This window comes from Corapipo altera, unplaced genomic scaffold (assembly GCF_003945725.1).
Source record: "Corapipo altera isolate COAL_440 unplaced genomic scaffold, ASM394572v1 180, whole genome shotgun sequence".
NCBI classification, from domain to species: domain Eukaryota; kingdom Metazoa; phylum Chordata; class Aves; order Passeriformes; family Pipridae; genus Corapipo; species Corapipo altera.
In genome coordinates, this window is record NW_020884915.1 from 4,925,414 (window position 1) to 5,069,592 (window position 144,179).

Below are 144,179 nucleotides of genomic sequence, written 5' to 3' on the forward strand. Positions count from 1 at the left end.
AAAAACCTGAAGACAGTGTGGAAACAGGTGAAGGAGGGAGTCAATGGGGAGATAATTCAGGGAAGTGAAGCTTTGCAATGTTATTGCGTTTTATAGTCTCCTGAGGTGGCTGAAAAGTGCTGTAATTATCTTCCACCCTTTGACAGGCAAGCAACAGTCTCATTTTGTAATGAGAAGGCCAAGAAGTACAACTTGTTATAATGTACTGGTCACAGAATCACAGAATGTTTTGGGTTGGAAGGGACCTTAAAGATCATCTTGTTCCACCCCCTGCCATGGGCAGGGACACCTTCCGCTAGCCCAGGTTGCTCCAAGCCCCACCCAATCTGGCCTTGGACACTTCCAGGGATGGGGCAGCCACAGTTTCTCTGGGCAACCTGTGCCAGGGCCTCACCACCCTCACAGTAAATAATTTCTAATATCTGATCTAACCCTGCTCTCTGTCAGTTTGAAGCCATTCTCCCTTGTCCTGTCAACACATGCCCTAGCAAAAAGCAAAAAAAAAGCAAAAAAAAAAAAGCAGAACTCTTGAAGCTGGAGCTGTCTTGGAGCCAAAACACATCTTAATAATAAGAGGCTGAGTGTGAAAATGTGTCGCCTCTTCTGCAAAATGGCTGGGTTTATAAGAATTACATATAATGGGATGTTTATCACCAGTACTTCATTGCTTTGATTAAACCTCAGCCTTGCTGTCCATGAAGGTATACATTTGGTATGTTGTCACACAGCTGCTGTTTACCAGTGTAGCTTATTTCCTTGTAAATGTGTCCTCTGCATGGAGAAGGCTCCCCTCCTCTGGAGCAGAGCTTCCTTCTGGGGATGCCAACTGTGCTGCCCCGGCAGCTGCCAGGCAACCACCACTGACCACAGCAGAAACCATCAGCTCCAAACTCCCTGCCTTTTCCCAGGCAGTGCTGTGGCCAGAGGATTTGCTCTTTCCCCTCTGTCCTCCTTCACCCAGCTGAGTGACCAGCTCTTGCACGCCCATGAACACCAGCCCACTGAGGGGTGTTTGAGCCTCACAGCCTGAACAAGGAGCGAGGGTGAAGCGAAGGGTTGGTCACTGTATTACTCTACACCCTGTTTCATGAGGCAGGCAGTGATTTAAATTTGTGCTCTGCTACAGCTTGGAGTTACAAGCCAGCCTCTGGGCACGAACACTGCCCACGCATCAGGGAGAGCTGTCAGGCTGCAACACGCCGGAGCCACCACACCACACCCATCGGAATGGTGCCTCTGCTCCCCCTCGCTGCTCCTCGCCTCAGCCTCCAGGTTCCAATGGAAAATAACAACCAGGTACTGCATTGTTTGTTTTCAATTCCTCCGTGCCAATGACAATAAGCATTCCCTGCTCTGTGAGGTGTAGGCAGGCACAGGAACAGCCCGCTCGCAGTGTCCTGCTGATCTGTGACTCTGCACGTCTAAAGCTTCTTGCATTTGGGGCTTGTGGTGACAACAGCAGCCACAGCCCCGCCTGTGCTTCAGTTTTGTGTTAGTATTCCAATTTCATAGAATCACAGAATGTGCTGAGGTCGGAAGGGACCCATCAGGCTCATCCCAACTCCTGGCCCTGCACAGGACACCCCAAGAGTCACACCCTGAGCCTGAGAGCGTTGTCCAAATGCTTCTTGAACTCAGACAGGCTTGGTGCTGTGACCACTGCCCTGGGGAGCCTGTTCCAGTGCCCAGCCACCCTCTGGGTGAAAAGTCTTTTCCTGATATCTAACTTAAACCTTTATAAAATATATATATATAAATTTAATGATGTTTGACAATAACAAAACATATGAGGATAAGCTCCAAGAACAAGGACAGCACAAGGAGCACTTGGTGGTGGGAATGAGCCCCCCATGAGCACGTCTCTGTGTGGTGGGTGTGCTCAGGGCTGTGTCTGCCCCTGGGACACTGCTCTTGGCTGAACTGGGGAGGATCAGGGAGGGAAATATGGGAGCAGAGGTGATGTGTGACAAAGGCACTTTCCTGCCTGGGGCCACCACCAAACCTGGGATGTGCTGTCCCTGCTGTCTGTCATACACTGCAGTTAGTTGTGCTGGAAGCACAACTGACCAGGCTTTATTTTCTTTCAAATGTTAAATTGTTCTAAACAAAAAAGATTGGGTAACCCAACTTAATTTAGGTTACTGAGGAAATTCCTGCAAAAATTTACACTGAGTTTACTGGCTATTCCATGCCAGGTCTATCTCTCCCAGCGTGTGCATCACCCCACCGTGCTCTGTGTGGACAAACTATTAGTGCAAAAGGGTACTGGTGTGGGGAAAGGGCTCCTTAATGAAGCAAAATTATAATGAGGTTTTGCGGCTGAAAGCTGAAGCTGAAGAATTCCGACCTGTAATAAGGTGTGCATTCTTGGCCACTGGAGAATTTAATATCTGAAACATTTTGCCTAGGGATATGATGAATTCTCTCTTTGAAAACTTAAATTAAGATGGGGTTATTTTTTTCTAAACCATCTGGTTCAACCAGAAGTTATGGTCTTGATGCTGGAGGTTCTGGGAGCAAGTATATGACCCAGGAGATGCAAGAGTTCAGACTAGAAGCTGCAAGTCTCCACTTGGGTGAAATAAAATGTTTAGAATGGTTTACTAAACCACTGCTTACCTTCATGCTTTAATCTTAACTCAATCTGGAGTTATGGGGAAAAAGTGAGAACAAATGACATTTTCTGAATTGTTTCTTCTGTGATGTATCTTTATTTCTTTAGCTATTCCTTCAATAATTTCTCACTGACATTAAATGTGCTTGACCTAAAGGGAATCAGCTCACCTTTATAGAGCCTCCTGATCCCTTTTCTTGTCCTTTGAAATGGGTTACTACTTGCCTGCTAGAATACCAGTGCTAAGGGATAATTCACCAGGAAATACCCCAGGCCAAGTAATGAACTGCACACTACAGCAGCCCTCTTTCTACTCATTTTCCTGCAAAAACAATCCTTGTGCTTAGATATTTAAGGAATGCAAAATAAAATGGTGGTAGTGACTTTGAGCTATTAAGCATATTTTCCTACTCTCCCCTTGGCATCGAGGGGAGTTTTACAAAAGCCCCTGTACTGGGCAGGGCACAGACCTCCCTGGCTGGAGTGGGACTGCTCCTTCTCCTCCTCCTCCTTTTAGAAGAGCTCTGGCTGCAGTGCAGTGACATCCAAACCACTGCTACCTGCCCAGACGGCTCCTGAGTCCATGATCTCCTGCAGATGAGCTGGGGAGAGTATGTGGGCATGGAAATGTTTGCTACATCCCTGGAGCCACCTGGGCTGGCAGGAGCTAACAGGGCTGCTACCACATCAGTGCTGACCAGTCAGTGACAGGGTTTTGATGAGAAGGAATTAAAAAGGCCAGTAAGAAGAGGACCTTTGTTTGATACAGTGCCATAGAAGCAACCCCCACAACCCAGGAGTACCCAACATACTCTTCCAGCATTGTGTAGATCTGCTAAATTAATCCAGTATTGATGACTTGGATGAACCCTTGTACTTATTTCAACTCTTTCTGTAGAAGGGTCTTGAAGGAAAATGAAGATAAAAGCCTATATATGAGGTCTACTTGACTTTTCTCTGTTGCTATGATAGTGGTGAATGAGTGTCTACAGGGAATGCCAAACTTAATTGTGTTGTCTGTGAATAATGAGTCTTCTCTTAATGCTCTGGAATTAGCAGGTAAACAAGAAAGTGCTTTTGGGGGAAATAGATGTAGTGTTTCCAGTATTTCCCATGATTTTACATTTAAATTTATTCAGTGAGCTGGTTTGATTAGTCCTCAGACCATGTCTCCCCAGTTACATCAGACTCCCTCTCTTATTCTTTAGGAGATCATTGTAATAAATGTTCTTAGTTTTTTTAACCTGTGAGTGGAACAGGGATAGAGGAGAACTGAAATACCAATTTACTACATGTGTAGGTCTTGGGAAAAGCAGATAATGTCCAAGGGATAAAATACTGGAAAATGAGTCTTTCATTTGTTATCATGCTAAAGCCAGGATTCATCCTTTTGCCAATGCTAAATTATTCTTTATTGTGTATAATGCAGCATCACAAATTTTTATTACTTTTTCAATCTTATTGCTCAGTAACTGTTGGAACGAACAGAAAAATTCATACTTTAATTTAAAAAGTGTCTCACTTCAGGGAAACATGTATTTACCTACAAGAACTTTAATTTCTGAAGCAAAAAAAAAACTTTATGGATTTGGGGAAAACTGCATGAGTTCATCTCCCTGTATTTATTGAAAATAGACAGAAAAATCTTTCTTACAGAGGTTCCCTTTACTGGCAATGAGGTACAGACCTGAAAAGCTCTGCTGGGTTGTGAGCTGGCAGCTGGGAAAGTTCTTATGTTCCTCTGCTTTCATCAGCAGAGATGTGCAGGGTGGCATTTTAAGATTGTAGCTCAGCAGGAGACTGTGTATTAATTCGGGAATCACACCCTCTGGACAAGCAAGGCAACGAGATTTATATGAGGAATTGCAGAGCTTGCAGTTCAGTACTACATGCAGGTAACTTTTGCTGGGTAGATGTTTCTTTATTGGCCTGAGACACACACTTTAAAATGCTTTGTGTTTGGCCAGTAAATTATTTAATGGAACAAACAATCTTCAGTGTCCTAGCCTTGACTCTGGCTCTGCTCTTCAAGCTCATACTTACTCCAGAGCAAATGTTTCTGCTGACAAATTCACAGTGATTTTTCATGTTGTTGGTGTGGTCTGGCACATTTCTGCAAGGAAAATAAGTCTTGGTATCAATTAGGGAATATTCACCTCAGGAGGAAAGAATAAAAGCTGCTTACCAGATATTTGGGTGTACCTTCCATCAGGAGAAGGAACTCATCCTTCAGTTTACCTCTTGGAAGGCTTTACTGACTTTAAACAGAAAGAAAAAATATGTTGTTAGCAGGAAAGAGAAAACACCATAATCTCCTGACAAATATGTAAAATTCTGTCCATTTGTATTCACAGAGCAGAGCTGGAACCAATCAATGAATAAAGAACATCAGTAAACTTCCAGTAGATGAGGCAGCCTGCAATGGTCAGAAAGTAGGTGGTACTGCCAACTAACTGTTTATAACTTTTTTTGGATGATATTATAAGATGTAAAGGGCCTGGCCTGGTGGAACACAGGGAAACACTGCGAGAGACTGCCCTATCTCAGAGGAGTGTCACCAGGACAGAATGCAACAGAACTGGCATGAGACTTCAAGCCATGTCCAGATATTTTTGCCTGCTTAGAAAAAGGGTTCCAGACTGTCTGAAGCATTTTTCCTGTATGCACTAACATTAACTGAAAGTGTCATTAGCATACAACCATCTCTTCCTTCAGTTAGTCTTCTGATTAAAGGATTCCTTGACATAAGGAAGAGGTTTTTTTACAGTGAGTGTGGTGAAACACTGGCGCAGGTTGCCCAGAGAAGCTGTGGCTGCCCCATCCCTGGCAGTGTCCAAGGCCAGGCTGGACAAGGCTTGGAGCAACCTGGGCTGGTGAAAGGTGTCCCTGCCCATGGCAGGGGATTGGAACTAAATGATCTTTAATGTCCCTTCCAACCCAAATTATTCTGTGAAGCATAAAGGGAGATGTGACCCTGAGGTGCTCTCTAGCAACATGGTCCACCCAATAAAGTGGACACAACCAAGTGTGTGTAAGCAAGCCTTAGCCCAGCACACTCTGGATGGAAAGCTGCTCTCAGGAAGATTAGCTGTATGGAAGTGGTACCCAGCCCTCACACAGAAATAATTTCCATGGCTTATCTCCAGGCCCCTCTGCAGCACTGGGTGACCTGAAGTCAAATATTACCCTTTAAAAGACAATTACGTGTCTTTCACTTCCTCGAGTCCCTCAAAAGCCAAATAGTGCTATCTAATCTAAACCACCCCAGCTCTCCTCCATCCCCTCAGACACATGCTGTGCATTACATTTCTGCAGAGATTCATTGCAGTCTGGTTCAGCAATCCCTTTGAAGTCCTTGGAAGCTTATCTGTATTTCAGCAAGCACGGGTGTGTCTCCCGGCCGGCTTGCAGGCGACCCTAAAGCAGAAATTTATCCCAGAGGCCACAGGTGCCTCTCTGGGCATTTCTTTCCCTGAGTATCAAGAAATCTCCAGAAGTCACCCCAGAATAAAGGGCTGCCTTCTGAGGCTGTTTCTTGGCTAAAGTGCTGCTGGGTGTGAGTGGGAATGTAGCGTGCCACACATCACAGTGTCTTTTGGGCGTGGTTCACCAGAGCTTAAAAAAAAAAACCCTTCAAGAAATCACTGAAAATGGTCACGGGGGCATTTTGGTACAACTGAGCAGGCAGAGAGAATGCAGGGCTGGCAAGAGATATCTCCCTGCCTCCCCTCCCATCTCAGGCAAATCCTGCTGTATCAGAGCACTGTAGCCATCCAAGGGCACCCACCAGCATCAACTTTTCCCTGCCCAGTTCCACTCTCATTCTCCAGAGGGCATCCAGACCCTGCTCCCCCGTCCCTACCCCAGGGTCCCACATCCATCACCATTCTCACCCCCTTTCTAGTAACCACAAATGCCTTCCCCAAAACAAGCTGGAAAATGGCTTTACTGCCCCAGGAGAAAAAAAAAAAACCACCAAAAACACAAGTCTGACATTAATCCTGAGATGAAAATGGCTGAGCAAGTATTTATGTTGATTTAAGGCTGTTCTTGTTACATTCTTGAAACTACTGAGGTTATCTTGTAATCCATCTGAATTGCAGCTTGTGGCATTTTGAGCTAATTTTCAATTGTGCTGCATTTAACTATTCTTTACCTCCTTCTGCCTCTCAGCATATGTGGAAAAACATACATAAGGCTAAGGAAACACAAACCTATACCCTGTGAGGTGTCTCTGCATAAGAAAATGGAAACAGAGCATTTATTAAAAAGAGAAATTTTGGGTTCTAATGAGACTGCTGAGAGGAGACACTTTCCCAGTGCTGGGCTTTGGCTAGAGGAGAGTTCACTGAGCAGCACTCTCTCTGTTTATTTTCTGAATGCTTTGAGAGAATGCACGTCTCTGTAGATGTTTAGAGAGCAACAGCACTGGAGATGAGGTTTATTTATTCACAAGATATGTATCATGCAAACAGCTGTGGGCTGCTTCTCCTCACTGCTCTGCTGATGGGAGGCAGCTCCCAGCCCAGCAGACCACCCGATCCGGCAGGGAGAGGCAGCACAGCCCCCTGGGACGTGGGGTCTGCAGGGCCTGGAGGCTGCTGCCTCTTCTCCAGCAACTCTCACACCCTTGGCCTTATCCCTTTCTGGAGCTGGAGCTCTGTGCAGCAGCCTGAGAAGTGGGTGAAAAATTGGGCATGACCTGGCAATAAGGCGCTCACAGCCCAACGAGCCAAGGGGATCCTGGGCTGCTCACTGTGAGAGGGGAGTAAAACACCCTCTGTGGATGCTCCATCCTTGGAAGTGTTCAAGGCCAGGTTGGATGGGGCCCTGACCAACCTGGTGTCCCTGCCCACAGCAGGGGGAGTTGGACTGGATGATTTTTAAAGGTCCCTTCCAACTCAAACCATGCTATGATTCTAACGTGGACACAAAGATTTTGGAAGATTTTTTTTCCCGCTGCTGAAGTTAATCCCCTTCTCCCACCATTCTCTCTGTTAAATGCCACCAGCTGGGTGGCACATTTGTCAGAATTTTGGATGAAAGGCATAAGGAGGAATTTTCTCCTGGGCCTGTTTGGTGATCTTCTCAGCATCCAAAAAAAGGAAGCCTCAGTACTAAATCTGGCATGTGACATATCCAATGATCAGACAGATTTCCCTGAAGTACAAAGCAACTGGATGTCTCTAAGCAGATGGAATCATAGTGTGATTTTCCTCTGGGATCTTTTGCAAGTCATTCCCTGATGAAGGTGGGGGTTAATCCCATTTTTCACATGCCTTTGGAAAATGCTCTTGGTCTACTCTTTACCCCTTAAACTATCAGAAACCTGGGTATTCGAGGCAGGGTATGTGCAGAGAAACCATGTATTTCCACATCATTTCTGGGCTTCACAACAGTTTTAGCAGAAGCACCCTATGAGCTCCTTACTTTACTCCTGCAGCTTCTTTTCTCTTTTGTCCCTGCTCCTGACCCCCAGGCATCCCATGGCATAGAAAGAGACCTATCACTTCTAGTTACTGCTGCCTGTTTGTTTGCAGAGACAGGGTTAAACCCTGTATTACGTTAAACTCTGTTTTATGTCTTATCTGTAAATGATGTTTTCCCGGTTGAGCACAATTACAAATGCAGCTCCTTTGCTTTTAGCTCAATTTTTCACCACTTGCTTTCCACCCCCCACCACCTCTTGGCTGCACTCTGGTAATCACAGTAGTTTCTGTCTAAAATGTTTCAGTTTCTCTGTTTTCCAGAATTAACTGGGAGCCTGTTGCTACACGCTGAGCAGGGTGGGACTGCTGATTCCTTCTTTTTTTTTTCCCCCCCCATCAGAAAGTATATTGCCGAATGTAAAGCTTCAGGGAATAAAATTTACAGGAGAGAAATTGCCTTGCATGTTTTTAACACAGAGCTACCTCGCTGGCCAACATAGAATTTTACCCTTTACATGCCATGAAAAACTGTTATTAGTGCTAAAACTTTCTGAAATCCAGGAATTGGCGTTTCTCCAGTTCCTGACTCCTTATTACTCTTTTCTTTCCTCTGTGGCAAAAATGAAGTTCACTGCTTTCTGATGCATCGCTGAGTTACTCTTATTTGCATGTCATGAGGCTGAACATACCAGTAAATATTTGGAGCCCCATTTAAAAAGCTGCTTTTTTGAGAGATTTTTGAGATTTATCATCTGTTGCTGATCCACGTTAGGGTCCTTTTCGAAGGATATGCAACATTTTGGGATCTGTCCAGCCTGGGAAGGTGGGGAGAGGCCATCTCTTGTGAGCCCCCTGTGGGGGACACATGTGGGAGAGGGTCCCCAGCCAGGAGCCAGGGCTGCCTGTCTGTGCCCAGGGCGAGGACCACTGGGGACAGCACGGCAGGTCACCCCTGCCCTCCCACACACACACTGCTTCCTCACAGGAAGCATCGTGGGGGATCTGCTGGGATGTTCTGGGATTTTTTTTTTCAGCCTGTGTTTATGCTCTTAGGACCTGATCTTCCCAAACAGCTGAGGGCTGGGGCCAAGAAGCACTGCAACAGCAAGTGAGGTCCCTGAGTGCCTGGTGCTCTTCCCAGCCAAGGGAACACATGCTGCAAGGTGGGACATCAGTGTGCTGGCCTCACCAGCATCTGCTCACATCCCTGCTGGCTGGGATGTGTGACCTGGGACCCAGCCATCCCCATCCATGGCAGGGCTCAGCTGGGAACACTGTGCAGCTTTCCCAGTCTCCGAGCTTTCCTGCAGCTTGTTCCCAGTCTTTGCACTCGGGATTATTTCAGCTGAATAAGCAACAGCTCTGAGATTTTACAAACCTTATTTACTACATGATTACCGTCCTCTTGCCTCAAACGGCCCCATTACCTGCTCATCAAATGCAAGGTGGTCAGATAACCAGGTCCTGCTGGCTCTAGGAGGCTCTCTTTGGCAAATTAAAGGAGCACTAACATTACCAACCAGTGAAAGCATTCCTGCCCATCAATGCAGACCTGCTGTATTCCTCCCACTAGAGGACGGTAGCTGGTGTGCACAACCACCAGTAGCGTTTTACAACAGAAGCAAGAATAAAACAGCCCTACCCTTCCTGTAGAAACATGTTCCTTTCTAGTGGTTTTCACATAATGAATCCCAGTGAATATTTAACTAAGTCTCCCCTGTAATCAACTTTCTGGCCTCCTTACTTGTCTCCACAGTGCAAAACACTTCCTGGCCCACTGAGTTCCCCAGCCCTGGGAGGCTCTGGCAGGATCTGTGTCTCTGCTCAGTTGGCAGAAGAGCAGCAAGATCATTGTTGGGTTTTTCTCAGCCAGCAATCACTGATACGACCTTTGCTATCCCTTCAGAGATGGAATGGATCCTTACAACCTCAACTTGGCTATCTAAATCAAAAGCAGGCCTGCTCTTCAAGCCCTGAAATATTGCTCTATGTTTCTACATATATGAATATTCATTGGTATGCAAATGAATATTCAGTAATGCAAGTCTAGATTTCATGCAAAGCAAGTTTCCCTGCAACCCTCCACTTAAAACAGGAAAGAATGAAGGAGGAAAGTGTGTTTCTGGGTCTGTGCAAGCAGGGAAGGACAGTTTGAGTCTGTGTGGTGACCTGGGAAACCTTTCTATGGTAAAACCCATGACTTTTCTTTAAGGAACATAAAATAGCAAATCCCTATTTGTCTTTGGGCTTTATCTGCCTGACTATTGCCTTTTCATCCCGTTTTTGGGACTGCAGCTTGTGAACGTGGTTACAGAGTGAAAAATGAGGGCTGTTAAACCCTGATGCATCTCTGTTTTTGTGGAGACTTTCTTGGACAGGTCACTGGTTTCTCATCCAGTTTCTCAAATGAAATTGTGGGTACCTTAATCACCTGGCAAAGTGGAGGAGGAGGTCATCTTATAGTGGGGACTGGAGATGATAAAAGACATGGCTTTCACAGAGAGAGAGACATAGAGGAAAAAGCAAATTCCTGTGAAAACTATGGTAGGATATAGGGAGGGGAAATTATGTGCAAAGGAAGGGGAGAGAAGAAAGAATATTAACTGACTTAAAAGATGTTTGAGGGTTGAGTAGAATGAGGCAGGGAAATAGTTGTAGGCATTTAGGGCTTTATTACCCAGGGTTGTGGAAAGTAGAAGAATTATTTTTACTTTATTTTTTCGAACTGCTACAGAGTGACTGTGCCTGCTTGTGTCTGCAGCTGGGCCTCTGAAAGGGTGAACTGGAAACACAGAGCTTGGCACTGCAGCGAAGGATGTGGGAAGCAGGAGGGATCTGTTGGGATTCAGTGGTGTGGGATGGCTGGGTCAAAGAACAGAGTGCCTACACTGGGGGTCCCTGCCGTTGAGTTTTCTGCTCCTTCCAGGATTTAAGCTGTAACATGAACCCTGCTGCGAGCCTGACTTCACACCTTCTGCTCCGAGGTTGTGCCTGAAAGTGAGAGCACCCTTGCTGAACCCTGTGGTGTCACCAGAGAAGAATCTGATCTGATGTAACTGTGGCGGGGGAAGCTGCCACAACCACCAGTTGGTCTCGTTAGACAGCAGAGCTCCAGTAAAACAAACCAGAGTGTATTGATCAACTGCAAACAGAAATAAGAGGTGCACGGGCCAACAAGCAAAATATATCCAAGATCTGTAACAGAAGGACAAATTGTCTTCACAGCCTTTGTCTCCTCAGTTTTATAAGTCTGGCTCTGTCTGTCTGTGCCCTGCTTGGCACTGAGAAGGAGTTTATTCATATGGTTTCTCTGAGGTTGCTGTTAAAAGATCTTCTCCAATGCATGCTGCTTTCCACTCTTTTAGAAAAGACACCATTCCCCAAGAGTCAGAGGTGCTCTACCAGGACAGCGTGTGACAAATTCTTTATGAGAGAACACATAATAAATTGAGGATTTTCTTTTATTTTGGTTATTTAGTATTCAATATTTGCATTATGGAAGTGCCTGGAGGTTCCAGCTGAGATCAGTGTCCTATTGTTCTAAGCCATGCATAAAAACATGGTCAGAGATGAGGAGCTTACCATCTAAATAGATGAACTGGATAAAGGCTGGGAGACAGGAAGCATCTATTATTCTCATTTCATAGCTGGAGAGCTTGGACACAGACAAATTAAGTGCCTTTCCCAGGACTGTGTAGGAAAGCCAGTGTAGAAGGGCAGAAAGCACTGAATGTCCAGGATCCCAGTGTAATACTCTGCTCATAACACACCACATTTCCTGTTTAGATATATCTTGTATCAGTATAATAAAAACAACAAATATTTTTTTGAATATTTTCCTTAATAATCAACAGTATTTTCCACCAAATATTTCCACAAAATGAGAGGAGCAGCAGAAAGGTTACATGGCTACAAGGCATAACAATCCAAAGGGAGTGCTGACACTCAAATGCCATTGCAAGACATTGACACAACAGCAGTGAAAATAACCTTTTTTTCCCAACTACTTGGCCTTACTGCCTGAAGAAGTATCTCTTAGAAGATTCTGCTGTGCATAATGCAGAGAAAAATAAAAAATTGATAGACAAAAGTAATTAATTTGCCACTTTCTCTAGCTTAACCAAAATGAGGGGGTTTTTTTGTTGATAAACACCCAGTAAAACCATCCCTTTACAGTCCAGGAACTGCAGACCCCCTTCCTGTATACATTTTGCTGTAAAATAACTTGATAGCCCATCTGCTTCACAGTTTGATGGATAATTATTGTTGGATCTCTTGGCATTAAAATAAATTAATTTTTATCTCAGTTTTTCAGTTTAGCAGCACCTTGAAGTAATGCCTGGTGACGACTAGTGATGGAAGTCTCTCAACAATAGTTTTTATGTTAGAAAGGTTTTGTGTTTATATGAAATGACTTTTCCCTAAGACACTGAGAAATATATCGAGCAACTTTGCCTATCTTTGAAAAGAAAATGATTTTCGGAAGTGGGTTCCTATGATTTGCTTCTTTGGTACCCTAAAAAAAAGTTCAAAGCTGCCAGGAAAGGGAGCCATAAACATTTTGGAAACCAGGTAAATATTTTAGCTGGCAGAGTTTGGGTTTAGGCATTTAGTTTTAGAAGAACTTTAAAAAAAAAAAAAAAATTTGGGACAAGCATTTAATTTATCCATCATCATGATGAGATACTTTTGGATGGTACAGTTTGAGTAACAGGGAGGAATTGTTGCTTCCCACTGTCTTCTAGGGAGAAGGTAAACCCTCAGTGATGTGTGTGGCTGAATTAGGGCCTAGAGAGTTTTTCCCCACAGATCTCTAAAACTTGAATGTGTGACTTTTCATTTTCTTTTTTTTTTTTTTTTTTGTAATTTAGCTTTCTGTATTATATTCCTATTGTCACCAGATAGAACTGTGACAGGTTAGCAGGTCCTGCACCTGGAGAATAGATCAGTACTGCAGAACTTGCTTCCCCGTGGTACCCGTGGCCTCCCTTGCCATCTGTCTGCAATGTGGCAGGAGCTGCAGCTTGTTCCTCACTGGGCTTCCATGGAGGAGCCAGTTCCTGTGGAGCCCTGGCTGCACTGATATCTCCTGCACTTAAAAGAAATGTCAGACACTCTGTAAGGATTAGAACTGAGGAGTGCTCAGAAGCTCTGTGTCGTGTTTTTTTCTGAGGTGACTTTTCCCACATTACTCGGAGGCATTTGTGGCCCATCTTACCTCATCTTCCCGCAGACACAAGTTCTTTGTCACCTGCTTAACCTTCTACCTTCATCCCTAAAAGTTGAGCTTCTTAGGGATGAGTTGGGCTCTTGTGGGTCCAGCCCAGGAACAAACAGCCTGAAGTCAGGCACATCTTCACCGCGCCCTGCCAGATGAAAGAGATGTCGGGGGGAAACTAATTCATCTCCTCACCTCTGCCTGCTCCTCGCCGGGGATTTGGCCGAGCCCAGCTGTGCCTTTCCCGCAGCTGGAGCCCCTGGCTTGTACCCTGCCCCTGTTGAACATTAACTGTATCCCTGCCTGCGTGCGGAGGGAGGACCAGGGTTCAGCTGACAGCGACGACAAAGAGCTGGCAGGGCTGAAAGATTCAATTTAACTTTCTTTCTCCTCCCCCGCTTCCATATGCGGGGGGACACAGCACTGTTCCTGCTTTTGAAACTTGCGGGGCAAAGGAGCATTGGTGTCCTCATTTTCCTTCCTCCCTATTGATGTATCATTGCCAGGATGAAAAAGGACGTCTCAAGAGCTTTTGAAAAAATGGGTGACTACTCAAGACATTTTATAAAGGAGGAAGAATGGGAAAGAAAATAGGACTCGGTAGGGGGTAGAAGGAGCCTGAATGTGTGCCTTGTCTGTCTATTCTTTCGCTTGAAACCTGGAGCTGTTGTTCCTATTTCAGTTCAAACTGTCACCTTTAGTTCATGATGGCTTTACTGCCCTTGCTCCTGAACCTCAACAGATTGGGGCTTATTTACCTATTCACACTCTGCTGTGGAACCTCATTAATAGGCTTATTAGCCACACCATTCACGTGCAGGAGGGCTCACAGAAAAGATCCCAGCCACTTTGAGAGGAGGAGGAAAAAACTGTAAAGAGATTATGCTCTCATTCAGTAGCCTAACTGCTATGAAAGGCTCCCTGGGCCCACTGAGATCTCTTGAAGCCTAAATATGATGACAGAATTGATCCCCCCCCCTCCCCTTTAATTCCAAACATGCTTCTGCTTTTCTCAGATTGAGGAGCTGGGCTGTCGTGGGCCACTTTAGGAGAATGTGGCTCATTTAAGAGAAAAGGCTGCTATTGATAGACTGCTATCTTTTCATCCCCAAAAAGAATAAATTCTGACAAGTGCTTCCAGACCTTGGAAATAGGTGTTCTGATTTTGTCATTTTTAGTGGAATGCTTCCTTTTCTTTCAGAGTATGCAAAGATATCGATGAATGGGGAAAGGTATTGCAGCTTCCTGTGCCGGACAATAATTTATGTGAGAATGTGTTAACAATGTTTTCAATGGGCGATGGACATGCCCAGAGCTGGGAAAATTGGATCTTGACTGTGACATCTCAGCTTCTCAATTAGAACATTCAGATGTCTGTCGCTTAAGGAACAAAAAAATATTAAACCTGCGTCTCTAATCAATTACAAATTTGTCTGCTGTCCCTCATAAAGCCTGAAGTACTGGTGGGAAAATACTTTCTAGGAGGTAAGTACGTATTCTACAGAAAACTTGTTTTCAAGTTTTTGGTGTCTGGGAGTGTGTAAATAGAGTTACATTATGCTGTGTGGCCACAGTCCTTGAAAATCCCCTTGATCAATATTGCACACAATTTATAAAATGTACAGTAGAGCTATGCTTAAAGAAAGTAACATCAAATTGATCAACACTGATTTAATTTGAGGCAACCACCACTTATTGATTTTGTTGTCAAGTTGATTCTACACAGCAAGCATTACGCAGACTCCATATTCAAAACCTTTTAGTTTATGGTATCTAAAGCAAATGTTTTATTAAGCAAAGATCAGGCTAAGCTATATTGAATTTTGAATACACGTATTATGCAGTTTTAAATCTGTGTGTCCAGGTAAATGATGTTTACCTAACTTTTCGACAACTTTTCCCGTTTGGGCACCACACAGACAGTTATTAAAGGTGCACTGTCAGATAAATTCACAGGGCAGTTGGAATCGGGTTTTGGACTGAGAGGCTCCTGAGGGTGATTTTCGGAGCGGACGTTATCCAGCCATCCTCTAGAGCTGGAATCGGCCACAGGCCAGCCAGAAACACTTCAGGAGAGGTTTCGGGGAAGGCTGTTGAGCTGGTACCATTTTAGTGTGAGGATGCAGACGCTGCCCAGTGCCGGACTGTCGGAGCCACAGCCCGGGCTCAACCACTCCGGCGGGACGTGCCGCGCTCCCCGTCTTTTCTTTCCAACCCACTGGAAAACTCTCGAGTGGAGCGACCGTGCGGGAGCCGCGCTCCCCTCCAGCCCTGCGGTCCCTGCGGGATGCGCTGCCCCGCTCCCCGGGGGAGCAGCGGCCGGAGCGGGGGGTTCCCTGCTCCCCTCCTGCCCCTCCTCGGTGCCGCTGAGCCCCCCGTGTCCCCGCCTGGGCGGCACCGGCGACCCCTGCGTGGGGTATCCGCGACCCCCGGGCGGGGTGCGGGCTTGGGAGAGGAGCCGAGCCCGCACCTCCCCGGGCCGGGCGGGCGAGTGCGGGGGAAGGGGCTCGGCGGCGATTGGCAGAGCCCGGCAGCGCCGTCCAGGAAACGGCTCGGGTTGCAGCGGGGGGAGTGACCGGGGGAGGAGGAAGGAGCCGGAGGAGTGCGCCGAGAGGGGGAAAGGGGGGGAGAGTGAGCCCACCTCCCACCCGAGGGAGCTGTCGGCGTGACAAAGCTGCGGCGGCTCGGGGCGGGCGGCTGGATGGAGCGGAGCGGGACCCGCGGCGCGGAGCTCGGCGATGCCCGCGCGGGGGAGGAGGCGGCTGCTGGCGCCGGGCACGGCGGGCTCGCCCCTCTGAGGCGGTAGCCGCTGCGGCCGAGTGAGGGGACGGGACGGGACGGGGCGCCGGGCCGGCTCCTGCCTCGCCTCGCCGCCCTCCTGCCTCCCTCATCCCGCGGGGGATGCGCCCCGCTGCGCCGCTGCGGGATCGCCAGCCGGGGCCGCCCGACGAGTGACCGCGGCCGCGAAGGAGTTTTCCCCCCCGTCCCGGGAGCCGCCGCTCGGCACCGAGCCCCAGCCCCGCGGAGCCGACCCTGCCCGCCCAGCGCTCCCGCCGCAGGTAAGGGCAGCGCCGCGCCGGGGGAAGGTGCAGCCCCGGCGAGGCAGAGGAGGAGGGCTGGGGGTCCCGCCGCTCTCTCGGCGCCCTGTGCCCGCAGCAGCGCTCGGACGGCTGGAGCGGGGCCTCGCTCCTGGTGCCCGCCGGCCTCGGGCAGGGATGTGCCCGTGCGGGGCTCGGGGGTCCCCGGGGCGGGATGTGCCCGTGCGGGGCTCGGGGCTCCCGGGGCGGGCGGTCCCGGGGCGGGACTCGGCTGTCCCCGGGGCTCGGGGGTCCCCGGGCGGGCTGTGCCGGTGCGGGGCTCCGTTCCCCCGGCGGGGCTGCGGGTGGGTTTGTCCGTCACTTGGTCGCCACTGCGGTGCGCGGGGAAGCCCGAGCAGCACCGCTGTTTCCCTGCCTTCCCTCTGCCCGTTCCCGCTGGGGGCACGGGTGTCTCTGGGGATGGTTCCAGCGGTGACAGCAGGACGGGCAGCAGGGGCTGAGAAAGAGGTACCACCCGGGGCAGCCCGTCCTCGTCCCCGGTGCTGCGGGGCCACGGGGCAGAACCGCCCCGCCTGAGAAAAGGGGGGAGAGAAACCTTCAATGAAATATATATTTAAATGCAAAACGGCCCCTTCAAACTGGGACTCATTATGCGTTTGGTGTGAAACGCTATCAACATTTAAAACTTCATTGTCTCCTTTGTACCAAATCCCTGTAAATCTTCCACTAGCCTTTTCTCATTTTCATCTGAAAAGCCTGTTTGGGCTGAATAGACAGCAATCAGCAGCCTCTGGACTTCTCTCTCTCTCTCTGGAATGTCAATTAAAATGCAGATTTCCACCCCCCCCATCTCTTGGTGGCAAAAGACTTGAGAAAAACAGGATAGTAGTCCTGGAAAGCAAATGAAAGAAGTTCAAACAATGAAAAAGTACTGAAGCTGCCAGCCGGTTCCCATTAGTCCTCCAGAATTAATGTTTAATAGCTGTGATGCGCAGATTTACTCGGAGACTGAACTATGATGAAGAGTCCTGTTAGATATATATGTGCGTGTATATATATATATATATTTATGGTCTTGTGTATTTCTATCAGTTTCTGTCTATACACGATTCCCGTGTCAGTAGTATTGTGTGTACGGTGTATGTGTGAAGCTTTAAAGTTTTGTCTACCTTGATTTTTTTGATGAAGCTGTTGGGCTTTACAGGGCACTTGAGGTTTCTTTGTGGAGGGAAGGTCCATATTTCATTCAGATTTTGCTATTCCCTGCCTAACAGGGAAAGATGCTGAGAAGTTATACGGAAAGCAATGTATTGATTTGGTTAACATACTCTACAAATTGTGCTCTCCCTGGGGAGTGATAAACATCTTACAAACAACAATGGAAGTAGATTAAAAAGAACACTGAGCATTGAATTTAATTAATGCCACTGCTGAACAAGTACTACTTGTTTGTGTGTGCGAGTGTGTTTAAGCTGAAGTACAGCTTGGAGGAATTTGGTTGGGCTCCCAAACCAGTCTGCTTTCCCATGCTTGTCAGTTTGGCAAAGAAAATTTGGGCAGGTATGTGACGAGGTGAAAATTGAGTTGATGAGCGAGTGGCAAGGAGAGCCATCAATCATTGGGGGCTGACAACTCCTCCCCAAAGTGTAGGCTGAGAAGAGAGACAGAGTTCCCTTTCAAGGGGAAAAATAAACACTACGTGTGGCTTTCACTGAGTCTGAGACTCCAGGAGGGATTATGGTATTGTAGTCAGGAAGCCAGAATTGTGGAGGCCAAAAAGCATGCTGGGGCTGTGTTCCAAACATTGAGATAGAGGTACATAATTATCCAGCACAGGAGGTCTTTCCAGAGACTCGTCCCCCAGCAACTGTGGCAATTAAACTATGAGAAGAATTTGGATTTTCATCTTCGTCGGACTTCATTCCTTTTGGGAAAGGGCAGTCCTCGAACCCTGGTCACTGCTGTGGTGGTAGAAAGTGGCTTGGCTCCATGGATGGGTCCAGAGCTCTGATTTTTGCTTTACTGCACCTTTGCAAGCTGCGATTTTGAGTGTTCTGCTGCCCTGTGGATGAAGAGTCCCCTCTTTCTGCTGGCAGATGTTCAGGTGCAGAAGCCAGCAAAAATCTTCAGGTGAGGAGACGCGTGGCCAAGTAGGCTTGTGCTGCACTTCAGGATTTAGGATGAGGGTAGGAACCATAAACATGCTTTCAGTGGCATTTTGTGTAGTCTGAAAATCTGAAACAGCAGAAATCTCGGTGGAACTAAAGCTATTGGAGTCTAGAATATATGCTTGCATTCTGGTACGTTTTCTTTTTGCAAAATTATGATTGAATTTTGCGTTTATAGGCATAGTCTTTTAAGCAGAGTTTACAGGATGATGTATGGAAATTAAATCAGCATTACATCCAGCCTGTTAATTAGGGGTTTCTACCCACTTTACAGCTGCGTAAACTGAGCTGCAGAGCCGTGGCTGCCAGACGGGTGGGGCGGGAGGTTGAGCTGGGTGGCAGCATCCAGTGGGGCTGCTCTGCTCCTTCCCCAGGCACAGACCCGTCCCAGAGACAGAGCTCCCTTCAGCTCTACACCTGCTCTGTGCTTATTTAGAGAAGGGCTCGGCAAGCTCTTTGCAAATGTTTATGCAGTGGTCTGGTGGTGTTTTCACTGGTGATTTAATAGTAGTTGCTAGCTTGTGGTCTGAGATGCTCGTTCTGTGCTAAAATCTCCCAAAGCAGGGAGGGAGCTTTGAGGTGATACCAGCTGAGGTGAAAAAAGCTTGCCCTGAAGTATCAGGGATTCACCTGGAATACCGTGTATTAATTATTTTCCCCAGGTGCCTTATTTTTGTCATCTAAAATCTGTTACTGCTGACTCCAGAAGTTACTTTATATAGTACCCAAGATAAAAGATGCCTCAACAGCACTCCTGTCCTTAGCACTGTGGGCTTCGTATGTAGCAGGTAGCAAAAGACTAATAAAATCTGAATCAACTATTTAATGGTTGGCTTTTTAAGGGGAGAATATTTGTCCCTGTTTCTATATGCTGAGATACCATACCATCCAAATGACAGGGAGTTTGGAGAAGTTTGACTTTATCTCTGCATTCCCTGCCTTTTTAAATCCTTAAGCGTGAGGTTGGGAGGGAAAAAGAGGTTTTCTGTTATTTTTCCTTTCAAGCCAAGTGCTCTCTAAGTTTCAGTTGGGTTTCATCACATCTAAGATGAATCATTGACCAGATGAGAGCAATTGCTGCAGTTACTTGTTTTATCCATCTACTGAGCTTTACCATCTTTTATTTTTGAAGCGGAAAATCGGGTCTAATTTTCTAGTTGAGCTGTTAAATCACCCTGTGAGGAGGATGCTCTTCTGACCCTCACCTGGCATCTGAGTCTGGTGGCAACAGGGTCCCCTGAAGGGAGTGCCAGATACTTTTCTGCCACTTCTCTCTCCCATCAGCCCATGCCTGGGTTACCAGTTGACTCCATTAATTGAAATTAGTTTTGCTGTGAATAAAACAGACTGTTGAAAAATATATATATCAATAAGCATCATTGAGAGAGGGAGAAAAGAAGTGTTTGTCCACACAGCTTGGCATGTGTGGATGGAAAATGATGCTGGGCAGGTCTCCCATGAAACTGCAATCTGTACCATACTTCATACAGATATTAATTGCCTGTAATGTGGTGCAGTGAACCAGTGTGACTGCAAAGATAAGAGCCTTTCACTTGTTTGGGACTCTCAAGCTTTAAAAGGACACTGAACGAAGTCAGGAGAAGGTACATCCATAGGGGAGCTGGAAGTCCTGTGGTGAAATAAAGTTTTACAGATTTTCCAGGTCTAAGGAGTATATTTTTCAACTGTTTTTCTTGTGGAAAATTACCGAATTCCTGTAAATTCAGCTGGCTGCAAAACTGCCTAGGTGAAGGAATGAAAAACAAGGCAAACTTACATAAACCTTCAAACAATAACAAGAACATAATTTGTATAATTGTGGTAATTTTGTAGCATTACAGGTTATGTGCCTGCACATGTGTGCGCCTCTCGTTTTTTTAAAACCTGTATGTTTTTCTGTCAGTAAAATAGCTCTCTAAATATGTGCTGAGAAGTGATTTTGTGAAAACAAGGAGGACTTGGTTACGCCTCAGGTGATGATGGAAACTGCTAACAGAAGATGAAAAGTCACTCACTTTTCACATATTCTTGAAGCTGGAAAACTATTTTTCCCGTCCTCCTCCTCCCCTCCCTCTCACCTCAGCTCTCTGTTCGAGGCTTTATGAAGTTTTTTGGTCTGTGTTGTGAGATGTTTCTGCTGACAGTGTGAAATGTCTCTCCTCCCCACAGCAGCCGCCGTTGTTCCAAGGGAGGAGGCACTACCCTGGCCGAAGGCACGGCTTTCTCTCCATGCTTCTCTAGAGGTGCTCAGATGGGATTAAAGTCCACATGGAGATATGGAAATGGACCAAGAATTTACTCTAAAAAGATGGTCAGCTGGGATTCAGGTTGCCTTATCTGCCTGGTGGTGGTCACCATGGTTGGACTTTGCTTGGCTCGACCTTCATTTAATTTAGTTGTTGAAGACACCACGGTGGAACCCGAAGGTAAATCACTCTAGAATCCTTAATTCTTTAAAAGGAGTTAATTTTAAATGCTTGAACATTGAAACAGAAGTCAACATCATCTGTGCTTGGGTAAATCCAAGGCAAGTAACAGATGAGCCCTCGAGAGTCGTGGTTTTTGACTCTCCCTTCTCTCACATGGGCTGTGTTTGTACAAGCACTCGTTTGTTTGTTCTTTTATGCAAGCAGGTGGTGTCAGTGATTTCACTTGGGACTGTCATCACGTTGTATAATCAAAGTGTATGGCTGGAGGTTTTCAGGAATGGGTCTTTAAGGAAACCAGCCTGTTGCACTTCCATACGTGTTCTGTGTTGCTGCCTCGAGGAACGAAGCGGATGAGTGGCTGCGTGTCTGTGTCATTGTCTTCACCTGAGAAGTCTAAAGAACTTAGTTTTTAATCGTGTGGCCTGAGTTTTGCCAGGCACTCTGCAGAAATGCAGCTTTGGTGGTGTCTGCCCTTAGAACAGATTTCTCTCTCGCTGTTCATATCCAAGCACTGTCGGTGCCATGTGTGGATTGCAAGTCCTGAAAGTGTAAATGCTGAGATCTGAATAGCAAGGGCTTGAGTTTGTTACTGTCAAAGGCTAATTGAGACCTTCACGTTGGAAGAGGTGTTTGGATAAAATCTCCTGTTTTGAGTCTGCACCTGTTGGTATGGTCTTCTAGGTTGATCTGTTCCTCAAGCTTTACAAAGTGGTTTTCTCTTCTGAAGGGCTAGGGAAGGGCTGCTTTTTTACTGTCGTGAGCTGATTGTGTCTAAGAATGTTTTTTCTGGTGTTGTGCTGCATCTTTGCTGCTCTCTGAGCACCTGGGGGGGAGCAAGTGAGGCTTCTTTCATAAGGTTATATCTATCTTTTGGGAAGTGATTACAGTTCTAATAACTCTCCAGCTGATATAGTGGTCTATAGAGCATTTCTGGTCTGACAAGCTTGCTGGAGAGAATTTGACCTTTACATGTTCTACTGCTCATGTCCACGAATACAGCTTTGTTTTAATTTAATATATTTTCACACAAAACTTACTTGTTTCTATCCACTGCCTCTAAAAATAGGCATCACCAGCTAACACATTTTTGGAGACCGTTCCAAGTACATTTTTATTGATGGCAGGGGATGAACTATTTAGAGATGATGAGCCCTCTTCCCTAGCAAGCATTCCTGAAAAAAACTCATAAAGTATAGCAATACTGTCATCTGTCAACCATGGAGATTGTTGATAGCAAAGATTTTTTTTTTTTTTTTCCTTTTGAAGGTAACTTGAGAATTAAAAAAAAAAAAAAGCCCAACTCTCACCACCACTTGCTGTATGATTTGCTAATTGAACATCTGGTGCCTTTTTGGCTTTTCAGGGGAATGACAAAATCATGAATAATTCTGGTTTCAGACTAGCTTTGTAGTGAGGTCCCCTAGTTTTAGGGTTAAGTTAGAAAGAATGTGATTGCAGAATTGGTGGAGTATTTTATGGCAAGAAGAGTAATATTTTTTGAATGATGCCTGATAATTTTTCAACTCTTCAGTGAAAGAATAGATTTTACTGTCTTAGCCCATTTTAAAAATATATGTTTCTTCCACAGTGAATATGGAGGGGGTGGACTCTGGGTTTTATCAAAGAGTAAATTGTTAAAAGGGATTTAAAGCTTCTTCCCTGGGCAGGAATGTTACTGACATGAAACAATTTTAGACGTGAGAACCCAAATCATTACCAGAAATAAGAAAAAAAAGTCAGAAAGCACTTCTAAGTTAATGGCATAATAAGAGCTTTTATGCTGCAGAATACAGGGAATTGTGTGGGATTTTATATCTGAGATTTGGGAAATAAAACCTCCTTTATGTGCTTTGTTAAACCCCTTTTAAAAAAATCAAAACAAAACCAAGTTTTTACACAATCACCTTCTCTAGGTTCTATCACTGCCACCCACAAGCTCTTCAAGCCAAAACTAAAAAAAAAACCCCTTCAAATAATCTCTTCAAAGACAAAGCAGACTTCTCTTTTAGTTTAGTAAATGCCAAAACATTTTGGCCACAGCTAATCTGGGGGGTCAGGTGCTCCAATAATGTAAATTTTCAGTGGGGCTGCTGACTATGCAGTCATTAGAGCTATGACATTTCATGCCAACTGAGAAGGTCAGCAGGGCCATGACCTTTGGTGACACATGTTGATCTGTTCCTGAGTCTTCCTTTTTTTTTTTTTCTTTTTTTAGTATGTTAGATGCTTTTATTGTTATTGTTTATTGTCTTAGGGACTCAGAATATTGGAAAGGCTGTTTGCAACGTTAACAAGAATTGTAATGGTGGCTTTTAGTTCCTTAGGTTGTAACAGAGAATATGCCTTTTCTCAGCTAAACATAAGTTTAGGGATATTTGCAATCATTTTCTTCAGAGTCTCTGGTTAAGTATGTGTTTTATTATAAGCAGTATTTATCTAATAGAGCAATCAGCTGCATGGATAAGTGCAGGACGTGTGCAAGATGTTGTCATGCATCAAGGTACTTTTGGTTATATTCATTCAATCTTGAATAGATAAATATCCATCTGTGACCACTGGATATCACTCTGGTCCATTTGAAGGCATTGACACTGAGAATGGCACACTGAGCCACTGTGACTGATAATGTTGGTGTTGGTATCCTGGGTGCTCACTGAGGGCTGGACCCTGGGTGTGGTGGGTCTCAGTGTGGTGCTTTTTTCCTTCAGCAGAGGTGGTAAAACCCTAGGCTGTTCCTCAGTGTGAGCAGAAGCAGGACCTGTAGGAGTTAGTGTGGGCACTGTCAGCCGTCAAACTGTGTCTTGCATCACCTGTTTACATATATGTTTTTTGTCCTGGGGAGCATAAAGACTTTCTGCTTTTAAAACTTAGACATAAATCCACCTCAGTGTGTACAAAGGAGCCATTCTGTGTGTCTCTGTGTGTGCCCAGGCTGTGGGGACCTTTGATGATAGCCAGCATTTCACAAGGGCTCTGACCGCACACATAGGCTGAAGGGTTACTTTGTGAACTGAATAATTAGTTTAGACATATATTTGATAAATAGCAAGCTCTCCCTTGACCTTCCCTTGCCCAGGCTGTGTGTTATCGTTCTGCTGGGGAGCTAATTTGGTCTCTTCCCCCCCCCCCCACGTGCAGTGCCTTGACACTGTCCTTGGAGCACCCACTTGGTGGAGTGACATTGTGTTTCGGTTCTTTTAATTTAGGTCATATTTCAGAAGATTAATTTAAGCTTTCCATAAGGCTATTTCCGTGTCCTGTGAAAAACACGATGGTTCAAAATGGCCTTAAATTTGTATTTTGGAGCAGTGGGGAAGGAGAGAGAGACCTCCTTTAGTGGGTGACAGAGTGTTTATGGTGGGGTCCAAAGCGAGTAACAACTTGTCATTTGGGTTTTGACTTGCTCACAGGCATTTTCTGGCTTTAAACAACATACAAATATAAGCACATTCAACGCAGTAGCTTCCTTTTTGTAAAAATGCTGGATAATGTGAGCAAAATACCTTAATTTTTGTAAAATGTTTGCAGTGCTTAAAGATGAACGTCACCTGTGGCCGCAGTGGTCAGCACAGTCCACTTGGAGATCCCTTTTAGCCACTGTGAGCTGCCTGGATGAGGGTGTGGGATTTTAGGAGTGGGCAGGGCTGCAGCATCTGGAGGAGGGATGTGGTGATGGGATGTCCCCTGTCCCATGAGCAGCAGGGTGCTCTCCATCCTGGGGTGCCCCTGTGGGTCCTCTCCAGCCAGTGCCACCCTGCTGACAGGTGGCCCTACACAGCCATCATCTTCCATGGACAGAGGCAGTGTAGAAGCACCAGGATGCTGCTTCCAATTTGGTAGGAAAAATAAAGCAAATAGTTCACTCAGGGTTTCCTTGTTACTGTTGTGTTTTGGCTTTTTTTTTTTTTTTTTTAACAAGAACAGCGGCTTTGATATCTGCAAGTCAAATTAACAATTAAAGCCAACTCTTGATTTAGCTAATCAGTTTTATCTTTTGACTTTATTTTACTTTTAATTTCATTTTAAGGAAGGGCAATTATCAAAGCCCATTAGGGAGGAATGTGACATCCCCACAGCTTCGGGTGAGGGCTGGATGCCCTTTCAGGGATCTGGTTCAGTAAGTTATTTGGCCCAGTACAGGATTTGCCAGCTGAGGTTCTGGGGAGTCGTACAAGCAACCGGATTAAATCAGTCTTAATGTGTCCATTCTGTGTTTAAAATATGCAGCGCTTTAGCAGGGCCATGGTCTTGAGCTGCAAACTAATTGGGCATGGGTAGGGTTGTTATTTACAGTCTGTGTTGATGAGACACTGGGAGCTGGTGTGTTGGTGTGGCTACTACTTCGCAGAGGAGCAGAAATAATTGCATGTTTTGTGTTTATCTGCCATACAGTCACAGCTTTTTGAAGGGGTGCAAAAATTATTAACTTTTAGCAATTTGATTCCTTTAGTGATTTTTTTTTTGATTTCTTTTTTTTGAGCCAGAAGATTTTCAAAGATGCTGAGTTGTGATGGGTTTTTTTTATCCTTTTTTTTGTTTTTTAAACCACTTTTATAGATAAAACCCCAAACCAACGGCTGACTCCAACCAGTGCATAGTTTCCTAATTTTAAAATAGTTCTTCCTTGGCAGAGAACTTGCCACAAGTTTCAGGCCATAGTAACTTTTTTTTTTTTATAGACAAGTTACAAACCTTTGAAAGCAGAATTTGCCATGAAAATGCTGACATTTCCACTTATGCAAGGTTGTGTGCTCATGAGATGATGGGCAATAGTCCATAGTGATGTTTTAATAACATAACACAGCTCTTAGTGAGTATATTTCTATATCCAACTCCCCAGCTTCAGTAGAAATGATCACTTGGCTTTAAACAAAAACATTCAAAGATCAGTATTTTCTTAGAATTAATATTTAGTTTAGGATCAGATGGGAATGCAGGAAAAATAGTTAACTATCCATTTTTCTGTTGGAAGCATCAGATTTTTAAGTGTTAAACATTTTGAGAGTCCTCAAGGTTGAAGCTTTACAGTGGAACAGAGACTTTGTTCAAAACAACGCTCCCGAGCAGTATAAATCCATGTTTTTAGAAGAACCATCACCCACTTAAGCAAGTTACATCTTGTCTACTTGTAATAGCACACCTGGTTTGACTAGAAGAGAAAATTTATTTCAGCGTAGTTAAAGAAGTGCAAAATTCAGGCTGAAAAGACTCCAAAACACGAAATGATGAGAGATGCAGAGTTTTGCACCAGTGTGACTGAGGGTTTGGTTCCCCAGTGGCAGTGGGACATGCTGTGCTCCTCCATCCCAGCTGGACAAGTGGGAGCATCCTCTGCAGAGTTGTCAGGACATGCTGCTTGTTTTACTGGTGGTGGTGGGAAACGGGCAATGCTTGGTTTGACATGGCGCCTGCCAGTGTAAAATCATCCTCACAGCAATTTGGGAACTGATTTGAAAGTCAGACCTTTGAGTTCTGGTTCAGCACATTGCAATGTGTGCCTGTAGTGGTTCCTGGGAGTTTTTGGCACAGCGTGCTGCCCGAATCAGAGATGCCGTCTTGTAGTACCGGGGACTAAACTGACTCCTGAGCTGATTGAAAGAGAAGTTGGAGCAACTTTGTAGGAGTCGAATCTTAAATAAAGACCAGATTTTCAAGAGAGCAGCAGCCAACAGCTCCTGTTGTAATTACGAAACGTGCGCTGGGAGTGCTGAGCTGTTCTGGAAGTTTGGCCCTTCGGGTTTCAATCGCAGTCGAGAGCGTCAGCAAATCTGCGTTGGCATTTGCTCCTTGGGGACTGTGCTTCCCAACAAGGGTAGTTGCAAAACAAGATGTTCAGTAAGAGGAGTGGATTTTTTTAATGTGGATTTTTTTTTTTTTTTACTTTTAAAACCAGCTTATAATTCATAAACCAATTAAATACGTCTCCAGGTTGTCCTTTTCTGTCTCTTAATTATCACTCCTGGTTTTCTTGTGCTGTTTTGCTTGGTTGGTTTGGTTGGTTTTGTTTCCAAAAAACCTTTTTTATTTTTTTATTTTTTTTTTTTTAGGAGTTTGTTTTTCCTGGACTTCTGAGTACTAGAGTAGTCAGCACCTGATATAGGGATGTGTCTTATGGGCTTCACTTTCTGCTGGTTCAGGTTTTTCTGCTGCTTGTCACCACACAAATGGCATTACCTGTATCGATGGAAGGGACAGAAAGCTGAATTCTATGGTGCCGCTTCATGTGCTTGCCATGCTGTTATTGTTTTAATTGTATTTTTGAAGTGACTGTAAGTGAAAGCATTTGGTGAACCTCAGCGAAGCTGAGGAGTTGAGGTCTGACCTACTTTCATTCCCCTCCTCACACGCAGTTGCAAGTTGAGTGTAATTATTGCTTTTCCTCCCCCGCCAAAGAACTGGCTCATCAGTTTGGGACATTACCCTGTGTCTAGCAAAGTGCCTTACAGTACCAAAGCCACAAGAACAGGGAAGGAGGGAAAATTCCTTTGTTCCGAGAGAACAACTTGTGTTCGTGAGGGTTTACTGGAAGGGGCAGTGTGCTGGAGGACTGGAGGGGAGAGAAATGAGGATGAGAAGCTGGCTAGGGAGGAGAAAAATCTATCTTTTCATGAGTTTCTATTTGGAAAGGAGTTTTGTGGCACAGTAGTTATTACCTCAGGCTTTCTCCCAGGGGGCTTGTGGCTGTTTCTGAGTGGGGTTGGGGTGGGATGCTGTGGCTGGGGGTGCCTTGGTGGGCTGCACCCACCAGGGCAAGTCTGCAGGTTAAATTAGGGTTGTATGGACGGAACTTGATCAGAGCACTGCGTGACAACTTGTTTTTCGAGCATAATAAAAAATTGTGGGGTAGAAAAACTCCTTAAGGTTCATGCTGTGCTTCCTTTAGGATGGGCTGTATGGATGGGTGAGCTGCTGGCAGGACCTGCTGCTGGGCAGCAAGGAGAGCCTGCCTTCGTGAGACTGGCTTTGCAAGTTTGTACAGTGCCCTACTCAGTGTCTCAGTGTTGCAATATTTAATTTGTTTCAAGGAAAGTAATATGACTTCTAATTCTGATTGCCACCCAGCAGTTCTTAAAAATAATTTTAAAACTCCAGTTCAGATTTTGAGTTGTGCTTGAGCTTGGTTCTGTTAGACATTGTTTGATCATGGAAAAATAATCCTGTTTAGATACTACAGTGGTGAAGTACCCAGATTTCTCTGATATTGTTTACTCAGCAGGGTAGCACAGGTATTTCAGACGTGCAGGATTAACGTGGAGACTCTCTAATAAATCTGCAGTGAAGCATTGCTTGGTAATAGCCCTTCTTCTAACAATTCAGAAGCGTTTGAACCATCTTCCATTAGTATGGCAAAGTGCCTAGGAGCCACTGCTACCGTCAGGAGTGACAGAGGTGTCTGCAAGTTAAAATTAAGCGTTGTGTAAATGGTTGTGTTCCACCTGGAAGGGCACAGAGCCAGCCTGGCTTTTCACTTTGGGGCTTGTTGTGCTGCTCTTTTTCCCCACTAGAGACTACCCTCCATGTGGAGCTGGACTTAAACAAGTTATGATGCCTTTTGCCTAAATATTGCTAAAAGGCAGCCTGGTATGCCTTGAAGCTTCAAAGTATTTGGAGAATATTCCATGGTTTATGTGTGCTGTGGATAAGACTTTCAAAAGTGCTAAGGGGATGTTTTGGGGATATTGTTTCCAGTGACTTTTTTTTTTCAAATCCTGCTTTAGGAAGTGGGGGAAGATGAATTTCAGGGGAACAGGCAAGATGAGACTTCCAGATGAGCTGCTAAAATTAAGGGGATTTGTATAGTCAAGTAAAAATGGGACTGTGTACAAAAGAAACAACTGCTGACTTGCTTGTAGGGAATCTGAAGAGAAGCTCTCTGCCTCCAGAACTAATACTGCAACATTGAATTGTGCAATTTTTAACCTCACGGTCGTAATTTATTTCTTTTACACGTTGAGCAGTAATAGTCTTGAGTGTGGCCTCTGGCAAACCTGGAAGAAAAAGGTTGTGTTTTTATGTTTGGATTTATGCTATGTTCTGTTATGGTTTTATGTTGCTCTTGAAATGCAAATAAAGAACCTCAAAAAAAGCTACAGATTGGAGTAGATGCAAGAAAATTATAACCCAAGAAAAACCCTTTGCGACCAAATATACGTGCTCATACATTTTCCCAAGGCTGTATATCTTATTATGGAGCCTTTCCTGAGCAGACTATAAGGCTGGGTTGAACAATGGGACTTGGTTAAATTACTCTGCTGGTTGGTTATGTGCAGAATATAGACAAGGAGATTTGAAGTTTTGCTGCTGCTGAAAGAAACAATGAGAAAGTGGTCCTGGTTTTGAATTCTGCTTTTTCGAGAGGGAAGATTAATTTATTTTTTTTTTTTCAGCTTTTCATTTGAGGTTCTGGCAAAAAGTGATACATTTCCCCTTTGTACTGTATAATAGATTACATGAGAACACTCTTCTCTAATGAGTTTGAGGAGTAGGTAATTATTTTTGAGATTGGGTTACATGTGTGTTAGGTTTTTATTGTACTCCCCAGTTCTCTTAATATAGAGACTCTATTACTTTAGGCAGATGGTGGAGTTTGACTTGAACAGAAATAGTCAAGGTTTGGTGCCTGGAACCAGAAGTTCAGATCCTGAAGATGACCTGTAGTTCCTCATCATCCTGATGAAATGATAAAAGGCAGCACAATAATGTCAGGGGGTTTGGTGTGGCCTCTCGGGGTTGGGGATGTTCTTTCCCTCCATGGTTACCCAGTCTCTGTGCAGAAGTCATCCTGGTGCTTTCCTGTTTCTTGCTCTGTCCCATATCTGGAGAGATAAATCCTGTGGTGGCTGCTGTGTAAAGAAGTCTTGGTCCTGTCAGGAGCAGACCATGAAGAACGGGGACAAAAAGGAAGAAATCGCGGGGCAGTTCCCAGCAGCAGGAGGTGGCCTCGCTGGTCTCTCTGCTGTTTACTTTGAACTTGGCATGCTCTGAGTCTTCCCTGGCTTGGCTTCCAGAAGCACAAAGCACACAGCCAAGCCCACGAGCATGTGATACTTGGCATTTTTGACGCGCGTTGCGCGGTTGTGCAGCCATAACTCAACGATCCCATCTGTAAAGGCAGGTAGGAGCAAGCAGGCTACAAGCTGGAGGAATTTTTAATCTCTGCACGAAGCCTTGACAAGTACAATTTCTTTCTCTGAGGAGTCCTCTTCCTTTAACCACAGGGGGGTGAGTGAGACACATCAACCCAACTGCTTGGCAGCCATCAAAGCCAGGCTGAAACAGTTCATGTACCTCACCCTATGTCAACCAACATAACAGGGTCATGAGGTTTGCTCCCACTTATGAGGTTTGCTCCCACTGCCCTCTTCTGCTGAGTGCAGTGGGGGCCATGTGGCTGTAGCCAGGGCTTGGGGGTAGCCACCTCAAGGAGTAGCATTTCTGTAGTTGCTCCTCTGCCAAGGAGCATGACACAAGGCAGATGGATGTAATCACGTGGGGATCATTTTTGGGTGCGTATGCAGAGGGGTTTTTTTTTCTTGGTCAGGGGATCCTGCAAGTGGCAAAATGCTTTGCTGCTCACCAGAACTTTTTATTTTTCTAAGTCTTCAAAGCTTAGGAAAACAAGTTATAGTGCAGTGTAATATTTTCCCTTACCCGTGATGACATTGGCAAGTTATTGCAATTGGAGGAGATTCACTTTTTTTTAATGAGCTTGTTATATGTAGCACTCAATAGGAGTTGACATGATGCTGGAGGTCCAAGCTCTAGCAGGTCAGTGTGGCTGGAAGCTCTACACTTGCTGGAGCACCAGGCATGTGTGATGTGGCAACTTTGTTTTGCAAATGTTCACTTCCAGGGCAAGAGGATTATTCCTGTTCATTAGTTTTTTCTTCTGTCTGGTTTCATCTCTTTGCCCATCACATGACTAGCTCCTTATTCTATAAGGATAACAAGATTAAAGACAATGCCAGGAAAAATTTATTTTGGAGAACCTGGCACTTTGTTTTGTGGAAGTGGCTGCTTTCACAAAGAGAAGCCCAGGAGCTTGTGTTAAAGGAACAGGTGAGGACTTAGAATCTGCCACATGTTGATGTTTGGAGCTATCATGGATAGCTCTTTGATGCTTTGTGTTTGAAGTTTTTCTGCAAAGCCTAAATGTTTTTGATCAGATTTGAACAATTAATGTTCCTATACATGGCAGGGGGGAAATGATTCCTGCTTTTCGTGGCCTTGTTCAGGGAAAAGGGATTTTTAAAAAAAAAAATAAAATCATTTAGTTGTTTAATGTTACAGGAGGAACTGTAGCAATTTGGAAAGTATTTTATCAGAACAGAGACTTCCTGACAGTGCCTGGCGGAGGCAGAGCTGGGCAGAGCTGGCAGCTAATGACGGAAACACAGCACAAATAGGACAGCAGGAATCCAGTGACTTTGGAGCAGCAGATGGAGGACTTGCAAACACTGCTTTGTCCCCCTTTGTGTGAGGAGACGCACTTAGCCTTTGTGGCTTTGGTTTGCTGTTGGCTAATGGAAGATAGTCACCATGGCCAGGAATGACTCTTTGCATTTTTAAACTACTCTTATTATTGGCCTGCCAACGTAAATGAAGGGAGAATCCCACCAGCTTTTACCTGGGAGGTGGGAGGGGAAGGTTGCAGACCTAGCTGGTGATACCTGGGCTGCCTCCTGGAGAGAGCATAAAGCCTTGGGTCTGACTTGGGACCCGCTTGAAATCCCCATTCCATGTTGTTCATCCAGTGTGGTCTTGCTGGACTTCTCCTCAGTGAGAGGAAAGCCGTGAGCAGGGGGTAGGAGCAGCAGGAGCAGTGGTGGTGGTTGGCAGCCTGGCGTTCCCTGTGGGGACATTCAGTTTTGCAAAGAACCTCTTGGATTCTTGACAGGTCAGGTCTGTTGATCCTTCTGGGCACACTGTGGTGAGTGTTTAGTTATTTACTAAAGCCTTTTGAAGCGAAAGTGGCTTGATGGGGTCTGAGGCTTTTGTGTTCTGCAGAGCTGTGTGAGAATCTTTGCTGGGGTTAGCTATTAGCTGATCGTTTAATTATTTGGCTCTGTAACTAAGTAACTAAATGACTTGAGACTTAAGATAAGCAGGTCTTTGTTAACATTTTTATTAAATGGAGAAAAATAATAATAATAATTTGAAACCTAAGGAAGTATAAATCTCTGAGTGACCGAGTCCTGAACAGAAACGTGATTTGGAATACAATCGTTTATCATCATAATCTGAGATAGAGCAGTCAGAGTGTCCCCAGTCCTCTGTTGTGGTCATGGCTTTTATACAAACAGTCTTTACTCCATTTGATGCCTGGATGGCATAAACCATGCTGTGAGACTGCATGAGCAGGCAGAGAAAAAGTTCACAGCTGTTTATTTAACAGCAGCCTGGTTTTCCGTGGCAGTATTGTTCAACAGCTCCACCTATAAAGTTTAAATACGTTGTGTGCACCACTATTACGAATAAGGATGTAGCTGAGAGCAGACAATGGCAGAAGCAACATGCCCTCCTGTGTCCCTCAGCCTTTCAGAATACCCCCAGAAATTTTGCACGTGCAGTTGTTGCTTTTTTTTGGTTTTTTTTAAGGGGTGATAGAAAGGTGTAATTCACATCAGGCAGTGCACCTTTGCAGTAGTAGCTAATGGCATTATTACAGGATTTGCAGGACAACTTGCTTAGAAAGGAATCCTGTACTGCCTTAGAATTGTGGAATGGTTTGGGTTGGAAGGGACCTTTAGAGGACATCTGATCCAACCTCTCTGCACTGAACGGGGACATCTTCAACTGGATGGGATTGCTCAGAGCCCTGTCCAGCCTGGTCTGGGATGTTTCCAGGGATGGGGCATTGTGGGCAACCTCTCTGGGCAACCCATGCCAGTGTTTTACCACCCTCATTGTAAAAAAACCCTTCTTCCTTATATCTAGTTTACAAAGCAAGCAAAGGGCTGGTTCACAGGCTTCTGGTGATGGCTGAGGATCCAGTTCCAAGAGAGAACTCCAAAGAGGGCTGGAGGGGCATGGATGTGATAGCAGATCATCAGGCCTTGCCTGGTGCTGCAGGCTCTGCAGGGCAATCTCTTCCTTTTCCCCACAAGCTATTTTCACTAAGGGAAAGTTCAGGATGCTGCTGAAAACACTGGAGGATGTGTGCAAGTGATGGCTGAGCAAACTCGCAGCCTTATGTCTCCAGGTGTGGAAAGAGGGAAAGAATCCTGTTGTCAGCCTCAGGGGAGCCATTGATTTGGTGGTACAACATGGACATGAGTTCAAAATCTGTCCCTAAATTTCAGAGCAGTGTAAAAATCCTTTTGCAGTCCTGGGGAGAGTTAACTTCGCAGAGCAGGTTGTTTGTGTGCTGCTGGGAATTTTTGAACAGTTTGAAGGGGTTGATTTTCTCTGTGAAGCTGTTGGGTGGACTCGTGCCTCAGAATCCCACCTGTTCTTTGTTTGCTTTTGGGCACCATTTCAAACCCACACTGGAAAAAGTTTATAGGCAAACATTATAAAAAGTGACAGTCTAAGCGCTGCTACATTCTAGTTTGGCAACACAAAGGCTTACCTGAAATAACTCACAATTTCCAAACATGACTTCATTATTTCATGACAACACTTTGCTGCATCTTCCCTGATACTCTAGAGGTAAAGAAATAGAGAAAGATAATATTTATCAAATGCTAATACCTATTTGAAACTTGATTTCTTTAGTATACTATTTTCTTTGCGAAAGGAATTTTTTTCCTTGTGATTTTGAAATAGATTACTGTTCTTGAGTTTGGATTTGGATTTATATTGAAAGACTCAGTGTAAACTTGGAGTTAATAGTTTAAAAAGAGTTGAAATCACGTATGTGAGGTTAGAAAATTGTTTTCCTTTTAATTGTGTGTAAACAACTGATCTGCAGCCTATGGGACCATCCTGTGAGTTTGCTGGCACTATTCAGCAAAAGCCTCTAATGCACTTAGAGGAGGGTTGAGTTATTGTCAGCCAAGGTGGCTTTTAAAAAGTTTAAACAAAGACAGTTTTAGGCTCCGGTGCACTGTTGGTACACTGTAAACTCTGTACAAGAAATTTTCTTTGCAGGTAGAGCATTACAAAGGAGTCTTATTAACTTCAAAGTAAATTAGGTAACTGTCTTCAGGTACCTTTTTTTTTATTTGACAGTGAAATCTAATTAAAAGAAATCTCAAGCAGACTCAAATATACTCATTACTGTTACAAAATATATGTAGAAAGGAGCTCATGCTCCTTCTGGAAATTAGATTTCTAACAGCATAATGTAGCAATCAGTGAAACACCTGCATTGCAGATCTGTGGATTCGTGACTGTATCAGCAAGACTGAATTAGTTTATAAGGGGTATAAATCTGTGTTGGAGCTCGTCCTAAACTTTGAGATGTAAGTCTGCACGCTAGAAAGTTTAGAGACCTTGTTATAAGCTCTAAATCCAAGAATCTTTACAGTCTACATAACTGTGGTTGAATGGTTTTATGTGCCATCTTTGTGTGATGCAGGTGTCCAGTCTTTTGTTTGAAAAAATGTGTTTGCCCTAAGAAAAAGGGCAGAATAAGCTCTGAGAGGGCATGTCCCTGAAATTACATGATTCCAGGATGAGTGGGGAAGAGAAATTGGGCATGCTGTTTTCAAGTCCATCAGTCTAATCCAATTATTTAAATGCAGGAGTGTCCCTTTGTGGTGGTCACTTCCGGCGCTCACAGAATCATAGAATATTTTGGGTTGGAAGGGACCCATGAGGATCAAAGAGTCCAACTTCCTACACAAAACTCAACTACTGACAGAACTTCAGCGTTTCCAGGCTCCCATCCACAGACTTGCTCAGATGTGGTGCTTGTTTCTGACTTCTCTGTTGGAGGCGTGACACAAGGAATGCCAACGCTGTGCCCCAAGGACAAGGAACACGGGTTTCAGGGTTTTGGTATCCTTAGAAGGAAGGGTGGACATCAAAGACTCACCTCTTTTAATACTCTCTCAGACTCCCAAGCAGACAGAGGTGTGTTTTATTGCTGTGTGCACACAGTGGTGCACAGCTGGTGGCTGTGCAGGGAGGGATGTGCGCGGGGAGCAGCTGTCTGTTCGGTGTGACCCTCCCCCTGAGCAAACAGAAGATGCCCCCGTGCTTCTTTCCTTTATTTACCATTCCTGCCACCCTTGGCGAGGCCAAGAGGCTGGTGGGAGAGGGACAGTGTGTCTGTAGGGAGAATCCAGTGGTAGGAGCAGTGCCTATATCTGGGACAGCCTGAGTTCATCCTAGGTGTGCCGAGCCTTCCCACTGCACTGTGGAGACTTTCTGGAGTGCCTGGGGCTGCAGTTCCTTTTCCCCATGCTGAGAGCCAGCCTTGGAAGGGGGGGGGGGATGATGAAGTTCTGGTAACTATAGGCAGATGTAGTTTTCCAAGGATGTTTTTTTGGAAAAAGGCTGTGGTTTGACATTCTTCTCGTTGTTTGGTTACAAAAGGGAGCTGATGGATAAGCGATTTCATTTTGAACTGCTGCGTATACTTTGACTTTGAAAGCTTCACTTGTGTTCCTGCTGTATTCCACTTGGGAGAGGTTGTGAAATAAGTAATGAAGCAAAAATAAAAAGATTAAAGGAAAAAGTTACTATGGTGGAGAAAAGAGTTTACAGTGTAGAAGGCTAACATAGAGACTTTGGGGGTGGGTGCAGTGAGAAAAATGGAAGACATCATATATTCTGCATATAGGAACTGATGTTTATTAGCTTAGTTAGTGAGGGGGTTTTTTGGCCATCCTTTTCTTTCAAAAGAGCACTTCTCAGGCTTAAAAATAAAAAAGCAACTTATAATAAAATCAGATTGGGGGGAGATAATTATTCATTTGAATTGTGGACCCAAAACGCTAAGATGTAAAACCGAATTTGATTTTTGAACTTCTCCTGCTCTTCAAAGTTCTCTGAAGCACCCCCCCTAATTCAGCAGTGCTCACCTTCCCAGGGTCAGTTTGCTGTGTCTGATGAGGAGGGTCATGCCTTCGTGTGGCACTGGGGACAAGGCACATGCAAGATACCAATCAAAACTGAATGAGCTTTGTTTGTGGTTAACTTCTTGAAAATAAAGCCTCTCCCACACCTGCACGTGGCTCAGTTTAACAAAACAGATTGCTGGGCTAATCTGGATGAAACTTTTTTTTTATTTAACATAACTTGATTTCTGTGGATGAGAAGGGCCTTCACTGACTTTTGTTGGAAATTCTCTCCTTTCCCTTCTCTTTTTCTTCTTTTTTCCTCCTTTCCTTCCACCTTCGCAGAGCCGCCAACCAAATACCAAATCTCTCAGCCAGATGTTTACTCAGCACTTCCAGGAGAACCGCTTGAGTTGCGCTGTCAATTGAGAGACGCCGTCATGATCAGTTGGACTAAGGATGGGGTCCCTTTGGGGCCCGACAATAGGACAGTGATTATTGGGGAGTACTTACAAATTAAGGATGCTACAGCCAGAGATTCGGGCCTCTATGCTTGCACTGCTGTTAGGACCCTAGACAGTGATACTCTGTACTTCATTGTAAATGTTACAGGTGAGTGAGTTAAACATAGGTGGGGTTTTTTGCATGTAGAAGCTGTAAAATGTGATATAAAAACACATTTTGATCTGACATGAAACAGTGCACTTGGGCACAGTGAGTTAAGCTGAGTTCTGTAGCTGTTACTGGGATTTTTCTCCTTGTCCTGACCCTGAAATGGACTCAGTTTGTATATACTCCTTTTGCTTTGTGGGCTCTATAGTGATTAACAGCTGCTGAAGAGCTCTCTGTTTTATGCCACTGTGACAGGATTCAATTAGACAGAGTCACTATGCTGATGATAAAGACAGTAGAATGAATATAAGCTTTTGCCCCCTGCATCAGAAGAGGAGAAGGGATGTCCTGCATCCTTTAAGTTCAGAGAGAAATTGTTCTGGAGATGCTCAGTTCTCTTCAACTGAATGTCTTTAAAAAAAGTTAAAGTTGCAAGTGGAAAGAAATTTTTTGGAGTTAGCAAACTCCCTTGGGAACCTTAGCAGCATTTCAGGATTATTAGCTAGTTTTGTTACAATTTTATACCAAATAGCACGTTTTGTGACTGGATTTTCTTTTTTCTCTCTGGCTTCTGCACAACTAACATGAGATCTGTTCTTGATATACAATCTAAGATGTAGCTTATTGGGGTTTTTTTGTCTGTAAAAAAAAAACTAGGCTGGTTTAAAGACTTGGTTATTTTTAATGTGCAGATGCTCTTTCCTCTGGGGATGATGAAGACGACAATGATGGGTCGGAGGACTTTGTGAATGACAGCAACCAGATGAGTAAGTAACAGTGAATTGCCAGAAGTGACTAGCAAGATCCACGTGGAAAATAACGTCCCATCTCTTGCACTCCTGTCTTCAGAGCTTCTTGATTGTTAACTGCATGTGCTGTCAAATAGTGGTATCTTTGTCCTTCTCTGTTTTCTGCTTCATGTAGTTCGTAACTTGAAACAAAAAAATAAACTAATATTCTTTTGAACGTGCTTTTCTGGTCTGTACTTTCTTTTCTCTTTCCTTCCTGGCAGTCCTGCAGTTTCCTTTCCTCCTGAATTGGAGATTGGTCTTTGTCTTGTTTAGACTCTCACAGATGAACTAACTTTCCCTGAACCTGAGCTGAAATTTGACAGGAGAAACAAAGATCCAGCTCATTTTGTTAAAAGGCGGTATGGAAACTTTGAAAAGAATAAGTTGTAATGAAGCAAATCCCTCAATCCTTAATCTTGGCCAGATCTCCCCGGGGAGAATGAATTTGGACAGTGAGGTTCTTTTGTCTGTGAAGGACCTCAAGGTTTGTTGCAAAGAAATCAATTCAGCACTAAACCCACATTTTATGTTACTTATGCATGATGAAAATGGGCTAAAAGAATCTTAAACCTATCTGAATGTTAAACGTCAACCCCTTTGGAGAATTCAGGAAGCTATTAATAGGCTCTAAATAGAGCAACCTCTAAGAAGAAAGAAAAGAGAATGTAAAATTCATATTGGTTCCTTGTGCCGCTCTGCGCTGTCGCAGAATCCCCTCGGTGACTGGCGGGTTGCTGTTGCTGGTGCTCTGTAAAGTCAGTAACACCCAAAACACAGAAATCCTTCACGGGAGATGTCAGCAAGTGCCTGCAGTAGCCAGGTCGTGTATTTGCTCCTCGGCCTGATCAGTAACTGGCAGCTGTGCTGTACCTTGGAATGCTCCTTCAGGTGATAAAGTAAGAGCCCGACTGCGGCTCCCCTGGTTAGTTCCTTTTGTGAACCACTGCCCCTGGTCTGAAGCTGTGAAACATTAGATGCTATTTAAAATGATATAAGTTCTTAGCTGCCTTTTTGGCCCCTGCCATCTGTTGGTGTGATTAACCCTGGGCTGATTCACAGGTGCTGCTGGAAGGGGCTGATATCGGGCAGCTGGAGGCTGCTCTGACAAAGGAAGGAGGTGGCAGAGATAATTGGAGAGTTTGGAAAAGGACACTGCTTTTAGAAGAAATTGTCTAGGTAAAACCTACCAATCCAGGCAATTCTAGCCCTCCCCTGAAATGGAATAATGGGTAGAAATTCCTTTTAGGAAACATTTCCAATGTCTGCTGTTTCTTAAAGCATTGTTGACGTAGGTCAGAAAGCGGCTTGCGTTATTTTCAGTGACAGTTGTGCTTCTGATCTGTATGAGGGCTTGGGTGATTCATTGTGAGCACAAACGGCTTCTGGAAGTAGGTATAACGAGGGGAAAGAAGTAAAGGATGTGATCTCAAGGCAACTGTGCTCTGTAATGGTGCCATAATGATTCCTGCCCCTCCACGTGCGAGGGAGAACTGGCGCTAGCGACGTTCCTGTAGCTGTCATTTTAAGATACTGTTAATCAATCTTGATTCAGGAGCTGGTGAAAGGCCAGTGACAGTCTCCGTCTGCCAGGGTGGGGGGGCTGTGCTGCAGCAGGGGTCAGTCACACTTTCCCTGCTCCAAGTGAAAGATGCCTCTCGAGCGTGAACGTTCAAACATCTCGGATGGCGGGGAAAGCGCAGACTTGCAGAGTGGAAGGGAGGGAGCTGCAACAAGATGGATTGCTCCTGAGCAGAGCGTTGCACAAACAAGTCCTCATTGGATTCCTCTTTACAAGGTGCCCGCAGTCTGCTGGGGCTTCTTGCAAGGATGCAGGGAGCAGCGCAGCCTTCCTGCCGGGCTCTGAGCTGGAACCGGGAGAACAATCGTGGCACTGCATCCCTCCAAGTCTGTTTTCAATGAAAAGTTGCATCATGGTAACTCTGGATTAATACAAGGTTGATGAAAGAGGGCTGTGATTTGGCAAGATTAGGGCTGTATGAAAGTGAGGGCTGGGACTTGGTGCGGTGCTTTTGTAAAGCACTGGAGCTTGCGTGTCTTCCAAGCCTTCTGTTCCTCTTACACATTTTATATTGTGTCCGAAATACCACATCTCATTTAAGATACTGTGCTACAAGGCAAGTTGAACAGTGAATGAGGAGCTGTGGGGTAGTCCCAAGTCTTCTCTGAGCCTTCTGTGGGGCAGGCAATGTATCCAATGGCCAAATGCCCCTTTACCTCCTTCTCCTGCCTATGAGAGGTAAAGCCTGGGGAAGTCCAGGACCTCACAAGGGTCCCTGGTTGCTGCTCTTTAAGAGAAGTCTTTAAGTGTTTCCTGAATCATGGTTTGAGCTTTGCAGATCTCAAACGATTTAACTGATAATTTACATACAAATTACAGCTGTGATCATTAAGGATAAGCAATGGAAATTGGCCTGGTTATGCCTTTACTGATGGAAACAAAAGACCATAGTCTTCAAAGGTTGTTGCTTTTTGATGAAACAGTTCTGATAAAGTCCAGCTGTCCTGGCACGTTAATTATGATGAGATGAAGCAGGAAATGGCTGTAGTGCCTTCCACAGGAAGCTGAACCTTGGCATTCTCATTCCTGCATATTTAAAACAAAGCTTTTAGAGCTGTTTTATTTATGCTGCTAAGTGTTCTTTTAAGCTTTTTCTTTGCCTCTGTTACAAATATAGATTCCAGAGGCCAAGGTTTTCAAATGCAGGCAGAGAGGCTGTTGAGGAAATCTAGAGTCAATTTTTCAAGGCTGCCCAGAAAATGCAACTGTTCCTGGAGTCAGTGGAGGCTGTGGTGACTTGGTGGCTGTGAGGAGCAACTCACCCTCTGGAGAGGAGGGCACTCGTGTGTACACATGTGCATTTGACCATTTGCCCTGTGTGTATTTTTAAGTAAAAGGCATGCACAGCAGATTTCACTGTGTTTGGTGTCCTTTTAGCTTGACAGATATTTTAACTGTCTGAAAAAAAACACTGTGGTAGATTTGTTCCAGACTGCATCCTGAATAGCTTTTTATTACTTCCAGCTTTTGTTGAAGGGATTAGTGCTGGTGGGGAAGGTGCAGGATTGGTTCCACTGCAAAAGAGTCCTCTCTTTCCACAAAATGCCTTTGTTGGCAACTCAAGTTTTCCCCTTTGTTACTACCCTAAAGAGGTGTCTTAGCTTGGTTCTAGAGGGTCATCTCCAAGGACAGTGACCTGGAACTGGCTTTTACAAAGCTGAGGGCTGATCACCATCAGTTCATTCTGGCAGCAGTGGAAGAGACATGGTTAGTGCTTGTTGCCTTGTCCTCATCATGATTTTAAGAGGTAGCCCTAACTTAAAGGATTTCTGTAATCCTGACTTGATGCTGGCAAAGCAGCAGCTGTTGTGATGGTTGCAATGAAATCCACCAGCTAATTTATTCTGTAGACCCCTGGGTAGCCCTGAAGATGTTGCTGTTCTGCCTTCAATTCTAGTGAGGCGACTGGAAGCTTTATGACATTTTTTTCTTATCGGTCTTTAAACAATTTCTTCTGGACCAAGCAATGGTAAATTGGCACCAAGAACAAAAAGTATCTAAATGTAATCCACATGCTGTTCCTTTCATGCCTTGAAGAGTTTCAGAAAGGATGAAACAAGGTTCAAATTCATCAAATCCTGTAGAGTGGAAATCCACTCAGGGGAGCAGCAAAAATTGGATGTTGCCTAGAAGTGTTTTTTAATTAAAGGTCAAATACAATAGTACTTAAAACCTTGGAGGGTTTGATGTGGTCACTTCAGGCACACTATCGCCTGCTTGAGGTGCTTGTCAGGCAGGCTTGGAGTTGACTACTTTTGTATTTCTTTGTGTTAGATAAGTCCAAATAAAAATTGAAGAGTCCTGAAGTGAAGTGGTCCCCTGGGCTTCCTAATTTCAATTTCACATGCAGGAGATTTGGCTGATTAGATGTAATGTCTTTGCAGTGGAGTGCAGTGTGGGTCAGCAGGATATTTTCTTCGCTAATGAGAAGTCTAAAAGCAATCAGCAATTCCCACCCGTTCCCCTGCTGCTCGTTACTTCTCCGTGCTGGAGTCTGCCCTGTTGTTACTGTGAACTTTTAGCAGGGGTGTTACCCTCCTTCCACCTGTCCTGGTAGCAAACATGGGATGTGATAGATGTGGTCTGTGAGAGGAGTCAGCACTTGGTGGTATCCACTCATTAACTATGTTCATTATTGGTTTAGTGAGTCTGGGTGGTTTTCCTCTCAAGGAAAAAGAGAAGCAATAAAAAGGTGCTTTTAGGTTGTGATGAGTTAATCTATAAAGAGAAATGTTGTGTGTTAATCAGATCAACTGCATGAAAGCACAAATTGAGGGTGATTGTGATGCTTTGTAGGTGTTACTGCCTTTTCTGCTTTTCCCTTAAACCTACTGAGGAGCTGCCCAGTCTGTGTTGCTGCTTCCTAGTGAAAAACCTAAGATGTTTTGAAGCATTTTCAGATGGCACTTTCCACATGTGATGTCTGCATGCTTTTCTCCAAGCTGACTTGTAATTCAGGAGCATTGCAGGTTATGCTGAGGATTGTGCAAGGGGAAACTTTCCAAGCAGAATCCTTTCTCCTAGTCTGCTCTATTTCCTTTCCCCCCTCTCTCTGTGGTACAAAACCGAGCTGCTTCTATTCATTCATGCCTGCATCTTCCTGGGTTCTTTTCTGCACCCACCTCTTCCATAGATTTTCCTCCCTGGGCATTCGTTGAGTGCCAGTCTTACTGGAGCTTTTCCAGGGGCAGATTTTTAAAGGGTGAGGGGTTGATGGAAAGGATAGTTATTTATAAGAAAAACAGAGGATGAGTTGCACTATAATGCAGTAGAAACCTGGCTGCATGGAGCAGCCTTGTTTGGGGGGCTGCAGGTGGCTCTATCCTGACCGACTCTGGTACTCTGGTCCCAGTCTGCACCCTGATGGGAGCTTCCCCAGAGCTTGGTCCATCCAGCCTGTGCACTGCCATGGGCCAGTTTTGGAGCCTGTGGCTCAGAGGCTGTGCTTGCCAGTAGCTGCATCCAAGCTCTTTATGCCCTGTCCCTGTGAGAAGGTGCATGTGACGGATGTGATGGGAGGTGACCGTGCTGACTGCGGAGTTGCTGGGTTGGCATCACCCATCTGGAGTCTGAAGTGAGCCCTCTGCTCTGTCTGAGATGCTGATATAACTTGTGTGGATGGTTGACTGTCTTGGACCTGCCCCAGTTTGCTTTGCCCTTGTGGGAGTTGTGGGAGCAAGTGGTTGCCTTGCATTGCCCAGTGGAAGATGTTTAGCAGTCCACAGAAAATGGCCTTTTAATCCATCAATACCAGCATGTAATTCTGCCTTTGCCTTTTCTAATGTAATTTGGGCTTTGCCTGTAGTAGTTAATTCCTCTGGTTGGCTTTGTTTAAAGTCTTCTGTTGTTTTAATGTGATCCTGCTTTTAGCAAATAACGTTAACAGTGATTTTCCTTGCATCCCTAATTCACTTTAGTCTGTGTAACAATTTCTTAGTGTTGCAGTTAAATTTTCAATAGTTACCTGATTTTCTATTTTGATTACATGCACAAATTTGCTTTGCTTTTCTACTTCATTAATTTTAACACTAATTGCCACTTCAGGCAAAAAAAAAACCCCAAACACTTATCGTTTCTAGCATCATTATAAGACTTGCTTTTAGAATGTTTTCTTTATGCTGAGAGAGATGTTGTTAAAGGATTTATTCCTGTATTTTCTGTCCAGCTGTATTTTTATTTAGAGAGGGGGGTAGCAGGATTTGTGAGTTTGCACTGATTGTAAGAACTGCTATAAATATTTGAGGAACGGAAGAGTTTATTTATAGTGGAGTGTTGGGCTGCTAATGAAGGAAATGAAACAAGGCTGAGAGAATTGGAGTTATTTTTCTGGACCCCTCTAGTCCTAAAAATTCCACGCTAATCTGATTTGCTTCAGGAAAACTCCATTGTAAAAGAAATTAATGTTTCCTACTATTAAACAGATCTTGAATATTTAACTTCTTAAACTGCTATGGTGAGATGACTGAAGCAGTGCCACGAAGACATTGTGAAATGTAGCTGAAGTGGTTCATGGATCCAGAGCATGGGATAACCTTTGTCTCGATCCAGATTTACTTCTTGGAGGGGTAAAAACAGGATGGGTAGTTGTATGTTCTGTTCTGCTGTGTTTCCTCTACTGCTACACAACAAACAGTTAAGAACCTGGATGAGGGAGGGGTTTTCCATGTGCTTCTCATGCTGTTCATGTGGGCACAGGCTGGGCCAGAGCATGGCAAGGAGGGAGTGAGAGCCAGGAGAGCCATGTCAGGGTTTGGGAAAAATGATCACTTCGCTGGGCTGAGAGAGACACTCTCATTTCATGCCATGTTTTTGGACGTCAGTGAGTGTTTGTACTTTGACAGGCTCATTAGAGCGGGAAATCCCTGCAAAATGATAAATGCTTTTTCTGAGTTTTGCTGATCCACATTTACTCATTTTTTCCTCCTCTTTGGTTAAGATTTCAGAAACATTTTCCAGTTGTAAATATATTTCACTGGTTTCTGTGACACTAACAGCACAGTTCACCTTGGCGTCACACACTGTAAGTTTTGATGTGCTGTCTAACAGGTAGGTATGCTTATCCCCCTTCTAAAAGAAGGGGAAAGATGAAGGATGATGCTTCCAACAGATCTTCTGTCCTGCTCTGTCCGGCTTCCCTTCTGATGTCCAAGAATTCAGAGTTTGCTGAGCACTCACAGTAACTCAACTTGAGGTCAGAAGTGTCCGATGAAAACTTGGTCCCTCTGTCTTAGTTGGCGTACACAAAACAAAGGTTATCTATGGCTAATTATTGGAATTTTGTCATGAATTAAATACTCATAGCAGCAGACTGAGCCCTTTACAAAACTCTGGTTGACACTTGCAACATGATTTCTTGTTGGCAACTCTTGCTAAATTGTACTTCAAATGAACGCGTGAAGCGCTTTGCCTGTGGAAGCGACTGGAGAGGGGGCTCGGTTTCCCAGTACTGATATTTCTGGATGTGTCTCTTTGAAACAGGGGCACCTTACTGGACACATACAGACAAAATGGAGAAGAGGCTACACGCTGTACCAGCAGCCAACACCGTCAAGTTTCGTTGTCCAGCGATGGGAAACCCAACACCGACCATGCGGTGGCTGAAAAACGGGAAAGAGTTTAAGCAAGAGCATCGTATTGGCGGGTATAAGGTAAGGTCTCATGGTGTGGTTTTGTAATTTTTGTTCTTTACCAAGGCTGTAAAAAAAAAAGAAAAACAAAACCAAACCAACTCAAACAAAACAACAAAAAAAATATCCAAACCTAAAAACTTGCTGAAGTCGACAGAAAATCTTTCAATGGCCTGGGATCAAACGTGGAAGCAAAAAACAGTAGTTGTTTTCTTCTGGGGAAGGGTGAGTGGTTTCTTTGGCGGTTACTGAGCACCAATTCTGTATTTTTTGTTTTTTTTTCTGAAATTCAAGCTTGTAGCATAGCAGTGCAGCTAAGGATTATTTATAGAGAGTTATTTGGAAAACTAAAGACTGACTTTACAGAGCAGGTTAAGACTCTTTTACTCTGTTCATTTTCGGCTGCATTGTTGGCCATCCACTCTGGTGAGTGTAGGCAGCTTAATAAAGGAAGGGTTGGAAGTCAAAAGTTATTATTTTCTATAGGGTTTATGGTCTGTGAAACTGAAATGGGAAGAAGAGTTTGAGGGAAAGTAGCAGCAATTACTTGGAAGGGTCTGTTTGAATTTTAAACAGCTTCAGATTAGATGTCTTATTCTAAATTGGTGGTTACTGATTAAGAGAGAGTTTTAGGGAGGCCAACTGTGTATTAGTGCACGGACCTTTAACCTCCTGGTATCTGCCTGGGTCAGGTCAGAAGTCAGGGTTGGGTCATCTTATCCCGCTCCTCACAAGGAATGGGAATGCGTGACTTTGATGGCAAATTGCTGTCCAAGCACTCACCACCCTGCCCTGCATTTCTGAGTTACTTGAACCTCTTCTGCAGATCTTCTGTCAGCGGCTTGCTCACGTCCCCGACACCTCAGCAACTTCTCTCCAAAGATGAGAAGTTTCCAAGGTAGTCACCTCGTGTCACGGTTGTAAGGCACAGCCTAGAACTCCTGCTGAGCTGCTCAGAGCAATTTGTAATGGTCATTAAGACAGGAGTTAACTTTTGTCGGGCAATGTGGTGAGCTCAAGACTGAATCCTGAGCTCCCCTGTCCCCTGCTGCCTTACCCCCACGATTGCAGTATTTTTGGGGTGCTGCTCGATTGAGCCAAGGGTTGTATTGCTTTGTGTGCTGTTGATTCAGATGCCACTTGGTGCAAAAAAAAATAAATCTGTTTTCCAGTGCAGAGGAGGACAAGCCTCAGTCTCCTTTCCTCTCTCGCTGGATTTACTGCAGAAAGTGTCAGTTTTTCCAACATTTGTGTTAGTGGAGAGCGGAGCCCAGAAAATCTCCCCACATGAACGCTAATTATCTAAGTAGACTTTTCCATCTATGTTTGCTTACACCATAAATTACTGTTGGTTAAGAGTGTACACCTGGCAACACCTTCTGCCTTTCATAACGCTGTGGAGTGTTAACGAATTGGCTCCAGTACAGTGATTTTTTTTTGCCTGTCTCGGTGCTTTTTTAAAAAACAAAACCAAAAAAAGCCAATTAAAGAAAAAAACAAACCCAACCAAACTAATCCCGTCTTGGAAAATAATAGTAACTGCTCTGGTACTAACTAGGACGTTATTAACACTTTGCATCTTATGAAGGGGAAATGCAGATATCACTCCTGAAAACCATGAAGGAAAATGTGTGTCTGGAGAGGCAGGATGGAGGTGCCTGGTCTCTGGGAGGGTGACCTTTGGCAGAGTAAATCAGCCCCTATGGGGCTCCATGCTGGCACTGCTGTCCTCTGTTAGGGAGAGATCATTTAGATTTGTGCCCATTAAGTGGCACAAATGAAATATTTGTTCGTATGTATTAAATGTATACAATTTCCTAGGTGTGTGTGTACTCTGGGGAAAAAAACACGGATGCCTGTGTCTAAAGCCAACTGGGTTAGTGAAGTCTATACCTTTAATTATATATTGTAACTTCTTACATCTCTTTAGTCTAAAGTCAAAAAAGAGGAGATACCACTGAGGGTTTTAGGCTTTCTTGTTGCTCAGAAATACATTAAATTATCTGGTAGGATTTGCTTATCATTGTCAACTCTACCAAATCTCTGTATATTCTATATTTTGTCATTTTGAATAGTCATGTTTTAAGATGAAAGCTTGTTTTCAGTGAATGGGTGTTGAAGAGTGAGGTCTCCAGAGCTTCTGGAACCTGCATCCTGAACCTTACTAGAGGGACAGGATGAAGTCACTGTGGGCTTATTCAAAATTATATCAGAATAAAGAGAGAATTGTGTTTTCTTGACACCACTATGCCAACAAACCTTTCAGGAAGGAATCCTCAGGAAGGACTGAGTCCATCTGTGTTGGTCTGTGTTCAGGGAGGTATCACAGCAACCCATGATAATTCCTGCACGCGAGTTTGTCTTGAGTCTGGGCGTTGCTCTCTGTAAAGCATTCCTGTGGAGATATAATACTTTTTGGGTGACTACAACAGCTGGAACCAAACTTGGCCATATCTGATGTCTCCTTTTGGAAGAGACAGTCATCCCCTTGAAGGCTGAAGGGACAAAGCAAAGGGAAAGAAAACATGAATCTTTCCACTAATCCTCCAGCCACCTCTTTCCTGCCGCCTTGAGCTGAGAAATCTCTTCTTGTATTGTCTTTATCGGAATCAGATAGTGGCCTGTAGCACTTTGTCCCTCTGACTAGGAATGTCTTGAGTCAATTTGCACTCAGGCAGGGTAGCAGGAGGGTGTATGTGCTGGCCAAGATAGCTTCCAGAGTGAAATTCCTCCACCGTGACTAATTCTAGGTGGTGAATTTCAAAATCGATCCTTTTACGATTTTTCAAGATAGGCCCAAATTTCTTACAGTGAGGAGAATATGATCAGTTTTTGAATGTCTAAATCCCTTTTAGCCTTTTTTTTTTATACCTACCTCTGAAGTGATGATGGCTCTTGCTTATGCCTTTAAAGGCATTTTATAGTTTCTTTGAGGTAATAATCTAAATCCTCTATGAGAGATCAGAGGAGCCTTTACTTTCCTGTACACCACCCAGAAAACAAATGTACTTCTATCAACTGTTACTGTTTAAGCTTTAACAGGTGTGTGTTTTCACCTATGCATTTTGATAACACTGCAGTCGTCTTATACACATTTAAATTCAACCAGGTAAATACAGAGTAAGGACAATTCTGACTACAGGAACAACTGCACAAGCCCATGGCTTTTGCAGGGATGTTCTGCAGTTGTTCTCTTTACCTGAGCAGTACCACTATATGTCTGAACTGTGCTGATTTTAGGGAGGGTTGTATTGTGGTTTCTAATCCTTTTCTTTTGAAATTAGTTAAAAATTAGTAAAAAGGAGACAATTTTCAATAAGTGGCAACTTTTCATGACATTATCTATTCAATGAAGACACATATTTTAAGACTAAACAGAGTTGTCCACTATTTTTTATGTGATACTCCAAAAGCAAAACGTTTCCTTGAAAAATTCCTTACCCCTTCTTAGGTTTCTGACCAATATTTCTTGGCATTTTATTTCCAGTTAAAGTTTCCAACCCCTAAGCTATGTCTTAAGGGTGCAGTAGTATGCATTTGGTATTGAAAACCTAGTTTAAATATTTAATCTTTTGGAGAGCTGTTTGGAAGAATTGGTTAAAAATTTGATGGAGAAAATTTGCCAAAAAAACATGTCAGTAATTTGCTGGAAGTGTCCATAACTGGTTAGGAAAAAAACACGTTGAGATTATATTTATTATCTCAGTCTTCTTGCAGATGAAGTACCATTTTTGGGTATGAAGCACAGATAAAACATGAAAATGGGTTTTGCAAAGCGATAGGGGAAAAAAAAGAGAGAGGGCAGAAGTCCCCAACAAAGGGGAGTTTGTGTGGGCTTTGCAATGCTGCACTTGTTTCTGGAAAGCACTAAACCAACAAGCTGAATCTAGTTGAATCCAGAGCCATGGCATAAATCCAGTTGTGTGACAATGTGTCACAACTGCTTTGGGCCTCTACAACAGTTGTTTAGCTTAAGCTGAAGTGGCTTAAGCTGTTGTTTCATTATAAAGATATTATCTCTGCTCATTGGAGTTACTGGAAGGGGAATTGCACAAATACTTTTTAATTTTGCAATCCGGTATATCCACTTGTGTCGGTAAGTTAGTTACATTTTCTTATTGAATGCTAAACAATTTCTTGTGTTTTCCTATCAGATTAACGACTTGCAGTTACTAATTTTTATTTTGTTTTAACTTTTGTGGAACCATGATCTGTTCTTCCTGTTTTGCAGTCAAATCGGTTAAAAACACTTGTTCTGATTCCAAGAAGTGTGTTTTAACTTGCAATGGCAAAAGTTCGGGTCACTTTGACCATGTCTCCTTCAAAATAACTCATAAAGAAGTAAAATATCAAAAACATGTAGCTGTTGTATTTGTTATTTACCAGTTGTTTATGACAGTGATTCTTCCCGACCCAAACTGTGACTTTCAAGGTTGCTTAGCAGAATGACGAGACATTAAAATAACACTGATAAACTCTTTTTGGCTTTATGAACTTGTTCCTTAGTTCTTCATAGTGGGAAGAAAAATCAATATGTAGTTTTCATGTGTGCCATCAAAAGGAGGGGCTGAGGAGGGAGGCCTTAAGTCAGGTCTGGCAGTTTTGAGGTTGTGTCACACAGTGCCCTGACATTAGGTTAACACCCGTGTTCTTCAACTGCTGCTGGAGTCTTGTCTGTACTTTCTTCACTCTTCAAAGCCCAAATGGTCAATCCTTAGCTAATATTATTAGCCCATGACTCAGCAATAATAGTAATATTGAGATATTGAGCTAATTACTAGTTGGGGGAACTAGGAAAGCCAGGAGCCTCTGACAGAAAGAACTTTTCTTCCAGGCTTTGAACTTAAGGCACTTCTGCCTCCAGCAAGCGTGAGGGCTAAGCTCTTGGCACTGGGATGCAACCCTTTGCAGCCTTTTCCTGCTGGATAAGGACCTACACAATAGTCAGGCACGAAGCAGGATTTCAGAGCTATGGTTGTAATGATGTTTTAAGAACGTATGGTTACTGGAAGTGTCACTGAATGGTCCATAAATTTTTCTGGTGTTCTACACTGAACTACTACTTTCCATTTGGCTGATTAAAATGACTGTACCAGATTGTACTTTATTCCATTTGCTGAAATATGTACTTTGCAATTGAAACGTTGTACCTTACAGCTACATGATGTTAAACTTTTTGAGTGCTCTGTCAGAAATGTAATGCTAAAACAAGGGATTAGTCGGTCGCCAGCAGAAGGTCATTTTGGGAGCCAACTTATGATGCAGGAAATATATGTGTTCCGGATGACTCTGTATCCTTCCAGTATTGGGGTGGATCCTATTTTCTGTGAGACCAGTGCCAGTGTTCCTTTTGAGTTCAAATGGGAACAGAATCAGCACTTTTAGTGCATTCTGTCTGAGGAGGATTGTGTGAGATAAATGTATATCCTTATGCTCCCTTTCCATGGGTGTTTTCTTCAGACGTTTCTCATGAGGCAGCGTCTTCATTTCTTTCTCAAGAAAGACCTCAGCAAGAGGTCTGTCTGCTCCATGTGTCTGGGGGAGGGATCCCAAACATCACTCCTCAGTACTCTGTATCTCCAAAACCCGAGGTGCATAATTGAGCTATTAGGGAAAGATGGAGACGTAGATGTTAAGGGATCATATCCATCCTATATTGCTGGTGGCCAGTTAGTATCAGATGATTGTTTGGAGACGGATGGGAAATATCCTGAGGGTGTGAATTCACTTTAGAGTGGATTGAAAGGTAAAGTCCAATACGACAAGTGCTGCTAATTGGTGCCATCCTCAGCAGGACTGAGAGTGCACCGATGTGTGCAGTGCTCAGAGCAGGGACCAGGGAAATTTATAGCAGAACATGTGGAAGCTTTCACTGCTGCAGCCGTGCTGTCCCAGCTCAGGCATAAATAATTTCAGTGTCCAGAATGGTTGAACGAGCACAGAAGAGGCTTTTAGATGTGGATTACACGGGGTTAACCATTCGGGGAACTGTGGAGGTGGGGAGGGTGAAGCTGTGCCTTAGTGAAGATCCCAGCATCTCTTGTTTCCACCCTCCAGGTCCGTAACCAGCACTGGAGTCTCATCATGGAGAGCGTGGTCCCATCAGACAAAGGGAACTACACATGCATCGTGGAAAACCAGTACGGCTCCATCAACCACACGTACCACCTCGACGTGGTGGGTGAGTACAGCTGGCACGTGGAACACTCATTGGTTCTCACTGATGAGTTCCTCTATTAAAACATTTAGAACTAAGCTGGTGCATTTTTCATTAATTTTGGAGGTGATTTCACATTATTCCTAAGATAAGATTTCACTACACGGCCAATTGCTACATAACTTTATATATTCACCCGTCTCACTCGTGTCTGTAGGACTAATCTGCCCATGCCTTGGCAGAGGTGTAATATCCATGTCTAATATCCACCTACAAGCTTACCATGACAACTAAATAAGAAATGCTGATGCAATTTTAATTGTCGGTATTACAATTTAATTATTACTTTCACAGTTGTACTAACACAAGTTTTAATAACTGCGGTTATGAAAACCATCGAGCAATCCTTTAGATTGCTGTTATTATAGCTGAAATGATTTTTCTTGGTTTTTTTTTAATGAAAAGCTAGATGTTGAATTTGGTGAAGCTAGAGCAGATCTGGAGCTTCAGGAAAGGTACTTTGAATTCACAGCAGTCCAAGAGAGATCTGACTGTAGCCTGTTGTGTGGGCTCTGAGCAGTCCCAGAAACACAGATGATAAAAATTGTGGAGAAGTGTTTTACCTGAGGACAAATTCTAAACAGCTGTGTGAAGTCTTATGTAGTAGCAAAGCTGTGATTCAGCAGGACTATTAAACACATGCTTAATAATGTTAACTTATTAATACCCAAATCCTGTTGACTTTAATAAGGCTTGCAGATATTTATTTAAGTGCTTAACTAAATTAGGGCTTGAAATCTCAGAAACCATTTCTGTTCACCTCTGCTCGTGTTGATTAGCCTGGATGGGTGTGAGCAATTTTATTGACTCTGAAGGCATTTCTGTCCACAAGTAATGGGTTCTAATAGGATCTGCTGGCAGGACCTTTGGGGATCTGAGCTACGGCTTCTGAAGCATGTCTTGAATGGGCTTTGCTCTCTCCAGCTTTGTGAGGTGATCTGAGCGTCACAAGCTCCGTGAATAGAACTTTTGATTAATCAGTATTGAAAGCAAAAATTAATTTGATTTCTGTAAGCTGGTTTTGGCTGGTGACTGACGGCGCAACTCCATACATTCCCTGTGGAGAATGTGAGTTTGGGTTTATATGACTAAAAGAATGACAAAATTTTCATTTCCCTAGTTCTTCATTGGTTTTACGTGAGTAAAAATGCATCCCTTGCATTGTTTTGGCTGGTCTTTAAAAGTAGCGTCTTATTTTGTCTGAGGCCACTTAAATCTGCGGAAACCCCCAAATCCAAAAGAAAACAAGTGCCAGCTTCTCAGGCAGCAAGAAAGGAAAAGGTTCCCTGTGAAAATGCTGAGGAGAGGCAACCTTTATGGAGCAGAGGAGGAAGAAGGATCATTTTGTGATGGGGTTACCATCAAACCTTACCACCAACCCTCATACATTTAAGCCTACGGAGAACCACCCAGCTCACCTCTACTTGGTTTTTAGGTAGTCAACACTGAAAGCAGTGAGGATTTTCATAGCCTTGGCGATATTTCTGTCGTCCTTGGTGTAGAGTGAGCTATGGGTATGGTTGAGGTGAACTGAGTGACTGGCAGAGCTATTTTCTGTTTGAACACTTGTTTAAACAAAGTGTATGGAGGGTGCAGCAGCAACGGCTGCTGGAGGAGGTGGGAAGTTGTGTTCTGCATGATGTGGTTCTCTGCTGACCACCTCACTGAGGGCACAGGCTGCTGCCGTGGGCTTGCCAGGGTCTAAGCTCCACTCAAAACCTGTCCTTTCTGAAATGAAACTGGTTAAAAATTCCCTTTCTCTGCCCCCCCGTCCTTTTTCCCGTCCCACTCTGGCGTGTTTCTTGTTGACCATAAATTTCTTCACCCAAGCAAATGTGTTCATGGGTGATGCGGTCACTTGAGCAAATATTTGTCAGGAGCCTTCTCACCTCCTCTCCCCCTTTGAGCCTTCTGAATGTCTTCCATTGAGGAACATTTTGCAGAAGTTTATTTTTTCTCGTGGTAAATTATAGCAACCTGCATGAATGAATGGAATGGTAGTAAGGATTATGTCATTTATTTAAATGTCTAGTCCTTTCCTATAGAGAGGCAGAAAAGTAAATAATGAGGCTTTTCAGAAGTGACTCGTGATTTGAGGTGCTGGGTACCCAGCTGATGGCACCCAGAGGACCTTGCTTGGGTCTTGTGGGACATGAAACCAGAAGTCCAGAAATTACTTTTGCAAGTCACCACCTGCATTTTGGAGTCCTGGATATTTAATAATTTTACTGCCTTTTTTTCATTTAATTTGGGGTGTAACTGATAGTTTACTTTGCAAACCCGTGTATGGGAAGGTGCACCCTAAGATACTTTGGTTGAGTTTAGTGTGAGTCTCTTGAGATACCACTTTTAAACTAAAGGGGATTGATGTTTGAGAGCTCAGCCATTTCTGTGTAGCTGAAAGCTTACAGTAATTGTGGAGCATAAAATTGCTGAAGCAGTAAATTAAAGCTGGCCAGAAGGGGAAACTCTGACGGTTTTTCTAGTTGAGACAGTTCTACAGAGTCAATTTTATGCCTTTTTTTTTTTTTCCTGTTTTCATATGAATTTTCAGTTCCCACAAGATCGTGGAGAGTTATGAATGTTTGTTTAGAGGCACTTGCGTATGCAGACCGCATCTTACAAACTTCAGGTCGTAATTTTAGGTCAAGTTCTGTGTAGAAAACTGTCAGTTGAAAGCCTCTGAAATTACTTTTCCTATATGGTTTAACTGGTTCCAGAGCTGATTAAGTGTAAGTAATAGCAAATGGTATTAAACATGGTAACATATTACTCTAACATGAGCATCTGACTATATGGTGTAATGTAGAGAACCCTCTGATTATGTCACAGAGTTGGGAGGTATCCCAGGAAAAATCGTGCCAAATAGTGACACAATGCTAGTTAGGAATATGCCAATAACTTTCCAAACCTTGAACTCTTTTGACAATTAAAAGCCTGGAGCCAGCAGGGCTGAGAAGTTTTCAGTCAGAAATGTAGGTGTGAAGTATTCTCGTTTTTACCTTGTAATTACTTGCAAGAACTCTTTAAAGAGTCAGCTCAGATGGTCTTGTTCAAACTTACAAACCTGGCAAAACCCTTGCACTGATTTTTTTTTTTTTTTTTTTACAATGGGAATAGAAAACACAGAAGAAAAAAGCAGCAAGTCATTGGCAGCCTCTCTATTGCACAGAATACTTGTGCACAGTGATTGTGTTAGCAGGGAATGGCCCATTCACGTTGGCCAGGATGTTCTAGGTTGGACAGAGTTATTCTTTAAATGTTTGGGATACCCCAATCAATGGCCTTTTTCTTCCTCCTGCTCCGTTTCCAAACAGGGATTTAAGGAGGCTGTTTGCTCGGGGGTTAAATGTGTTTGGTTGCAGTAGTAGCAAATGGTGGCCATACAAAACTCCTTGAGGACTCTGGGAAAGGGAGAGGAGTCGATTTTAGCTTTTCTATTGGAGAACTACCCAGAGGCTTCAATTAATATTGGATACTTACTGTCCAAGGCACTGTGCCAGGGCACAGTAATTGCTTACAACTGAAATGCGTCAAGGCAGGGAGAAGGAAATGTCACTGTCCATTTTAGAGATGAAAACCCGAGCTGGGGAGTGATGAAATTTCTTGCCCTGGGTCACACAGGAAGCTGGCGACAGAGCCAAAAAGTAAAGCTGGTCTTTGAATCCTAATCCAGTACCTTAATTAAAAGAATGTTCTTTCCCTTGTATGGTTTAGCCCATCAGCTGGTCTTTTACATGCAGCTGAAGTGCCTCTCTCTTCCCTTGTATTTAACAGTAGGTAGAAACTTGAATTTTTATAGTAAGCTTACTAATAGACTAACTCCATTCTCATTAAATGTATATAAAGTCGTGCAGTCTTAAGGGAGAGGGACCGAAAACGATGTGGTTTTCGCTTATGAGTTGCATTGTAGTGAATCCGGGTTGCAGGAAGCAACGTGGGAATGCAGCCACTGAGACTTGTGTATAATTAGATCACTCTTGGATTGCAATTATTGCTGGAGTACAATTTCAGCGGCGGCAGCTCTGTTTGAGCATGGAGGAACTAATTGAATTTGTATTTCAACGGCAAAGGAAGAAAGGTTGGGCTTTGAACAGTCCTAGTGCAGGTAGCCATTTCTGCCCTATTTAATGGCATCATCCAGGGAGACAAAAGATGGTTTGGGTTCAGATGAAGTTCCCTGTGTTACCTCATTTACTGAATTCTGTAAGCAGCTGCTATAGCACGACACATCTTCCAAAAATCTATAGGATGACCCTGCTGTTTACTATGAAAATGAATATACCACAAATACATTTTTTTTATCTAAAGAAGTCCTTTTGCAGCCAGTTTAACTGTGCTTTGACCAGTTTTTCGTTTGCCTAATAACCATGCCTTTGGCTCTTGTTACTGAGGAGTGAGCTCCAGGGGTGGCAGAGTACAACACAGTTGTCCCTTAGCAGTAACTCGTATTTTCATATAAAACCAGTGTGAGAGTAACTTGTCATCCAGAAAGCATTTTAAATGCCTCTCAGTTTAAAACTTGTGCCTCAGAAATCTCATGTATGAGTGATTTTACTGATGGGCTGTGCAGAAAAACACTTTTGTTCTGAACTCTTGGAGGTTTTAGAGCTCTAGGATGAATTTTATTCTTGTTTTTTATAGCACGTTGTTAAAAATCTGATTAAAGTGGAATCGACATTTTGCTATTGGTACTTCACTGTTTTTATTTCCCCTGGTCTAGGCAGAAGGGGAAACTTTTGCCTTTGTTTCTAGTCAAGTTTTATTTTTGGGTTTTCATGCGCTCTCACAGTCTCTAGCTGTGAACGTGGCATGAGCACATACTTTTTTTAAAAGACATGTTTCCATTTTGTCATTCCTTAATTCATAAAAACATATGTATTGTTGTTTGCCTTTAGCTGGGCCTTGTTTTGTCGAAATAAAGCTCGGAATTAATTCGACTTAACTACAGTTCGTTCCTTGATTTCCAAAGAGTTGCCTTTAGGATTCGGGTTACACGCGAAAAAGGAACTGACACCAACTAAATACATGCCTGGGACGTTGCATCACTGATGTCTGGCAGGAGTGAAGTGTAGGTATTACAACCAAGCCTAAACTTGCGTTTCTGGCAGATGTGTTTGTAGTTGTTGACTGGCTCCTTCACACTGACAAGCTTTGGCTTGATGTCTTCACCCCCGGCGCGGGACATGATGAGACAGGGACAGGAGGCACGAAGGAATCCAGCCCTGGTGCTTGCCCAGGGATTTGGTTAGGCCGAGAGAGGGAAGATGGTTTTATTGAGTGTACTGATAAGTGTGTGGACTTTACACCTGGCACCGGGCTTTTTGGCAAGGTGTGTGTGCATCTGAGAAGGAATTACGCAAATTGTTCGGCTCTGGGGGCTGCGGTGGTTTGCTCCTGGAAACAAAGCCCACAGTGTGATGGTTCACCTAAGGGAAAATAAAAGCTTATGGGTCCTCCCCCCCTGCTTTCTTAATAAGGTAAAAATATTCTAACCCCGTGGTTTTATAGCATTAAAGCTTCTGATTTCAGTGGAGTAGTCTGGCTAAATTACATTTTATGGACAAATACTAGTGTCATTACTTCATCTGCTGGGTGAACAGTGAATTTGTCATGTTTGGAATGCTTCCTGCAGAGTCTGCTGGGGAGGACTGGTCTCCCTGTCCCACTTTCTGTCTTATTACAGCCCCAAGGCAGGTATTTCTCTTTCTTTTGATGAGTGATGAGCAGGATATTGTTTCAGCTCTGTTATTATAATTTTTAATCATGCCTTCTAATTTGTGCAGTATCCTACTCGTGGAAATGCAAGTAGGAATTTGCAGGAGTTGTCTGAAGATGCAAACAAGACTGGTGCCTTGTTAAATCTGCAGTTGGCATGTGTCAAAAGCAATGTCTGTGCCTAATAAGAGGGGCTTTTTGACCTCATCCAGGCTTTTCTAACGATTTTATTAGTGAAAAAAAATGGCAGTGTAATTGGCGGTAAATTGGTAAAGCTATGTCCTCTTGAAAATAAAAAGGCATAAATCTTGTAAAAAATACAAAAAAGCTGCAAATGAACTGGTACAGATTAGATAAATGGACCATTTTAAAGGCAAACACAAAGTTATTAATCATATCTGTCTAATTAGTGAGGAGGTTTTGCCTATATTTCTTCTTATTGTCCCAAGCATGAGAGAAAAGGCATTGGGGAGACAACCCTTTGGCTGCAATGGTGGTGGCTGACATAAATCCTGAGACCACCACACTGGTGATTTTGGGGATAAAACTGGGACTAAAAGAGATGTAGCACAGAGGGATGTGGATTGTATTTACAATCCAGGAGAGGAAAAAATCATTAAGGGTTGGGGAGATCAGGTTGTCAGAGGGTTGTAGGTAAGAGGGTGAGAGATCTGACAGGACCAAAGCATGGAAAAATCAGTAAAATTCTGTGAAATTTCTGTGAAATTCATTTCACACAGTGAAATTCTGTGTCCAATAAAAACCCAACAGGTCACACTTAGAACCTTTTGTGTTGTATCCTCTCCTCTCACTGCTCTGCAAACCATTGTGTGACCTGAAATCCAGAGGTGGCTGTGATTTGCAGGGTTTTGAGCATTTTAAGCCATCAGGTGCTCTTTGGATTGCTACTGTTCTCATGGTGCAGCTTCAACAGCAGTTGTTCCACTTAAACATAAAAAAGGCACATTAAAAAATTGTAGTTTGTTAAACACTTTTGAATGTTGAACTGCTCTGTAAATATAAAATATTGAGTTTACTTTTTTCAGATTGCTCTTTTAAAGGTAACATGAATAAGTTGTAATTTTTAACTGTTCATGAAAGTAAAGCACTGATGCTGTCAGAACTTGAACTGAGGGAAGAACTCAACATGACCGTATTAGTTGGAATAAAGGCAGTCTACTATTTTTACAAGACGTTTGTGAAAGTCTAGAATTATATGTATACTTTTAGGGATTTTTAATCACCATCACAGGTTAGGTGATCAAAGCATCAGTTGTTCATGTATTCTGCATTTACAAGTGAATACCCATGCATTGGTTAATTGTTTATATCTGCAGCATCCTTCCTGCCATTGTTTAGATTATATGCATTACAGAGCAACAAAATTTCATTGCACCAGTTGGTTTCAAATGTGCATTTCCTTTGATACCTGTGCTAATGTACTACCTGTAGTGTTTGTGAACATACCTGTGCCTAAATTTGGATAAATATTCCAACAAATGACCACCTTCTTCCTCACCCCCACTCTTCAGTGACATTTTCTCAGAAAGCAGCTCTGGCACTGCTCAGCCGGAGGCTGGTGATGGTATTCCTGGCTCTCTGCTTTGTAGGAAGAAGTCCATTCAGAGTGTGTGCTGAAAGGCAGGAAAATGGGGGTGCAGAAGTGTTGTGGATTAACCTCAGCTGGCAACTAAGCCCCATGCAACTGCTTGCTTATTCCTGTCTGTGGGATGGGGGAGAGAATCAGGAGGGAAAAGTGAGATGACTCATGGGTTGAGATGAGAACAGTTCAATAATTTAAATATAATGATAATAACGAATAGGAAAATAATTAAAAGAGAGAGAGAAATAAACCCCAAGAAATACAAGTGATGCAAATGAAAAACAGTTTCTCACCCCCAGCTGACAGGTGCTCAGCCAGTTCCCGAGCAGCAGCTCCCGACCAGCTCTTCCCCCATTTATACCCTGACCATGACAACATATTGGCTGGAATATCTCTTTGATCAGTTGGGGGCAGCTGTCCTGGCTGTGTCCCCTCCCACCTCCTTGTGCCCCCAACCTCTTTGCTGGCAGGGCAGCATGAGAAGCTGACAAGTCCTTGACTTAGTGTCAGTCCTGCTCAGCAACTACTGAACCATCAGTGTCTTACCAACGTTATTCTCATCCTAAATCCCAGCACGGCACTATACCAGCTACTAGGAGGAAAATTAACTCTACCCTGGCCAGAAGTAGGACAAGAAGAGAGGTCAAGAACTGCAGAAAGTTAACAGATAAACTTCCTTGTTTTGGAGCATGAAGTTTGTGTCCAAGCATGGCCAGCCTAAGTGCTTTCTCTGAACGCTGTTGCATCTTGAGAACTTTACCTGGATTTATTGGAAATATAATGATGGATGTGTATAGTCAGGGTCTTCCCAAGAGTAGTCATCTTCAGCATCTGGTCCAATGTTTAGAAGAGGTTATGGACTGTGTGTTGTAGAAGTGAATGTGATGCTGAGGGAGGGTTGTCTCCCTTCCTGACGTGGGGCCACGTGATGACAAACTTCATCACCAGGGAAGACAAACCCAAAGCCTGAGTGAGATCTGACACCGACATATCTTGAAGCTGAGCCAGGATTACCCAGCACAGATCATTGAAATTCTGGGTGCTGGAGGTTCTCCTGCCCCAAGAGTTTGCACAGTGGTTATGGTCAGTCAGCCTGGCAGGGAGCTGGGAAACGGCGAATTCCGCAGTCCTTCCAATAATTTCACACCTGCATTGCTCAATAGAGCAAGTGTGCTGTGTAAGGGAAGGGGGGAGAAGCATAGAAATACAAGAGGGCTTTTAAAGCTTTACATAATCTTTTCCATTTTACTTTAAAGGCAGAGCTGTTTTCAGGAAAGGAAATTTGGAGGATGAAAAATGTGCAGTCAGGTCACAATAACAACAGAAATAATAACTCCCCCTGTGTGTTTTATGGCATCACTGGGTGCACTGGTGAGTTAAACCCACTGCAGCTGGAAGAGGGACATCATCCCTGTGGGAGAGATGCTGTTTGCCAGGCATACAGTAAACCTTTGGCAGAGCCTGTTGGAGGGCCCAGTCCAGTGATGCTGGACCCAGCATTGTCTCTGCTTATTATCCAGCAGCTGAGTGCTGGGAGCTGTGCACAGTACAAAGGATGATATCTCTGTGTGTAAAAATTAATGCATTCTCTGGAAACAGCCAGAACAATAAAATTTTACCACTTGTCTGTGAGAAGTCACAAGCTGTTTTTCATAGTCTCTCGTAGCCTTTTTCTTTTAGGGTACACTGAAAAGAATTTCAATGAAAATTTTAGCTCCTCATTGTTCTGTTTCCCATGGTTTTTCACACTAAAATAAGGCCTCTCTGCCCTTTGTTCAGACATGTATGAAGCTTTTGCTTATGTGCCTGCACTGTGTGAGGGATACTGCAAGGCAACTTCAAGATTACTGTTGTACAACTCTGGCTGCTACAACTTTTTCTGCTCCATGGGGCTGATGAAACCCATGCTGTGTCAGCCTGACAATAGGGCTTTGCTTTAAGGACAAACTGGTCTCAAAACCCTGTTGATAATTTCATGTTTTAAAACAAGAACATTCATGTTACCTGCCTTAGCCCCGGGCTTGCTGAATGTTCCTGTCTCTTTAACCCTCAGATATATGTGTGATTTGAAAGAACAGCTTCTAACTAGTTCTGATGGTGATTTTTTTTTTTTTCCCCCCACCCCTACTGTTTTCACTGACATCAGTGGGTTTTTTTACTTTCTTTTTCCTCGGCTTGCTGCCATATGGGAAAGAGGTGTGCAGATGCACTTCTGCTGTAAAGGTGTGCAAAGATGGATTTTTAGCTAAAATGCACGTAGGACAGTGAGCTGAAGCTATGCTGTAGAGCTATCCAAGGAGACAGATGGGATAACATCAGTGGGAGCTGTGCCTGCTTGAGAAAGTGCCATTACTTAAAATTGGAGGTGAAGGTGGTGAAGCCAAGGACAAAGAGTTTGAATACACCTGATTAATTTCTGTGAAGATTTTAAAAAGGCACTGCCTTTTACCTGACTGACCTTGGTGAGTAGGAGGGTTTGGGTATCACAAGGAGGTTGGATGGGGGAGCAGAGACTTTACTGTGGGGTAGCAAACGGGTCTGCTTCTGATGTATGGGACAAAATTTTAATCTTTAGCATTAAAATTCTTTAATAGTCAGTGCTGCAATGTTCTCAGTTTCTTGAGAAAGTATTCAGTGACATCAGGGAATATATGGAGTCTGGTTCCCTGCTGTCTGGGTACTGTCCACAGAGCAGAGCTGGATATTGGAGCCCAGTTGTTAGCAATGATGGAGTGTGTGACACAGCAGCAGAAAGAAATGCCTCAAGTTTATATGAGGCTTCTAAATTAGAGGACAAAGGGAGTTGAGAAAGTGGTTATGGATGTTGGCCCCTCACTCCCATCTGCAGGAGCAGATCCCTGTGCCAGGTTCACTTGAGAGGGCCAGGAGCTCCAGCTGCAGCGATACCCCTTTGAGATCTTGGCCACTGAGGTGGCTTCTTCAAGTAGTGTTGGGCCAATAGGAAATGCTATACATGGAGACTCCTGCTGTACTGGAACACTGAGCAGCATGGACATTTGTTGGCTAATGCCCACTGGTAAAAGATGCCAAAATTTGTAAGGTGTGATATCATCAGTACTGGTTATGCTGGTCTGATCCATAAGCTGTTCTGTTAGTCTGCCTGAGAGGCCCCTGTTCTTTATCAAGTGTTCTTACCAGGGATGGTCTTTATCTCTTAGTGTTTTATGACAGTGACACATTATTCCTTCTAACCTTACAGCATCTTCTGATTTTGCAGGGTTTAGGAAGAGAGCACTGTCCCTAACTTGCTGCAGGCGCTACCTCATCGTATATAAATTACCTAGGAAGCAATGATTTGAGGGGTGTGTATCTATGTACTTATAAATAGAACATGACAGTTCAGCAGCACTTCTGAATTGGCCATAAACAACATGCAGTGCTTCATGTTATGCAGAAAGAAACCCAAACTGACGTGCAGCTGGTAGAAGCTGCTCAGCTCCTGGCTCGGGTGTATCTAGCGTATGACATTAATTAGCAGAGGTGTTTTGCCTACACCTGCTTGGTTGTTTCTGATTTTTTGAAAGAGCAGCCAGCACTCAGCCTTACTCCTCCACACCATGGAGCAAAACAGTGGAATTAGGAGTGTTTTGCTTCCAGCATTTCGTAGAGCACAGGCCCCCATAAACAGTTGCTTTGTGCTGGGGAGAGGAAGCGAAGGTTTAGCTTGGCCCATGTGTACAGAGCTACCTTGAAGGAGGAAATTCCTGTGGGGACTGACATCTGTTTGGTTAGACCCCTCCTATGCCACTCCACCTAGGGGTATGGAGAGCAAGTTAGTTTCAAATTGGGTCCTTTGTGTGAACTTGGATAATGCTGGATTTATAGAGAAACCTGAGTTGCAGTTCCTCGTGCTGGAGTTGTTCCTGGGACTCACCTCAACAAGAGCAATAATTAATCCAGCCTCTGAGTGCTTGTGAACTGATTTGCAGCTTGTGTAGATGGGATCTTTCATGAAAGATGGTGGTACCTGTGTTTCTCCTTGCAAACTCTGGTTCCTTTGCCGTCAGCTAGCACAGGATAGAAACCTGGAGGTCTTTACTCACTGAACAGTGAGAGATTGATAACCTTACAATCTTTACTTTTAATGGTTGATATTTAGCCCAAATAGGTAGTGATCAGGGACTGATATCCTGTGGCTGGCCCTGTGGCTTTAGTAAGTGCTCTCATCCAGTAGTAGGTGTCCACACCACCAAAATCATCATCAGAGCCAGCAATAATAGTACATACATGTACAGTCTCATAGGGGATGCCAGAAAGGGAGCACAGAGACAGAGTGGCTTGCAGAGATAGAGAGAGCTGTTCCCCCAGACTATGACTGAAATAGTCATTAGTGCCACTTCTGATATTTCAGCTTTGAGGTGCACTGGTCCTGTGGGAAGCTGAGCTATACCTGAGAGAGGTTTCACCTTCCTGTCACCTCCAGGTTAAATCACCTGAAAAGTTACTGTAGAACTGCACTTTTTGTTGGAGCAGTTTTGGTAATCCCATTTTGGAAGAGGACATGGGCAGGGGACTCTGGGTGTCCCAGAGAGGGGTGACGACACTGACTTCCCACTCCATGAGGTCCATGGGTCAGTTGGGTGGCATGAGGTGTCAGGTGCTCACCATGTACATCCCTAAAATATCTCCCAAGGTAATTCCCAGATGTTGTGGGATAAAAGAGGATACTTGCAGTTAATCTGGGGACAGAGCCATGTACTGACATGTTCCTCTATCAACAGTGAAGATGGAGCACAGGAGAGGAATATTTCAGTCCAAGCATATGATGAAAAGGGCTGTGGTTATTTTTTTTTTTAAGGCTGAAGAGTCAATCTTACAAGTTCAGTCAAGCTTAGTTTTTTGGCTAAGCCAAAGCCAATACAAGAGGCTGTGATTACAGTTCTGGCCTAAAATGCTGTAGGATGCTTTTGAGACCCATAATTTACAGAATATTTAGCATCTTCCACAGCAACAGATGTTGCAGGATCCAGAGGAAGGTGGTTGGGAGTGGGCAGTGTTTTCACCAAATAGGGTCCAGGCTGCTGCTGAAAACTTCCTGCGTTTGGAATTGGACAGAATAAGCAACTAGAGCTGAAGGTGCTGTGCTGACCAGGGTAAGTGAAGAAGAGGGCATGGCAGGTCTGTGCTTTCATTTAATAGAGAAACAACTGGGACCACTGCATTTTTCATTCAGTGATGACTGAATACACAGAAACTCTGCCAGGGGCTATTGATTGTCATCGTTTGAGGGATCTCTGTGTAGCTTCTCAGTGGCAGCCATCAAGATGAGTCCTTAGAAGTCAGTAACATTTCAAAACTGGTATTAAAGACTCTGATAAATGTGTCTAGTTAAAAATTGTGGAAAAGAATTAGGTAACCTTTTTCTCCCTCTCTCCCCCTCCTTAGCTGAGGATGTCTCTGTTGTCCCCAGAACTCATGCTTGGTCTTGCATTTGCTATTCAGCTTTTATTTTCCTAGTCTGCACTTGAATCACACATTTGCAAGGAGAGGAAACAAGCACATTCAAAAGGAGAAAATAAGAGTAGTTTTCATTTTTTTTGAGATGAATCGGGTGCCTTATGCAAAGCCCATTGAATTCCATGTGAGTGTTCCCCCTGACTTCAATGGGCTTTGGTTCTGGCTTTTAGCTCCCGTGAAAGGTCCTGAACTGTCTGTGCTAGGGTGACAAGGAGGCTTGGATAGACAATTCCCGGAGCTCTTCTCAGCCCCCGGCACAGCCAGGTTGCTAAGGAGACTTGGCCTCGCGAGGGTCCCGGAGCTCACCCCTTCCGGGGTTATTGTCTCCTCTCCCTGCCAAGGCACTCCAGTCGCAGCAGAGCCACTCTTTCAGTCACAATACACTCCCCTTGGGCCTCTTGACAGCAGCAAACCCTGCCCTACATCTTCCCTCCGGGAGTGTGCTTGGCGAGCAGCCTCTCTTCCTGCAGTCGCTCCATCCCGCGCTAGGACCGGGGCGGTGGGATCGTGTCTTCTGGTCTCTCTTGGCTGTGAAACGTGGGGTTTGGGCCCTGTGACCCACCTCCATACCCCAGAGTCTTCACCCTCCATATGATTGCATCATGACTTTTTCCTGTTTCTCTCCTCTCAGGTTTCCCTTCCATGTTGGCTGCAGCTGGTCAGCAAAAAAACCTGGAGGAGATAAAGCCAAGGATGGGAGAGAGATGATACCCTTTTGTAGGAATCATCTGTTTGGGGGCTTCAATTTCTTCAACAGCCAGTTCTCAACACTCCTTGCTAAGTGTGTAGGCTACAGTACTCATTCTCAGTCACTTCTGCCTCCATCATCTGTGGCAGGACAGGCTCCCACCATCTCTGTGTGTCCTGCAGAGCTGGAAACTTCCCGGGCAGCTCCTTCTATTGTACCAGTTTCTTTGGAAACTTGGAGTTTTCCAGCTTTCCTGGATTCTCTGTAGTATTATCTCTTGGAGGAAAGTATTCTGAAGTTTTAACATTAACAGGCTAAATGATGGTTTCCTCTAAGCCTTTGGGCAGGGTCTCTTTGTCCGTTGCCTCTTCAGATAGCGAGTCTGTTTGTCTGTAGATAAGTGAGCAGAAATGCTCAAGCCCTGGGCACTTTTATGGTGGTGTAAAATTTAGGTGCTTGTAGCCTTGAATGTGATAGTCCTCACGTGAGCAGTCATTTCCATTCTGCCTTGTGTAAATAATTGATTCCTCAAATGGTGGTTATGTTGGTTTTGTATCTAAGCTGCAAGGGGGAGAAAGCAAGCTGGTGTTTGTCTCTTAAGGTGGGATCCAGCATTAAGCATGCTGGGGGGGATTTTCTGTTTTACAGCATATGCTCTTGTCTTGGTTTTGTAATATGAGACTAGAACACTGAAATTTCAGTGTTCAGGAAGCAAGGATTTATTTCTTGAAGTGGTTCTTCAATATTAATGAACAAGGGGAATATTGAAATCACTATGACGTTGTTTGCCAACTTGTTTTGTATAAAAATATTGTTTGAGTTAAATAACTAGAGGTGTATATGGTCATTATATTTTAGTGATGATCCTGGTTGTAATTATTAGGTAATGATAAAATTAGTTTCACCAACCTTTAAGATTTTTTTAAAGAGAACTTCAACTTCCTTTACTAGTCTTTAATAAAAAAGAACATGCTGTTTCCATCTAATATTAGTGTAACTAGCTGTTTGAGTGATGAGATCTGCTTACAAATGTACAGCTTGTATTTTAAATGCTAAATAGTGATGTGAGATTTATGAATATGGCTTTGACAGTACCTGTGCTTAGCAGAGTCCTTAGATTTGTGTGGGTTTGCAGAGAAGTAGGCAAGACAGAACAACATCCTGAAATTACTATTTCCAAGCTATGATACTGTACAGAATTAAACCTGGTCATTGGTAATTAGTGGAAGTTTCTTCATATTTAGTTATTTCCCCCAATACCAAGTTTATTTCCTGTGGTCCTTGGACTCCAGGTTTGTCCTGAAGCCCTGCTGTATTTACATGGTGATGATTATGTTCTCCTGTGTGGGCACAGGAATATTCCCCTTTGCTGAAGTGGGAGAGCTGATGAACATTAATCATTGCTCCACGTGTTGGAGGGCAACCAAAGTTTATTTTTAACACATTTACCCTTAGAGAAGAGATTTTACAAACGTCCATACATATACACCTATACATATGCACACACTTCAATTTTTTCAAAAGGAATTTGAGACTAAGAATGTAAGAACTCTGCTGTTACTTCTCGGCTTTGCCTCCTCTTTTTTGGTAGAGGAAATGTTTGACAGTCATCAATAAAGGATTAAATCATTGATGGCTATCAGGATAAACTAAACACATTTCGTGTGTTGATGCTGGCATAGTAGGAACTTTTCCAAGATGTTTCAGGCCTCATTCTCTGGTTTGTTTAAGGGCAGAGAATAAGGTCACAAAGGAAATCAAACCCTGATGTGGAGAAATGAAACATGAGGCCTACTGACTTCTAAAAAACATTTTAAATAACATTCTCTAAGGTTTCATTTTATACCGAAGGCAGCTGTAATAAGTTTTGGAAGATGGTGTAAGGTTTCTATTAAAGAGAGATTTTTGCTTGCTGTTTTTGTACCCAAATGAAGGAATGAGGGAGATGGAATTAGAGCTTATTTAGCATAAGGTGAGAAACTAAAAGTTCTCTCCAGAACTGTAAAATACTAATTTATATGTTCTACTGTAATTTACGAATTAAAAAATGTGAAACTGCTCCTAGATCTTTGAAAATGACACACATAGAGCCATGGAATAATTTAGTAACTGCAACACAAATGCACTTTTGCCACAAGTTAAGTAAGACTGCTGCTTTGTAGTGTGCTGCCAGCATAGCCTCGGTGAATAAATTCCCAGTAGATGTTTGCTGCATGCCAAATATATTGGACTGTATAAAAGATCCCATTGTTCAATGGGCATCATTATTTGCTATTATGCTCACAATGTTTGCTTGTGAAACAATTTATTGGAAACTAGTATGTTCAAGAAGGAACGCTTGATTTGAAATTCAGCTGATTTGGCTCGTAATGTCAAAGCTTTCACAGTGTATAGCCTCCAAAAATAAACATTTAGGTCTGCTATTTTTTACTTATCTGAAAGGATTCCTGGAGCAGGGGAGAATGGAGAGCTGAGGCTGGGCAGTGAGCATTTCACCTCTAATTCATAGAATCCTTTAGGTTTGGAAAAGCCCTCCGGGGTCATGGAGTACAGCCATTAACCCAGCACTGCCCAGTCTCCAGGTGTCACATCTACACGACTTCTGAATGCCCTCTCTGGGCAGCCTGTTGCAATGCTTGACAACCCTTTTGGTGAGGAAATCTTCCCTAATGTCCCATATAAACTTTCCCTGGCACAACCTGAGACCATATCTTTTTGTTCTGTCACTTGTTACCTGGGAGAAGAGACTGACCCCCACCTGGCTACACCCTCTTTTCAGGGAGTTGCAGAGAGTGAAAAGGCCCCCCTGAGCCTCTTTTTCCCCAGGCTAAACAACCCCAGCTCCCTCAGCTGCTCCTTGTAAGAGATTGAAAGTATGTGTAGGTCAGTATTAACTTTGCATTTTTATAAAAAGAAATGGACAGAATTAAGTTTGCCTGAAGAAGGTGGTGAGTTCCCAGAGAGGCTGATGGAACCCCACCTGTCTGAAGGCTTTCTGGGCAGGGTGGCATTGTCCCTCCTGCTTGCTGGATAACAGAGCAGTTTGCTTAAGCAGAGCTGTCACTTTGAGGACCTTTCTTTCAGGCATCACTTAAGAGAAAGTTTTTATGCTTTGCCCACTTGCCTTGTCCAGCAGAGAAAGGCTTTTGGTGGACCTGGAGGCTGGGGAGCTGGCTCATGTGCTACCCACCGCCCAGAAGATACAGGTGACTGTTAGATCAGGCTTGGTGAGGGTAATGGGAAGTTGCCTTCATGCCAGAGCTGAGGAGAAGGTCCCATCAGTGCTTTCCCCGAAGGCTGTGTATATCACATCCACAAAATTGGGCTGGGAATGCTGGTTGCAGTGGCCCTCTGGGCACCCAACTGGTCCAGGGTGCGCTCGGGATATCCAGTAATGTGAACTTGACTAAAAATATTTGATAAATGCTTCTACAAGTGCATAGATTAAAAGCTGCATTGGCTCACACTGCAGTTTTCTGGAGAGTTCTGTATTTCCCTGTGTCTTACTCAGAATAAGAACTAGTGTTTCTACTGCTGTGTCTGGGTAAAGCAGAGAGCAGTGATGGTGATGGAACTGGTCAGAGCATTTTAGAAGGTTGAGCTGCCTGGTAAGTGCATCCTGCACAAGGAGTTTCAGGCTTCTGCTGCTAGTTCTGGGAAATTCCCTTTGGTTTGTTTTAGCACAATAATCAGTTTCTAAAATTAATCTATAATATTTCTTCTTCATTTGCGAAGATTTAGTCGAATCAGAATGTTTTAGAACTCAGAAGTACTTACTACAACAGCATTTAAAAAAAAAAAGGAAATCTTTTACTTAATTATTGCTGAGTTGAAACTATGGAAAATGTGTAAAGTTTTTAAGCATGGGTTCTCCCATCCCCCCAGATGGCTGTTCTTTAAATTACAAGTGTAGTGCTCGAGTCATCATCTCCTTTGAACTGCAGTTCTTGTTATACGTTTTGGCTGCAGTGTTATTTCGGAGGAGTCAGCCAACAGGCTTACAGGGCTTTTTGGCTCGAGTTCAGTTACAGTTTTCTTGGCAGCTCCACTTATTTATGCATCTTTATTTCTCTCTCTCTGTCTCTCTGTTTCTTGCTCCCCCTCCCTGCCTGAGCAGAGCGTTCCCCACACCGGCCCATCCTCCAGGCCGGGCTCCCAGCAAACGCCTCCGCCGTCGTCGGAGGGGACGTGGAGTTTGTCTGCAAAGTCTACAGCGATGCTCAACCCCACATTCAGTGGATAAAACATGTGGAGAGGAATGGCAGTAAATACGGGCCAGATGGACTGCCCTACCTTCAGGTTTTAAAGGTGAGGCTTTGCAGGTGCTGGCGACGACGGTGCCCTTCTTTAAGGGAATTTTGAGTTCTGAACTTTTTTTGAAAATGGAAGTGTTTGTGTTACATATGAAACAATATCATTTGGTTGGCTGAATGCTAATCGTGCAGCTTATTTTGTTCTTTTTTACTTCCGTAAAAATTCCTTCGTCTCTGAATGTTTCAGGCATGAGTTATTCGGAAAAAAAAGTTAAAAACCCTCTTAAAGAACATCATTGACATTTCTGTATGGGTAGAAAGCATCCAAAACATACCTGGGACAATCTACTCCATTTTTTTTGTATTTCTTCAACCCCTTTATTTCAAAGTAACGTGGCACCTGCTGCCAAAAGCTTGTTGGCAGGGTTGGGTTGTCTGGATGCTGAGCCTGCAAGAGATATCTGTTTTTTTTACTGGTGTATCAGTAGTGTCATTCCTGCCAGCAGGCATTTTGAGCAAACCTGACCAAGGAAACCCCAAAGTTTTCCAAACTGGCATTGCCAAAGCTCAGTGTGCTGGCAGGTAGGACAGCCAGTTCTGCACCTTCTTGCTCCACACAGCCAGTGTACCTGCCCAGGTGCTTTTTTTCCTCCACACTGCTGTTTTCTAACTTTTCACGTGATGCTTTGGACATTAAAAGACTCAAACAAAAAAAACCCCTCGATAAACCCCAAACCTTCAATGTTTTGACGCTGATCCGTGTCTGAAGTGGAAGCCTTGTTCTTGTGACGTGTTGGTGGTGGGACCATAGACAGGTTGGTGTGGGTTTTGGGCAGCAGTGACGTTGTTCTCCTGTGTTATTGGTCTATTCTAGCACTCGGGGATAAATAGTTCCAATGCTGAAGTGCTGACACTGTACAATGTGACAGAGGCGGACGCTGGAGAATATATTTGTAAGGTCTCCAATTATATAGGGGAGGCCAACCAGTCTGCCTGGCTCTCTGTTCTGCCGAGTGTACAAGGTAACAATGTTTTTTAAAGCAAGCTGGATGTAGAAGCTGGAAAAAATGGTGCTTTGGGAGACTGCAGGCAGCTTGTAGGATACTCTCTGGCCTTGTGGTATATGTGTAATCCTTCTTCGGTGATGCAACTGGTGTTACACCAGCAGCCATGGAAAAATTCCCACAATATTCTGTGTGTACCATAAGCACTGGTTTCTGATGCTGATCTTTGTTCTCTCTTTGGTGTCTTTGTGTTTGTGTGTTTATGTCCAGTTTATTGTTAATTCTGCATACCTTGCAGTTCCTGTGTAGGGTTCACATTGAATAATGTAATTACAACCTAGTTAGTGTACATTTATTTATACATATACACACATAGGTGTATATTCATTCATTTATTTATTTAGTTAGTTATTATTTATTTATTTTAAATGTTCATGTAAGTACCCACTAAAGCACAAGTCAGGTCAGTTTGGTCACTTACAGTTTCCCACCTCACCTGTGACTCTGCAGGGTTGGGAGGAGTTTCCAGTTGTTACTCACCTCTTACTAACTGGTGGTTACTCAGCAGTAACAGTAAAGACTGGCAACCGTGTGACTACAACTCACAACTAAATTTACTTCAAAATGGTCTGGTAAAAGGGTATTTATTCCTTCATCATTTATTTCAAAGTAGCATTTTTGAATGGAACAAGAGAGAAAAAGCAGCAAAGATTAATTTCTCTGAATCTCCATCACAGAGGCCTTGATGCTGATGCCCTGGTGTGCCCATCTGGGACAGCTGGGAAGTTCCAGATCTAAGATTTACTCCACTTGTATGAGTTTGGATAATCACTGATCCTTGGTTTGCTGCACAGTGACTTGTCAAGACAGAGATTTAGCAAATTTGAAGATGACCAGAAAAAACCCAAAGACATGCATATTTTTTTTAAAATCTTTAGTACGTAGAAAAACATATTTTATTTCCATCTCATGGTTCTTGAGCCTTTGGAGTCTGTTTTTTCTCTCACTTGTGAGAGCCACAACTGATTGTTTTTGAACACGAGTTGAGATACCTTCCACTGTGCTTCTGAGCAAATATTACCAGACTTGAGATTAAAATGACATCTGGCAACACTGCACAGCGCACAGTAGTAGTTGCTACACAAAAGTGTAGAGCATTGGTTGATGCAAGGATCATACAGTGCTTAAAACAGACACTAAGTTGTGTCTTTTGGAGCAGAATTCACACCTTTTTTTTTTCTTTAGTCCTTTTAGAGTATGTTTTTATAGTAAATTCTTTCCTCTCCAGCAGGTATCTACATGTGAAGGATGCCACGTTCTGTCCTACTTTGTTTTCTCCTTGTTTTTCTTTCAACTTTCTTTTATTAAAAAAGAAGAAGGAAAAAAAGAAAAGCTTTGTGGGTTAATTTTTCCATGTCATTTGATTGCATGCATGTCTAGGTGGTGAGTTTAGGTCTGGTGAAGGGTGTTGATTACTTTCTGAGGTGAGCTGGGACCTGTTGGTAAATGCCTTTTGGATGAGGGATTGTGGATGGGGAAGGAGCTTTGCATCTCTCCACCTCTGCCTTTACAAAGTGCAAAGCCCCGTGGCTCCACATCTCCCTATCCACAACAATTCTCTCAGTGTCTAGCTTTTTTTTCTCTTGCTTCCCTCTTGTTTTTTTTTTAGGCTGCCGGTGTTAACACCACGGACAAAGAGATTGAGGTTCTCTATATACGGAATGTAACTTTTGAGGATGCTGGGGAGTATACATGCTTGGCGGGTAATTCTATTGGGATATCCTTTCACACTGCATGGTTGACAGTTCTGCCAGGTATACACTGCTCTCTTTCTGTGGTTTTTCCTCTTTTTTTTTTTTTTCCCCCCTTGTTGGTTGCTCCAGAATAAGCACAGCTTCTGTCTCAAAGAAAAAAAAAAAAAAGGCACTTTTACAATGATTTTGGTTTTTTAAACACGGTTGTCTCGAGCCAGTTAATTGTTTTGTCTCGTATTTGGAACTCCAGAAACCTAACAACAAAAACAGAGGAGGGGGGGGAGTGTGTGCTATTGCACTTATTGAAATATTTTTACTCTTAAAATCTATTAAATGTTCATCAGAAATGCTAAGGAACTGCATTTCCTTAGCACTTCAGTGAGACAACTGAAAATCAGCACGTAAATCATTGTAAACTTTTTCAAGAGGATGAAATTCAGTTTGTTACGAAGTTTGGAACAATTTGGCCACCGGTTCGTTAAAATACCCGAGCTAATCAGTGTACTTAAATTCACTTTTACCTGTCATGCAAATCTGGAAATTCTAATTTCAATCCCAACGGATCATGTGCAGAAGCAGTGCCTTCCATATCTTGGGAATCGGCTCCGTGCATCTTTAAACATTGCATGCTCTAAGAAAACAAGTAGTCATTTGCTTTTGCTGCAAAGCATGTCTTGCTGTTCTGGTGTTGATGATGTTTCTGTCCTTAAAAGAAACAAACATCAATGTGCTTTGTTGCCTGAAAATTGTTATCAGCTGTTAGAAGATGTAACTGTAGCTGGTTTTGACACTAGTCAGATTTTCTCGTTTATAACTGTTGGCAGCTGCCTCAGGAGTTCCTTTGAAAAAAACATGAACCACCTGAGGTTTGCTGGGTCATCTTGTGCTTAACATTTATTAATTGTTTATTAATTTATTAATTAATCCTAAGTAAGAGGTACGAAACCTGCATGTGCATATTGCTGAGGTTCATCGTATGGGAGTTAAACAGTCCCACTTTCTGCAGATAATTTCTTACCCTTTATTAAAATATATTCAACAATGCAGCTTGATTCCATCCCACTGTTAAGCGAACACCAAGCCTGTGTGGTCTGTTACCAAGCAGGCAGAGCAGTGTTTGTGTAGAGCTTGCTTCTGCTAGCAGCGTTTGCATTTTGCAAGTGCTTGAAAAGCATTTTTTTTTTAACCAATTTTCTTGACCAAAGTATTTTTATGAGCCTAGAAAGGCACAAGAAAATTTCAGCTTGAACGTGCATTGCTTGTGGAGTGACCACTGATTGCTGTGGAATGCTGTTTATCCAGGGGTTGAATCCCAGATAAGGGATTAGGGACAGTGTTTGCACATATAACTGTCTTGGAGATAATTTCAGAATGGTTTCAATCAGAGTAACAGCTATGGTAAAACCACTCCCACTACAATCTAATCTCATAGACCAGTAACCACTGATGAGATTACTTGAAATACATGGTCCTCACAAAAGAGGACTGATTAATTAACATATTGCTGTTCATTTTTCACTTGAATTATGATTCTTTTTAATCCAGCACTGGGCTCCTCAAAGGAGCTCAAGGAAGCTGGGCATCCAACATGAAGTGCAACAGGTTAAGCAGCTGGACAGCCAGGTCCTGAAACCCTTTTGAAACCCCTGAGTGTATAGACATGATGAGGGACTGAGTCATCCTCTCTTCCCTTTGTATTTTGAGATCCTGCTGAAGATTTTGGTTAAACAAGCAATGCAGACTCAAGCTGAAACGTCTATTCGCGAATTTAGACACTTTTCTTTTAGTCTAGCTAATTCAGTGTTTTAACTTTAGATATGTTTTTGTGTGGTTCAAAAGAATTATAGTGCTTTAGAAGTTTGACTCAAGTAACAAAATGAAGCTGAACCCAGTTTGAACAGTTTTTTTCCACCCCCTGAAATGATGCTTGATCGTGCAATATTTCAATGTATGTGTATCTACCTGTGTAGGCAGACACATGTATATGTCTGTATGTGTGTGCATAGACACACAGTCTCACACTCAGTGGCAAACTGAGAAGTCAAAGCAGTGATCTAGAAATAGGGATTACTCTCAGATTGCAAGATGGCCTAAACATTTAACAGTATCCTGAATGTCACACAGTCACTGCAGGAACTGATTTATGTCTCACCATTTCAACTCGTTCCACGTGCGACAATGCCTGTGCCGTGCGCTAACTCTGTGGCATGATTGTTCCCTCCTAAAAACTTCCAATGCAGCTCCTGAGAAGGAAAAGGAATACCCAACATCTCCAGACTACCTGGAAATAGCAATTTACTGCATAGGGGTCTTCTTAATTGCCTGCATGGTGCTGACAGTCGTCGTGTGCCGCATGAGGAACACCACCAAGAAGCCGGATTTCAGCAGCCAACCCGCTGTCCACAAGCTGACCAAGCGAATCCCTCTGCGCAGACAGGTAACAGAAAGTAGATAAAGAGTTTAAAAAACTTTTTACCAAACAACTCAGCCAGCACATCCTCCTCCTGAAAGCTTTGGGAAGGGGAATGCAGTGAGTGTTATTATTCCAAATTGCGGTAGGGGTGGGATTTAATCTGGCGTAGGAAGGAAGTGCACCCTCAACTCAGTGGTTGTCTTTCGAGGCGAGGAAATCAGGGCAGGGAGAAATGTGAAAAATGGAGTAGGTTCTGTATTAACAGTCTGTAGATGAAAAAAATATATTTAAAGTATTTTATGGCCCGATCCCACAGCTCGTTGAAGTCCATGGAAAAAATTTTGCTGACTTAATGGACTTTGGAACATAATCCTGTTTAATTGTGTATTTATAATGTTTCTAAGGTGATTATTATTGTGGTAACTAGGTACCAGACACAGAAGGTACTTTTCAGGAAGGATTTTGAAGACCGAGGGGAGGGAATTTCGTAGCTAAGCATCCAGAGAACACCCAAAATAGAAAAAAGACTGCAATAAAGTAAAAATAGGGGAGATACTATATCAGATCTTGGACAGTTTGATTAAGATGTTGATGCTTTTGAGCAAGGAACAAAAAGCAAATGTCAGATTTAAAAGGTGCACAACATCATTACATGAATTATGTTTTGTGATCGTTTGTGGCTGGCAACGAGCGTTTCTGGAGAGGGCAACACCACGGGCAACAAAACAGCTGAACGAGTAACAGGACTTTGGCTTTATCACAGGAAAAAACAGCCTCCATTCCCACATGCAATCCTCTCCTGAAAGACTTGGTTTTTTAGAAACTGGAGGTTAATAGGTTTTGATTTTCTTGCAGTAGATCTTCAAGAACAGACCTCTGCACCCAGTAAGTCCACCCTCAGGTTTCAGCCCTGCAAGATTGGGGGATGTTGGCATCTGAGGCTGCAGTTCACCTTTTAATCCAAAATAGGGACCATCTAGAGGGTTTGGGTCCAGGCTCTGGTCTTGGGGTTTGGAGATGAGGGCTCAGTTTGGGTCTGTCAGCACCATGAATAAGTGATGCAGAAATTCTGCAGATTGTTTTTACAGCCTGTCCAGACTATTGTTATTGTCATGTACCTTAAAAATCCTTCTTTGGTGTGGATAAGTGTTTGAAATTAGATGCACGGGCACACAGAGTGGGAGGTTTTGAACAGTGTTACTTTTTACTGAACCCATGTTTCATGGTTTCTGAATCTCCTTGGTTAAAAATACCAGGGAGTAGTAATGCTTTAGCCTTCTTCCTCTGAATGCAGTATTTTATGAAATCTTTAAGTGGAGGACATGAACTTTGTCCAATCTGAAAAATATTTGGTTTCTTTTATGAGCAAAAGTGTTAATTTGTATTTTTTTCTGGCTTTCTCAGCCACTTTGGGTGTTTTGGTTTGGGTTGTTTGTTTTTTGGGGGGTTTTTGGGGGGATTCATGATTTTACTCGTTTCTTGAATATCACTAGGGTGGAGAGGAACTTTTAACTCTGTATCAGAAGGAATGATGAGAAGCCCTCAGCTCAATTCACACATCTCTGACTAGAAATCTATGTATCTTTCTGGACAAAGGAGGCTTTTCAAATGTTGTGTATTTAGCCAGAGAGAGAGAGAGAGAGATTCATATCAGCTGCTCAGATAGAAGACATTTATTAGATTTCTGCCTGAATATAAAAGCATCATGATGACTCAGAGATAAGTTGAGGGCATAAAAAATACCTCAGTTTTGGTGTGAGCTCAGTTGTGTCAGTGGGAAATGGTTCCTCAGGGGGCAGTGTTATTTCACTGCATGTGACAACAGTGCCAACCACTGCCCTCAGTTTAGCTATTTATCATTAAATGATGCAATATGGACCTTCTCCAAAGCTATTGTTTTCAGAGAGGGGAAAAAAACCAAACTATCTTGCAACATGTTTGTCACGTTTGGTTTTATCTGTTTTGGTTTTCTATGTTTTCTTAGCTGAAAGGGCATTTTGCTTTCAGAACTGGGAACAATTATTTTTTTTTTAACAGAACATTTTGTATTTGAAAGTGCAAATGCTGTTTCAACCCCTGAGCAAAAATTCCACTACTCTCAATTGTTCCTAGTGCTGTTTTCTTAACAGGAGCTTCTCATTGAAGGGCTCTCTGCCTTTTTGTCTTCATGGAGGAAAATGTAACTACTGTGTTATGAGCAATCCGTGTTTCTGGTTTGATAATTTCACTGGTCAGGTTGCAGAGGCAGGATGGGACAAACATTCCCTGAAGATTTGCTTGTCAGAACTGAAGATTCCTAAAATTTTAGTTAGCATCTCCTTGGTCCTGAGGCTGCAGTAGTTGTTTAGTTTCTGCATCTTTTAAAGCTGGTTTTGGATTTCAGAATTGTTGCCACAAATGAGGAATTGAAAAAAGATCCCTGTTTTATTTGCTGGGGGTGTGTGTTTGTGGATTATTCAAGTCTGCTTTGTTGTACCACCAAGTTTACTTTGTTTCAGTTTATTTGTATTTCAGAGAGTTGTATTTAAAGCCTGGTGGGGTTTTGTCACTGAACCTTTATTTATCTGTTGATCCCAGAAGGTTCTCCCTTGCCTCTGTGCTGTGTGTGAGGGGAATAAAGAAAGTGGCTGAGTTGGGAGGATGGGTGAGAGTGAGCAGGGAAGATGCTCGTGGCAGGTAGGCTGTGAAAATGGGGCAGAGATCCAGGGTGATGGGATTTGTTGGAATTCCAGAGAAATGAGGCCATGGGTTGGGAAATTCTTGATACTGTTTTCAAAGGTCTCTGCTGCTGGGTCAGGCTCCCTAAGGATACGGGTATGAAAATAATCCTGGTTCACAAGGAGGCATTTGCACGGCTCTGATGCCATCCTGTCTGAGCACAAGAAGAGTCTTGCTGAGCTACATGTGGTTTGGTTTGCAGGCCTGGGTTCCCCTACACTCTTTAGTCTGAGCCACTACAGGATTTTATCATTCCTCACACGCAGGCGGGTTTTTCCCTTGCCAAAACGCGGCTCTTTTCGCCTTCACAGGAAGGGTTGTGATGAAGTCAGGAATTATCAGTTCCCTCCCCCTGCAATTCTCAGCCTCACCAGGGTCTGGTTTTCAGGTTTTTACAGGGAAATCCAGCAAGCAGCTCCTTTTCCTTCCATGCAGGCAGGGAGCTGCAGTGCCCTGTTGGTGTTGGCCATGGCCTGCAGGGAGGTACCAGCTTGTGAGGTGTTTGTAGGATTGAACCTCCTGGGCTGATTTGCAATACAACCTTTAAGTGACAGGTTCAGTGAACCAAAAGATAAATAGTAGCCTTCAATAGGATATACTTTTACTTTATAGAGCTTTCTTTTAACAAATAAATTATACTTGAAACAGGGAAAAAGACAGTCCCATCCCTTGTGACTTGCCCAGTCGAAGTCAAGTACAAGTGTTTGTCATCACTAGAGTGTTTTATTAGGGCTACCACAGTCAATCTGTCAAATTTAGACCCCCTCAACCATGTTTCTTAAATAGAGAGCAGTGATCTTTTTATGCTTAGTATTTAAAATACATTCCCATTAATTTATGTCTAAAGTCGTTGTTGAGTCTAATCCTTCATAAAGATACAGTGAGCATATTTGTGATGAACAAAGGCTGATTGGTTTAAAGTAAGACTTGAGCTCACCCAGCAAAATAGGTAATTCAAAATGATAATAGGTAATTCAAATTGATAATTTCCAGCTGGAATCTGGAAAGAAGAAAAGTAATCAGGGAAAAGGAGAGAGTCATGTAGCGTTTCTCCTGGTATTGAGCTGTGAAAATATCATTTATTTAAAGGAATAGACTGTGAAATAAAAAGATTAATACACAACTATCAGTAGGATAGTATTGAAAGGAATTTACCCTGATACCTATTTTATTTTTTCTTTATCTTTGGATTTCTCTATATGGAAACCATTGTCTTGCCTGGTAGTACTCATAGGACTTTATTTTGTGTGGAGGTGTTTCAAAAGGAGAGCTTTTCATGCAGGGGTGGTGCATGTGTTTTAAACATCAGTACTTAACATTAGGGTTACTCAGTTTTGTGTAGTGCATTTAACCTTATATTTTCCTAGATCTGGTCACTCAGGTGGACTGTTTGTATCAGCAGCTACCAGCATCACTTACTAATTATACATATACATATATGCATATGACTTCAGATTAGCTTTTATAGCAGAGCCTTCACAAAGACTGACAATTGTAGGAAATCACTGCATGGCTGCTAAAATCTCACAGCCCGAGTGCCAGAACTAGGCTTCAGGACATGGTATGAATTATCAGTGGAGGAAAACACCCTTCATAATCAATTACAGACAATTACACACTGCTCTGCAACTGATTTTGCCACATGGCATTTAAAGATTCTAGGAAAGATTTGTTTGTTTTAAATGCTCTGCTGCTTAGAAATGCTTGTAAAGCATTAACTGAGAGCTGATTAAACACAGCCAAAGGAAAAATGTGTTGTTAAAATGGGGATATAATCATGCATTGATGCGGGAGGTTTGGACACAGTGGGCTTTTCTCCATCCCAAGAGCAGATATGGAGCTAAAGATCTGTCTGAGGCTGGTACTGTTCTTAGTCCTGTCCTCCTAAAAGCAGAAAGGAAGCACACAAAGAATATTTTCTGGTGGAGGGCTGCCTTCCTGTTGAGGTTAACATATACCATAATAGGTCTTTCAGTACTCTGCTCCATTCAAGCTGACTTCTGCCTGCCTTGCTTTAATTAAGCACTCAAAATACCTCTTTAGTGTAATGTCATCACTTAAAACAGGTGTCACCAACATGCTGAGTGGACCTTGAAGGTGTCTAATTCACCTACATCAGGTTAACCTGCATGGTAAGGGGTTGGAGGGCAGTGTTGCAAGTGGCAAGCTGGAAAAAGGCTTTCTGTGTGCTGTTACTTAAATGTATAATGTAGATTAAAATTGACCGTGCCTACTGACCTTGGAATAGGTAGGATTTTCCTCCCTGTTTTATAGTGTACTCTAAGGCAGTGAAAAAAGATGCTTAAGGGATGGGATCAAAGGTTAATTCTTTATTATTGCAGGAAAGGTGAAAGGCCATTTTGAAATAGAAAATCTCCTCCAACCACAGGCCAGACTGTGTTGGCTTCATCCTTTTTGGAGCAGATTTTTATAGCCCTTGAGCTCCTGTAACTCCTTGTGCTGCTCCAGTTAATCAATCAGAAGAATATTCCCTGGGAGTACAGTCCATTTTTCTTCTCCCAGACACTGAGTAGTTCCTCTGGATTTCTCATCATTCCTATCCACGTTAATGCACTTTGGTTACCTACAGCATCTCTGGCCCATCATCCAGTTCTTCTGTGAAGTAAAAATGTGCAAAAATGTTAAAAGGGAAACTGTCTGAGTCTTTCATCTGTTTTTTTTTCTATACATTATTACTGTTTACCCTCTGTGTTTAAAACACATCACCAGAGTATTTTAGTTTATTGCAAGTTTACATTCATAGGCTTTAACCATGCTAAGACTACTGGATGGGGAGTGTAGAGCTAGTGAAAAGATGAAACTCTGGAAGAGATCCAAACAGTGTCTGATACAATTATTGTGTTTCATGAAAAAATAAAAAGACCCCAGAACATTTTGAACCATTTCTCATGCGTAAGGTATATAATCTAAATTTTTTAGCTTGATTTTGCATGCCTTCCTGATGTCCCTGAAAACAATGGCTATAATGGCAAAGACAGGTATAGAAGTAAAGGCAATGTTAATAAAGAAATAATAATCAAGACTTGAATAAAGATCTCAGTAGAATGGCTGAAGAATAGTCGGTAGATTTTGGAAATATGGAGGAAGTGGTCATAGAGTGTTAATAGGATTAGTGTGAGAGATGAAAAAATGGAGACCAGAAGTAATAGAAAAATGGAATTCAGGAAAGTCAGGGCGTTAAGGGCAGAGGAAGTGCCACATTGGTCATGGAGATTTGCACATTTCTTTGTGCTGAGCTGGTTCATTTCATGAAGCATCGTTTTTAAACTGTAATGAAATAATGAAAATGAGCAAAAAGAAAAAAAAAAAAGAGGTCTGATTCCAGCCCTGGTTCTCATGCTGGTGTGTCCAACAGGTGAGTTCCCCTCTGCAGACTGGCCATGGCAGCATCTCTCTGGAAGGACTGTTCAGTGTTCATTTATGATTTATTTAGAGCTCCATAGTCTACCTTAATAGTACTTTTCTGTTTGTATCCCAAGTGGTCACTGGATTTATTTTCCTAGAGGAATGTGCCAGGTGCTTATATTTACTGAAAGTCAATATTATCATTCATGCTGGTGGGATGAATGAGGGGGAAGCAGTCCACCTCTCTTTTTTGAATGGTGGCCTTGTTTGTGCAGTTAGACTCTCTCCTTCCGTAGACACCACATCTTGCCTGCAGGAGCTGCTTCTGATACCAGGAAAGGTCTGTCAGCTGCAAATCTGGTCACCAAGATTAGTTTTCTGATGGCTGTCCTTAACACTTTCTTCCCAATGAAACCTTTCCACTCTTAATCTCTGATCTTAGAAAGTTGTGTCAAGAAGACAAATGCATTTAATGAGATGGGTTTGAGGATGTCTACCTGCAAGAAGAGCTCACAAACAAAGCAGATGGTGAGAGTTGTGATGAGAAATTTGAGAACCTTAGTCTTGCCAAAATACATTCTGTAGCAACACGACTTACAAAAGCCTTTCAGTCCCATTCTGAGGAGCTCAAGTAACTCTGTGGGCTGAGACACTCTAATTCTTAATTAGACTTAAGGAACCACAAAGTTGGACTTACCATATGTCATAGAGACAAGTGGATTTTGTGTCCATGTCACCGTGTCTCCCTGATTTGCACTTTAATGCTGTTAGGATCTCTTTGCTTATAATTGCTTTTTTAATCTAGTTATAAGGCACATGTAACCAAACTGTAGCCTGGTGACATTTTACATGAGCAAATCTGGTGTCAAAGTTAAGTCCAGGTGATGAGGATGAAGGTGGAGGGTGGTAGTTACTCTGGTGTTCCAGGCTTCCAACTTGGGGAGGGTCCAAGAGAAGAACCTCCTGCTGCCTGGTGTGAGGATGGGTACCAGAGATGTCACTGTGAAACAACCTACAGCCCAGCTTGGCCACGGGATTTGGGCTTGGTCAAGGCTGTCGTGGCCTGAAGAGAGAAGGAGGATTCACACTTCAAAGAAAGGAAGACTGACAATACAAGCATTTTTTTTGGTGTTAGTATTCACTTGAAAGTCTGAGGTCAGCAGATGACAGGCTGCTGCTTGCAGGTTTGAGGAAAGAGCATTATAGAAGATTCACACCATTCACATCAAAATTACACAGGTGGAACAGCTGCCTCCTTTTTCAGTACATTTATCATTAAGTACCTTTGCTGCTCTAAGGAAAATGTTGAGACTGATGAGAAATCATGCTCCAAAGTTTCAAAACATTGGACATCAAATTATTTTTAGGAGCTCTTCTGCACGTTGCCTGCAGAATCTTTAATTAAGAATGTGATTAATTGAAAACTTAAGTATCCCCCAATTATTGTAATAGCTTCTTCATACTTTTAACATTGAAAACGTGAAAAATATAGAATAATAGAATCACGTAGGTTGGAAAAGACCTTTAAGATCATGAAGTCCAAATGTAAATTTTGCTAAGTCCACCACTAAACCATGACCTCAGGACTGGTGTCCCTCTAGGACTGGTGACTCCACCACTTTCCTGCACACCCTGTTTCAATGCTTGACCACCCTTCCATTGAAGAAGTTGTACCTGATACCCAATCAAAACCTCCCCTGGAGGCCATTTCCTCTTGTCCTGTCACTTGTTCACTGGGAGAAGACACCAGCCCCGACCTGGTTGTGTGGGAAAAGCCATGGTGACGTGGGCAACTAGAAGTGAGTGGAAGAAGAGAGTTTATTGGTCAATTCTGCTTATGGTATAAGCTACCCACTTAGATATCTGAGGGTGGTGATGTCAGTTGATTAAAAAAACCCCAACACTTAATTTGATGACCAAAAATATATTCTGAGTTAATTTATGTAAAACTTACATGGATTTTGGTGTATGGGGCAGACTTAGAGCTTTGGCAGCAATCACAGTTGATATTGTGCTTACAAGGGAGGGTAAGTGAGAGAGCAGTGCACTGGAAAAACAGCTGTAGATTCAACCCCTTCCTAATACCACGGTTCTGAGCTGGCTTGGTATCAGGTACTGGTGGTTTTCAGATTTTGGGTCGAGATTACATCTCTGCCTTCTTTTTTTTCCTTCCTGCATCTTGCATTGCAACACCAGGTGTCGGCGGACTCGAGCTCCTCCATGAATTCCAACACGCCCCTGGTGAGGATAACTACCCGCCTCTCCTCCACTGCTGATGCCCCCATGCTGGCAGGAGTCTCGGAATACGAGTTGCCAGAAGATCCAAAGTGGGAGTTTCCAAGAGATAAGTATGTAGCCCGTTTCCTCTGACACTACCTATACATGCCTGAAAAACCTGACCCATTATAGGAGGAGGCATCTTTCCTGATGTCTCCCAGGGTTTCTTTAGCTTAAAAGAAAAATCTCAATTACCTGAAGCCCCTCTGAACATCAAGATTCAATTCAATTACCTGGAATCAGTTTGGTTAAATAGTAACTAAATTTTCTCTGCCTGCCTTTCTGATTATATTTTCAGATTTCTTGTGGGTTTTCAGATACTCTGATGAAAGGTAACTCCTCTGTTAGGAAAAGAATGACTGTTTCAGATTAGGTATAATCTAGACTGGGAAAAATGTCCACATACAAGCATTGTTGAAGGGCAGTCAAGCTTTCCCTAAACAGTACCTCTGAACATGAAACCACGTTTCTTAGTCAACTACTTAATTGGTTAATATTTAAAAAACAGGTAATACAATATCATGTAGGAGATACAGAAAGTCTAGGTTTTGCTATTAGACAATCTTTTCTTTCTGTCAGGACTCTGGTTAGGGTTTGGTGTTGATTTTGCATTAACCTGTATTAGTGGAGATGATGATTTTTGATTTAGGGCAACATTTTGCATGTTGTGTGCATGTATGCACAACTTCTGTGGTTTAAAAGTATTAGGTTTCAAGCAGAACACACTGAATTCTGATATATTCAAATTCACGTGGCTACATAATATTTTCTTCAAAGTCTGTTGACTAACATGCAAAATGAGTTTTTGAATAATATAATTAAAACTGTAACCATATTTCTTAATATAAAAAAGACATACAAAAGAGAGATAGCACAGGTAGAACCGTGATTATTTATCAGAGTTAGTACTAACTTTAAGAAGTCTTTAGGTGTCTTTGAGTAAATAACACCTTTTATCTTGGACAGTTATATTCAAAAGTTCAGCATTGTAACTTCTGAATAGAAGAACTGCAATTTTGAACCTTTTGACAACTGTTCTGGAAATTATTTTATTGATGTAGCTGAAAACTAGTGTAAAATACTGTACTTGCCACCTGCAGCATTCTAGTCAACAGTGGGGGCCTGTCTGTGTGCTTCTGTCAGCCCATACCCTGGGGGGATACACTAAATGCGGAAAATTTTAGAGTTGCTAAACATTTAAACCCAGCGTTCAGCACAAATGGAGGTGGAGCAGATTTGCAATGAAAGGAGGCTATTTAGAGGCAGTTTATTAGGTTGGGGGGCAGGAGGCACACAATGAGGGGTTTGTTACTTTGGTCCTAGCAGGGCAATGGCACATAAATTAACCAGTTTCCAATGCAAATGTTTGTTCTCTGCCAAGATCCTAAATTCAGTTTTAGTTCTGGAGAAAACGCAGGGTGACCTCAGCATAGCATATGCTGCCCTTCAGTCTTTACACCTTTTGAAACTCGCATTTGCCTTAGAAACCAATCCAAAACAGCTCGAGGAATTCTCACCAAGTCAAAGCCCACATTTGACGGAGTATGCTGGCTGCCCTCGGGAGGAACCACCTCTGACTTCTGCCCTGTGCCTGAGCAGATAAGCGAGGATTTCAAATCACTTAGTCCTGGTCTAACACTCTTCTGCTGATGTCCTGACAGCCTTTCACGGTGGAGGACAGAAGTCCATGCTTTTAACAATGAGTCCATGTATCATATCTGTGAATCCTGCTTTTGGCCATGGAAAGCCAAGTCCTTGAGAACTTCTTTATGAAAATGTTTGCCTGAATCCGGCCCCTACACTGGGTAACATTAGCAGCATCACACTCGTTGAGCACCCTCTCTGATTCCTGCACAGCACTGCTGCTGGGTGTTATATGGTATTCACTGCAAGTAACAGAGACCAAATCTGGCCCTTAAGCACTCAGGTTGGAACAAAAAGATTTTGCCCAGAGGCTTCGAAGTTTGTTTTTTTATTCTATAGCTTTCTCCTCATGAAGTCGAGGTCGACATCTCTGTGTCTTGTCAGAGCTGAGCAGGTTTTGCTACTAGGTAAATGCTCCACAAAATGCTCTCAGCAGGGCCCACTTGGTGACTGCTCCTTTTAAAAGGGTTTTGTGTTGGTGCTGTGATTACAACCGAGTTTGTTTCCCCCACTCTCTGCCTCCCCTCTATGAGCTGAGCCCAGGAGCTGCAGGCAGGAGGCACCTCCTGGTGTCTTCTGTCTGGCCACCCCATCAGCCACTAGAAAGAGAAAAGGGTGCTGTAATTACCCACAGCTGGGTGTCAACTGACTTGCTATCTCTGTCTTTTGGCACAAGAGATCATTAGGCAAAGGATCCCCAAACAAAAAGCAAGAAATATGGATTTTGAGCTAAAATATAGCTGCCTGACAGTGTGTGTGATTTTCCTTTCTGCGTGCACTGTGCTGCTATGTCACAGGAGTTAATCATATTTAAAACATTCCCCTGCTCTTGACACCACCCAGCTCCATCAATAAAACAATTTCCAGAACAGTTGTCAGAAGGTTCAAAATTACAGTTCTTCAGTTACAACTCTGAACTTTCACAGAGAACTGTCCATGACAAAAGGTGTTATTTTCTCAAAGCCACCTAAAGACTTCTTGAAGTTAGTACAAACTGATAAATAATCATGGTTCTACCTGTGTTAATATTATCAGTCATCAGCTGCCTGAAAGCAACCACAGGGCAACACACACAAAGAAACTTTTCTTCCACGTCCCTGCAGTCCATGTGAAAATGAAGATGAGTGGCTGTGCTACAGTGACAGGACAAGCTGGCCCGTCGCTGGCTGCTCCTGAATTCCAGCCATGGTCTGATGCTCTTTGAAAGCTCTGCCCCTCCATGCTGTGTCTCCCTGCGAGCCATCAAGTACAGCCTCTTGTTACAAGGAGAGGGAGAGCTTGAAAGCTGGGTTTGGTGACCCATATGCCTTTCTAGGTGCTCTCCCATCCCTAAGGAAACACGCTCCGGTGTGCGCGAAAACCAACGCGCGCCTGGGGCCTTATTGGTTCCATGTGATAAACGCTTCGTGCTGCTGCAAGCTGTTGAAAGCTTTTTATATTTTAGCCCTGGAATTTCACTGGCTGCATCCCTCCCTTGCCCAGCTGCTGTGTGTTAATCTGCTGTTTACACCTCTAGGCTGACACTGGGCAAGCCCCTGGGAGAGGGCTGCTTCGGGCAGGTCGTCATGGCCGAAGCGGTGGGGATTGACAAAGACAGGCCTAAAGAAGCGGTGACCGTGGCAGTGAAGATGTTGAAAGGTAAGAAAATTGGGTGATTAGGGATCAGAATGGGCGATATGGCAGTTCTCATATCCACAGAAAGTTTCTTTTGTGGCATCTGAACTCTGTCATCGTTGTGGGGGGGGTCAAAGAGCACATAGCTGACCTCAGCCTTCAGCAGTTTGGGGTGTAAATCTGCGCCCTTGACAGCCTGTTTATCTTGAGCAGTGAGTATTTAGGAGCCAGGAGATGTATTAACATCGTGTGGGTCTCTCTGCTTTTAGTTTATTTCATGTCAGAGGCTATCCATGTGTAGATCCTACCCCATTCAGTCCAGGTGGTTGGTGCCTATTTATTTTGAATTTAATTGTGAGGGTAGTTTGCAGGAGAGGTGTAGTTATTGCAGGTTTGATAGCTAAAGACAGCTTTTTTATGTCTGATATTGCTTTGCTGCCTTTTAACATTAAACACTGAAGACTTGGTTAGTCCATCAAAGAGGTTGATACTATTTTATTTAAAACATAACATATGACTTTGTGTAACATACGGTGTGTTCTGCATTTTGAGTCACGTATTTTACACCAACTGCTGAGCCTTAGTGAAGTCCAGGCTGGCATGCTAGAAAATATGAACTGAACCTGTTTTCTTCTACAGATGATGCCACAGAAAAAGATCTGTCTGACCTGGTGTCAGAGATGGAGATGATGAAGATGATTGGGAAGCATAAAAATATCATCAATCTCCTTGGAGCCTGTACCCAGGATGGTAAGTAGAGAAAAGAAAGCAAACCAGGACTTTCCAACAGGTCTGCGAAAGTCTCATTAATCATAATTTTTCGAGGGGTTTTAAGGAAGCAGTCATGCAGTGATGGGATTTTTAGGTATTTCTCTAGCTTAACAGCAATATTTTAACTTCTGTGTCTCATTATAGCTGCAGCCTTAATATGAGAAGGGGTACTATATCATATGAAAACTCTCTAATCCTTTGCTGTAGGGAACAAATGACCTTTTGCAGGGGCTTTACCCATGCCTGTTGTTCTGAATAGTCAATCCTGCTTTAGGAGAACTTTTATCCCACGAATTTGAAACGAGCAGTTTTAGTCCAGGAAAGCTAATTATGCCACGTAAAGCCATGCAGAATGGCATAAGACTCTGGAAATTAAAAAAAAAAAATTAAGGAGCACTTTCCCCGTGTTTGAGATCTCACAATGTTTTTTGATTGAAAATGTTCATTTTTCAGTACATGGCTTGGTCTGAAAGGAACAGGCACGGGGTCAGGGTTTAGGTACTTTAAGCCACTAATTGTATTGTAATTTAGGTACTTTAAGCCACCATCCTGCTGTGGAGCTTTGGGCCAGCCACTTCACCAGGTCCAAACCTCCCCTTTTTTTTTCTTTTCCCTTCAAGTGGTGTTTACTGATTTCCCCGCGTGACATTTATTGATTCAGTTAATTTATTACATAAAAACCTTTTCCTCTTGGACCTGACTCCCGTTTTCCCCACGTTTCTGTTCCTCCCCAGGCCCGTTGTACGTGATAGTGGAATATGCTTCCAAAGGGAACCTGCGGGAGTACCTGCGAGCTCGCCGCCCCCCGGGCATGGAGTACTCCTTCGACATCAACAGGGTGCCAGAGGAGCAGATGACATTCAAGGACCTTGTGTCCTGCACGTACCAGCTGGCAAGAGGCATGGAGTACCTGGCTTCACAAAAAGTGGGTAGAGCTCAGCAAACACCTCACAAAGCACCTGATGTGTGTTTCCTCGGCGCTTTTTTTCCGGTTTAGTTTTGTTCTCGCCTCGCTTATGTTCAAGAATTTGCTGGGAGAGTGAACTTTCTCAAACAAGTTGCATAATCCATGCTCACGGAGATCAGTGGGAAAATTCGTGCACTTTAAGTTTTTCATCTTTTGTTTAACAGTATTGGTAAAATGAGGCCCGGAATGGATCATTTAAAGTAAATATTGCATGCATATCTGCAGTTTGAATTCATAAGCACAGGTGGTCACTTGATTACACAAGTCACATTACTCCACCCATGAGACAGCAGGCTCTGTTTGCCTTCTGTTTCCAGTCAAATCAACCAGATCCATTCACATAGTGATGTAAAACAAATGGATTCAGTTACTGAAAGGATTTACAGAATAATAATGGGCAGAGTTAAGAAGGCCCAAGACACCAGGGCAAAAATAGTGAACAGAAGAGGCAAAAATAAATGGAGTGTATTAGTCACTTAAATTATGCACTTTACTTAAAACTGGTGTTTGCCAGGAGAGCAAGCTTGTTGAAAGAATTTATTTATCCTGTCGTATCCCCAGACACTTATTTCTTAAACTTGGTCTTCAAACGTTATTTTTTTTAACCAGTAATTTGATTAAATTATAGTTATGAAACCTTAAATAGCCCTGTATAACTAACTCTGTAAACATACTGTGGCTTGGTGGACAAGCAATCATGAATACCCTGGGTGGTGTTTGGGACCCAATGGCTAAACCAGAGCAGCAGATATTGATGATAAGTGCTTCCTGCAGGGTGTGGAGTGGTTAGTGGGATTTATACTGATTTCCAGTCATGCCCACTCCCAAGCATGGAGCTATTTTTGACCAAAGACCAGGGCTGAGATTGACCCTCCATTCCTGTTATATGGAGTCATGATTTTGTTACTGTTTTTTTTCTGCACTTGTAGAGGTTGGGGGAGAGAGGGAATCTAGTTTTAATTTTGCTTTTTATTCTTTTGTTTTGAAGCAGTAAATCTTAGCATAGTAGGGTCAACAGGGTGATGTGCATGACACCAAAACTCTTCCAATGGAGTAAGCAGGAGTATTGATTAGGTGACACATCTCAGGATGTCTCTATCTAAGATTAATGAAACGCTTACCTGGCACTGAGCCACGTCTCAAGAAAATAGAGCTGATGTGAAATGCAAAAATAAATCTTTCGATTGGCAGATCCTGAGAACGGGCGTCCTGCTGAGAAGCTCAGAGGTGCTGTTGTAGGACACTGCCAAGAAGGTGTGTGCTCACACAGATGGACACACAGCATCCTTGGTGCAATTCCTTTGCAGAAACACTTGATTGGTGCTGTGCTGGACTAGGCAGAGTGTGAGGCAGAGGGAAAACAAAGGCAGCACGCAGCAGAACTGTGCATTCCGGTGCCTCAGATATCCCAGCATTTCTGTTTGTGTTTCACGAGTCCTTTTCCCCTTAGGGATCCATTTACTGAGCTGGAATAATAAGAGAGCTGGTCTTCTCACGGTATTTCCATCATGCAGGAGCTGTGAGAAGTCCAGTGTTCATGTTATTTAAACCAGTAAATGGCTCACTGAGACTTCCAAAAAAAAAAAAAAGATGGTGTTTGTGCACCTACTTTTTGCCTTAGAGAAAGTTTTACCTTGCAAGCAGTTGTACTTCGAAACGATATCCCATTTGCAAAGTTGGTTGGATGCTTTTGAAAGTAGAAAGGGTGGCCCATGTTGTTTCTGCTACCATAGCATTGCTGAGGCTGAATTAGAGGGCTGATGGGATGCTGAAATCATGTACTGTTATCTGGTCCTGGGCACATAAAGGCAGGTCCCCATGGCTTAACCCAGCGAGGATCAGAAATTTCACAGGCTCATTTGGCCCATGTGGGATAAGAGATCTCAGCAGATTCCTGGGGCAAATTATAATGCAAGAAAAAAGTGGACTGTTGTATTGTTTTTTGTAGTGGGGTTGGTCCAGCATGTCTGTGCACACCCTGAAATAAAGAGTACAACACAGAGTCACCCAAAATTGAGGAGGGGGGAAAAATATATATTTAACTGTAAAATAAGCAGAATATCCTGGTGGGATTCCAAATGCCACATTTCTTCCCATGCTCCACTGCCACATTCTATCAACCCTAATAATACTACTTAAAAGTAATATCCAGAGCAATCACAGAGTCCTTTCAGTGACAGGGTAGTGCTGACATAAGGAAGCATCTCTCAGGAGATAACACATTTAGTTTCAGTATCAAAGCTGTTTTAAAAGCAAACAACCAAGCCCCAGTTGTTTGGGTTTTTTTTTCATCATTAAATTGTTACAGTCTCATGGTTGAAGTAAATATACACACCCTAGACATCTAGTTCACAATTATATTAATATCTTTAATACTAAGAACCAGTTGCACTGATACAGATTGTCAAGTTTGAACTCTGGTGAGACAATATAATTTAAGAGAAGCAACACAATAAAATGTTCATTAACAGTATTTGTAGTGAAAGTGCTACAATACCTTTACCTGGGCACATGTAATGGAGAGTGAATCACAAAATGCTTGGCACAATTTGGGTCACCACCCAGCCTTAGCCAAAATGAAAGTCTTAAGTAGACCAGGATTTTCTAAGACACTCCTTAGGGCCTTTGTTCAGCTTGGAAACAGCAGCTGAGGGGATGGATTGCAATAATTAAGAAAATCATATTTCACGGGCTTGTTATAAATGTGTGGCTTTCCCACCTTGTTATTCAGGTTAAATCTGTAAAGGAGACTTAGTTATGGTGCTGGAAGCATTGGAAGTACTTTCACTTTTACAGCAGTTTATTTCAGTGGCCTGTTTTTTTCTTCTTTCTTTCCAGTGTATCCATCGAGACTTGGCTGCAAGAAATGTTTTGGTAACTGAAAACAATGTCATGAAAATAGCAGACTTTGGTTTAGCCAGAGACATCAACAATATAGATTATTATAAAAAGACTACTAATGTAAGTGGATGGTTTTCTAATCTCTGGAAACAAGTGTTTCTTTCAGTGATTCATTTCAAAAAACTGTGGTTGTAAACTTAATGGGCTTCTTGTACAGCAGCCTCACTTTTCATCGCTGACAGAAAACAGGGATCAAGGACATGAGCATTTCTGTCCCCTGTTACAGTGACAGCTAAAAAGATAAGCAAAGAGGCTGTATATTACAGGATTAGAAATGCTAAAATACAAGAACTTTTTTTTCCTGTGTCCCTGACTCCAGCCACTTGAAATAAGTGGAAATTAATAATAAAAATCCTGTTTATGTGTGGTTTACAGCTTTATGCCTTTGCCTGTACTTAGTTTGATATGTACAAACTGTGGTGGTGATATCAAAGTGGGGCTAGAGGTTGAGAAAATGGATTTGTCCTCCCCACACTGTCACTGGTTTGCTGTTTAACCTGTTCCAAATTGAGAAGATAAAACGTTTTGGATGTAGTATTGGTGCCTAGTTTGAATTTCTTGCACCCCCTCAGGGGATCTCTTAAGGTCCTGCTGAGCTGCATTTGGGTTTTGATGGGAACTCTGCAGAACTCATTGAGTTCTTCAGACTTTATTATGTATAAATATGACTTAATGTTAACAATCATGTTAAGTGGCTTATCTATGAAAATCACTAAGTGATTAGTGACATTTTACTAGTAATATTTGCCTGCTTCCAAAAGCCAGAAGAAGAACCAGTTACAGCAGTACTGGAGGGAATTGAATCTTCTTCGTGTCACACTTAGCACAGTTCCTGAGCTCCAGGCAGACTTTGTGTGCAAAGCAACAGGCAGCTCTGACTGTGAGCTCTGGATCACTGCAAAAGGAACAGAAAAACAAAATTCTTGGGTTTAGTAATCAACTTATTTTTGCAGGAAGGCCTGGTTTTCAGAGGTTTATTAATTGTGATGTTTTTGTCTTTAAGGAGCCCATAGTAAAATGATACTTTTTGTTTTGATCTGCTTATCCTATCGTTCTCCTAGCAAGCAGTCTGGGAATGTTTTGGGGAAGTCTCAATGCTTTTAATTTTATCTTCAGTGTTTATATCCATTTAACTTAAGTGTGCCTACTTTTGCACATTTTACTAATTTTTCTGAATATGTTAGGGGTAAATTATGTGCTGATTTGCATTAACAGACTTCTCTTTGAGAATTGATTAATCTTTAAATAAAAATTATGATGCTGGAATCATCCTGGAAATTGCTGCCATTGTAATTTTTTCTTCCTTTCCTCTCCAAACTCACAGGGACGGCTTCCAGTAAAGTGGATGGCTCCAGAAGCTCTGTTTGACAGAGTTTACACACATCAAAGTGATGTGTAAGTGGTCTGATTTGAATGGGGGTTTGGGAGGTGGGAAGGAAGGTTGGTTCGGTGTGTATCTGTAAAAGTTTGGGATATTTCAAATGTATTTTGCTGTTGTCCTTTACCTTTAAGAGTTTTCATTCTGCTTCACATATTAATAGATGGAACAGGACTGGCCCTTAGAAAGTGAGGATTTTATGGTAGACTGCTAACCAGTGCTCTGTTACTAATCTGCCCAGCTTCAAAGCACATGAAAGGTGGAAAATGCTAACCTCCTTCTGTCACTGCGGAAGTTTCCCCCCTTGAACTTATTTACGGATGTGCAGCTACAAAGAGTCTATCTAATTTGCTTGGCTTTTGGCATACTCTGGACTTCCTTCAGGTTTAAAAAAAGAGAGAGAGAAAAGAAAGTAAAAAAAAAAAAAAAAAAGGGAAAGTTCATGAAAACTTCTTATAAAAATCCGTGCTAAGATTAGGTATAATAAAACATAGGCTGGGCATACTGGAAAAGATTTTGCTGGTTTTTGGAAGTGGTGTTGCTTCCCAGCAGTAGTTCACATGTAGTAGGAAATCATTGGACTCTGACACTCCAAAATCTTTTAATGTGAGCACAGAGTTGCTGGCTGATGCAACTGCTCGGGGTTTATTCTGCTTGCTGTTACAGTTTGGTGTGCATTGTGCTTGAAGTAGATGTGTATTTCTTATGCAATACAGATGAAGATCTTAAGTTTTTTATTTCTCCAAGAGAAGCTGTTAACTGTAAAGGGCTGGATGCTTCCCAGCACAGGTGTAAAAGGTTATACATGTCAGTGCAGGGTTAAAAAGAGAAAAGGCAGGATGGAGAAAGTAAGAAGTATCTCCTCTGTCTTTAACCCGTGTGCACTTCCCGAGCTGCTCTCTCCTTATGAAAACCATTTACTGAGGCGTTTCCTGCAATCTTTACATCATTTACAAAGGAAACTATATACACAGGTTAAGGGTGGATCAAACTTGTGTTTTAAAATAACATCTTGGCAAAATATTTAGGTGAATGTGAAGCAAACCACTTCACTGGTTCGGGACTGAAAGTCAGTCTGAGCTCCTCAGCACGAGGATTTCAGTGCTGGGCCTTGGAGACTCTTGGCCCCATGGTGGCTTTGAAGATGGCTAAAGATAATATTATTCTAAGTTTGTGCAAACAGTTTACTAAAATGCCCTGCTGCAGAGCTGGGGGAGCTGCAGAGGAGCTCAGGAGCCAGTGCAAGCTGTGTGCTGTTGCTCACCTGGCAAAGCTGCCTGCCAAAGAGCCCCAGGTTGCCAGCAAGACGTGATGAGGCAGGCAAACAGGCAGGAAAACTGCCTTAAAATTATCCTCCTTCATTTCCTAGCAAAAGTTAACAACAAAAATAAAAAAAGAAAAAAGAAAAAAAAAAAGAACGGGGTGATGCAAAATATTTTTGTTTTGAACAGCCTGCTTTTTCCAAAATATCCTGCCACATAATTGCGATCCAGCTGAGCTGTGAGTGTTCTGTAAGTCATTAAACTGTGAAGATGCAGTTCTTTGCAGCAGCTCAGAGCACATCAGACAAAGGCAAAGGGTGTGTTTGGGAACATGCTGGGGTCAGTCCCCATTCTATATGCTGTCCATGCAGCTGATGTACTTCCCAGATCGCTGTCCTGCTCCGGGCAGTCAGAGCTGGACAGAGGCTCATTTAAGCATCTCCTAGGAGGGACTGGAATTCTCTGTTTCCAGCAGTCAGGCAGATTTACTAATGCAGTTTTCTCTTTGATTTGCAGCTGGTCATTTGGTGTGTTAATGTGGGAGATCTTCACGTTAGGAGGATCACCCTACCCAGGAATCCCCGTGGAGGAACTTTTTAAGCTGCTTAAAGAAGGGCACCGGATGGATAAACCTGCCAACTGCACCAATGAACTGTAAGGACCCTGATTTGCTGTGCCAGGGTTGAAGGGCACAGTTGCACTGAATTCACATGTTTGATGCTACCCCCAGCAGAATCAAACATTTTCAGAAGTGCTTGACTCTAAAATTGTGGATATATGTGTGGGTATAGATATGTAAAGAAAGAGTATGAAAGGGATTTCAAGGAATGTTTGGAAGAGGAGGCTTCTTTGCACACCCTGCTGTGATCCTATTGAAAAAAGAGAGATTATCTGCAAACCAGTCTCTGACAGTGTTTTTACACCCATATTTGTTTTAATATTGTTAACATGAAAATTCGTAAATGCTGCACATACCACTGGTCATATGTAAGGCACATCAGGCTGCTTTTGTACACCAAAAAACACATCTGGGAACTTCTGTGTTAACACAGCATTATCTCCTGGTGAGGAGGGGAGTGTGCTTTCCCTTTCTGGTATTCCAATACAGACCTTAACTGTTTTTAATTATTTTACCATTTTAATTTCTTCACAGAGACTGCAGTCCCTTAACATGCAAAAAATACTGATTCACGTGTAATTTAATACCTTTGAAATTGCTGGCACAGAAGGCTGCAGAACTGAGTCCACAACAAGGCAATTTAGGCACTGAGCTGGGGAGAGACAGAAGTAGAAAGCACCTTTGAGGGCAGGGAGCGTTGCAGGAGTTTGGGAATTCAGTGGTCCGTGTGTAGAGCTGCGTGTGCTCCCTGCTTTGCTGGTGAAGAACAACATGGGCTGTGTATGCAAAGGTTTGTGAGGAGGATGCGTGATTTTAATTAAGCCAGGCAAATGTGTATTTCTTGCAGCTATATGATGATGAGAGATTGCTGGCATGCTGTGCCTTCACAGAGACCGACTTTTAAACAGTTGGTAGAAGACTTGGATCGGATTCTCACCCTCACAACTAATGAGGTAGGTAAATTGTTTCCCTCCATAAGCCACTGATCAGGACAAATGGTTTAGGAGGCAGATGGAATTTATTTAATTATGAAATCTTGCTCAAACTCACTTCTCGTTCTGTTTGTCGTTGTGTCCTCCGAGGTTAACACACAGCTAAACTATGTATCCTGTGAAATCCTCAGCCTCTTGCCGTTATGCCTTGATTTATGTAACTAAAAAGAAACACACCACTGAACTGTTTTTGTTTATTGCATCTCTTGATGTTTTGAGGGACTGCACGTGACAGGTTGAGAGGCAATATTTGTGTTTCAACATGAATTTCACGTGAAGGAGAGACGGAGAGTCCGTGGTGTTTTCCATTTATCGACTCGGTTCGATCCCCACCCACAATATGTAGGTCAGAAGAGGAGAGATTGTCAATGGCAGATTTCAGATGATGTGTCTGAGAGTGAATTAGGTTCAGTGAAATAGCTCTCTGTGGAGGGAACGAGGACCCACGGGGGACGTGCAAACAGCCATCCAATTATCCAAAGGTCCTGCCTAACAGCTTCAGGTTGGGGTATGTGAATGCAAAAAGGTTTTATTTGAAGAGTGTTCTTTCAGAGGTCTGAGATATTATTAGTTTTAGCAAGGAACGCACTGATTAGGGTATTCACACAGGAATCAGTTCTCTTATCACTAAACCACATGCACCTTTGAGGAAAATCACAAGTGATGGAAACGTTGATTCTTTTGGTGGAAACTTCTTTTGAGAGAAAATACTTGGTGTCCCAGAAATATTCTACAAACTCCTATTACTTCTGAAGAATTATATGTATAATGGGAGGGAAAAAAAAGAACAAAGCACTCACACAGAAAAGTTGCAACAACTCCTTTTGACCATTTCGAAATGAGATTTTCAGATTTTTTTTTATTGCTTCCTCATAAGGGGAGAAGGATAGGAGAAAAATTTGAATCTCTTTATATGGCCTCTCAACATTACATTCTAATTTTTTAGAATTATCAGAGAAATAAAGAGTGGATTATGGATGAGCTTCAGGAAAGCCTGTATGCAATGGAGATGACCGGAGAACCCGAGTCAAGAGATGCCATTTTTTTGTAATCATCATTTGCCCAGTAGATCTGGTTGAAAAAGATTCTTTGGCTTCAGCAACAACTATGAATTTGTCTTGATTCTGGTTTTAAGGCTTACTCTAAAAAGTGGCATCTTCAGGAATGTCTCAGAGATGGGGCAGGAATATGTGCTCCCTACGGAGTCGGTGACGCAGCTCTGTGTCTTGGTACCATTTTCACCTCATCCAGTGCTGGCTGCCTCTTTTCCTGCCTGATTTATATATGATTTCACAAGACCAGTTGGATGGGCTGGCTGCCACTGCGGACTGCTGGGTGGCTTGGACTGGATACGTGTTTGCAAATTCAAGAGGGAGGTTCTGGGCTGCAATTCTAAGCCTGGGAAAGGATATTGCTTGCTTTCTTTCTTGTGTGTGTTTAACCGCCTCGCCTTCCCAGTTCTGTACTGCTCATAGGCCTGGAATGATCTCAAAGGTAACCTGAAAAGGCCTTTGAGGTTATGTAAATTACTTAAGAGTAGAATCATAGGAAAAACGGATGGAAAAAGCTTAGGAACACGTCCAGTCCATCTGACGGGCCTACAGCAGGATCCACTATACGTTTGTCATTCCCGACAGATGTTTGTGTAACTTGTCCTTAAAGATCTCCAGTGCTGTGTTTCGGCATCACCCCTTGACAGCCCCTTGCTTTGTTCCTCTAATCTTTCACCATCAGACATTGCTTTTGTCCTATTTACTCTGGACACAGAAAGTAAATTATTTTGCTTGTCTTTGTGGTGCGTTTCGTGTTCCTGAAAGCTTGTCGTCATCTCAGTGTCTCCTGAGAACTCCAACATTTTTCTCCATAGCTTTTGCGATCTCTGATTTTGTGTAATCTGCACAGTTTTCCAGAAGTGGAGGTCCTTCATGCTTCAGTGTGACAGCACTTCTGGTTATCCTCTCCACAGTGGCACTTTCCCTTCCCCCCAGAATCACACTTGACGTAGGGTCAACCTAGTCTACCCAACAACCTAAAGAATTCCTAGGGCAGCCAATAATTTCTTCTACATTTGTGCAAGTAATTATTTCTGCTTAAATAGTGAAGTCTTGCTCTTTTCCGTGTTGAATCGTCACCTGTTGTGTTTTTAATGGGTTTTCTTGTTAGGTTTTTTCCCCAAAAGCCCCTATTTCCCAAGTTTCTATGAACCACATGAGCAGAGGTCACCAAGAGTCAGTGTCCTGGCTGTGTTGTTATATCAACACCAGAAGCCAACTTGGGTGTTAGTTCTTATGCCCCTTGATGTGACTCTGGCCATTGACACTGGATAAGGATGTGGGAGAGGGGATATGGATCCTCCCTTCAATACTGAATTCATGACTGAATTACATCAGGTCTTTTGATATGACAAGCCACATCTTGATAGCCCTTGAGAAAGCCCTCTTGCTTCAAATACTGGGATACTTTCCCATTCTGTCTGTCTAAAAAGTGGCTGATTATTTCTGGTCATTTAGGACTGATTTTCTGATCCATAAATACGTGTCAGAATTGCCCTTGAGGATTTTTCAAAAACCTTGGCAACCAGATGGGCAGCAATCAATAGATCCAAACTCCCTTCTTTTGCTCCCTATTGTATTTCTCAGTATTTTAAAACTTGCATTCCACACCCTCCTTTCAAAATGGTGACCATTTTTTAACTATAATATGGTAATGATTGAATGTCTGACTTAAAAAAAAAGTATGTTGACCAAACAACTAAATTACCCCAAACCTAAGCACAGCAGCATAAAATACTGACTGAGGTGGAAGACTTGTCTCGTCAGTATGATCATAACTTGTGGTTTAGCAAATGAAGAGATTGCATTTAAATGAATGCAGCTGCCTTTAGAAGTTGAAAGAGAAGGAACATTTCAAGGGGAAAAATAACTTTATTCTCTTGCCAAAACTGTTGTTTCTAGCGAAAGAGCCTTAACCCAAAACTTGGATTCAGCAGATGATATTTCCTTTTTTAACGACTGCTTTGGTCATGGCTACCCTGGGACACACAATACACACACACACAAATATGCAGTGTAAAAAACCCAAATCTTGTGAGTTTAATTTTGTTTTTCTTTCTGTTATTTTTTTTTTTTGCACGTATGCCACTGCGTGTTTAAACACAAATTTAATATCACGAAATATAAAACAGAGATTCGAAGTGACCAAAGGAATATAAAGTTGGAAGTGTCTTTCCCTCTCCAAATCACTACCATGTGCTGAAGAAAAAGTGGTTCTATTTAGGATGAAATTTCATTTTTATCATTGCGAGTGAAAAGTCCTCTTTTGATGTGGTTGCCATGTTTATTCCCACTGACACAGCTAATGCTGGTGATGTTGGACTTCAGAAAATACCGTGTTATTGGTTTGGTTTTTCTTTCTCTGCTCGAGCTCCTTGTTTTATGAGATGTTTTGAGCAACAGGCAGCTTTGAATGCAGCTGATTTGCAGAAACCAGTGTAGTTTTTAAGCTACTTTCTTTTACCCACTGGGTGATCAACCCAAATCTGAACAGGGGTGATGTGTTACTGTCAGCTTTGCTCGCTGTCTAAAAAAAGCACTTTATTTGTTCTGTTACAGGAGTATCTGGACCTCAGTGGACCTCTGGAGCAGTATTCACCCAGCTACCCCGACACGAGGAGTTCATGTTCCTCGGGTGATGACTCCGTGTTCTCTCCGGATCCGATGCCTTATGAACCTTGCCTTCCCAAGTACCAGCACATGAATGGAAGCGTTAAAACATGAAAAGGAGTCGTGCAGAGGAACAAAGAAATGAGAATGTCAAGCTACCTACCACATACCACACCAAAGCTTTTCTCCAGGATCTTAAACGTTTCTGCTTGTACATATGAAATATGGGGGAAAAAAACCCCCAACTTGGAGGAAAGCAGTCAGAACCTGCATAAAGAATCTCATCGTTTGCAACTTTTAAACGTTCCCAACAAAGAACGTTTGTGGGCTGTGTCCAGATACCCATTCCCATGGATTTTCTGGCTTCCTGAAAAGCTGCAACAGACTTTTGTTTGTACAATGGACCCAGTTGGACTTGAGGCAAACTCGGGGGGGGTCTGCCTTTCTTGTTTATTTTGTAATATTTGGAGAAAATATATGTTGGCACACACTTACAGAGCACAAAATGCAGTATATAGGTGCTGGATGTATGTAAATATATTCAAAATATGTATAAATATATATTATATATATTTACAATGAATTATTTTTTGTATTGATTTAAAAAATGGATGTCCCAATCCACCTAGCAAATTAGTCTCTTTTTTTTAACAGCTATTTGCTAAATGCTGTTCTTACACAGAATTTCTTAATTTTCACCATCCAAGGGTGGAAAATACTTTGCTTTCAGGGAAAATGGTATATCATTAATTTATTAACTAATTGGTAATGTACAAAACAGTTAATCGTTTATAGGGTTGTTGTGTTTTTGTAATTTAAATGGCATTTCTATGCAGGCAGCACAGAGAACTAGTAGATATATTGCTCAGACTTTACTAGTTTTCAGATCTTAAAAAGAAGAAATATTTACAGTATATAACTAATTTGGGGGAATTAAACTTTTGATTTATTTGTGTTTAAATACTGCAGTGTCAGATGATTATTCTTATCAAAACCAAATCCTTTAACAAGAAAGTCTTTTATTCTCAGTACCTGTCACTTTAGCAATTTAACTCCTTAGCAAGGTTTCCCGTGGCCAAAAAGCAGAGTCATTCCACACCAAAAAAAAAAAAAAAAGAAAATTTTAAAAAGGGTTCTTAAAGAAAGGAAAGACATGAAGTTGTCTATAACCATAGCAGAACATGCTGCTCTAAAAGGGATTGAGCCTCTACCCTGAGTTGCACATGCATCAAATTAACTACAATTCTCTTCCCTGAGTTGGATAATAGGTTCCAGATCTTTTGGCCTGGATCTTTTGCCTTTTAGACTATCCCTCTATTGTAACTTAAGTTAAAAAGAGAGAGAAGTTGTTTATAATGACAATTTGCCATAGGAATATCAGCGTCTTTTTAAGGGATTAATTCATGCTGACTCCAGTATTTCCTTCTGATCCATTCCATAACAGTAGGTATAGCACTGGCCTCTGCTAAAATATCACTGTTGTTTGTATCTTTTTACGGAAGTCTCGTGTTTTTACTTTCAGAACACTCACACTGATGTGGCCATGGAATATGAATGCAAATTACACTGTTTTATGTGGTGGTGTGTTTGTTTTGTTTTATTTTTTTTTAATAATTTTTTTTTTTTTAAAATTGGGTAAAATAAGTATTAAAATCTGTTAACTTTTGTACTGACAATAAAATGTTTCTACAGATCTTAATGTTAAAATTACAAAATAAATGTCATGCAGCTTATTTTTCCTAATCCTTTGTGTCATCCAAAATGGTTTCCTGAACATCAAGTGATGGAACACGTCCAGAAATGCTTCCTTTTGACCTTATCATAGATCCTATATTACAAAGCAATCCTTTCAGGAATAGTGTTTTTGCCTCTGTCTTGTAAAATACCCACTTATGAATAGCATGGGTTCTTTGAGTAAACATATGTACAGTCTTTGGTGGAAAATGGTTTGAAGTGCTCCTAATGTAGACATAAAATGTGTTCTCTTTTTCTTTAGTCAGGCTATGTCCTTTAATTAGTGAGATTTCTGATTCATGCTGGAGAGGCTGAAGGACCATTTGTGTGGGAGAAGTAAAAAAAAATCGTAACAGATGGAAAGAGACAACATGGAAAGAGTATAAAAGTTTTTTTATTATTATTATTTGGTTTTTTACTTGAAAACAGAAGGAGGACACACCAAAATAGCTAGTGCTTGAGACAGAAATGGGGACTTTATGGCATATTGCTGCAGGTTAACCAGAAAAGAGGTTTTGGATGTGGTCTTCCACCATGTGCTGTAAAAGTTCTTCAGACTCTAAACTGTTCTTTCGGGGTTTTTTGTCTCTTTCTGCTTTGACTAAAAATCCCATACCAATCCCAAGAAACTTTCTCAAAAAGTTCGTGTTAAAAACTAGATTTTTCTACTAAGAATTATCTAATTGCAAAATTCCCGTTGACTTCACTAAAAAACATATTCCTTTTCCCAAAAACATCTATTAATTAGCATCAATGGTGGCTACTGTTGGGCAGAAAGCACAATATTCATAATTACACATGTCTGGTTTTATAGGGTTCTTTTAGAGGCTCTCAGAAGATCTTGAACCTTACTCTGCTTGTACTGAAATGGATTTAAATGCATCTTTCTTATTTTGATATCTTTTTAAAGTAACAGTATGTAACATGATGGAAGGTGCTGCTAAATAATTTTCATTTATTTGATTACCCTGATTTTGTTTTAAACAGTTTGTTTGCTTTTCCTTTGTTCGTTTTTTAGCTCTCAGAGAGTTAGATTTGCACCTTGGTGATAGCTCACATTTTCACAGATGTTGGCTGAGGTGTGTTACACCATTTCCCTGATTTTATAGTGTAATCCTTGGATTATTTTTATTCTTTTCTGCTATGTGGAGATTTTCTTGTCCATTGAGTGGTGACCAGTTTCCTTCTCTGAAAACCCTGGCAATGAAGAGTAGCATTTTTTCAGGAAATGGATTTATATTGATATGGATAATGAGGGTTATGTTCTGTGGATAATCAATTTCCTGCAGCACCTAATTCTTTTTTGTCCCCCTTAAAATATTGATTTGAATCAACTGTGCATAATATTTGAGAAAATATGACTGGAAATAATGTTTGTTTTTGCTCAAGTCCATAAACAAGTTCTTATTGCCTGTTTTGTTGGGGTTTTTCCACTGTTTTACTACAGTATAGCAAGTAGTATGGGCTCTATCCATCAGGTAAGAGTATAGCATCAGTTCTGTCTTTCTGATGATTTAATACCATTCAATATCTGCTTCATTATGCTTTTGCAAAAGTAAGAGTTGAACTGTATCTTGAGTTTCGAATCTGTTTAAAGACAAATAAGTTTACTGTTCTGTTTATGGGAGTAACATGAGCAAAGCTGTGTGCTCAATCCAGTAATTCTCATGTCTAGCCCTTGAGAAAAGAGCACCACAAAACCCTGAGGTTTAGAGACCATCATTTTAGTGAAAGGTTCAGTGATCTCTAAGTAATTAATTAAACCAAGAGAAAGTTAAGAGTTGTCTTGATCAAGGTGTTAGAGTAAAATGCTCTCTTTAATAATTCTTCCCTAAAAGCTCCAGTGCCAGTTGGAGCAAACGTCCTCTCCTGTAGCTCAGCACTGAGCAAAATCTATCAGGCAGCTGGTTTTCATGTTTCCTCTTGCCCTCCAAATCTGTGATGGGAAAGTTCACGTCCTGCAGATCCCCAATAATAAGTTTTGGAGATTTTCTCTAGTCCAGGAAGTGGCTGCTCAAATCAATGCCTGTTCAGGAAAGGTAAAGAACTACTAGAAGACAAATCCATTAGCAAACCTCCCAGAGACTTTAATGTGTTTTAATTTCATTTGCATTTTTTTTTTAAGCAGCCTAACATACTTGAGGGGGTAAAAAAAAGAGGTAAAAAAGTTGCTATTCATAGAAGAAAAAAAACCATAGAAGGGGGGGAAAAAGCCAACCAACCAGCACTTGTTTTTGAAAGGTCATCTGTTCATTCTGTAATCAGGAAGTTCTGTAGCTGCATAATTTGATCTAATAATTGGAAAAATTTCATTGATTTTTCCACAATAAATGCTATGAATTTGTTTTCATGAGGCATAAGTTACTTCCAATAATTTGTGCTTGGAAAGTCCTGTGTGTCTTTGTACTTCTGAGCTTTTGTCACTGGGAGTCCTGAATGTTCCAAGCAGCTTAAATGCACTAGACTTTGTGGAGCAAGTCTTCTTTTTTGTCCCCTTTTACCAGGTTTGCCTGTTAACTGGATTTCCTGTAAGACTCCTAAAGGAGAGAGAAGCTGGACATGGTCCATTCTCTTCACAGGAATGCACAGAGAAAACAAGGGAAGAGCCGCCAGTTGCTTCAGGGTATTTCTGTGTGAATTTTAGAAGCAATTTCTTCACTTTGGGACCACTCAGATGCTGGGATAAACTGCCTAGAGAAACCTGGATGAAAATATTCCAGACTTGGCTTGACAGGGCTGTGGATAACCTCGTCTGTGGCCCTGCTTTCAACACAAGGTTGGCCCAGACGGTCTCTGGGGTCCCTTCCAGTTGATTCTGTGATGGTTCCAGATTCTCTGTGGTTTTGCAAATCTGTGTTACTGGCCAAAGGTAACCCAGATCTGCAGCAGAGTTCTGGAAAGCTGCGCTGGCACGTGTTGGGGTTGTCAGTGGGATGTATTGTTCAGTAAATTCAATTTAGTGATGCACTTAACAAGGGAGATGTCCCCCTCTATTAAGGATGTTAAAAATCAGGTTCTGGCTTGCTTTGATTATCACAACTGGCCAAAAATTTTGTGATTGGATTCCTATGCAGTGGAAAACACTGTTTGGTCAAAAGCTTTCTAAAGCATGAGTGTCCTGCAGAAGATGAAGTGTTTTGACTTTATCAGAATGACATGACCCTGTCATAGTTGTCTTGTCAGAAGAAATGAAGTAATTTTTATGTTGCAGCTATTTAGTAGCAGACAATAGCATATAAAGTCAAAGTAAGAATGGAGTATTTCGATTTTATCAAAACAGAATGGTTAGAATAACTCAAAGTGACATCCAGGTACTGCAAATAACTGCACTTTTAAAATGTTTTTTTTTCCAGTTCAGGCTGAAGGTGAGGTTTCCTTGAAGAATACACTTTTAAGTATCAAAGGTGTTTATATTGCTCAGACTGCCTACCAATATTTTGACAGGCTTTTTCCTGATGTACCCGCTGTTGTCCCCTCCCACCAGAGGCTGTGAGTGAGGCCAGGGGCCAGGATATCTTGGGATGGTTTGTAAGGAGCCTGGTACCATTTCCACTGCCCAGCACTGTGTGCTAATGAATTGCTGGGAAAGCTTTTCCAAAGCCTCAAAGGATTTCCAGGGATGACTAGTATTTCTTTGTGGCAGAGGAGCAACTCATCTTTTCTGCTGTGGCGTTTGAATTGTCTGAGGCAATAAGGAGAAGGTAGAGACAGGACATCAGATGAGAGCCCTAGTGTCAGTTCTGTCTGGGGAAATCTATGGCCCATTACACTGGAACCTATGTGAAATACAATTTATGGAAAAAAAAATCAATACGACCAAGGACTGTTTTAAAGACATCTGAGAGAAGGTAGCCGAGGTACAACATTCTGTCTAGACATGTTTCCCTGGCTGTCATGGTTTGAGAGCCCCAAAATTCAGTTTCCTAGTCTAAGCCCCCTCCCACATCTCAACCTAATGTGAGATTTTTTTTTAGGGCTGTTCAGCAGCAGGCAGGGCTTTCTTTTCCAAAAGTTTGTTGGCACAGAGGTGCGCAAATTGCCAGCTGAACACTGCTGTATGGCTAAATTCAGTAAGTGGCAATGATGCTTTGGGTGTTCAGAGTAGCAGCCACACCCAGGGCTGGACAGAGTGACTGTGACAGCACTGGAGTAAATGGAGCTGCATCTTCTAGCAAGGTGCCTGAATTTCAAGTGTTATGTGCCAAATCCTAAGTGCCAAGAGCTCTTGAGAACAGTTTACCAGCACGAAAGCTCCTGAGGAAATGCCGGGCTGTGATGAGGTCTCATGAGGAGAGCAGTGAAGCACTGTGGCAGAAGGAGACCCTTGTTCTTTTGCTCAACCAGCTGGTTTTGGAGTGGACAGGACAGAGCCCTCAATGTGCAGTTTCTGCTGGTGCTAACTTAGTTTGAAGACGAGGAACCTTTTGGTGCGACCTTCCTGCTGATAGAAGATGCACACAGAGGCCTTCAGCCATGGTCTACAACCAGTAAGAAAGGAGGGGAGAGAAGAGAACTTGCACAGCTGGCACTGGATCTTAATTCAAGGTGTTTCCTTATGAGACTGTTCATTTTCTCCCCATCAGCCCCAAGACCTGCTGCCCCAAGTGCCTGTGTGCTTCTCTCCTGTGCAGCTGCTGATGGTTTTGAGCAGAACTGCTAGTGGGCAACTTGCCTGGCACTCCAAACCTCCCAAAGCATTTTATGTCATGAATACCCCCTCTCGCTAGTTTTCTTGAGTAGAGATTTCATTTACCTTTCGGTAAGATTTTTTTTTTTTTTAAACTGTTTGCATTTTTCATGTTACAGGTTTGAGAGAAAAACAGATCATTTTGCGTTTCTACTGGGAATTGTAAGTCATAAAAATTTGCCTATATAGTTTTTGAAGTTCATATTTTCCCTCTCCTTTAAAATTTCCAAGGCTTTTTTCCCTGACAGCTGCTGTAACAAATGGTGGACTTCTTCAGCTGATGTAATCCAAGTCTTTGTTCATGTCAGAGGAGATGTAATGCTTACTTATCAGCTGGTCAATGAAGAATCTGTTGATGTGTTCTTTAAAGGTAAGTAGCACTTGAATACTATTTTTCAGTCAGAATAGTATATTTATTTCTAATTATGTATGCAGACTAGATTTGTACAAGGTTTGTTGTAGGTCCAGCCTTACAGGTTGCTAAGTCATGAAGGTAATGCCATATAAATGTTCAGTAATCACATAATAGACATAATCATGACAAGGTTCTGGAAGAGTCACAAAAAATGTTACTAACCAGATAAAAATGGTGAAGGAAAAAATGTTTTCATTGTGAGTTAAAAGTAGTGTGGGGTTTTTTTCCTTTATTATTTGGCAGCATTTGCTTGCTCCTCATTTGACTTTTTGCTCCATTGTTCACAAATGCTCTGGATCCTCATCTGGCTTAATAGCTGGGAAACAACAGTTACATTCAGGATGCTTCCAACCAGCCTTAAAATCCCTCCAGAATTTCATACCTGGTGTCTCCTGTGATAGTGAGTGCCCTGAATATGAAGGATGTCACTTGGATCCAGACTCAGATCTTGTAATCTCTATTTTTCTGTGTATGTAACTGTTGAATTCACAGTTACACAGTACGTGTGCTGAGCTCCCTTTTTCCTCGGTGTTGCAATAAACAAGGGGGAAAAATCTGCTGTGGTTTTCCTCAGGCTTTTTTTTTCACTCATTGCAGGCAGATGAGGAGGGAAGAGGCAGCAGAGCCTTGCTTTTGTAGAGCCACATTCGTTGTCTGTCTTGCTGGAGTCTCCACCACCTCCTACCCTGATTTTGGTACACCCTAGATCAGTAGTTAAAAAACATACATCCTCAAAGACTCATATTTAGTGGAGATTCTTTGTAACTCGACTAGTCAGCCATTGCTCCATTAATCAACTCCCTCTGTTTGACAAGCAGTAGATTTATGGCTCTGCATTGATGAAACCAAAAGGCAATTAAACACAATCCATCAGTTCAGCTGAAATTTCCAGATCCTTTTCAAACGTCATTAGAGTCAGGGCTTCGAGAAGCCTGGAGTGAAAACAAAGAAAAGATGGCTGTTTTTCCAGGTTTTTCCAAGGTATTTTCAGTCTCTAAAATTACACCCAGAAGGTTTAAAGGGATTTTTTTTTTTTAAGAAATAAAGAACCAAGGGAAAGACAAGCATCTAGGGATTTACTTTAGGTCCTGGGGTAGAAGTGGGGGTAAAAGGAGCATCAGATGACAAAGTGGTAAGTCACTAAATTTGCCTGGTTTCTGCAGGCTCAATGTCTGCTTTTACTCTGAGCAGCACAGCAGTCATGAATGGTATGTTCCTTTTCAGGGGGAAACATTCCCACTTCATTAATTAACAGCAGAGATATGATACAAACATGACAAAGTTCCCTGCTGGATCTGTAAACTCTTTCTTAAACAGCTCTGGAGGACTTGATTTCCACAGTATTTCTATGTAAAGACATAATCCACCAACTGACTTCAAGGAAGTTGACTACCATCAAGTAGAAGCAGCTTAATTTCATTTATTTATTTATTTGCTATTGCGTGTGATCCTTTTTCCTCAAAGCAACTGAAAAAAATATGAATTTTTATTCTTCCATCCACTGAATATCCTTTGAGGAGAAATGCTTGGTATTCCTTGGGCTTACACACATTAACAAATGTCAATATTGTTGTTATATCTGTTATAACTACAAGCATGTGTAAATTACTGTGTGCTCTTCATGTCATATGAAAAGAGAAAGACACTCAGATATTAGTTCCTGTGCTCATATGCACTCCAAATATTGGGTTAATTCTTATAAAAGAGATAAAGAATATATTCCTATACATACAATGTCCCCAGAGCTTTTTAACCCAATGAAAAACATCTTGACAATGAAAAAATTCTGGCAATGAAAAAAGAAGGGATTCGACTTCCATAGAAATAAGCAAAGTTAAGAGAGAAAATAAGCCTTTGTCTTTTTCCTTTTTCTGTGTTAGATCACTTAATAAACCTTTTTGGGTTTCTGGCACCTAATCCTGTGTATGATAGTCAGTGAAGGCCAGTATCCATTTTTGCATATTTGTTTTTCCTTACAAGCCCATCATTACCTAAAATACTTCTGTTTTGAGCCAGCACTCAAAACCCACCATAAAAAAGTAACAGGGATCTGTCTCAACAAAGTCCATGTGTATTTGATGCCATTAAAAGTAGGCCTTTTGCCAGCAGCCACATGATTAAGTTTCTTATGGTGCCAGAGTAATGTGGTGAGGAAGTTGTCTCCGTCTCTAAATCCCCACTTTATGCTGTTCTTTGAAAGGCGAGGAGTATTTGGAGGGTGAGATGCTTGACTTCAGCACACCACTCTGAGAAAGGGAGCCAGCGACATTCTTCTGATGATGGAATGGCCATGGACATCTAGATTGTGATCTTTTCCCCGTAATTAATAGAGAGATGTTGGATTCTCTGAAATCTTGTGGTAATTTTGTGGTATGATAAGTGTTCACATTGCGATAAGAGGTTTGCTGGTTGCAATTCTGGTCCAGATTCTTGGACCACCAAATCCAGCAGCTGCTGCTGAGGGTGCTCAGTACCTGGGGCAGTTTGCTGTCTCCAGAAGGGCTGCTGAGAGACTTTGGAGAAAGGCACTACAACTCCAAATCCGTGTCCTTGAGAGGAACATTTCTTTGTAAGATTCATCTTCTCTCTGTGAGCACCTTCTCTCTTTTTTGCTGCAGTACCCCCCACCCACAGCTGCTTCTTCCCCTGGTGCTGCTGCTGCAGCCAGAGGTTAAAGCTCCTGACCACACATCAGCACCTCTGGCTGCAGTAGCAAGCAGCTTTCATGCTGGTCTTACTGGCTGCCACTTTACCTCTTAAAAAAATGCATCTCACTTTTATTTTGGAACAAAATCCCCACTTCCAGTGTCTCTACAGTGTGATCCTCTAAAGACAGCTACTGCATTGACCATATAACCTGGACACTGCACACACTCAGCTGGATTTTGGATTTGTTTTAAATTTTCCAATAGTTAATTTTCTAATGTGTCCCTCAGGTCCCTTATTAATGGACAGCTTCTGGAGGAGGTCTGGGTTACTGTTTACCACAGCCCTCAATACTTTGGCATCCCTTGAGTCAAATTGAGCTCTCAGGCTTCTGCTTGCCAAGTTAAATCCTTTTAGCATTTTTATAATCTCCAAACACACGTTTCTTCATATCTCAGGCTCCGTCTCTGCAGTTCAGTAAGCATTTGTTGTTTGAAATCAGATCATGATGAAATCGCTTAATAGTCGCTCTATGAAAATATTTTGTTTAAAAAACACTCAAAACTTAATTGGAATGAAAATACCAGCAGCTGGATTGTAGTTTGAAGTCAAAAGTCTGAGAAGCAGCTGGAACAGCAGGATTCAGAGAGACACTTCTAATTCTTCCATTTCCTACAGGAGCGTTTCAAGGCGGCTCTATTTTGGCAGGCAATGAAAAAGACCCACTTGAGCTCAGCCTTCTCTGACCAATACAGTTTGCTGCTGGTACATCTGTCACTTAGCTATGCAAATAGAGCACAAAAATGTTCTGTTTCCCTTTTTATTCCATGCTTTATGAAGGGTTCCTATGAGCTCCATGTATTACCAAAACATCCTTGCCATTACTGCAAGAGAAATTAATTTCTTCTCGGCTCCTCTAATGAGACTTACTGAAAAATGCACTGTAAAGAAAGATTTTGGATGACTTGCTCATTAAATGAGGGCTTACTCCTTCAAATGTATTGAGCTCTTAACTTGTCCTAAAACAGAGATCTAATTAAAAAAACACAAGCACTCACTGGCACAGGTTGCTCAGAGAAGCTGTGGCTGCCCAGTCCCTGGAAGTGTCCAAGGCCAGGTTGGACGGGGCTTGGAGCAACCTGGGCTAGTGGAAGGTGTCCCTGCCTGTGGCAGGGGGTTGGAATTAGTTGATGTTTAATGTCCCTTCCATCCCAAACCATTCTGTGACTCATGAACTTGCTAGACAATTTTTGTCGTGTTTTATTTACGCTTGATTGGAGAAGTTAAGATTCAGATAATTTGAGACCTTGGATATGCACAGTAGTGTCCCTACCATGAGTTCACTGGCAAAATACTGTGAGTTTTCAGACCAGATCTCTCTCCAGTTTCCACTAGATAAAATTCCTTCCATCACAAGAGCTAATTGATAAGGCTGGAATTAGTTGCCTGGAGAAATTGCCTTCTTGGGGTAGAAGTAATCTCTACCCACAGCACAGCAGCTTCTTGTTTCTATCTGAAAAGTTTGGCTCTTCAATTTGATCACTGTAGAACATTCTGCTTTACATAAAGTGGAAAATGAATGTAGAAAAAATGTAATTTTGACGCTGAGGCTCTAAGAGGTACATGCAAAATACCCCTAATTTAATGCAAACTTACTGGAGCTGCCTTTAGATAAACTCTTCTCATTGGATGTTTACTTTCAAATTGCACATCTGACCAGCAGGGTATCTGGATGCCTAAAACCAATTTTTTTTTTTTTTTTTAAATTTCAGATATAGTAATACAAACTTGGTACATAATGCAATGAGAATGACAGCAAATTCGGAAGTCTAAAAGCATCCAGGGGGTGAAGCATCCTGCTCTCTGCCAGCAACGATAAAGAAACTCCAGCAAGGACTTTTGGGAGTTTAAAGAGGCATCCAATTGTCACAATATTGACAGGCTTTTTGGTATGTGGTTTTCTTGAGTTGTCTTTTTTTTTTTTTTTTTTTTTAATTATAACATGGCATGCAAACTGGGATCAGGGAACATTAATAACAGAGTGTAGTTGCAAAAGTAAATGGTTAAGGTTATAAACCAGACTTATAACTTGAAGGTGTTGTCCTTATTTTATCTCCTGCTGAACAATCTATTTATTCTAAAGTATTCAAAACTGTGAGGATGTGGAGAGGGAGCAAGCATGTTTTAATGCAGAAGGGGAAGGATTATCTCCTGCTAACTCTAAGTAACTCTAAGATCATACTGCAAGTTATTTATCAAAGGATAAAACATGCTATTTTTCTTATTCTTTCTCAGCAGTATTATTTCAGTGGCTATAGGCCACTTGTTTTGTACTTCAGGTATCTAAGACAAGACAAAACTAATTTTTGCTGGATTTTTAATTCCTGCCTCGAGTTTGACGAGGTGCATGGACATTATGCCTGCAGATAAGTCTGACACTCATTAGTGCAGCCAGAACTGCAGTGTTCACTCTTTCCTAAGAGCTTTTGTGGGAATGAAACTTGGGAGATGTGACTGGAGAGATATCCGACTGGTTCATTTTAATGGGCAGTTTCTGAAACTCCTCCGTGAAGAGGTTCCCTCTCCCTTCCAGCTCTGCTGCCCCATGTGGAGCAGGGCGGTGGAACAGGAATGTCCCTGGGGACAGGAGCACAGCCAGCTTTAGCACAGATCTGGGTTACCCTTCTGGGCCCACCTCCCTGCTGATGCAAACAGTGCTCAAGCCAAAGTTGTCCCAAGGAGGAGAAACAAATACAAACAAATCATTTTGAGCGGTTGGCAAGTAATTCTGGAGGGGTTTTTTTGTGTATTACAAAGATGTTGTCTCATCGGTTTGGCAACGTGAAAGGGACACAGGTTAAAAATGTGAAGCAGACCGGACCTGGTGAATATTTGCCAAAATATTCCGTGAATATTTGCTTGGATTTTTTTGAACTGAATTTACTTTGGCTTTGTTTTCACTTTTCTGGACCTCGTACACCGAGAGTGTTGCAGTCTTATCAACCCTGACCATGTATAAAAGCAACCTTGGAAATAGTTTGCTTCAGCAGAAGTTAAGTTTTGTATTTGTTATTTTTGTATCACAGATACTTGCCCAACTCTCCAAAAAGAGTGGAGAAAAAAGTGAGTGCAGCACTTCTGTCTGATCAGAACAGTGATAATGAGGAAGGGAATAGTGCTGCCTCATAAGCATAGTAGAAGCTTAATTTGGGGAGGGAAGTCATAGGAAATGTATTTATTCCTGCTCTTTGCTGAAGGTTGGATTTCATCCAGAGAGTGATCACACCAATACTGAAATCAGTATGTGATACTGAAGGAGAGGGAGGTGTCAGGTGATGGGATGGGAGTGGAAAAGGGCACCTGGGGCTCTACAGCAGGTTGTTTGCTGACACTGATGAGAGTTTCTGTTATTGTAGATGATATTTGTGTGCTTGTGTCCAAGCTGTGTTGAGGGTTTCTCCCCCAGGTTGTCTCACATCCATGGTGAATGTGGGTATTGCTCTAAGGGAATGGGACACAGCAAGCTGGTAGCAGTGGCTGGAAAATATAACTGGGGAGGCAGTGCCAGATAAAATGGCTTTAGCACAGAGTATTTAGCAGCTCTGTGAACAATTGATGAAAGAAGGACAATAATGAAGTACAAGAAAAGAAATCCCGTTGTGGTTTCACTATGGAGAGCATCCAAACAGGTTCTAATCTGTTCATGGAGTCTCTGCATTCAAGGAAAAGTTAAACCTGTCAAGCACTTTACTGTCTCAAACATTCTTTTCAACAATCAAGGGGTTCATTCAACTCCTAAATAAGCTCCTAAACCAAGAGATAAACGTGACTATCTAGAATAGCTGACTGTCCTAAGGCCAGAAGCTGAGATTCCCAGATGCAGTCTGGTAAATCTGTTTTCCTTTATCCTTCTGGAGTAGCCAGAATCCCAAATTGCTGGATTAGGTTTACCTTTCAGAAGAGAGTGATTTCAACCAAAATATTTTATCACACATATCCCAGCACTAAGCACAAGCCCTCAATTGTGCTCTGCTGAAATTCATGTGAATGCCATCATTGTATTGATCAGTTGACCATCACTGCAGATGTTTGAGGCTTATGGATTCTTTCCTGAGATCATATTAAATCTTAAATTGAGTTTCTGAATTACCAAAGTAAATGAATAAAAGAATATAAATGGATAACCAAGGAAGTTGCATCAATTTACACGGCCCAAGGTTGTGAACTGTACTTTGTTTTGTGCCAGCTCGTGTTCCTACATCATTAAGTTATTCTCGTGGTATCTGGTCGTGGTATTTGATTACACAATAATTTTGTCATAAAAAGAAAAAAGAAACTGTCTTCTAATACAAATCTATATTTAGAGTTCAGGATTTTTATGTGCTGTGAGGATATCAAGTAAGAAGCAAACCTTTTTTCACGATTTTGAACATACTCTTGAGCATAACGGATTTAAAAATCCGCTCTAACCTCTTGCTGTTGGCACACAGCATGTGTCTGACCTCCTGACCTCACAGCTGTACTCAGGGAATTGTATACTTCAATGATTTCTCTTTATACAAACCTGTGTTTGGTTAATTTTAAAAATAATTATTCTGAGTTTTCATAGAAATGAGAGTCAGTGCAGCAGCACGTTCCAGCCTACAAAAGACAGCTACTAAAAGCACTTTAGTTAAAAACCTTATTTTTATCATGATATGAGTGTTATTTACTATTGCCCCTCCTTATCACTGTGAGTATGGTTAAATATGCCACTTTGAACTACAGTGCTGCTGCTGCTCTCTAAGAGTAATATGCCATGAAATAGAGCTTCAGTAGGGTTTTATACACTGGTGTTGTGTCAAAGACTTTAAGGCTGAGAGGGTCAGATGAATTATTCTGAAATACAAGGAGGTTTTTTATGCTGTAGTGAGGCATCAGATCAGCTGGCAGGCTTCCCTTTGCAATGAGTGGTGTGCAATCACCTAATTACTGCAAGGGCTCTTTGAGAATCCCATTCTACAGGCATGGGTCTGGATGGTGATTGCACCCACATTTTTGCTTTATGTTTTATAACTTTTATGACTTCACTAATCCAGTTTCTAGCAGACCATGGCAAAATGCTGCACCAGTGTACCTGGTGGGCAGTGAACAGGGATGTTGGGGTGATAAGGCATGTGTGGAGGGTGTGAAAGTAGAAACCTTTAAAAATAATTTTATTTTTGGACGAAGACTGATATTGTTCCATCCTCATTGCCATACTAAACCTACAAATGAAAATGTAATTTCCTCAGAACACTGAACAGGAAGATGTAGATGTGCGTAGACAAATACAAATGTAACCGAAGTTCTGCTGGTGGACATCTAGAAATAGATGCACTTGTTTTTAAATTTCATGTTATGGCAGGGCTTCTAACAAGAGCTTTAAACATAGGAAAGGGAGAGCAATATTCTGAGTTTCACTTTTACCTACATCTCGATGGCGGTTCCTTTGTGCCTAGCATTGCTTTAAATAAAACAGGACAGATATGTGTTTTCAATGTTAGCTTTTCCATTCCTTTCTGACTTACAGAATGAAACTTACTGTTCCCATCTGTCTTTCTCTCTCCCAGAAATACCAATGGACCCAGGTCTCAGCCCGTAGGCAGCATCCAAGCAGTTCCTTCTTCCCACGGGGACTCCACTCACGGCAGTGCACTCGCTCCAGACCTCAGCCTGTCTCCTCTGCAACATCTTGGTGAGTCCTCTGCCAATCTGATCTGCAAGGTGAACTGTGTGCTTTTCCAATTATCAGAGTGTTCACAGGTTATTTTATGTGTGTGGGGGGGAAATAATCTAAGAAAAAAACCGACAACCCCATTCATCTTCAATATTGCCATATGCCTGGCACGTTGCTTCGTACAGTTCCTAGTAAAATGAGCCTGTACAAATGGTATGGGCACAAAAATTAGCATTACATAGTCGATAAATCACGTAAGGAATTTTGTATCTGTGTACTTAATCTAAATTTGTTAACACTGGCAAGATAAAGGTCATTTTGACTCCACGCCGACTCTTGAAACTGGGACGCTGTTCAGAAATTTGAGGTTTCTTCATCCAGCTGTGTACATGTGCCTGGTTATCTAATACTTTAATTGCTAACAAAACAGTGGGTAGTGGAGAATATACTGGTCTGTGTCAATATTTAAGCAGGACTTTACTTATGGCTGAAGTTTATTCACCTTGGAGAGGGAAAATTTTTGCCTCACTTGAATAATTGGGCAAAGAAAAAAGTAGGGTTTCAACTTGCTCCTGTGGTTTGTACTTACTATAGGCAAATAGAAAAATATGTGAGCTATTTTTGAAACCTGTGTCCTTCAGGTCCTTTTATTTTCTTTTTCTTTTTCATTTTTTTCCCTTCTTTTTTTTCTCTTTATATTTCAAGAACTGTTGAGACCTCACTAATGGTTGGGACCATTCTCCTTTCCCCGTCCCAAATTAAACTCTCTGGCTTGTTTCTGACAAATATCTGCCTGAATTCTTAAAATTCTTTCACAGAGGAGGTTAGCAGTTGTAATTGTCTTTCCTTTCCTTCTCATCATTCCTTGGAAAGCTGAGCATGGGGATGGGGACTCCTGCAGGAATACATGCAAGGATACCTGAGAAGAGAAGGGATATGCTGCTGACGTTTAGGTGCAGCAATCACCACCACTGTCTCTCTGCTCCATTCTCAGTGGCTTTCCCCTAAATTTGCTTTCCTTCAAACTTCTAAAGGCTGAATCTTGCTGTTTTCTATGTCCAAAAGTCTGATTCTTGCTATGGAGGAAGTTAAAATGAGGAATGCCACCCTACTCACATAAAGCCATTGGAATAAAGTCATTGGAATAACTATTAAGGAGGGGGTTCTAGAGGTGGATATTTTCTAACTCACACTGGAGTTGCCCACGTGGGACAAGCAGCAACGTGGAGCTGTGAAATCTGCCACGTGCAGAGGCTCAGTTTGGGTGATTTTTCCTGGAATCTGTTCACGTGGCTAAAGGATCTGTTTGTTTTTAATACCTCATGTTCACCAACCTGTGATAACGTTAGCAAACCAAGTCCTGAGGAAGTTCCATACCTTGATCATTCCTTTATGCTTCCTGAAAGCCTCTCCTGAGTAGATCCCACTTCAAATTTCCCCCTCCATACTGTGATTTTAATCCTCGCCTCTACTTTTTGCCATTTCTGTGCTATGTTGGGACTTGAAATAAATATGTAGCAAAATGGAACCCCCAGATCAAGGCAGAGAAGGTACATTCAGTCTTTGTCCTGTGAAATAAGATAATATTGCAACCCAAATGTAGCATAGCTTGTGGCCATACTGTACATCACAGGACCCTAGAAACTAGGAATCTAGGGACCAGACTGCTGGTTTTAATACAAATCTCATTATTAGTGTAAGACCTGGCTTATGGCCATAAAAGTGGTGGGTTTGTTGGGTGTGGGGTTTTTTTGGTTGTTTTTTTTTTTTTGGAGGGGTTTTGGTTTCTTTTTTCTCTAAGCAGAGGAAATGTGCAAAGAGCACACACACCATGAGTTAAAGCCCTGTGCAGATAACTGGAGAGAGGAAGAAGAGGCAACAGAGCTTTGAACAAAAGACCTTTTCTCCACAGGAGATGTGCAGATGTGCCATGCCTTTAAAAACCTCTGCCAGCTCTGACCAGGCTTGTTAGGGGAGCTGACTGGAACTTGTCCATGTATCTCCTGGAGGAGATGGGGCTCTAACTATCCCTCTGGGAGGAACTGGGGAGGCTCAGAACAGTCATTCAGGGGGTCTAGGCTGATGTTTGTGGTGCATGGAAATGTAAAGGGAATATTGGATGAGCTGCATTTAGCAAGCTGACCAGCAGTTTTCAGCCTTTTTCTGTAATGCTCAGCTCTCCACTGGCCTTCAAGCTGAGCTTTGGACATTTTTTCTTAGCTGGTTTCAAGCTATGGCAAATCCCAGTGTGGCTTCTGATTGCCAACCTGAATTTTCTTCTGCATACTATCTTTAATCTTGTTTTTTTTCAGTAACTCAAAGCAATTCTTACTGATAGTCCAATTCCAAAACAACCCCAAACACTAGATTTAGATATTTAACTGATTTATAATAACTTTAATTCTCATTCATATAAATATTTTCAGTAGGAATACTTATTATAAGGACACCATTTTGCAAAGTCACTACATTATGGCATGATGAGGATCTGAACTGTGCAGTGTTGAAGTTAAAACTGACATTATCTACTCTGAGAATAAAAGTTAAATCTGCAGCTCAATATTGCTAAATCTGAATTTAAGCCTCTTGTCTGTCCTTCCTATCTCTAATATTTAACCAAGTTGCTAGACCAGCTAACATTTGAGGTAATTTCTATTAAAATTCTGGGATTTGGTATTTAGAGTTTACATTTAGAAGACTTTTTTTCTGATGAAGGCTGAAGTCCTCATATGATCATTCTAAAGTATCAGTGATATCTTAAGAAAAAGTGCTAAATTCTTCTTAGAATTAGGAGTATGGGAGGTCATCCAAAAGGATGAAATAAGAAAAATTTCCAGATGTGAAAGAACCAAGTGAGTGTCAAAGAAAACTCAAAACTCAACCATATTTAAACGCTGTTTTATAGAGGTGTATTTTCTTTAGGATTTGCTAAAAAGGATAGATACAGCATCTTTTATCATGTCAGTGATTTTGGCTTTCTAGGGGAACTGGTGTGTGGTGGCAAGAAAGAGTCTTCCTAGATGGCCCATGATAAATGTTTGGACATAAACCCGTTTTTGTAGTTGGGACAAAGTGTTTTCCTTCTAATCCCAGTACTTTCCTTCTTTCCTTGTCTGTGGTATCTTGCTTCTCAAAGTCAGGTTTTGTCTCAGCCTAGCAGATCTTTGAAACACAGGTTATTAGTAATGTTTTTCCTTTTGTTCCTTCTAACATAGTTAAATCCGGGCTGTTTTACATTTCCTATGCCATTAATTTTAAATATGCATTTTTGGGTCCTTTCCCCATTTTTGGGTCCTGGCAGGCTGCAAAGAGCCACGTGTTACACTATGCCAGTTGTTCTCAATCATTCCTGTGACAATATTATCCCTGTATTATGGCCAAAGCAGACCCTGTGGGGATTATCTGATGCTTAATTACCTGAATTACGAGATATAAAATGTACTATGAGAAATCATAAGGCATGTAATCAAATTATTTGACTGGTTTTGTATTCTCTCTGCTTTTTTTCTTCTTCATGGTTTGCATTTTTGAACTCTTACTTAAAAAAAAATCCAACAAACCAAAACAGGTGATTTATGTTTCTGTGCTGGTTTAGACTATGTAAATAATGTAAATATAAGAGTCAATTTGTGGGCCTTCATCCTTTCCTGTGTTTGAACCCAGGGCAGCACAGTTGCTCTGGACTGTTGGGTTTTCATATCTTGTGCCTGCCAATATGTGTGAATTTTTTTAAATCAGTGGCTGATGAGTGACTTCCATGACTTTTATGTAATTTCATGTACCTGGTATAACTCAAATATGGATCCAGAGACCCTAAAACCCTGGAGGTATTACTAGCCAGATAAGTGCTTCAGGGGAAGTATTTCTGCAGTAATTTTAGAAATATCTACATCTATCATTGCTTGCTTTGTTGTTGTCACTAGACAAATGCTACATCATGTGCACTGCTAATATAGATTTGGGGACAGCTTTGACAGACTATCTTCAGAGGTCAGTCCTGGTGTATCCTCACCACCTCAGAGTGGTAATTCTACAATTGTCCAAACTTTTATATTGGGGGAAAAAGCAACCTGGTGAACTCTTATCCTCTCTTTTAGGGTCACTATACTTCCTAGCCAAGTAGCCCTTAGAGCCATACTACCCTGAATTTCTGTGCTGCCTTAACAAGCAATTATTCACCTGGTGCCAAGTTATTCTACACAACCTCATAGTAAAGTTCTGAATACTTCTCTATGGTACTTCCTTTTTCCTTTAAAAAACCCCCAGATTTGAATGTGGTCTTCATAGGTGCATAGTCCTTTTGTAAACCATTGCTCTTAATCTCCCCTGTGTGTTACAAGCTGCTCTTACGTTGTGTGTTCCAGCAAATGGAATCTAAAACAAATGGTTTCACTTGCAGAGACTATCACTTAAAGCTAAAATCATGCCAAAGTCTGTGTTGCTTTGAGACTTTAATCAGCCACCTTTTGCAGTTAATTGCTATTTTGGCAGGCTAGAGGAGGGAAATGGAGATTTTTAACAATTTCATATCAACACCGACCAAAAAGAATTTGATGAGATGAATAAAAGGTCTTTTTCTAACTCAGAGATGCTCTGCTTGCCAAGTATCAGAAGCTTTTTGCAAACATCAGAAGTGGGAGAGCTTTTTTGAGAACAGCCTGTTGGACTCCTTTATAATGAAAGATTTTATTCAAGGAAGGTAAATGCATGATATGCTCCCATTTGGAGCATGTCCTGCCTAACTCAGTGGACCACCTTCTTGGAATGCTTGGAAAAGCAACAAACCTCAGTAAATTTATCCCTATATCTGTATCCTAGGTTGTGTCTCCTACAGTAGCTGTGCACCACAGCATCACTGACTTTCACCTCACTAACCTCACAAACACAGCCAAATGCAGCATTATCAGTAAGGTCTGTCCCCTCCAGATTCATCCAGTGAAAGGCGAAGGTAAGAGCTGTTAATCAAGAAAGTGAATGTTTGTCATTAATATCCACTTTACTTTAAACTTACTTAAGCACTGGAAACCTCAGAAGCTGCTATTCCAGTTGCTTATAATGTGCTCTTTGTTTTCTCTTTGGCTTATCTTTAAGCACAATACAATCTTGAGGAAGTACACCCACTCCCTGATGTTTTCCTTGGGAGCCAGAAATGTGCTCTGCAGCGTTTTTGGGGGCACTCGCAGAGTAAAAGTGAAGTGTGTGTTTTATGAAAGGTGCGGGGGATGGTGGTGGTGGGATGCAGGAAATTATACTCAGCTTTCAAGGTTGCAGATCCAGGCTTCAAACCAGAGCTCTGACACTTTCTGATTTAAAATTGTGCAGCCGGAGTCCAAAAAGCTCAAGCAGCAAGCGCAGAACTGCTCGGTTTGATGGATGGCTTTGCAGGGCTGGTACACCTTGTGCTATGAGTACACCCAGTCTTTCAAAAGTTCAGCAGCTAAACTGAAACTATCCATTGTTCAAATACTTTTGGAGTGAGAGAATCTTGTTTACTTTAACGGTTTCCCTTCCTAAGAAGCGGGCAGGTTTTTCCCAGCCTGCGGTGTTTCTTCCGTCACAGTGTTTCCTAAAGTGACAGTATCCCTGGCTCCTTAGATATTTAATCCTGATTTATTTGCAAATTGCTTTTTAAAAATAATAATGTATTTTATGTATTAATAGAAACAATATATTTTTTTCTTAAAAGCACTAGTTTTATTTTAGCTCATGATAAATCCGTTAATGCAGGAATTTTAACTTTGTACGTGGCTGGCTTGGGAGGTTTCCTAGGTAATCCAGACCTAGTCTATTTCTATTTCTATTTCTATTTCTATTTCTATTTCTATTTATATTTATATTTATATTTCTTTATATTTATATTTATATTTATGCTTATTTGGTGTAGGTAGGACATAAATACAAAATACAATGTTTAAGTATTATGAACTTGCAGAAAGTACCATCATCCATATTATTACCCACTCCTGTGTATGGGCAATAGTATCACAGCCAAAAGTCTGATCTGGATAGGGATCCAAACTCACACATATATGTATGTCCCTGTCCCCTCTCATGGCTCATCTCAGAGAGAAAGCAGCCTCTCCTTATATTGCTTACTAGAGATGCTCTTTTTTCAAGATACTGAATCTCTGCTCTGAACATCTCAGTGCTCTCCAAAGCCCTGTGGGATTGTCTGTACCTGCACTCTCAGCCTCTATTGCGTTTTGGCACATGATTCTTCATTTTCTGCTGCGTTCTGAATGTAGTTCTAAGGTACCAAAGAAAACATGATAAAAAATTATTGAATTCAAAAGAAAATCGTGCATGTGTTTTGTGTCCCCCAGCTGCTGCTTCTTAAAATAAAAAAAAAAAATTAAGATACAGACACCAGGTATGAGACCTCATTTTAAAGTTCCTTTAAGTTTCACAAGGATTCAATCTTAAATGGGGAAATTGAAAAGTCATTTGGTATTTTGGTTCAGAGTCACAGGTAAATATCATTGGAGTCCTGTTTGCAGGCTACTGAAAACTCAGTTTAAAGGCTGATCTTGGAAAAGCCCTGATATAGCAGAAGTATCTTTCAAGCAGTTTAAGGGTTTTTTTCTTTCTCTGAATAAATCTCAAACCTTGATTTAGATTAACTTGTATCTCTGAGTTTTTAATGTAAGTGCAGTTTGTGAAGCACTGCTGACATCTTGCTCTATCTTGAGCAAAGCAAATTAGAGACAAGGCTGTTTTTCTGTTAAATAAATAAGCACTGCTATTTCATTGATAGTTCTTAACTGAAAAGGTCAGGCCCATTGTTTCTAAAGCAGCAGTATATTAATCTGAAACATAAATTATTAGTATCAACAACAAGAATCATGATGTAGTCAACCATTTGTCACAATGAATGGAAAAATAAACAAGTTATTCCCCCAAGACCTCAGTGCTGTTTAGAGATTAATGAAAACTTCATTGAATAAAATAATCAGCTTGAATATTTCTTTTATTTTTCTCTGGCTGCTGTTTGAGAGATTGTATCTTACTCAAAGGTATCTACACATAAAGAACTTGACTTTTAAAAATGCTCTAAATTAGAGGTTAAGCATTAAAAGCAGGTCTCTTCAATCTTTCACACTTTCACAGCATCCTAATGTTTGTAATTTTTTTCAACTAAAAAATCTTAGAGAAATGAAAAAGATGAGCTTCCTTGTGTTTCTAGTATCTCATATTATTTCATCCTTTCTGGAGAGAGAAAGGAATAACAGAAGGGAGAGGAAAAAAGCTGAGATTGGAAAAAAGAAAATTGAGATTTTTCAGTTTTCAGGACCCAAGCTGAAATATTTTGCACTGAATTTGAAGCATTTTATTCAGTGAAAAATGAAGGGAGGGTGGAAACCCAAAATAAATATGTAGGTCTTGGCCAGCTTCTTTCTTCTGCAGTCTTGGGTGCTGTGAGTACAGCAGTACTTTCTTCTTTTCTTTTTCTCCTGGTATAGAAAAGTATGTTGCAAGACATGGAACTTTCATTTGAATGAATATCCCTCTGAAATTCTTGCTGCACCTCTTCAGAAAAAACAGAGAAAATATTCTACCATTAGTAATATGTGGTGTGAAAAGTCATTGCATCTTGAATTTATATATATGTGATTGGTCTTACACCTTTCAAAGAATAATTTGCTGTAAAATATTAAGTTCCACAAATTTCAACAATAATGAGAAAGTTGCAGGGAGGAAAAGAAAGAAGGGCACCCTGCACTGTGCAGTATTACTGTTGGTTAGGGCAACCTCTGCTTCAGTGCAGGTCTGCCTGGATGGTCGATGGAGCAGTGACTAGAAAATCATCAAAAACAAGATTTGAAAGTGGTTTTCTTGTTCTTCTGGCTTTGAAAATTTTCCTTGGTTGATTTTTAAGCCATAGAGTTGGTAGATGTTGCCTCCTGCCTTTGTCCTTCCACCATCCCAGCTGCAGCATTTACATTCACATTTCAGAGTTTCTTGTGTATAAGTTAATGTAGGAAGGGAGCTTTTTTTTTTTTCAAGTTTGTTCTTGCTAAGTCCTATTTTGTCTACTGGAAAAAAAGAATATTAGTCTAGGAAAGCAAAATAGTGCTGATGGGCATACTGGATTTTGTTGAAGTGTTGGTCCCAGTCCCTTACTGGTTTTGGTTGGTCTCTGTGGGAATGTGCTTGCTGATGAAGGGTCTTAAATACCTCATGTAACTTTTGAATCTCACTTTATCTCCTCAACTATGGAGGCAGATTATAATGAAAAATGTGATCCTTCAAAGCAACCTAGTGGATCACAAACACATACCTTAAGCAAATATTCTTCAGTTACTGGATTTCCTGGAGATGTTGATGACACTCAAACTAGCCCTGTATTTACAGGCACTGCAAAAAGCAGATTTAATAATCAGCCTCACAGGCTTGCAGCTGGATCCAACTGGTGCAGCTGGAGAAGGGAAAGGGACTGGTCTGCAGGTGCTTAGGGCACAGTTTTGGGGCAAAAACTTTGGGATCTGTTGTGAGAGAAGCCCAAAATGTGGGCAAGATTTGTGTCTCATCCAATCTACTTGGCAAATCCAAGGCTGGGGATGGGCAAGTGATGTGTCCTGAAGGCATCCCCCTCTCCCGTCAACTGTGACCCCAGAGAGACCATCACACTGGGACAGTCACCAGTGGTGCCCTTCTCAGGGGATTGGGTGTTGGTGTCATCAAAGGGCCCGAGGGGATGGACATGAGAGATGCGGGTTATGGGATGACCTGTTGTGGTGAAGGACTGCGCATAAATTGGCTTCAGGAACATCACAGTGGTTGTGAGACAATCACTGGGTTTAGAAGGTTTCAGGTTGTGAGACCAGAGGTGGGAGTTCCATTTACTCACATAGATTTTATTTATCTTTACACCTGTTCCTGTGAAAGTGGTGGTTGCATTTCTATGATGTTGTTGTCTTCTACTTATGTTAGTACAAAACCAATTACTTTTCATATGTTATTTTCATAGACTAAGTGAAGAGTCTTGTAGTATTTCCATGACTAAATCTCAGACCAATGAAGGCAGTGCACTTGAAATTATATCTGCTCTGAAGTACCTCAGTGCATCAGGGGCTGCCTTGGGCTTCATTTTTCAGGCTGTTTCACAAGCAGAAACTGGCTGGCCTAAAGTTTATAAACATCTTTAAGTACCAGCTACGTGCTTTGTTAGAAGAGTATCCATCAGGACTACGTCAGGGATGCAGCAGGGTGCTTTGTCTTATCTTCTCCCTCTCAGCAGTCGTGTGTTCTCATACCTAGACGGTTGCCTCATTAAAACAAGTGTGTTATTGCTGAGCACAAAAAAAAAAAAAGAAAAACCTAAGAAAGAGACGCTGTTTTTTAAGACTTGGATTTATAGCTCCGTGTTGTAATCAGACATCACAAATTCTTTCACAAGAAAACTATAAAACAAGTTTTCTCATGAGAAGGAAAAGCAAAAAAAAAAAACCCAAGGAAAAGGCGAGTGTGCTGTCCCCCATTAAACAATTGTGAAGTTCTACTTTAGTGCAAGCTTGAGGGGAGAAAGGGGACGGGACAGTAAATCATCTGTGCAGCTCTCAGCCATAAAGTTTCTTGAGCAGTCAAAACTGCCAGGGCTTGTTTGGATGACTTATTCCTAGGCAGGGGGGGATGGAAGAACGTTTATAATACAGCTGCAAACTTTTGCTGTCTGTAGTGTCATTGTTGTTTACATTACACGATAATGTGCTACAGAAACCTCCTACCGTTTCAAAGGGGATATTTTCCTCCCTGACCTTGCTTTGAGATTTTTTCACCCATCCAAAGGAGCAGAAGTCTGGAACTCACTCGACACTAGGGCACTTTTGTCAGGTCTTTGCAGAGAATGGGGGGTTTGGGGAAGGCTCCAGCAGCCAAGCCTGCTCAGGCTGGGGTGGAGCTGAGCAGAGACCAGTGGGGTTTGGATCAGGCCCTGGAGTGCTTGGCCAGGAGAGCTGGCATGGGCCCTTGTCCAAGCTGGTGACTGACTGAGTGATTGCTTTGTGTGGAAATTGGAAGGGAGAAGGGTGCCAGTTGGCTTGGGTGGCTGGAGCTCTTGGATAACTCACCTGTTGCTCTGAACAGGCTGCCAGCATCTTGTGCTAAATCATTAGATCCTCTCCATTAGATTTAGGCTAAAATGTTTGTTGCCTGTCACAGTCAAAGACATTTAGAATCGTAGCATCATAGAGTGGTTTGGGTTGGAAGGGACCTTCCACCGCCCAGCCATGAGCAGGGACACCTTCCACTATCCCAGGTTACTCCAAGCCCCGTCCAACCTGGCCTTGGACACTTCCAGGGATGGGGCAGCCACAGGTTCTCTGGGCAACCTGTGCCAGGGCCTCCCCACTCTCATAGGGAAGAATTTTTTCCTAATATCTAATCTAACCCAGCCCTCTGCCAGTTTAGAGCCATCCCACCTTGTCCTATCAAAAATCCCTCTCCAGCTTAAAGAACTTCATCACTGTAGTTGTATTTCGAATTTTTACTACTGGAAACTGTGTGATATAGGTGGCAAGACCCTTTTCAGTAGGAAGTAATGCTTCCATTTGAGAATGCAGTGATTTATCTGATATCAGCACGTGCCTGGTGCCCGAGGGGGTCCCAGCAGTGTGTGCAGGGGTGCAGTTACACCTGCAGAGTGTCACTGCCTGAAGGAGCAGTGCAGGTGCTGAAGAACTGAGAGAAAAATGCTCCTGCAGAACAACAGAACTTGCCCAGGACAGTGCACCCTGATGCAAGTCAACTGACAAGTTAGGGTAGGATAAATGTATGTTAGATATGTGTTTTAGGTGAGCAACTTGCACATTTGTGAGAGTAATACTAGCATTGATTCCTAAGCTGCGTTTTTCTGGGGGGAATGGAAGAAACTAGACCTGAGTCAGGACTGCATGCCTCTCTCTTCTCCTGAAATTCTTCCTCCTCACTTTTTCCAGTGTGCACTGTTATAAGAAAGACTTTCAGTATCCTGAAACTTCTGACTAACGCTTGAGATGAGTATCTTTTAAATTAAACAGAACTCAGCCTGACCTGTCCCTGTCTTAAATTTCTTAATAGTATGAAATGTACCCTTTAAACAATCTTAGACCTGTGGTTCCTCCTTCTCCCCTTAATCTAAGGTATGATTAATGCTTAATGGACCTTGAAAAGCACCTTTCTTTATAATGGCTACAGGTTGCTCTTGTCTAGATATGATCTCCAGTTTTCTGTTTTCTCTTGAAAGGAAACCCAAAATAGTGGGACACATACTTGGTTATTATGTTCATATATGCTACATTTTTTTTTTCCAGAACCACCCTCTTTGGTGAATGATTTAATATATATAACTTCTTTTACACCAGGGACAATGGGCTGCTTTATTCTGAGCAGTACTGATAAACACAGGATCTCTTACACAGGTACACCAGGGTATCAGGTGCCAAGGGGCTCTTTTAAAGGAGGAGAACACCTGAATCCAGGACATTTATTCTGCACCTGAGGAGGTGCAGTGAGAGAAAGAGATAACACTCTCATACTCACCACAGCAAGAGATAGCACTTCATGCTCACTACATTTTCCTGCACAAAAAAGGTCAGAATGCCTCAAAATGTCAGTCAAAGCTGATTATCTGCCCTGTGTTATTTGCTGAAAAAACAGGGATAGAAGTATCCAGGACCTAGTGTTTTAAGAAAAGCAACCCAGGCAGGCAAAGACCCAAACTGTGATTCCAGCAACGTTTCGTGCACTGAATAAAACCTTGAGGTAAAAACAGTATCAGTTATGCCTGAGCATCTCTTTACTGAGCACCTGTTTCTGAGGAGACACCTTCCAAGTGCCTCTATCAGACCTGCCTGACTCAGCTCAGACTAGAAAGAGGTGAAGCTCTCAGAGCTGGTAGCTGATCCTGTGGGATGAGATAAACAATCGTCACCTTGGCTGATGGTGGTGAATCCCTGTGATATTCCAGTCATAAAGGAACAGCACCCACATTGAGGTGCCTAATCAAATTTCCTAGGAATAAATCGCAGTGGGATTACTGGTTTTCTCCAAAATGGTATCAGATCTAATACAAACTAGCCAAAGGTCAGATATATTTGCATTGCTGATATGGCTGGGACTGATTTATCTTCTATTAACAACAATGTCTGGGAGTTCTGGTGGAGGCTGGGGCTGCACCACTCTCAGGAGCCTACAGGGAAGTTCATCAATCCCAGGGATACCAGATGCCTGTATCAAATCTGGAGAACTGTAACCACCTCCAGGGTCTCTGTCCAGTTTCTCAACCAGAAGACACATATACACTTTTCAGCATATTGCTTATTGTTTTGAACAATGCTCAAACTTTAACACAGAATATCTGCTCACCTGCATGATGCCATTTTCAGATATGCTAATTTTCCAGTAATTAGCATCCCGGGGCTGAATACCATCTGTTTTCCACAGTTCCTATCACCTTAATATCTAAGGGCAGATTTAAAACATAAAAAAAAGCTCTAATGGGATGTAAGTGCCTGTAAAGCCTGGATTTTCCTGGGCATCTAACTATTAACACATTCAAAGTGGTTACTTTGATTCCCTTCTCCCCTCAGCCTCTTTCCAAACATAGCCAGTGTGTTATCCTTTGGATGTGCCAAATCCTGAAAGGTGACTTAATCTGTTGAGAGTCAATCACTGTGCTTTGAGCTTCAATACATGACTCAACAGATAAATATTCAAAAACAGAGCGATTTCTCAGTGCTGTTTCTCTAAGCAAGTTAAGCAGGGTGACAAGGCCAGTGAAGTTTTGATTTCAGAAGATCAACGTGGAATGTGTCTGTGCAAAATGAACGTGGTGAAAAAATCACTGACTGCACAACCTACCCAAATTTACTTAAATATATTTCCAAATTAGAATAATTTGGGGTTCTTCGTAACTGAAAGCTCTTTCTAAAGTGTTCTCTATTTTTAGCTTTGCAGATCATTACTGCTATTTCAGAATGTTCTAATATTGCATGATTTAAGTCCATGAGGCAATGACATTGGTAGGCAAAAATTGCATGGAAGAATGAGGCAATTTAAAATGTGTCATTTGAACAAAAACGAATGGAGAAACAGAAAATATTCATCCACATATAATAACTTCTCAGAGGATGACTAGGGAAGCAACCTGGAGAGATTAAAGGAATCCAAAAGTAAAATAATTAATGGCTACAGTAGATTGAAAGGTGAAATAATGATTAAGAAATGAGAATCACAGACAGCAAGACAGTGAGAGAAACATGATGGAAAGTCATGGAAAACAAGGGTCTTTCACTCTCTGCATTCATTCTTCCAATCCTAGAGCCCCTTGTACTTGATGGGATTCTCAATTTTCCTCTTCTAAACATTCTTCTCATAGTGATAGCTGTTTGTTTTTTTTTTTATTTTAAACTCTTAGGTAAAATATCTAGAGAAAATTCATATAGATCTCTCTGATGCTTGGTGATATTTTAAATAAGAGTAGCTCAGTATCTGAAAATCTTCACCTCTGGAAACAATGCTGGAAAATATGTCTATGAAGACAGTTTTGTATCATAAAATCTAGTAATATCCTCTAATAATACATTGGCTAAGTGTTTACATGTGTAAATTTGTGTATAAATATTTATATTCTGACTTACATGATGAGGAAAAGATTATTTTTTCATTGTTGATTGTTGATATTTGAGGTATGCGAAGTATTTTTTGCACTGCTGTTTTTAAAATAATGCTCCAATTATTTACATATAAATTACCGATAAGGCCAAGGATTTTATTTTCACTGCTCACTGAAAAATGCAAAAAATGTGAATCTGACTTTTAGGGCTACCCACATTGTCTGGAAAGAGATTAAAAGAAACCAAATTCCTCTCCTGTCTTCCCTAAATGCATATGAGAAGCAGGCCAAGGATACTGTGGTACAGGTTACCAGTCTATGGACAGAGAATTGGGCAGATGATTTGTTATCTGTATTATATATCCCAGACCCCCAGTGTTAGCTGTGGCTTTAAACATTTTTATTTCTATGAGTCATAAAAAAATAAAGTTAAAACAATGAGATCTACTTAAATAGAAGTTTAACTTTTTTATTACTGAACTATGCAAAGAGCCCCTGTGCAAGTAACTTAATTCTCCATATGGGATATAGTCAAGGCAGAATGAATCCTAAAAGCCTTTAAGAAGAATAAGGCAGGGATTTTTAAAGAGGATCTACCCCTGAACAACTGATGCTCTTTGGAGATGAGCTCTGAGCTACAATAGGTTTGTTTGAAATGCTCAACAGGAATTGTTTTTCCCCTTTAAGAAGACAACTTGAGCTCTGAAGGGATCGTAGCCCTGGTGAGTAGTAGGTTGGGAAAGCTTCACTGTCATAATTTTTGTTCCTGTGCCCAAAGACTGTACCCAATAAATCAGAGTTTTTTGCCTGTTGCGCTCTTAATGTTCTGGACTGAAACTGTTCAGCTCAGGTTGCAGACAGAAATGCTCATGGTGGAGCTGCTCAGACTCACAGGCATGGCTTGTGTTTGGGATGGAATAATGGATCTTTAACCCACTGGACATAACATGTTTCTCACTAGTTGCTACTTAGTGTGATTAGTGTTTGTAATATGGGTCTCTTGATTTTTGTATTTTTGTATTTGGATTTCTTTACACCTTTGTTACTCCTTGAGCCATCTCAATGTCTTCAGCAAGTTTACTCAGGAGGCAAAGTTCTAATTTTTAAGGGTAAAAGTTTCAAGGACTGAGCCACTTCTTGTGTGAGTAACTTGGGGGCTGTGACGTAGAACTATCAGTTGTTTGATATTTATCATACAGTTGCCACAGAAGTAAATTCTTCCTTTCCATGAGTCTCTCAGTAATGAACAAACACAAATGATGAGCATCACCCCTCACATGTTACTTTATTTTTACAAAATAACTGTGGGGACAGAGCAGTTCTTCTTTGGTGGACGGGCACCTTTTTGTGCTTTTGCATTTTATTTGGTGCTGGCTTCTTTCCCAAGTTAAAACTATAAAATGAGATGAAGTCCAATGCTGTCTAAGAGGTGGTTAACACCTCATGTGCTGTTGTCTGTAGTTTTCTGGAGGTGGTTAACACCTGATGTGCTGTTGTCTGTTGCTTTTCTGCTACACACCTTTCTGTTGGTCTGACCAGCTGCCTCCAGAGGTTTATTTGTGGGTCTGCAAATAATCCAGGGATACTGTGGGAGTCCACAGAGCTCCTCACACCTTGTATGGCTGGGATTGCAGCCGCAGTATCAGTGCAGTGCCTTGCTGACAGATTGCTGCTCTGCTGATGGCAAGAGGTCACACGTATTTCTAACTCCTAATTCGCCCGATGAGAGACTATTGAGGTTGAAAGAAACATTTGCTTCATTTCTGCCTTTCTCAGATTGTTTTCTCTCGGAGGACAATTTCCTAAACAATCTCGCTGCTCTTTATGAGAAAAGCCCAGAGTGTTTATTGTAACCTGCTTTGAACTGTTCTCAGCTCCAGAGGAGGGAGGGCTTCGAACAGAGCCCATCTTGTGCCAAAAAGTGAGCTCTGGGCAGAGCAGGGCCGAGGCACAGGAGCAGGGCAGCGAGGGAGCAGCGTTAATAAAAACACTGCAAATGAAACGTTAGCGCGGGGTGGTGAAAGAGCTCAATTTTATTTTGTTTTCGCACATTAGGTTTTGCTTAAAGCAGACAAGTACCAGGGAGAGCGTTCTGAAAAGAGGCTTTGTATAGGAGCTGGGGCTCTATCCATCAGATTTGTCATTTCAGGAATGCAGCCAGATGTATTGACTTACTAGCAATTGCATTGGTGCCATCTGGCCTGCTGGAGGCTGTATTAAAGATGGAAAAAACGGAGCAGAAAGAAATGAAATTTGTTCATCACGCCATTACCCTAGCTGCTTATTTAAAGAGGGAAAAAAATGTAACTTCTTGGCAGGGGGTATGCCGTTTGAAAATTAAATAGGAGGTCTGAAGGACCACAAGTTTCAAAACCAAGCGCTGATGTTTATATGTAGACTTGAAAGCTGGACCTTGCTGTTGTCATTTTGTGTATTTTTTTTTTTTTAATGGAAAAATGCTTTCAAATCCTACTGTTCCGAGTCACAGAGCAAAAAACACCATCAGACCCTGCCTGGTCCACTGCAGCCTTTATACTTGCTCATTCTCACTTCTCCCCGTTCTAGTTTAGATGTCTGAGTTGCCTCCTCCTCTCAGGAACTGAGGTTTGTAGGTGCTGTACTTCCTGCTGCTGGTCTAGGAATGTCTGCATAACTTTTGGATCATTTCTTTTCAAACTTATCAACGTCACTCTCCGAGCAGCACTGCCATTCCTTTTACAGCAGAAGCAATAATACATTCCTTATTTTAATACTGAAACCCCTAAACGTATTTATTTTAATTAATAAGTGCCAGGTTACAAGTATTTCCTTGCATTTCATTTAGGGAAATGTTTTTCTTAGTGTTTGTAGGAAAAGGGCTGGTGTTAACATTTACTGACAGAATAAGAACTTATTCAGTATAGAAATGCACTCTGGCTATACAGTGAGAAGTGTTCCCCAGCCTTACTGAGATATAATTTTAAAGGTGCCTTTATTCATATTTAATTCTACAATTAGTCTTCCTGAATCAATGCCATCTTCCTGGGAAATTATTCCATTCATTTCACAGAATAAAACTATGGATCTGAGCCACCTTCCACCCAAGCTAATAGAATTTGGACTGACTCCTGTAAGATCCCATGAAGCAATTCCTAGGCATTGTCAACCTTTGTAGAAGGTCAGAAGAAAGACTTAATTATTAAAGTAAGTCCATTATATAGTTTTCAGTACTCTTTCACAGAAATACTAGTTCACTTACTGTCACAATAAAAGTTTTGTCACAATTACTGACAAAAGTTATAAAACAAAGGACCAGAGTCCTTTTCTTAAAAAAATATTTTTCAGTTCTGCTCTGTTCTTTTCCCTTCTTTTGTTTTTGCCATTTAAGATAGAAAGCTCTCGAGGGCAGGGATGTGGAACTTTGTAAAATGCTGAACTACTTGTGGGTGAAGTCAGTGTTTTAGCACTCCCAAACATATGTGTTAGAAGAACACTCGATAGTTTTAGGATTTCTGCAACCATGAAACCTCCATTATAGCACTGCCAGGGTCTTCACTGTGGGATTTTTTTTTCCCAACAAGATGAGAAATGCTGGCACCAATACTGGAAAAGTCAACAGTGACTAAACACCCTTAGAAGAAGATGTAATGTTCTTACTCATACCAAGTCATTGAGCTGTGTGAAAAAAGACCCAGTTCAGCCCTCATTAAAGGTTTGGAGAAAGACTTCTGTCCACTAGAGAGAAATCTGGCTTGTTCTTTTTGAGGAAACATGGAGCAGCATCACCTGAGCAGGAGCATTGTCTGATACCACACTGTGCCCACGTGTCCACAGCCATGGAAAGCACTGAGCTCGTTCAGGGTTGCACCTAAGTGAGGTCATACTCTGAAAAACCCCCAGTGTCTGGGTCATCTCAGATAACATCCCTTCTCTATCCGTGTTTGGGAGAGTGCCTGTCATGCCTGTGACAGCCCCCATTTGTGTTTTGTGATGCTAACAGCCCATCTCCCTGCATCAGGACAGAACTGCCCAACCTGAGCCCATAAAGTGGATCTGGGGTTGTCCTGAGCAGCTGCTGCTTCTGAATGTCTGCTTGGCTTGTTGCCACTCAGTTTTTAGTAGTTTACAATAATCTGAAAATTAATTTAAATAAGGGTTCCCCTCCCCCCCCCTCCCAGCACAAATCAGTGCCTCTGGTAGCAATGTCTGGATTATCCCTTCAGGGATTAATTAAAGGACTTAACCTCTGCTCCTTTTTATTTTTGTAAATTCGGAATGTTGACATTATTATTGTTAGCAGCAATCTTATGATTGTAAGCAGGAAGGCGTGAGGGCTCAGCATATGACACATAGGACAAAGTGCTCTTCTGGCCAGGAACCTCACACTGAGAGGAACAGTGAGGGTACACAACATTCTGGGAAGAGGAAAACACTGCCATTTCTCTGCAGGGAGCTTCTATCCATGCAGGGGTTACCACCAGATACTGGCAGTCCTGCCAGGAACAGAAACGTTTCCAGAAACTGTGGATAAGTTTTGGGGGAAAGAGGGCAAAACCTAGGCTTGAAAGTTTTCTAAGAAGAGTGACAGGAGAAGCTGTTGGACTGACATTGTAGAAGAAGTTGCAAAACTGATGTGTGAATAATAATTTTCCTCCTCACCTTTTTCATTCTTACCCAGGCACACTAGGCAGTATTCCAGCTTGCTTGAAATTGGAAAGATCTTCAGAAGTGTGTTATGTTTTGGTATTTAATCTATGACAGTGCACCAGCACTGTGAGATGTGGGCATGTGTGTGTGTATTTTTGAGGGTGGGATTACAGAGATTGCAGTTTTAAAGCACATTGTGTAAGAGTAGCCACTCACTGACCAAGTCAGTAATGTTAATGTGAATAATAGACCAGGGGAGTAAGAAGAATAAACAAATGAATGAACAATACAATAAGTAAATACAGACAATCAAATATATTGATGACAACACTGTAAAGCAGCAAATCTTCCACCATTTTATCATTCATTTAACATATTTTGTATGTTATATACCTGCACAAATGGAAGCCCCTTCTCTGTGTCTTTTAGCAGTATAGCATCTATAAGAGACAATAAGAATAGTAAAAGGGGGTTAGGGAAGGCAAGAAAACTTCTATTTCTCACTGTCTAGAGTGGTTTATTGCTTGATTTCTTTTTTACTGCACTTTTAACACCCAGTAACAGAGGGTGATGGAAGGCACAGATTCCACCTTATCTGGCAAGTTAGGTGGGATTTTAATACAGGCTTGGAATAGTTCCTTGTACACCAGAAAATTTAAAACAAAACCACGTGGAAAAATTCCTTAAAAAAAAAATCTAGAAAACCTGGAGCAGCACAACATATGCATATATAAATATTTAAACCAAACACAGTGTTTTAGTAGCCTGGGACAACTCTGAAATCAGTGAATGTTGTCTGCATGTATATGAGACCAGAATTTTTTCAGTCTGCTTTTTATTAACATAAACAGGGTAGTGGAAGCGACATAGGTAGTGACACAAGGTGTATTTATGATAAATAATGGACTGACAAAGTGAGGAACTGTGCAAGGGACAACTTTCACATGTACTTTTTGGTGATGCATGACCCACCCTTACTCCACAGGTCTTTTATCATCTCAGCATGAAAGAAACCTCTTTTAACCAAGTTCATGTGGACTTGACAGCTCTATCTTTGTAGCCTTTTCTACTCCCCAGTGGGCTGATAATAATATGTCAACCACCTTTAGGCCATTGTTGGGTCAAATTGGAAAAAATACAGTAGTTTCCAAAACTTAAAACCCCTGTAGAGGTGACAAGAGAAATAAAAGCAAGTGTAAGTCCAGGCACAATAGCTAGAATAGGAAGATAAGACAAAAACTCTTCTAGTTTACTTCTGAAACAGCCCTAGAAATAAATCCCATGGGGTCAGTGAGGAGAATGTCCTGGTGGCACCCAGATCTATGTGAAAATTACGCCATGATTTCAGCTCACCAAGACTTTGTTCCTTCCACTTGGAAGAATGAAAATGCAGTTCTTTGACAATATATTTTTTTTTTCCAAGCCCAGATTTCCAATCTGGAACATTCACTTTGTGTATGAGGGTTAAAATTAACAATTAACAACCTAACAAGAAATCTATCCAAGATCCGTCACTGCCAAAAGCAGACCCTGATTAGAGAAATGGCTGCTGTTGTCTTTCTCCTTGTTGAAGTTCCTATATTATTAAATATTTTATTGTGCTTAGGTGATGCACTCGATTTATTTTTTAAAGGCACTGCCTGCTCCTTTCCCTCCACCACCCCCCCCATTAATTGACCACTCTACCAAGTGCATTTAATACTCACTGACAGAAGCACTTTGAATTTCAGGAAATCTAGTTGCTCTTATTCTTATACTTTTCTTTTTTCCCCACTCCAGAATGCCTGTATTAAGCACAAAGCCAACCTGAATTTTGCAGTTAAAAGGAGAGTAACTTGATGATGCCCACACAGACCAATGGGGCACGTGTGTGTGCATATAAACACCAGAGTATCGGATGGAAGCCCTTAATGAAACCCTTATGATATGAATAATACTCAAGTTACAAATGCTACAGCTTATCTGGTATGTGTGGTAGGTGATAATACTCTGCAATTCAGTCAAGGTAGGAAAGCAATTTTAGTAAACATAATACCTGAAAGCAATTTTCAAATTATTCCCTGAGTTCTAATGCATCGTAATCTCTAAAACACTTGGGTTATTTTTCGGATCCCATTTCCAGCTTGTGTTGGTGGATTTTAACCATTAGTGCCACATTGCTTGCCACCTCAAATCCCTCAGCTTCAGCACGTGATACTTCAGTGTGTTGTAGTGACAAGGTTATTTTCAGAGCAAACATCAAGCAGAACGCACCTTACACCAGAGACTGAAAGCAGGGACAGATCAATTATGGCATATATTCATATGTAGCATAAAACAGGGACAAAGGTCTGTCTGCAGATCCACAAGTCGTGCAGAAGAGGCACTTAGGGAAGGATTATTTGCTGTATTTTACAACAGACACAACAACAAACTTCATACACACACAGAGGATACTGTGAAGCCAAAAGCATCCAGGATTTTAAAAGCACCATACCTCTCCAGTCAATAGGCATTGGAGCCAATTAAACATGATGTTTGGTAGCAGTCTCCAGCATAGAAACCACTGACAACTAGAAGACAGTAAGCACTCCACCTTTGTTTCTTAATTTCCTTGTTAGCCAACACTGCTGGCTGCTGGTTTAGGTTAAATCAGCTTCATTGCACTCAAAGGCTTTTAAGGCTTTTCTTAGTGGCAAGAGGACTCCTGAACATGCAAATGGGCTGCTCTTGAGTTCAGTGCAAAACTCAGCCATTCCTCTTTGGGCTTTTCTTCTCAAATTTAGAGCTCCCTGGAAGATGAAGAAATTACATCTTTCCTCCCAACTATACTACAAGTTTCCCCACATTTGTACTTTTACCTTTTTCAAAGGTTTCTGTGTGCTTGAGGAGAAGAATCATGCCCCTGCATCACTACTTTTCTCTATCCTCTGTGTGCTGTTTGCCTGTGGGCAGGGAATAATTGTCCTTAATTCCTGTGTATGGTGGGGAAAATGCTGCTCAGCTCTTCCCTCCTCGTTGAGTACCCACAGGGCCAGTCCAGCCTTTCACTTGGGCAATTACTGTGTCAGAACAGAACAGTATCAATAGCATTCTAAAAGACACAGTTTTACTATCCTGACATAAAGGCCTTAGTCTATCAAAAGTCTTCTTTAACCGTGCCAGGAAAATAATTGAAAGCATATTTAGCTGTATGGATGTAGAAACCTAGAGGAATTTCATTGGTCTTGTGGTTAGCTAGGAAAAGATGTGGAGAGGCTTTTAAACCAAGAGTTTCTACAAGCCATATATTCATGTTCTTGAAATTTGAGAGAATACAGTTGACAACAGCACTCAATTTAAAAACTGGATACGAGGTTCTTTGGGATTGTTTTTTTTTTGTGTGTGCATTTGTCTGTCTCAGTAATATTTTTGGAGAGAGAATTTTGGTCACTGTTTGGAATTTGTTCAGGGAAAGCGACTTAGACCTATTCAAAGCTGATGCACTTCTATTTTGACCAGAACTAAATGCTTTTCAGGTAAACTTTCAGCTTAGCTGAGCTTTTTTTCTCCCAAGCAGAATCTCTCTGAATGTTGCAGTTAATGCAAACTTTCCACTCAGAACAAAGTGTATAGGCTGGCTCTGTGTTATCACCTGACAACGTTATCATTGGGAATATTAAGCTGTCAGCAGCAGATCTGAAGGAATCACTTTCCCAGTCTGCAGTGAATTATAGAGGATGAGAGCCTATCACACATAAAAGTCTTTCCATTTTCTAAGTCTGTGTCTAATTCTAATAGTTTCAGTCTGACCTCAGACTGGATTTTCCTCTTGTTTTAAATCATGATCCAGACACCTTCTAAGAGCTTAGTAAAAAAACCTGGGACAATTCAACACATTTATGCATACATTTATGGTTTTTTTCAGGTGTATTTAAATCTGTATGTGCCAAGCCTATGTGTGGTGTGTTTTGGTTGAAAAGCTCTTCCCTGCTCTGTTATATATCTTCCCCTTTCTCGTTGCATTCCTGATTTATATGTTGTTTGCATGGCTTTATGCTAACACACACATCATTTGGGACTGAGTGTGGGTCAGTGTCAAGTGGGACAGGATTAGGATGTGGGAGGTTGAGAGCATTAATGCTTAGCAAGTAGGATTAGGATAAAGCTGTAATTGAACAGTTCAACTAACCTGGGATTCATCAAGAGCTTTGCAAAAGCACATTAGAGTGGTCAATGAAAGGAGGTTTTAAACTATCAAGGCAACATCGTTTTGCAAAGCTCCAACTGCAAAGAGTCAGGGTTAAGCACTTCTCTCGTCTTGCATGTACAAATATAAGATTCTTTGCTGGTTTTGGCATCATAATCTGTGTTTCTGAATGCCTAGAGATAGTGGGACAATGAGAAATGAAAAAGTGTTTTGTCCAAGAAAGTTCAAAAAATGGCAGAGATACAACAGTGTATAATGCAATCCAATTAGAGACACATGATCCGTTGGAATTTGAAGGGACTCGGAAGCGATAAAAAAAGTGGAAAATAAAAATTAAAGGACCTTTAAAAAAAGTATTTTAATGGAGTAATGACTCCAGCAATTCACTATTTGCAGACAGAGATTTTTTCACATATTTCTATAATCCTGCCAGTTTTTGGATTAAGGAGGTAGCACTGGCTGGGGTGGGTACTTCAGATTGTACACATGGCACACAGGCTTTGTGGTGCTCCTCTGTGCAGGGATGAGACGTGATACTACACTTCAAAGATGGTCCTCCTAGGCTTGACAGGTCACCCCAAAACTGTAATGGAGGATACTGCTGAAAAGTCCACAGTGCTGATAAATTCCCAAAAACTGCAACCTGTTTTCACCTAGCTCTGCATTCCAGCCACCACACCAGGGGCACACGTTAGTACAGGGAGAGCAATTTCATCGTGCAATTCGTCTTGGCCGTGCTCGATTTTCTAATTTTTTTTTCTAAAAATGGGAATGAAATAATAGCTTTTGATGACATCATAGCCACAGTTAAGATTAACCCTGCTCCCCTGTGGGGTGTTGGTGAGATTTTTGCTCTATCAGCTTCAGGGATGTGTGTATTTGTACTGTACTGGCAGCAGGCCAGTTTCTAGGATTGTTTTATTGGGTGTCCAGTGTTATTAAGCCCCTCTGTGTTTTTCCCCCTTTCACTTTTTCCTTCTGAACTGCATTTCTGCAACCAATTTGCATTACTTTATGTTAAATTTCACGTGCCATGTGTCAGCTGAATTACACATCAGATCTAAAGATTCGAAGTCCTTTGAATTCTTCTTGGTGGCTGCATTATATTTACTGTTCACTCACTTGTGTGTGATCAAGGAATTTAACAAGTTTTCAACAGTTTTCCTTGTCTGAGGACATCCATGTACAGTATAGATTAAAAAAAAACCCTGTAAAGATCCAGAAAGGGAACATTTAGGGATAACTGGCAGCGCAATTTATACCCTGCTGTATAACAATCCTCTTGTGTTCTGGCCTTTATGTGCATTCAGCAATTGCATTATTCTGTTGATTTATGAGGACAAAAAAAGTCCATTCTTTATGCCTGTGAAATGCATAGCAGAGAGAAGTCTTGATGTTGTCTCAGGAGAACCAGAGGGGCACTGAAATATACAGATCATTAATAAATTATCATCATAATAATGTCAAGTTGTTGCACACATTTCTCCATGAAATCCATAACAGACTTGAGTTGTAAAAATATGTATCTTTTCTTAAAACCTTAAAATACTTTAACTGTGGTTTATATTATAATTCAGCCACACTGTTGCATTTCTATGGTTCAAGAAAAATAATATAACGATGTGGGCTGTATCCCATTCCCAGAAAGCAGAAATTTCTAAAGATTCAGCAGTATCACAAAATCTGACATCTTACTTTTCAGCGTTTCTCTTGATTCCTGCACAGCCCACCCACGAAGTTGCCCCAGTTTTTGCCTGAGGTTTTTCTGAGATGCTTTTTGTTAAAATAGGTGTGTCGAGTGTGATTCCCATCTTTTTGTTTTCCACATTTCTGTAAATCCCAGATAACAGGGAGAGCCATGAACGACTTGTGTCTGCTCTTCCATCCAGCTGAAGTCAGCAGAGTAAAGATGGTGCAAGGGGGGTGAGAGTCAGGCTCCCAGTCACGATAAATTCCCTTATGCTAGTGGCAGTATGTTCAGAATGCTTTGAAGTGCTGGTTTGTCAGAGTTCACAACAGTTCATTTCAGCTCCAAATAAAATATTATCTGACTTTCTGCTGGCTTTCCAGCACCAGGAGAAGTAACAGTAGAGCTGTTCTAATTCATTTTACGGTTCCAGTTTTCTTACACTGGTTTCTTTATTGGAACTCGTACAGAGCTTTCTTTAAACACAGCTTTGCACCAAAGAAAAACAAAAGAGTGTTTATGTAAGACAATAGGGCAGACATCATTTACTGTATAGGGCTGATTTTGAGTTTATGCAGCTAAGACAAAGGGAAATGAACACCCCCATGTGGTATAACCTCTGCAAGAGTGTAGCTTTGTTATTTTAAGGCTTGAAATGCCATGCCTTTTAAAATCTGAATTGTTGAAGAATATACTCTACAACATATACTTTGTTCTACAGAACACAAGCACAGCAGTTTCCTTATGGTTTTTAATTTAGAATACATTCAAAGCAAGACAACGTCCACCTTTTCTGGTGCAGTTTGCAATGTAGCATAAATGTCATTTATCCCAGTTCTGAGACTTCAAGAACTTTCAGCAGCTGATTTTTTATTTTTTTTTTTAGGACTAACAATGTCAGCACTAAGGATTAAAATAAGCCCAGTTGCTGAGCAGAATCCCTTAAACATTCAGTCTTTAATTCTGATGTCTCTATCTTTTTTCCTTCTCCTTGTCTGCTCTGTAAAATTCTGAGTGAAATAGTCCCCTGGGGCTCTTTCAAAGATTATGAAGCTGCGTGTTAGAAATGGTGAGGAAAATGAGGAATTTCAGGACTTATGCACGTGGTGGGATCCAGTGGATTGCAACTTTTCCACTTTTATCTTCTTACTCCATATCGGTTTTGGGTTAAGCAAGAATGTCCCAAGATAATTGATTGAAGCACAGAAAATGATAAGCTAACATGTTTATTAATAAGATAAAAAGGAAAGTTTCTCTAATACATTAGTGGCTGCAAAATATATGTTCCAAAGCATATATTTATTATATATGAGAGGTGACCATCATGCAACCCCACAGAACTGACCTCAGTACAACACTACTCTGTCACTGGAGCAAATCCAAAGAAATGTGAACAGCGTCTGCAAGATTAGGAATTTATTTTCCATATTTCTATGGGTTTTGTAACATCTCTTTTTTTCTTTTTTTTTTTTTTTAAAAAAAAGTAAATGACAGGAAAAGAAATCTGAAAAGAGCTAATATTTGGGAGGGGAAGGATAGCTATAGTTGTGAGATATAAAGATGATTTGGTTTTGATGTAGACCAGACTGTCTATCTCTGCCTTCTAAAGTCCGTGTAGTTATCCAAGAAAGGAGGGATGAGGTGGGAAGAAGGCTCTTAGTCTCTTATCTTATGGAGTCTTCTGAACCACTTCCTTTCCTCTTGGTCTGAAATAATCCATGTCTTCTGTCTTGCAGGTCATTTAAATATTATCTTCAATGCCCTTCTGCAGAGAGATTAGGTTATGTCTTTATGGGTAGCTCAGGTCTGAGAGTGTTTGTCAGCCTTGTCTGAGTTCAGAACCAACTACATAAATCATATTTGAATTAGCAATGCTGGGCCTGCCCGTGTAAGTAACAGATTTTCTGATGTAAAAACTCTTAGAATCTGAATAGGGAAGTGGAAACTTGGAGAGGTCTTCTGGTCCCAGAGCAGTCATCTACTGCAAACCAGCCCTGACAGAGCTTTGCCTAAATTCTGGGGGGGATTTAAAAAAAAAAAAAAGAGGGTGGGGATAAAGGATATTTAATATTCTCTCCTGTTCAGGCTGGAGTCAGATTTCACACTATAGGGACTTCACACAGTCCCTATTTGTGCTTCCCAGTAAGCTGTGGTGGGTCTCACCTATCCTTTGAGACAAGCTCAGGTGGGAAAGGTGGAAGGCACTGGCTGACTAAAAACAGTCAGATGGTGCAACCTTCAGCCATCCTAGCAGATTACCAGTTAAAACTTTATATTGGTTAACAGGGGAAAGATATCTAGTTAGAATGGCAAGTACTGCCCTTCCCACAGGCAAGAGGTGTGTGTATAGGAGTGAGGGTGAAGCAGTAACCCAGGTAACTGTGCAATAAAGCCAGGCTTTATTGAGCTTTCTCACAATTTACAACTTAAATCTAAAGAAGAAATGCGTGTAGGGACTGCTTTATTTTCAGGGTCTCACAGCATCTATTGGTGCTTCAACTGCTAACAGGTAACTACAAGGATATGAACTGAACTGTGTGCAGAGAGGGCTTGTTTTCCCATTAATAACATTGAGTTTTCTCAGAAAAAGGTCAGGTTCTGCAAATCCATTTCACAAATCAGCCTCAGATGGACTATTTATTACTAGGAATTTGCAGACATGAAGCTGAAATATATAGAAGCCATGCTTGCTTTCTGCAGAACAAAAGAGTGATCCCTCAGTTGTTCTCCTAAGGGCTGAATGCTCAAACCTTACCTGTGTCAGCTGCCTCCCAGCCAGCTACAGAAAGGTTATTTTTAGCGGGCTAGAGACTGAACATTTCATTTTGAGAACTTCAAACAAAGTATAAATCAAGATAGTTTAGTGATAAAAGTCCTTGGCTGGGGACTTCTATTAGCTTTTCCTTATGAAATACAACATGAGTGGTTTGGTTGTTTTGGCTTTTTTTTTTTTTTTTTTATGGGCACAAATGTTACTTTTCACTGGCTGTCAGAAATGGCCTCTTTCAGCTTCTTGTACAATCGACCATTGTGATAAGCCAGTGAGTTTACCCTTTTTATCCATTAGAATGAATAAACACTGGGATTTTGTTCATCTTTTAAATCCATCATATGGCATTTCCCAGAGGAGGTAAGCTTTGTATTTACTCGTGTGGCAACTCTTTGAAATATGGCATTTTGAATAATTGCCTTTTTCCCAAAGAGGCATTTCCAGCAAAGCAAGAGTTTGGCTTTATAGGTAGGTTTCAAGAGCTAAAAAAAAAAATAAATTCCTGATGTGAAGATGCATTATAAGTTTAATTAAATACAGGGCTACTACAAGATTAGATCAGTAGTCTGTTTATATCAGCAATGCTTTCCAGAAAAAGTTTTGACAACCAACTGCTGAAAATAGCTTCAGAGAACCCCCAATGAAAGCCAGCAGTAAAAAAAATCCCCAAAACTAATTCACACAGAAGCAAAGAAGAAGTAGCTGAAGACCCTATCTCAGCTTAGGTTAATGCTGGCCTCTTTTTTGGAATAATTTCTTTTGATGGTCTAAGGGAACTGTCTTGATGTTTTATACACATATTTTATATCTCTTTAAAGCTACCACAGAGACTTGAGCGTGAAATGCTTTTTCAATTTGTGACAAAACCTAGATGAGGACTGTGCAAAGAATAAGAGGTTTCAAAGAGACACAAATATTTCCATCTGTGACAGGTATTTCTTCGGTAAAGTCTTAAAAAAGTTGAAACAAGAGTCAAAAAGAGGAAGGAGGTGCCACAAAAGAGAAATACTTCATCAGGAGCTACTAAGTTGGTATTAGATCCAGAGGTGCTGCCCTGATGTTTATAAGGGTTACTTGACCAATATCTATTAAAAAATAAAAAATTTTAGGAAATGTTTCCATCCTTGTGTTCTGTGGAGATTCAGTTGCTTGGCATAGATTCTGCCCTTTGAGATCCCACTTGAAGCCAGAATATCCCAGAGATCCTTGTCTACCAGAGGTCTCATATCTTATTTACAATTCCCACGAAGCTGTCACAGATCCTCTGGAATATCTTAAATAGAACAGGGTGCTTCCATGTGGGCAACAGGCTGCTATGCTAAATTATGGACTTGTTCTTTCTTCCAGTCATCAACTGCTGCCAGAAAGTGGTGCTTGAGCTTCCAAAATCTGAAGTAGGCATAGACTGTAAGCTGACAAAGTCTTCTGCATTATTGGTACCATCAGTGCCTGAGTCATGCATTTGCCATTGATTAAGTTAGTCTTAATTTATGTTTTAATGCACTGGCATGAGAACTTAATCAGCCATTGCTTGAGCAAATAAATATGATAACTATTGAGAGAGAATAAAGAATTCAACCTAGACCAGTGCATTTCTACTTCAAATATTATCTGTATCTAACCTTTCTCTGCATAGGTTAGAATCTCATATTATTCTCTCAAGACTTTTATTCTTGTTTTCCTAAATAATTGTCTGGACTACCTGACTTTGTGCTTGGCTATCAAAGTTGCTGAGTTAGGAACACTGAAGGAAAGTTAATGTGCTATCCTGCTGTTGATTATGTCAGAATGGGCTAAGCATGTGAAATATAAATATCCAGGGTGCCAAAGCAAATATTTCGATTCCCTTGAACTCATTAGCAAAAGTTTATTTTAGATGTGATGGGATGCAGGCTATTACTTGGAATAGATGGATAGATTAGGATGGATGGAATTCATGCATACAGCAGGTCAGTATCTATTGGAACTTAACATTTCCTTACTGAAAGCTCAAAATGGCTTAATTTATGAATACATTCTTAGATACAAATATTTTATTTGATATTTCATCGCTTATAGGTAGATTTTATTTCTTCTTTCAGTCCTTTCTGAGTTTCTATCTTGAACAGAAATAAGGCATATCTATTAACTGGCTCATATTTCATGCAAAAAAGGAGAATGACAGCAATAATTCAGCATGAGCAGCATATGGGAGAGTGAACACCATGTAGAATGACATGTAGCTTATGAAGCTTAAAGTTAAAACACGAGCAGCACATCAGAATCTAGGAAAATATCTGGAGCATTTTTGTTTCTTTCCAAACTGTAAGTCTGCTGTTGTACTTGGTTAACAGTGAGCTGCCATTCAGCCTCAATTAAACTGCCAGAGTTTTGAGATAATAACAGCAGGAAATTCTTGAAAGATAAATTCAAGATGGTAGCTACAACTGGGCTTCTCTGAACTGATTAAAGCTGTAATTACATTGTGAAGCATGCTTACAGTGAAGCCAACATACTTAGCTTTTTATTAAAAGAAGTAGTAGAAGAAAAGCTCTTATCTCCCTTCACTTCCATGCCATACCCAACACATTCATTCTTGAACTCACTTTGTTTACAGCTTGCAAGGGACAAGGTTTATTTGAACTCGTTATGTTTTGAGTTCATGTGGGTTTCTGCCTTCCACTGCAGAAAGCAACTCCACAAGCTCTTGTGTCGCTGTGCCTGGCTATCCTTTGTGTTGCCATGCCAAGGTTTATCACCACTCACTCCTGGACAGTGTCACTGGCACAGTCACTTCCCCTCTGCCAAACACCCAGAACGTTCCCCAGACTTCCCAGCACTGAAGGGAGCAGGTCAAGTGTCATTACCTGAAATGGCAAAAAAAAAATTGGAAAAAAAAGTTAAACCTGTTTGCAGAAGGAATTTTGATAGATGCTGAATGCCCTTTTGAAAGATTAATGCAAGGAAAAGTAGTTATTTTGGATAACTTAGCAGAATTTCAGCTGAGTGATGCATCACGATACTCGGGTTTTTAAAAAACCTCTTATGGAAGCAAACTCCTCCTTTTCATCTTTTACTCACAAAAAACTGTATTTTAAATGGAAATGAAAGCCAAGCTAACAAATGATGGAGGGGTGAAACCAGTGCTGTATCAGTGCCCAATGCTGTGTCAGCAAACAGTGTGATATGGTGGAAATGGCCAATTCTCAAACAACCACAATTCCCAAGTCATCCCTTCCTTTATGTAACACACAAAATATATTTTATTAAGGAAGCCACATGGGAAGAGGTAGGGACTGTAAAACCTTACAGTGAATGCCAAGGCAGACAGAAGTGTTTGTATATATATATACAATTGAAAATCTGGAAAAAAAAAAAAAAAAGAGATTATTTGGGGGAAACCTGAGAAACAGAAATATCTGTAGACCCTTTGTTGAAGATAAAATTTTTTACCACAAGAAATTTCTTAGCAATTGCTTAAAAGATAGTGATGTTTATCTTTGGAAAACTACCACTGTGCTGCCAACTACACCAGTCAGAGCAACTTTCCAAGTATTACATCTTCTTATTCACTTAGGCTTGACTCCACACAGGAAAATAGTTCCTATTCCTCACAGCTGAAGGGAGAGGTTCTAAATCAAAGCCTCCCAGTCTTCCATGGTAATGAATCAAGCCAATGCACTGGCACAGAGGGTTCCCATTGTTTTTCTTGATATTGGAGGGAAGATCAACATCTGAGGATGTTTGTTGGGTAAAGTGACCATGTGGCAGAGCCACCTCAGCCAAAATCCTAAATGAAGGTAGATAACTATTTTATAATCTTTAGATTTTTTCCAAAGATGGATTGAAATGGAATTCCCATCTACAGGTGTATTCAGAGAGGAATGTTATTCTAATGAGACTTTTTTAGAGTGGATAATTTCTCCTGTGTTTGGACTGGAAAACTCACCTGAGACCGAAGAAAGCTTCGTAAAGGAAGTTTAGTGAAAATCAATTTTCCCCATGAAAATGTTCTATCTGACCAAATCTGTGTCTCCTAGGGTTTTTTTTTCAGCTTTATTTTGCAAAGTCTGTTACCTTCAAGGTCCTTCCTTCATGAATTCAGCAGTTGTTATGTCTGAAGGACTCCACCTGCAAGCTGGAGCTCAGACATGCACATTTGTAAAAGCAGTTCTGAAGTACGGAGTAGGGAAAGAAAGAAAATTATTTTGCATCTCCCAACCTTCAGTTTTGCCACCTCATTGGCAATTTTGACTTACAATGCACTGGCATCCTCTTCCCAGTTCAACCAGTCCTCACCAACCTGGTCTCTGGGCTTACACAGACCAGGGAACCCAGCTCAGGAGGTCTTGGTTTGGCACCAAATGTGAACTAACAAAGAGTCTTTTAGGAGGACCCAGGGGAGATACAGTGCTTTGAACTGCTC

The 144,179-nt window shown here is 41.9% G+C and overlaps 1 protein-coding gene across 8 annotated transcripts; it reads left to right on the plus strand.

Moving 5' to 3' along the window:
- The first annotated feature begins 15,877 nt into the window (after positions 1-15,877).
- On the plus strand, positions 15,878-98,868 carry FGFR2 (fibroblast growth factor receptor 2). 8 transcript variants are annotated; one of them, XM_027655206.1, is made up of 18 exons: positions 15,878-16,320; positions 20,637-20,893; positions 36,190-36,456; positions 37,149-37,223; positions 44,305-44,474; positions 50,511-50,634; positions 68,275-68,465; positions 71,084-71,228; positions 73,409-73,611; positions 81,862-82,013; positions 85,103-85,224; positions 85,840-85,950; positions 86,706-86,896; positions 89,777-89,899; positions 91,164-91,234; positions 92,996-93,133; positions 93,946-94,051; positions 97,702-98,868. In XM_027655206.1, exons 2-18 carry the CDS (start codon positions 20,719-20,721, stop codon positions 97,864-97,866), a joined length of 2,529 nt encoding a protein of 842 aa, XP_027511007.1. In that variant the 5' UTR covers positions 15,878-16,320; positions 20,637-20,718; the 3' UTR covers positions 97,867-98,868. The 8 variants fall into 8 exon arrangements, with proteins under 8 accessions (XP_027511007.1, XP_027511008.1, XP_027511012.1 ...); XM_027655207.1 differs by lacking the exon at positions 15,878-16,320 and adding an exon at positions 16,699-16,806; XM_027655211.1 differs by lacking the exons at positions 15,878-16,320; positions 71,084-71,228 and adding exons at positions 18,407-18,429; positions 69,285-69,432.
- The last annotated feature ends 45,311 nt before the right edge of the window (positions 98,869-144,179 follow it).

What these genes read in the sequence shown, in the direction of transcription:
- FGFR2 (XM_027655211.1), top strand. Translation starts at nt 20,719, where the DNA reads ATGGGATTAAAGTCCACATGGAGATATGGAAATGGACCAAGAATTTAC. An exon ending in CCTACCTTCAGGTTTTAAAG is followed by an intron (nt 68,466 to 69,284) that starts GTGAGGCTTTGC and finishes GGTCTATTCTAG; the next exon opens with CACTCGGGGATAAATAGTTC. An exon ending in TGGGAGTTTCCAAGAGATAA is followed by an intron (nt 82,014 to 85,102) that starts GTATGTAGCCCG and finishes TTACACCTCTAG; the next exon opens with GCTGACACTGGGCAAGCCCC.